The sequence below is a fragment of the Triticum aestivum genome, chromosome 7A (genome assembly GCF_018294505.1).
Source record: "Triticum aestivum cultivar Chinese Spring chromosome 7A, IWGSC CS RefSeq v2.1, whole genome shotgun sequence".
Classification (NCBI taxonomy): Eukaryota; Viridiplantae; Streptophyta; class Magnoliopsida; order Poales; family Poaceae; genus Triticum; species Triticum aestivum.
The window spans coordinates 657,039,449-657,183,627 of NC_057812.1; positions in this window are offsets into that span (position 1 = coordinate 657,039,449).

Sequence of the window (144,179 nt, forward strand, 5' to 3'; positions counted from 1 at the left end):
ACCATGCTCAGTATAGGAATAACTTGCCTGATACATGTATTTCTTCAACTCTTCCCCTCTAAAACCAGCTGTTTGAAAGTTCTGATAATGTGTCTAAGGCATAATCTTTGTTTGCAATTGGGGAATACATTGTTTATGGCTGTAAGAAGGCCTTGTTTGAATGAACTACAGTTTGAGAATACTACAACAATGCCATGTATGAAATTAATAAACAAAGACAATTAATAAGCAATGCAAGCAATGATTGGAGTAGAGAGAGTAGTACCTTTTGCCTGTCAGATATATTAGTGTAGTAGCCAAACTTGCCTGACTCACCACCAATGGCATATTTCAATTGAGTAAGAAACCAAGACCAGCTTGCTGTGTTTTCCTTGTCCACTATTGCAAAAGCAATGGGAAATATGTTATTATTTCCATCTCTTCCAGTGGCAGCCAAGATTTCCTGCCCTGTTGTCAACTTTATGAAGCAACCATCAACACATATCATACAAGATCACAAGTAGATTACCAACAAATTAGTGGGTGTGCACATACAAATGTAGAGTCACTAGTTAATCAGTAGGTGTGCACATACCTATGAATGGTCTGCAACCATTAAGGAAACCCTCTTTGCAAGCATTGAGGCAGATGAACAAGCCATGGAATCTTGGGTTTTTGCTTGGATGTAGTTTCAGATGCTTTGTTGTGACAATGCATCTACTTCCTGGATTGGTTTCTAGCACAACTTCTAGGTAATCCCTTATCCTATGATATTGTGCCTTCTGATCTCCTAGGACTACATTTTTAGCTAGCTTTCTTGCCCTATAGGCCATATGTATAGATACCTCTATTCCATGCGTTTGCTTCAAGCTTGAAATTATAGTCTGGACAGGTGTGTTGGGGTCTGTCCTCAACTGTTGCTCACATTCATGTGCCAACCACTTAGCAGTAACTTTTGTGCTCTCTCCTACTACTGGGCAGCTGTGGTGCAAGTTCAGTTTCTTTATACAGAATGTCTTCTCATGTGCTATCTAAGAAGATGCAATGAAAAATGGACAATTCTCAAATTTGCAGACAACTATAATCCTGTCTGGACAGTTTCTGTGGAAGGCATGGTTCCTATTTTGTGAGATGTGAAAATTAAGAAGTGCCCTCCTGAACTGGGTCACATCTAGGAAACAAAGCTTCTTCATAAATTTCTCTTCTGGGTTCTCCCTTTGCTCATCATACCAAACTCTGGGCTTCTTCTTTTTAGCCCTGCTCTTCCTATCAGCTGGAAGCTTCACACATGGTATTTGAGCCCCATCATTGTCCTCCTGACTTAGGTCACCAGGGTTGCTCTCCTCATCAGATGAAGGAAACCAATCTTCCTCAATAATCTCATCCAAACTAGCATGAGATCTTGTAGTTGGCCCCTTTCTTTTACTTCCTCTACTACTTCCTCCTATGCTGCTCCCTTCCTCCTCCTCCTCCTCGTCTGGTGCCTTCTCCTCCTCCTCCTCATCTGCTTCATATGTCTCATCCACATCAGTGTCCCCTTCAATATGATGAAGTGGATCATCTCTATGCTTCTTCATAGCTTCAAGCCTAGCAATTATATCCTCATCTGCTAGTAAATCTGTGTCACTGTCACTATCAGTGAAATCTTCAGCCATTAGCTTTGGAAGTTTTCTTTTAGCTGCCTTGTATTTCTCTTTTTCTTCCCCCCTTTTCCCGAACTTCTCAATCTCTTCATTCCTCTTCTGCTCCAGCAGTTGCTCAATTTTCTCTTGATCTTGGTCTTGCTCCATGAAATACTCATGCCTCTCTTCACCAATCTCCATTGCAAATTCTGGTACTGCTACACACTTTTGCTTTAAAAATAAACTCTCATGTGTGTTAATGACCTGCACTGGCACTGGTTGTGGCTTTGTTGGGCTAGGAAATAGTACTCCTGCTGTATCTATCTCATACACCACTAGCACACATATTTCAGATAATGGAACCTGCTCCTCACAAACTGGTCCATTGTTCAAATCACTAGGTCTTGGAGCATCACTTCTGATGACTGTTATGTTCACCACCTTCTAACCTTTGATAACTAGGTCATCCAACATTTCCTCCACCTTATCATCATCTGTCAGTTCTTCCATACCTGAAACCCCAACACCTGGATCTCTGACATAATACATAAAGTCTGTCATCCCATATCCTTCAAGCTCTATTAGTGCAATCCGATTGTAAAATGTGATATCATCCACGTTTAGGCTTCTTTCAAGATTATCTCTGTCATGGAAATGGAATCTGACTTCCCACAATTCATCATTCAATCTACACTTTCAAAATTCAGTTAAAAGTTAAAGATTCAGTTAGTAGAAACAATTCAATTAATGTTTCACTTAAAGATTGAACTAAAGTTTCAGTTAAAAATACAGTTTAAGTTAAAATTACAGTTTGAGTTAAAAATTTAGTTAAAAGTTAAAGATTCATTTATATATTTAGGTAGTGCAAACAATTCAGTTAATGTTTCACTTAAAGATTTAACTAAAGTTTTAGTTAAAAATACAGTTTAAGTTAAAAATACAGTTTAAGTTAAAAATACAGTTTCAGTTGAAAATTCAGTTAGAGTAAACTATTTAGTTAAAGTTTCAGTTAAAAATTCAGTTAGAGTAATTTGTTCACTTAACAATTCAGTACATGATTCAGTTATAAATTCAGTAACATTTTCATTTAAATATTCAGTTGTAAATTCAGTAATTGAGTAGGTTGAAATTGTGTTTAACATTCAGTAATTTTAGTTAATGTTTAGGTGCCTACTACATACACTTAGAACCCTAGAACTACATAAACACTTCACTTACATGTCTGACCACATAAACAACCTACAACAATAATCCTATAACACTAGAATCACAAACACTTAGAACCCTAACCCTAGAAACCAAATCAGGGTACAGAAAGAGAAAACTTACGAGACACCGCCGAAGGAGGATGCGTAGTGATGGCTCCCCTATGGATCTTCCTTCGCAGCCTTGGCGAATGCCCTCGCCGCCGCGTACTAAACACAATAAGACGGCGACGGCGGCTGTGGAAGAGGTGGAGCCTGAGATGGGTTTGAACTGCCGCAAACCTCTGTTGGATCTGTAGGAGCACCACTGCCACCAGATGCATCGCTAGCACCACCGCCACCACCATCATCACCGCCACGCGAGGTGGCCATCACCGGCAGCAAGCAAGGGCGAGAGAGGAGAGGGGAGCGGGGTGAGAGAGAGGACAGGGGCGCGGGGGGACTGTCTGACAAGGACCGGTCGGCGCAGCGTCTTGACCATTTTGTTCCTAATGGCGCTGTTTGCCTGTCCGTCATGCCACGTCAGTGTTTTTGGGGCCCACCTGTCGGAAAAGAGATCAAACGAGGCTAAACGGCTGTTCAGTGCTTTTTGCAACGGGTTAAGAGATTTTACGATGTTTTCTGCAACGGATTAACGAGTTGGTTGTTTCTTGCAAACCTAGCCACAAATGTGGTGGTTTCTTGCAATTGACTCTTTGTGCAGTGACACCTGTGCTCTCGTAGGCTAGCTCTCCTACACGCGGGAGAAGAATGAGACCGGCGCCATGCAGTGCAGCTAGGCTAGCTTTCACGTGGTATCTCCATACTTTTGATGGGCCAAAAATTTCAAAATTTTGAAAGCTCAAAGTTTCAGAATTGGAAAATCCAAGAGTTCAAATTTTTGAAAGTGACACGGAGACAAATAAGCCACGCCACGGCGGTAGCGGTTAGGGTATGCCAGGCCTTTGTCAAAAAGTCGTTTTCCTTTGGCAGGTAGTTTATTCCAGTCGAATGTTGTTTTCCCCGCCCATAGTTATCCATGAAATATCACTGTTTTGTCTTACACTATTTTCCCCCTGGGAGCACTGAAGTGGTAACAAATGTGATGTTGGCCCGTCCACACCTCACTCGTTTACTCTTGTTTCTGTTTTTCTTAAAACAAGAAAGAGAATGGCACCCACCCCACAGGAAAACATGCTAGTGCGCTGACCAATCTCTACTCATACCGACTGACTGCTAAAAAGGTATACCAACGGGAAACCCTACAAAAAATATACCCTTGGCTGACTGACATGCGGAGACACCGATGCAAAAGTAAAGTTGAAAGGCCGACGGTCCCTCATTTCCAGCGGGCACAGTAAAAGTAGAGCTGCTGGTAGGTCAAAATTCTGTTTCAAAAATCAAACCGTTTCGTTGCCTGCTTTAGGACGAATGACTGAACCAACAGTTGACGTTACCGTGTACCAGTTGATGTACTGTATGTGTATGGTATACTAGTGGTGTGGTGTGGTGCACCGTGCACGCGATGCGAAGTTTGGGGGGGGGGAGGGGGATGATTGATACACACAAGAACCAAAGGCACTCGTTGTCGATGATGATCGCGTGATATCTACTCCCTTGGGCCCTTTTATCTATAAAAAATTGATATCTTCTCCCCACGCATGAGAGGTCCTTTTGTCGATAATTATGTTGTTGTTAGGTTAGGGCATCTCTAACGTTAACCTACAAATTCCCCCATGCATGAGAGGTCCTTCCATAACGCGCGCCGGATTACACCAGCGCCGGGTCACATGTCTGATCACATCCAAAAAGAGCATGTATGATTTGAATGAAACTAGCCTGGACTGACACTATTTTGAGAAAAACTACCATGGTGTTGTTTTTCTACAGAAATAAAAGCTCTCGGAATTGTACGATTTTTTTTAGGATTTTTTATGGAATATATGCCAAGATCCACAGAGGACCCACCAGTGGCCCACGAGTCACTAGGACGGGACCACCCCCTGGGCGTGCCCTAGTGCCTCGTGGGGCCCATGTGGCTCCGCTGACCATAAAGTCAAGCCTATAAATTCCTATTTTCGAAGAAACAAAATAAGAGAATAAGTTTCATCGCGTTTTACGATACGGAGCCGCCGTCACCTCATGTTTTTCATCGGGAGGCCATCATCATCACCAACCCTTCTTTATCACCAATTCCATAATCCTCATCACCGGGAGTGAGTAATTTTTTCGTAGGCTTGTTGAACGGTTATGGGTTGAATGAGATTTATCATGTAATTGAGTCAATTTGATAGGGCTTGATGCCTAGTATTCACTATGTTCTAAGATTAATGCTGCTATGACTTTGCTATGCTTAATGCTTGTCATTAGGGTCATATCTGAACCCTTTATTTTTTCATGAATATATTTGAATTCTTAATCTTATCTTGCAAGTTATACGTATCTCCAAGGTGGCAATTAATTGAGATTCTTTTCGGTGATTACCGTAGTTTGAGGAGTTCATGTACCCAACTATGTGTTAATGCTTTGTTCCGGTTCTCTATTAAAATGAGGCCTTACCATCCCTTAGTTTCCTTATGGACCCCGTTGCCACGCCCGTGTATTCCATCATATTCTGGGCCCGTATATCGAACTGAATAATGTCTGACACAAATCCCATAGATCAAATGGGCGGCTCAGGTACCAGGATCACCTGGACTCAGGAGCCAAAACGCCTCACCCGAAAAGAAGCACATTTTTCTTGTACTCCCTCCGTCCCAAATTAAGTGACTCAACTTTGGACGGAGAGAGTAGAAATTATACCAAGACATTGGTATGATTGGTCACTTTGTAGAATAGCAGCCCAGGATGTTTGCTTTCTCTCTTGTGGGACTTAAATTCTTCGAATTTTGTGCTGACTCCTCTTCCTTCTTCTCCTTCTCCGTTGTTGGTTTTCCTGGAAAAACAATTACGGCGTGTAGATAGGAATATGAAAGAATGCATGTTGTTTGACTCCGATTCTTCTTTTACTCGAGACCAGCGATGTGTGTGGGGATGTTGAAGATCGCTGGAGTTGCTTGGTGTTGTTCGTCGCCTGAGGCCGCCGGGTCGCCCAGGCGCGAGCGCCGCGCGTGAGGGTTGTCTCGCCGGGCGCAACCGTGGCGCTGAGGGCTGATACGTCTCCAACGTATCTATAATTTTTTATTGCTCCATGCTATATTATCTACTGTTTTGGACATTATTGGGCTTTATTATCCACTTTTATATTATTTTTGGGACTAACCTATTAACCGGAGGCCTAACCCAGAATTGCTGTTTTTGCCTATTTTAGGGTTTCGAAGAAAAGGAATATCAAACGGAGTCCAAATGGAATGAAACCTTCGGGAACGTGATTTTCTCACCGAACATGATCCATGAGACTTGGACCCTACGTCAAGAAACAAAGGAGGATGCCACAAGGTAGGGGGGCACGCCTACCCCCCAGGCGCCCCCTCCACCCTCGTGGGCCCCCTGTTGCTCCACCGACGTACTCCTTCCTCCTATATATACCTACGTACCCCCAAACGATCGGATACGAAGCCAAAACCCCAATTCCACCACTGTAACTTCCTGTATCCACGAGATCCCATCTTGGGGCCTGTTCCAGAGCTCTGCCGGAGGGGGTATCCATCACGGAGGGCTTCTACATCAACACCATAGCCTCTCCGATGAAGTGTGAGTAGTTTACCTCAGACCTTCGGGTCCATAGTTATTAGCTAGATGACTTCTTCTCTCTTTTGGATCTCAATACAATGTTCTCCCCCTCTCTTGTGGAGAACTATACGATGTAATCTTCTTTTTGCGGTGTGTTTGTTGAGATCGATGAATTGTGGGTTTATGATCAAGTCTATCTATGAATAGTATTTGAATCTTCTCTGAATTCTTTTATGTATGATTGGTTATCTTTGCAAGTCTCTTCGAATTATCAGTTTGGTTTGGCTTACTAGATTGATCTTTCTTGCAATGGGAGAAGTGCTTAGTTTTGGGTTCAATTTTGCGGTGTCCTTTCCCAGTGACAGTAGGGGCAGCAAGGCACGTATTGTATTGTTGCCATCGAGGATAACAAGATGGTTTTTTTAATCATATTGCATGAATTTATCCCTCTACATCATGTCATCTTGCTTAAGGCGTTACTCTCTTTTCATTAACTTAATACTCTAGATGCATGCTGGATAGCGGTTGATGAGTGGAGTAATAGTAGTAGATGCAGGCAGGAGTCGGTCTACTTGTCTCGGACATGATGCCTATACACATGATCATACCTGGATATTCTCATAACTATGCTCAATTCTATCAATTGCTCAACAGTAATTCGTTCACCCACCGTAGAATACCTATGCTCTTGAGAGAAGCCACTAGTGAAACCTATGGCCCCCGGGTCTATCTTCATCATATTAATCTTCCAATACTTAAGTTATTTCCTTTGCTTTTTACTTTGCCTTTTTTTTACTTTGCATCTTTATCATAAAAATACCAAAAATATTATCTTATCATATCTATCAGATCTCACTCTCGTAAGTGACCGTGAAGGGATTGACAACCCCTTATCGCGTTGGTTGCGAGGAGTTATTTGCTTTGTGTAGGTACTAGGGGACGCGCGCGCAACCTCCTACTGGATTGATACCTTGGTTCTCAAAAACTGAGGGAAATACTTATGCTACTTTGCTGCATCATCCTTTCCTCTTCGGGGAAATCCAACGCAGTGCTCAAGAGGTAGCAAGAAGAATTTCTGGTGCCGTTGCCGGGGAGGTTCGTGCAAGTCAAGATTTGACTTCCAACAACGAGCCATTTCTGGCGTCTACGCAAAAGTCAACATACCAAGTACCCATCACAATCCTTATCTCCCGCATTATATTATTTGCCATTTGCCTCTCGTTTTCCTCTCCCCCACTTCACCCTTGCCATTTTATTCGCTCTCTCTCTCTCTATCCTCCCTCTCTTTCTCTATTTGCCTCCTTTTTCCTTTCGCACCTTTTGCCGTCATGTATGAAATTGGGGAAATTATTATCGATATGGACAATAATAATATCATGAAAAATTCTGATGCTCCTGCTAAAGAACCCCCTATCTTACATACAAAAAATTCCGTGTTGGTAGTGGTAATATTATTGGAGAAGGAGTTATTCAAGATTTCTTTACTTGTGCCGGTGCTTTGCCTTCTATGGGTAGTTCTATCCTTCATAGAACTAGTAGTCTTGCGGATGCTATTTCCATGCTTGTGGTTGGACTTGAAAGACAATTCATGCACATGCACCCTTGCATACAAAGGATTTTCCTAGAATTTTCTAATATTGAGCATTCCTCTGTTAAGCGTGCCACTACTATCTTTTTGGCTCATGAGTTTAGATTCATAATAAAAGAGGCCAAAGAAATCTTTGCACATTATAGGGTGGACGCTTGCCGTCCTCCCATAGAGGCTATCCTTTTTGATCAAGAAGAAATAATGCGTTTTCAATCTTTAAACTATGTTGCTTTCAATGAAAATCTTAGAAAAAGGGTTCCTACCAATGTTTTAGTTGATAAAATTTCTGAACTTAATGATGATTTGGCCATTCGAAATAATGAACTAGGATATTCTCTTGAATATAGGCTCACAAAGTTCTGTCAAAAGAATGCTTATAATGATGAATTGGTTGTGCAATACGAAGGGCCGAAGGAGGAACCTATACCTCCTAAAGTTGATCTTGGGGACTTTTGTCCCATTAAATTTAGCCCTTTTGATTATTTTTGCTTGCCTCAAAGAAAACTTTCTGCCGAACATAGAGAATATGAAATGAGTTTTAATGATCTATCTTACTATTATGGCAATACCTAGATCTATCATTGCTTTTTATGCCTAGGTAGGGGCGTTAAACGATAGCACTTGTTGGGAGGCAACCCAATTTTACTTTTATTCCTTGCTTTTTGCTCATGTTTAGTAATAAATAATTTATCTAGCCTCTGTTTTGGTTGTGTTTTTTGTGTTTAATTATTGTTTGTGCCAAGTAGAAACGTTGGGAAGACTTGGGGAAAGTCTTGATATCTTGCTGTAAAAAAAACAGAAACGTTAGCGCTCATGAGAACTGCTGCCATTTTTATTTGGAAAGTGCTATTTAGTTAATTATTTTTGAAGATGATTAATAGATAAATTCCTCACATCCATCAATTTATTTTAGAATTTTGGGGGTTCCAGATCTTGCGCTAGCTACAGATTACTACAGACTGTTCTGTTTTTGACAGATTCTGTTTTTCGTGTGTTGTTTGCTTATTTTGATGAATCTATGGCTAGTAAAATAGTTTATAAACCATAGAGAAGTTGGAATACAGTAGGTTTAACACCAATATAAATAAAGAATGAGTTCATTACAGTAACTTGAAGTGGTCTTTTGTTTTCTTTCGCTAACGGAGCTCACGAGATTTTCTACTTTAAGTTTTGTGCTATGAAGTTTTCAAGTTTTGGGTAAAGATTTGATGGATTATGGAACAAGGAGTTGCAAGAGCCTAAGCTTGGGGATGCCCATGGCACCCCCAAGGTAATCTAAGGACACCTAAAAGCCAAATCTTGGGGATGCCCCGGAAGGCATCCCCTCTTTCGTCTACTTCTATCGGTAACTTTACTTGGAGCTATATTTTTATTCACCACATGATATGTGTTTTGCTTGGAGCGTCTTGTATTATTTGAGTATTTATTTTTTATTTTATCACAATCATCCTTTCTGTACACACCTTTTGAGAGAGCCATACATGATTTAGAATTTGTTAGAAAACTCTATGTGCTTCGCTTATATCTTTTGAGTTATATAGTTTTGCTCTAGTACTTCACTTATATCTTTTAGAGTACGGTGGTGGATTTGTTTTATAGAAACTATTGATCTCTCATGCTTCACTTAGATTATTTTTGAGAGTCTTAAATAGCATGGTATTTTGCCTAAATAATCCTAATATGCTTGGTATTCAAGAATAATAAAATTCTCTTATGAGTGTGTTGAATACTATGAGAAGTTTGATGCTTGATAATTTTTTTGAGATATGAAGATGGTGATATTAAAGTTGTGCTAGTTGAGTAGTTGTTAATTTGAGAAATACTTGTGTTAAAGTTTGTAATTCCCGTATCATGCACGTATGGTGAACCGTTATGTGATGAAGTCGGAGCATGATTTATTTATTGATTGTATTATGAGTGGCGGCCGGGGACGAGCGATGGTCGTTTCCTACCAATCTATCCCCCTAGGAGCATGTGCGTAATACTTTGCTTTGATAACTTGTAGATTTTTGCAATAAGTATATGAGTTCTTTATGACTAATGTTGAGTCCATGGATTATACGCACTCTCACCCTTCCACCATTGCTAGCCTCTCTAATACCGCGCACCTTTCGCCGGTATCATACACCCACCATATACCTTCCTCAAAACAGCCACCATACCTACCTATTATGGCATTTCCATAGCCATTCCGAGATATATTGCCATGCAACTTTTCACCATTCCGTTTATTATGACACACTCCATCATTGTCATATTGCTTAGCATGATCATGTAGTTGACATCGTATTTGTGGCAAAGCCACCGTTCATAATTATTTCATACATGTCACTCATGAGTCATTGCATATCCCGGTACACCGCCGGAGGCATTCATATAGAGTCATATTTTGATCTAAGTATCGAGTTGTAATTGTTGAGTGTTAGAAAATAAAAGTGTGATGATCATCATTATTAGAGCATTGTCCCAAGTGAGGAAAGGATGATGGAGACTATGATTCCCCCACAAGTCGGGATGAGACTCCGGACGAAAAAAAAGAAAAGAAAAGAGGCCATAAAAAAGAGAAAAGGACCAAATAAAAAAACGAGAGAAAAAGAGAGAAGGGACAATCCTACTATCCTTTTACCACACTTGTGCTTCAAAGTAGCACCCTGATCTTCATAGTAGAGAGTCTCTCATTTCGTCACTTTCATATACTAGTGGGAATTTTTCATTATAGAATTTGGCTTGTATATTCCAATGATGGGCTTCCTCAAAATTGCCCTAGGTCTTCGTGAGCAAGCGAGTTGGATGCACACCCACTTAGTTTCTTTTTGAGCTTTCATATACTTATAGCTCTAGTGCATCCATTGCATGGCAATCCCTACTCACTCACATTGATATCTATTGATGGGCATCTCCATAGCCCGTTGATACACCTAGTTGATGTGAGACTATCTTCTCCCTTTTTGTCTTCTCCACAACCACCATTCTATCTCACCTATAGTGCTATATCCATGGCTCATCCTCATGTATTGCGTGAAGATTGAAAAAGTTTTGAGAATGTCAAAAGTATGAAACAATTGCTTGGCTTGTCATCGGGGTTGTGAATGATTTAAATACTTTGTGTGGTGAAGATAGAGCATAGCCAGACTATATGATTTTGTAGGGATAACTTTCTTTGGCCATGTTATTTTGAGAAGACATGATTGCTTTGTTAGTATGCTTGAAGTACTATTATTTTTATGTCAATATGAACTTTTTATCTTGAATCTTTCGGATCTGAATATTCATACCACAATTAAGAAGAATTACATTAAAATTAGGCCAAGTAGAATTCCACATCAAAAATTCTGTTTTTATCATTTACCTACTCGAGGACAAGCAGGAATTAAGCTTGGGGATGCTTGATACGTCTCCAACGTATCTATAATTTTTGATTGCTCCATGCTATATTATCTACTATTTTGGATATTATTGGGCTTTATTATCCACTTTTATATTATTTTTGGGACTAACCTATTAACCGGAGGCCCAACCCAGAATTGCTGTTTTTTTTTGCCTATTTTAGGGTTTCGAAGAAAAGGAATATCAAACGGAGTCCAAACGGAATGAAACCTTCGGGAACGTGATTTTCTCACCGAACATGATCCATGATTCTTGGACCCTATGTCAAGAAACAAAGGAGGAGGCCACGAGGTAGGGGGGCGCGCCTACCCCCCAGGCGCGCCCTCCACCCTCGTGGGCCCCCTGTTGCTCCACCAACGTACTCCTTCCTCCTATATATACCTACGTACCCCCCCCAAACAATCAGATACGGAGCCAAAACCCTAATTCCACCGCCGTAACTTACTGTATCCACGAGATCCCATCTTGGGGCCTGTTCCGGAGCTCCGCCGGAGGGGGTATCCATCATGGAGGGCTTCTACATCAACACCATAGCCTCACCGATGAAGTGTGAGTAGTTTACCTCAGACCTTCGGGTCCATAGTTATTAGCTAGATGGCTTCTCTCTTTTTGGATTTCAATACAATGTTCTCCCCCTCTCTTGTGGAGAACTATTCGATGTAATCTTCTTTTTGCAGTGTGTTTGTTGAGACCGATGAATTGTGGATTTATGATCAAGTCTATCTATGAACAATATTTGAATCTTCTCTGAATTCTTTTATGTATGATTGGTTATCTTTGCAAGTATCTTCGAATTATCAGTTTGGTTTGGCCTACTAGATTAATCTTTCTTGCAATGGGAGAAGTGCTTAGCTTTGGGTTCAATCTTGCGGTGTCCTTTCCCAGTGATAGTAGGGGCAGCAAGGCACGTATTGTATTGTTGCCATCGATAACAAGATGGTTTTTTATCATATTGCATGAATTTATCCCTCTACATCATGTCATCTTGCTTAAGGCGTTACTTTATTTTCATTAACTTAATACTCTAGATGCATGCTGGATAGCGGTCGATGAGTGGAGTAATAGTAGTAGATGCAGGCAGGAGTCGGTCTACTTGTCTCGGACGTGATGCCTATATACATGATCATACCTGGATATTCTCATAACTATGCTCAATTCTATCAATTGCTCAACAGTAATTCGTTCACCCACCGTAGAATACTTATGCTCTTGAGAGAAGCCACTAGTGAACCCTATGGCCCTCGGGTCTATCTTCATCATATTAATCTTCCAATACTTAGTTATTTCCTTTGCTTTTTTACTTTGCCTTTATTTTACTTTGCATCTTTATCATAAAAATACAAAAAATATCATCTTATCATATCTATGAGATCTCACTCTCGTAAGTGACCGTGAAGGGATTGACAACCCCTTAACGCGTTGGTTGCGAGGAGTTATTTGCTTTGTGCAGGTACTAGGGGACGCGCGCGCAACCTCCTACTGGATTGATACCTTGGTTCTCAAAAACTGAGGGAAATACTTATGCTACTTTTCTGCATCATCCTTTCCTCTTTGGGGAAATCCAATGCAGTGCTCAAGAGGTAGCAAGGGCCGTCGAGAGAAGAGGCCTTCGGCGCCTCGCAACCGCCTCCCGTTGCTTTCTTCTCATTCTTGCCAAATCGCTCTCGATTACGAGCATGCTGCTAATGTGTGAAAGTAAAACGAGAGAGAGAGGGGAGCAAATGATGGAACAATTATCTCATTGATTGAGGATTTGGATATACATACCCGAGTACAAAGGGGGTTTACAAGGAGTAGTTGCCAAACTAAAGCAACCGAGTGAACCAACCTGTGATTGGATGGTTAGAGGGACTGTGGTATCCCCAACCCATCAGGGTTCAAATCCTAGTGGTCACATTTATTTCTGGATTTATTTCAGGATTTCCGGCGATGTGGGTTCAGTGGGAGGAGACGTTCCCATCAACGACGAGACGCCTACGGTGACTTCGTAAATCTAAGATGATATGCCGGCTCAGTCTTTCAGAGGTGCTCGTAGGGGTAGGGTGTGCGTGTGTGCGTTCATAGGGGTGAGTGTATGCGCGTGTATATGAGCGCTTGTGTCGGTACTGATGTTAAAAAAAACTAAAGCAACCGACATAGCAAGGATTATCCCTAATTAATCTAATTAATTAATTCCTAACAACTTTAACCAAGGCCGTCGTCTCTTCGTTACAGGTTTACTTGCTGACGGTGATCAAGGCACCAAAAGAGATTAGACAAGTTGTTGATCGATGAGATTCCTCTGGGCTGGGGATCAACGCCTAATGGGGGGCAAGTGCAAGGTACATTGGCCGACTGTGGGCCGCCCGAGAAATCTGGGTAGGCTGGGAGTCATCGAACTTACTTGTTTGCAAGGGCGCTGCCGATTAGGTGGCTGTGGCGAGTTGCGGGGAGGAACGATTTACCCTCTCAATTAGGGTTTAGGCGACTCCTCCGCCGGCGGGAGATCTCCGTCTTGGAAATTGAATACCGAATCGGGGGATCCCGAGGGTGTAGGGAGAGGGCTCAAGTTGGGAAGGACCGTTGGTTTCTTTCGCCATGGCGGCTTCGAGCTCTGCAACAGTGCCTGGGGCGGAAGAAGAGATAGATCTGGAGGAGATGCTCAAGAACATGGAACTGATGGATGAGGAACTTGACGACGTCGTGATCGGGGCAGAGGATGCGAAGTCTTTCAATGAGAAGGCAGGGTGGATGGAAATTGCTAGGGTTAACACCAATCGGACCTTCAGTCCGACGGCCTTCTCAGATAATATGAACTTCATATGGGGCTTGGCTCAGACTTCGGAATTCAGAGATGCTGGAGAAAACTTATTCATCTTCAAGTTCTTCTGCCTAGGGGATTGGAAGAAGGTAGTTCATAGAGGGCCATGGTTGTTCAGAGGATTGGCGGTGGTGATCGAGGACTATGATGGGAAGGCGGATCCAGAATCGGTGGTGCTAGATGGATTGTATGTCTAGGCACAGATCTATAAGATCCCAGAAGTTTACCGCCATGAACCGGTGGTGGATCAGCTTGCCCGAAGAATAGGGAAAGTCAAGGAGGTTCAGATGAGACCAACGCTCTACTACGAGGGGGACTATGTGAGGGTTAGAGCTAGGGTTCTTACTGCAAAACCCTTGACTCGTTTCACCCCATTGTGAAAGGAGAAGGAACCCGGATGCTTGTGGTGAAGTACGAGAAGATTCCGTTTTTCTGCAAGGTGTGTGGAATCATGGGGCACAGTCATGAGGAATGTAGCAGGGGGGTTCGGAAAGAAGAGGACAAGAAGTGGGGCTCTTGGGTGATCGCAAAGCGCAGGACTGTCACGTACTCGCAGCCTTCTGGGGAGGTTTTTTCAGAGGGGGGAGAGGGCATAGTAATGGTGGTTCATCAGGTCAATCAAGAGGTGGGGGTAGAGGAGGAGCTGCGTGATACGTGTCCAACATATCTATAATTTTTTATTGTTCCATGCTATTATATTATCAACCTTGGATGTTTTATATGCACTTATATGCTATTTTATATGATTTTTGGGACTAACCTATTAACCCAGAGCCCAATGCCAGTTTCTGTTTTTTCCTTGTTTTAGAGTATCGCAGAAAAGGAAAATCAAACGGAGTCCAATTGACCTGAAACTTCACGGAACTTATTTTTGGACCAGAAGAAGCCCACGGAGTATCAGAGTTGGACCAGGAGAGTTCCGGGCTGCCCACGAGGGTGGGGGGCGCCCCCCCCCCCCCCCCCGAGCGCGCCCCCTGCCTCGTGGACAGCCCGGAGGTCCACCGACGTACTTCTTCCTCCCATATATACCCATATACCCTAAAAACTTCGGAGAGCACAATAGATCAGGAGTTCCATCGCCAGAAGCCTCCGTAGCCACCGAAAGCCAATCTAGACCCGTTCCGGCACCCTGGCGGAGGGGGAATCCTTCTCCGGTGGCCATCTTCATCATCCCGGTGCTCTCCATGACGAGGAGGGAGTAGTTCTCCCTCGGGGATGAGGGTATGTACCAGTAGCTATGTGTTTGATCTCTCTCTCTCTCTCTCTCTCTCTCTCTCATGTTCTTGAGGTGGTACGATCTTGATGTATCGCGAGCTTTGCTATTATAGTTGGATCTTATGATGTTTCTCCCCCTCCACTCTCTTGTAATGGATTGAGTTTTCCCTTTGAAGTTATCTTATCGGATTGAGTCTTTAAGGATTTGAGAACACTTGATGTATGTCTTGCGTGGGATAACCGTGGTGACAATGGGTTATTCTATTGATTCACTTGATGTATGTTTTGGTGATCAACTTGCGGGTTCCGCCCATGAACCTATGCATAGGGGTTGGCACACGTTTTCATCTTGACTCTCCGGTAGAAACTTTGGGGCACTCTTTGAAGTTCTTTGTGTTGGTTTGAATAGATGAATCTGAGATTGTGTGGTGCATATCGTATAATCATACCCACGGATACTTGAGGTGACATTGGAGTATCTAGGTGACATTAGGGTTTTGGTTGATTTGTGTCTTAAGGTGTTATTCTAGTACGAACTCTAGGGCGGTTTGTGACACTTATAGGAATAGCCCAACGGGTTGATTGAAAAGAATAACTTTGAGGTGGTTTCGTACCCTACCATAATCTCTTCGTTTGTTCTCCGCTATTAGTGACTTTGGAGTGACTCTTTGTTGCATGTTGAGGGATAGTTATATGATTCGATTATGTTATTATTGTTGAGGGAACTTGCACTAGTGAAAGTATGAACCCTAGGCCTTGTTTCAACGCATTGCAATACCGTTTGTGCTCACTTTTATCATTAGTTACCTTGCTGTTTTTATATTTTCATATTACAAAAACCTTTATCTACCATCCATATACCACTTGTATCACCATCTCTTCGCCGAACTAGTGCACCTATACAATTTACCATTGTATTGGTTGTGTTGGGGACACAAGAGACTCTCTGTTATTTGGTTGCAGGGTTGTTTGAGAGAGACCATCTTCATCCTACGCCTCCCACGGATTGATAAACCTTAGGTCATCCACTCGAGGGAAATTTGCTACTGTCCTACAAATCTCTGCACTTGGAGGCCCAACAACGTCTACAAGAAGAAGGTTATGTAGTAGACATCATTGCGGCAGAGTTTCAGCAGGACAAGGAGGGAGAGGGTGTAGACCCAAAGCAGCAACCTGACCCTACTGGAGTAAAATCAAACTTCAAGAGATCATCATAGGATAACACTTTGTTGGTGGCTGCGGCGTCCTCTGCCGAGCAGCGTCCCATGGAAGGCGGAGAAAACAATGCTATGGTGGCGCTCCCGAATCCATCGGGGTCCCTCCGTTGCCCCCTGTTTATGTGTCACCCAGGAAAGGAAACAAGAGGTTGAAGAACTCGCTGACTAAGCTGGGAGAAGGTACCAATGCAGGAGGGACAGAGAACACAGTTTCACCATCGGTGGGCTCCCCCGAGGAGTACCGCCGGGCACAATGAATATCATATGTTGGGAACTGTTGGGGTGCGGGTAAAGCCTCGACAGTTCGCGAATTTCGTGAGTTAGCGAAGAAATTTACCCCTACTATGCTTTGTATTGTTGAAACTCAATTGGAGAAAGCAAGAGTAGAAGGTTTAGCTAGCTCCATAGGTTATGATAAAGCCTATGAAATAAGTAGTAGTGGTAGGAGTGGAGGTATTGGAATTTTTTGGAATAATTCAATAAATGTGGAGATTTTGGGCTACTCTGTGTATCATGTTGATTGCAAGGTGGATGGTGGGTGGAGGCTAACAGTAGTATATGGGGAGGCGCAGACTCATCTTCGCCACCAAACTTGGGACAAGCTCAAAGAAATATGTGGTTTATATGACCTCCCATGGCTCTGTATGGGAGATTTTAATGAGGTGTTGAGGCCTGATGAGCATGAGGGGGTTGGGCAGCAGATCAATGCACAAATGTAAGGATTCAGAGACATGGTGGATAGATGCAACCTGATGGATATTGGCTTCAAAGGCAGGTTTTGGACTTTCGAAAAGAAAGTTACAGGAGGTACATACACTAGAGTCAGACTTGATCGAGCTCTAGGGTCGGCTGAGTGGGGTGACCACTTTCCATTGGCTTGTCTCAGTCATTTGACTGCTGCGACCTCGGATCATGGGCCTATCTTATTGCAGCTCGAGGGGGAGAGTAACAGGTTCAGAGCTCCTCCTGTCTTCCGATATGAGACAGCCTGGGAATCTCATGGAAATCTGAAAGAAACTATAGTGGAAGAGTGGGCTGCAAACCAACACAGTGGTAGGGTGGAAGATATAAAGCAGAAGCTCTCCTCTCTCGCGACCAGACTTCAGAGCTGGAACGTCGACACCTTTGGGTCAGTCCGCAAGGAGATCAAAGGCCTAAAGAAAGAGCTTGAAAAACTCAGAAATGCGCCGCAAAGGGTGGGACCGAGTCAGGAGGAGATACAGATAAATGAAAGACTAGTTGAGTTATACCATAGAGAGGAGATGCTATGGAGGCAACGATCGAGAATCAATTGTCTAGCGGAGGGGGACAGAAACACAATTTTTTTCATATCCGAGCCAGTATGAGGAGAAGGAAAAATATGATAAAAGCACTGTCTAACTCCCTTGGAGTTGTGGTTGATGATCCGGCAGAATTAAAGATTCTGGTCTCAAATTTCTATAAGGATTTATAAACTTCAGAGGGAGTTACAAACATGGAGGGAGTACTCGAGCATGTTCCAAGGAAAGTCACGGATCATATGAATGATATCCTATGTGCTACATACACGGGTGAGGAGGTAAAAACAGCTTTATTTCAAATGTTTTCGACAAAATCACCAGGTCCGGAAGGATTCCCAGCACACTTTTACCAGCAGCATTGGGATGTCTGTGGGGAAGAGGTAACGAAGGCAGTGTTGAGAATAGTAAGAGGGGAAGAGAGTCCCGAATGCATTAATGATACTTTTTTGGTTTTGATCCCAAAGGTAATGAATCCAACTCTCCTGACTCAATTCAGACCAATAAGTTTATGCAATGTGTTATACAAGATAGCTTCGAAGGTGGTTTCAAATAGACTCAAGCAAATCCTTCCAGACATCATATCAGAGGAGCAGTCAGCCTTTGTCCCAGGGAGACTCATTACTGATAACATCATATCTGCTTATGAATGTTTACATTTTATGAAAAGAAGCAGGTCAAAGGTTAATAGCCATTGTGCCCTAAAGTTGGACATGATGAAGGCTTATGATAGGCTGGAATGGACATATTTGGAAGCAATAATGGCAAACTGGGATTTGCCCCAGAATGGATAAAGTTGGTGATGGGAATGGTGAAATCAGTTTCTTTTGAAGTGTTGTTCAATGGTGAAAAACTTGATCAGTTTAAACCTTCTAGAGGGATTCGACAGGGAGACCCAATTTCTCCTTATCTTTTCTTGATCGCAGCGGAGGGCCTCTCGTGCCTTTTGAAATTCAGTTCTCAGTCATCTAGTTTTGTGGGAGTTAAGGTGGCGCCGACAGCCCCGGTTGTCAACCACCTTCCCTTTGATGATGATAGCCTGCTGCTATTCAGGGCAAGTAATGATGGAGCAGTTGCAGTGTCAAACTTGTTGGATATCTATTGTAATGCGTCTGGCCAAAGGGTGAAAAATTACAAATCTTCTATTTTTTTCAGTAAGGGATGCCCTCAAACAGTGCGGGATGGCATAAAGGGACCGCTCAACGTTCACAATGAAGAACTTAGCGAGAGGTATTTGGGTATGCCCACTGATGTGGGACACTCAAAAAATGGCACTTTCAAATATTTGAAAGATAGAGTTTGGGAGAAAATTAAAGGGTGGATGGAAAAGTTTTTATCTTATGTTGGCAAAGAGGTTCTGATTAAGGCAATTGCACAAGCTATCCCGGTCTACTCGATGGCCTGTTTCAGATTATCAAGAGGAGTTTGTGAAAGCATAACATCTCTAATCAGACAGTTTTGGTGGGGCAGTAAGAGAGGAAGGAGAAAGCCATGCTGGGTCTCTTGGGATGTGTGCACAAAACCGAAACATCTGGGAGGCCTAGGTTTCCGTGACATGGAGCTGTTCAACCCGTCTCTCTTGGCAAGGCAGGCGTGGCGGTGAAGGAAATATGCCCTAGAGACAATAATAATGTTATTATTTATTTCCTTATATTAGGATACATGTTTATTATTCATGCTAGAATTGTATTAACCGGAAACATAATACATGTGTGAATACATAGACAAACAGAGTGTCACTAGTATGCCTCTACTTGACTAGCTCGTTGATCAAAGATGGTTATGTTTCCTAACCATAGACATGAGTTGTCATTTGATTAACGGGATCACATCATTAGGAGAATGATGTGATTGACTTGACCCATTCTGTTAGCATAGCACTTGATCGTTTAGTTTGTTGCTATTGCTTTCTTCATGACTTATACATGTTCCTATGACTATGAGATTATGCAACTTCCGTTTAGCGGAGGAACACTTTGTGTGCCACCAAACGTCACAACGTAACTGGGTGATTATAAAGGTGCTCTACATGTGTCTCCAAAGGTACTTGTTGGGTTGGCGTATTTCGAGATTAGGATTTGTCACTCCGATTGTCGGAGAGGTATCTCTGGGCCCTCTCGGTAATGTACATCACTTAAGCCTTGCAAGCATTGCAACTAATGAGTTAGTTGCAGGATGATGTATTACGGAATGAGTAAAGAGACTTGCCGGTAACGAGATTGAACTAGGTATTGAGATACCGATGATCGAATCTCGGGCAAGTAACATACTGATGACAAAGGGAACAACATATGTTGTTATGCGGTCTGACCGATAAAGATCTTCGTAGAATATGTGGGAGCCAATATGAGCATCCAGGTTCCGCTATTGGTTATTGACCGGAGACGTGTCTCGGTCATGTCTACATTGTTCTCAAACCCGTAGGGTCCGCACGCTTAAGGTTTCGATGACAGTTATATTATGAGTTTATGAGTTTTAATGTACCGAAGGAGTTCGGAGTCCCGGATGAGATCGGGGACATGACTAGGAGTCTCGAAATGGTCGAGACGTAAAGATCGATATATTGGACGACTATATTCGGACATCGGAAAGGTTTCGAGTGATTCAGGTGTTTTTTGGAGTACCGGAGAGTTACGGGAATATGTATTGGGCCTTATTGGGCCATACGGGAAAGAAGGAAAAGGGCCTCAAGGGTGGCCGCACCCCTCCCCTTGGTCTGGTCCGAATTGGACTAGGGAAGGGGGGGCGCCCCCTTCCTTCCTTCTCCTTTTCCCTTCCTCTTTTTCTATTCCATATGGGAGGTGGAATCCTACTAGGACTAGGGAGTCCTAGTAGGACTCCACACTTGGCGCGCCCCCTCCTAGGGCCGACCTCCTCCTCCCTTGCTCCTTTATATACAGGTGCAGGGGGCACCCCAAAGACACAATAATTGATCATTGATCTCTTAGCCGTGTGCGGTGCCCCCTTCCACCATAATCCTCGATAATATTGTAGCGGTGCTTAGGCGAAGCCCTGCGACACTAGAACATCAAGATCGTCACCACGCCGTCGTGCAGACAGAACTCTTCCCCGACATTCTGCTGGATCGGAGTCCGGGGATCGCCATCGAGCTGAACGTGTGCTAGTACTCGGAGGTGCCGTAGTTTCGGTGCTTGATCGGTCGGGCCGTGAAGACGTACGACTACATCAACCACATTGTGCTAACGCTTCCGCTTTCGGTCTATGAGGGTACGTAGACAACACTCTCCTCTCTCGTTGCTATGCATCACCATGATCTTGCGTGTGCGTAGGAAAATTTTGATATTACTACGTTCCCCAACAGTGGCATCAGAGTCTAGGTTTTATGCATTGATGTTATGCATGAGTAGAACACAAGTGAGTTGTGGGCGATATAAGTCATACTGCTTACCAGCATGTCATACTTTGGTTCGGTGGTATTGTTGGATGAAGCGGCCCGGACCGACATTACACGTACGCTTACGCAAGACTGGTTCTACCAACGTGCTTTGCACACAGGTGGCTGGCGGGTGTCAGTTTCTCCAACTTTAGTTGAACCGAGTGTGGCTACGCCCGGTCCTTGCGAAGGTTAAAACATCACCAACTTGACAAACTATCGTTGTGGTTTTGATGCGTAGGTAACAACGGTTCTTGCTAAGCCCGTAGCAGCCACGTAAAACTTGCAACAACAAAGTAGAGGACGTCTAACTTGTTTTTGCGGGGCATGTTGTGATGTGATATGGTCAAGACATGATGCTAAATTTTATTGTATGAGATGATCAAGTTTTGTAACCGAGTTATCGGCAATTGGCAGGAGCCATATGGTTGTCACTTTATTGTATGCAATGCAATCGTGCTGTAATGCTTTACTTTATCACTAAGCGGTAGCGATAGTCGTGGAAGCATAAGATTGGCGAGACGACAACGATGCTACGATGGAGATCAAGGTGTCACGCCGGTGACGATGGTGATCATGACGGTACTTCGGAGATGGAGGTCACAAGTACAAGATGATGATGGCCATATCATATCACTTATATTGATTGCATGTGATGTTTATCTTTTATGCATCTTATCTTGCTTTGATTGACGGTAGCATTATAAGATGATCCCTCACTAAAATTATCAAAGTATAAGTGTTCTCCCTGAGTATGCACCGTTGCGAAAGTTCTTCGTGCTGAGACACCACGTGATGATCGGGTGTGATAGGCTCTACGTTCAAATACAACAGGTGCAAAGCAGTTGCACACGCGGAATACTCAGGTTAAACTTGACGAGCCTAGCATATAACAGATATGGCCTGGAACACGGAGACCGAAAGGTCGAGCGTGAATCATATAGTAGATATGGTCAACATAGTGATGTTCACCATTGAAACTACTCCATCTCACGTGATGATCGGACATGGTTTAGTTGATTTGGATCACGTGATCACTTAGAGGATTAGAGGGATGTCTATCTAAGTGGGAGTTCTTAAGTAATATGACTAATTGAACTTTAATTTATCATGAACTTAGTCCTGGTAGTATTAGCATATCTATGTTGTAGATCAATAGCTCGCGTTTAGCTCCCCTGTTTTATTTTTGATATGTTCCTAGAGAAAACTAAGTTGAAAGATGTTAGTAGCAATGATGCGGATTGGATCCGTGATCTGAGGTTTATCCTCATTGCTGCATAGAAGAATTATGTCTTTGATGCACCGCTAGGTGACAAACCTATTGCAGGAGCAGATGCAGATGTTATGAACATTTGGCTAGCTCAATATGATGACTACTTGATAGTTTAGTGCACCATGCTTAAACGGCTTAGAATCGGGACTTCAAAGATGTTTTGAACGTCATGGACCATATGAGATGTTCCAGGAGTTGAAGTTAATATTTCAAGCAAATACCCAAGTTGAGAGATATGAAGTCTCCAACAAGTTCTATAGCTAAAAGATGGAGGAGAATAGCTCAAGCAGTGAGCATGTCCTCAGATTGTCTGGGTACTACAAATTGCTTGAATCAAGTGGGAGTTAATCTTCCAGATAAAATAGTGATTGACAGAATTCTCTAGTCACCATCAATAGTTAGTAGAACTTCGTGATGAACTATAATATGCAAGGGATAACGGAAACGATTCCAAGCTCTTCGTGATGCTGAAATCAACGAAGGTAGAAATCAAGAAAAGCATCAAGTGTTGATGGTAAACAAAACCACTAGTTTCAAGTAAAGGGACAAAGGGGAGAAAGGGGAACTTCAAGAAGAACGGCAAGCAAGTTGCTGCTCAAGTGAAAAACCCAAGTCTGGACCTAAGCCTGAAACTGAGTGCTTCTACTGCAAAGGGACTGGTCACTGGAAGCGAAACTACCCCAAGTAATTGGCGGATAAGAAGGATGGCATAGTGAACATAGGTATATTTGATATACATGTTATTAATGTGTACTTTACTAGTGTTTATAGCAACCCCTCAGTATTTGATACTAGTTCAGTTGCTAAGAGTAGTAACTCGAAACGGGAGTTGCAGAATGAACATAGACTAGTTAAGGGTGAAGTGACGATGTGTGTTGGAAGTGGTTCCAAGATTGATATGATCATCATCGCACACTCCCTATACTTTCGGGATTAGTGTTGAACCTAAATAAGTGTTATTTGGTGTTTGCGTTGAGCATAAATATGATTGGATCATGTTTATTGCAATACGGTTATTCATGTAAGTTAGAGAATAATTGTTGTTCTGTTTACATGAATAAAACCTTCTATGGTCATACACCGAATGAAAATGGTTTGTTGGATCTCGATCGTGGTGATACACATATTCATAATATTGAAGCCAAAAGATGCAAAGTTTATAATGATAGTGCAACTTATTTGTGGCACTGCCATTTAGGTCATATTGGTGTAAAGCGCATGAAGAAAATCCATGCTGATGGGTTTTTGGAATCACTTAATTATGAATCAGTTGATGCTTGTGAACCATGCCTCATGGGCAAGATGACTAAGACTCCGTTCTCCGGAACAATGGAGCGAGCAACAGATTTGTTGGAAATCATACATACTAATGTATGTGGTCCGATGAATATTGAGGCTCGTGGCAGGTATCATTATTTTCTGATCTTCACAGATGATTTGAGCAGATATGAGTATATCTAATTGATGAAACACAAGTCTGAAACATTTGAAAAGTTCGAAGAATTTCAGAGTGAAGTGGAGAATCATCGTAACAAAAATAAAAGTTTCTACGATATGATCGCAGAAGTAAAATATTTGAGTTACGAGTTTGGCCTTCAGTTAAAAACAATATGAAATAGTTTCACTACTCACGCCACTTGGAACACCAAAACATAATGGTGTGTCCGAACGTCATAACCGTACTTTATTAGATATGGTGCGATCTATGATGTCTCTTACCGATCTAACGCTTCTGCTTCCGGTCTACGAGGGTACGTAGACAACATTCTCCCCTCTCGTTGCTATGCATCACCATGATCTTGCATGTGCGTAGGAAAATTTTGAAATTACTACATTCCCCAACAGTGGCATCCGAGCCTAGATTTTATGCGTTAATGTAATATGCACGAGTAGAACACAAGTGAGTTGTGGGCGATATAAGTCATACTGCTTAACAGCATGTCACACTTTGGTTCGGCGGTGTTGTTGGATGAAGCGGCCCAGACCGACATTACGCGTACGCTTACGCGAGACTGGTTCTACCGACGTGCTTTGCACACAGGTGGCTGGCGGGTGTCAGTTTCTCCAACTTTAGTTGAACCGAGTGTGGCTACGCCCGGTCCTTGCGAAGGTTAAAACAGCACCAACTTGACAAACTATCGTTGTAGTTTTGATGCGTAGGTAAGAACGGTTCTTGCTCAGCCCGTAGCAGCCACGTAAAACTTGCAACAACAAAGTAGAGGACGTCTAACTTGTTTTTGCAGGGCATGTTGTGATGTGATATGGTCAAGACGTGATGAGATATAAGTTGTTGTATGAGATGATCATGTTTTGTTGAAGTTATCGGCAACTGGCAAAAGCCTTATGGTTATCTTTCTATTGCATAAGATGCAAGCGCCAAATAATTGCTTTACTTTATCGCTATGTGATAGCAATAGTTGCAAGAGCAATTGTTGGCGAGACAACCATGTGACAACACATTGATATAGATCAAGATGATGGAGATCATGGTGTCATGCCGGTGAAGATGGAGATCATGACGATGCTTTGGAGATGGAGATCAAAGGCACAAGATGATGATGGCCATATCATGTCACATATTTTGATTGCATGTGATGTTTATCTCTTATACATCTTATTTTGCTTAGTTCGACGGTAGCTTTATAAGATTATCCCTCAGTAAATTATCAAAGTATAAGTGTTCTCCCTGAGTATGCACCGTTGCGAAAGTTCTTCGTGCTGAGACACCACGTGATGATCAGGTGTGATAGGCTCTACGTTCATATACAACGGGTGCAAAACAGTTGCACACGCGGAATACTCAGGTTAAACTTGATGTGCCTAGCATATAACAGATATGGCCTCAGAACATGGAGACCGAAAGGTCGAGCGTGAATCATATAGTAGATATGATCAACATAGTGATGTTCACCATTGAAAGTAATCCATCTCACGTGATGATCGGACATGGTTTAATTGATATGGATCACGTGATCACTTAGAGGATTAGAGGGATGTCTATCTAAGTGGGAGTTCTTAAGTAATATGATTAATTGAACTTAAACTTATCATGAACTTAGTCCTGGTAGTATTAGCATATCTATGTTGTAGATCAATAGCTCGCGTTTAGCTCCCCTGTTTTATTTTTGATATGTTCCTAGAGAAAATTAAGTTGAAAGATGTTAGTAGCAATGATGCGGATTGGATCCGTGATCTGAGGATTATCCTCATTGCTGCACAGAAGAATTATGTCTTTAATGCACCGCTAGGTGACAGACCTATAGCAGGAGCAGATGCAGACGTTATGAACGTTTGGTTAGCTCAATATGATGACTACTTGATAGTTTAGTGCACCATGCGTAAACGGCTTAGAATCGGGACTTCAAAGACATTTTGAACGTCATAGACCATATGAGATGTTCTAGGAGTTGAAGTTAATATTTCAAGCAAATACCCGAGCTGAGAGATATGAAGTCTCCAACAAGTTCTATAGCTAAAAGATGGAGGAGAATAGCTCAAGCAGTGAGCATGTGCTCAGATTGTCTGGGTACTACAATCGCTTGAATCAAGTGGGAGTTAATCTTCCAGATAAGATAGTGATTGACAGAATTCTCTAGTCACCATCACCAAGTTAGTAGAACTTCGTGATGAACTATGATATGCAAGGAATAACGAAAACGACTCCCAAGCTCTTCGTAATGCTGAAATCAATGAAGGTAGAAATCAAGAAAAATATCAAGTGTTGATGGTAGACAAGACCACTAGTTTCAAGAAAAGGGCAAAAGGAAGAAGGGGAACTTCAAGAAGAACGGCAAGCAAGTTGCTGCTCAAGTGAAGAAGCCCAAGTCTGGTCCTAAGCCTGAGAGTAAGTTCTTCTACTGCAAAGGGACTGGTCACTGGAAGCGGAACTGCCCCAAGTATTTGGGGAATAAGAAGGATGGCAAGGTGAACAAAGGTATATTTGATATACGGATTATTGATGTGTATTTTACTAGTGTTCGTAGAAACCCCCCGGTATTTGATACTAGTTCAGTTGCTAAGAGTAGTAACTTGAAACGGGAGTTGCAGAATGAACAGAGACTAGTTAAGGGAGAAGTGACGATGTGTGTTGGAAGTGGTTCCAAGATTGATATGATCATCATCGCACACTCCCTATACTTTTGGGATTAGTGTTGAACCTAAATAAGTGTTATTTGGTGTTTGCATTGAGCATGAATATGATTTGATCATGTTTATTGCAATACGGTTATTCATTTAAGTAAGAGAGTAAATTGTTGTTCTGTTTACATATATGGTTACACACCCAATGAAAATGGTTCGTTGGATCTCGATCGTAGTGATACACATATTCATATTATTGAAACCAAAAGATGCAAAGTTAATAATGATAGTGCAACTTATTTGTGGCACTGTCGTTTAGGTCATATTGGTGTAAAGCGCATGAAGAAACTCCATGCTGATGGACTTTTGGAATCACTTGATTATGAATCAGTTGATTCTTGCGAACCATGCCTCATGGGTAAGATGACTAAGACTCCGTTCTCCGGAACAATGCAACAAGCAACAGATTTGTTGGAAATCATGCATACTGTTGTATGTGGTCTGATGAATATTGAAGCTCGTGGCAAGTATCATTATTTTCTGATCTCCACAGATAATTTGAGCAGATATGAGTATATCTACTTGATAAAACACAAGTCTGAAACATTTGAAAAGTTCAAAGAATTTCAGAGTGAAGTGGAGAATTATCGTAACAAAATAAAAGTTTCTACGATATGATCGCAGAAGTAAAATATTTGAGTTACGAGTTTGGCCTTCAGTTAAAAATAATGTGAAATAGTTTCACTACTCACGCCACCTGGAACACCACAGTGTAATGGTGTGTCCGAACGTCGTAACCATGCTTTATTAGATATGGTGCGATCTATGACGTCTGTTGCTGATTTACCGCTATCATTTTGGGGTTATGCATTAGAGACAGCTACATTCATGTTAAATAGGGCACCACTAAATCCGTTGAGATGACACCGTATGAACTATGGTTTGGGAAGAAACCTAAGCTGTCGTTTCTTAAAGTTTGAGGTTGCAATGCTTATGTGAAAAAGTTTCAACCTAATAAGCTCAAACCCAAATCGGAGAAGTGCGTCTTCATAGGATACCCAAAAGAAAATGTTGGGTACACCTTCTACCACAGATCCGAAGGCAACATATTCGTTGCTGAGAATGGATCCTTTCTAGAGAAGGAGTTTCTCTCGAAAGAAGTGAGTGGGAGGAAAGTAGAACTTGATGAGGTAACTGTACCTGCTCCCTTATTGGAAAGTAGTTCATCACAGAAATATGTTCCTGTGACTACTACACCAATTAGTGAGGAAGCTAATGATGATGATCATGTAACTTCAGAACAAGTTGCTACCGAACCTCGTAGGTAAATCAGAGTGAGATCTGCACCAGAGTGGAACGGTAATCCTGTTCTGGAGGTCATGTTACTTGACCATGACGAGCCTACGAACTATGATGAAGTGATGATGAGCCCAGATTCCGCGAAATTGCTTGAGGCCATGAAATCTGAGATGAGATCCATGTATGAGAACAAAGTATGGACTTTGATTGACTTGCCCGTTGATCGGTGAGCCATTGAGATTAAATGGATTTTCAAGAGGAAGACAGACGCTGATAGTAGTGTTACTATCTACAAAGCTAGAATTGTCGCAAAAAGGTTTTTGACAAGTTCAAGGTGTTGACTACGATGAGAGTTTCTCACTCGTATCTATGTTTAAGTCTGTCCGAATCATGTTAACAATTGCCGCATTTTATGAAATCTGGCAAATGGATAAACAAAACTGCATTCCTTAATGGATTTATTAAAGAAGAGTTGTATATGATGCAACCAGAAGGTTTTGTCGATCCAAAGGGAGCTAACAAAGTGTGCAAGCTCTAGCGATCCATTTATGGACTGGTGCAAGCCTCTCGGAGTTGGAATAAGCGCTTTGATAGTGTGATCAAAGCATTTGGTTTTGTACATACTTTTGGAGAAGCCTGTATTTACAAGAAAGTGAGTGGGAGCTCTGTAGCATTTCTGATATTATATGTGGATGACATATTATTGATTGGAAATGATATAGAATTTCGGATAGCATAAAGGGATACTTGAATAAGAGTTTTTCAATGAAAGACCTCGGTGAAGCTGCTTACATATTGAGCATCAAGATCTATAGAGATAGATCAAGACGCTTGATAAGTTTTTGCAATGAGTACGTACCTTGACAAGATTTTGAAGTAGTGCAAAATGGAACATTCAAAGAAAGTGTTCTTGCCTGTGTTACAAGGTGTGAAGTTGAGTAAGACTCAAAACCCGACCACGACAGAAGATAGAGAGAGAGAATGAAAGTCATTCCCTATGCCTTGGCCATATGTTCTATAAAATATGCCATGCTGTATACCAGATCTATTGTATACCCTACACTGTTTTTGGCAAGGGAGTACAATAGTGATCTAGGAGTAGATCACTGGACAGCGGTCAAATTATCCTTAGTGGAATAAGGATATGTTTCTCGATTATGGAGGTGATAAAAAGGTTCGTCGTAAAGGGTTACGTCGATGCAAATTTTGACACTGGTCGAGATGACTCTAAATGTCAATCTGGATACATATGGAATGTGGGAGCAATTAGCTAGAATAGCTCCATGCAGAGCATTGTTGACATAGAAATTTGCAAAATACTTATGGATCTGAATGTGACAGACCCATTGACTAAACTTCTCTCACAAGCAAAACATGATCACACCTTAGTACTCTTTGGGTGTTAATCACATAGCGATGTGAACTAGATTATTGACTCTAGTAAACCCATCGGGTGTTGGTCACATGATGATGTGAACTATGGGTGTTAATCACATGGTGATGTGAACTATTGGTGTTAAATCACATGGCGATGTGAACTAGATTATTGACTCTAGTGCAAGTGGGATACTAAAGGAAATATGCCCTAGAGGCAATAATAAAGTTATTATTTATTTCCTTATATCGTGATAAATGTTTATTGTTCATGCTAGAATTGTATTAACCGGAAACATGATACATGTGTGAATACATAGACAAACAGAGTGTCACTAGTATGCCTCTACTTGATTAGCTCGTTGATCAAAGATGGTTATGTTTCCTAGCCATAGACAAAGAGTTGTCATTGGATTAACGGGATCACATCATTAGGAGAATGATGTGATTGACTTGACCCATTCTGTTAGCATAGCACTTGATCGTTTAGTTTATTGCTATTGCTTTCTTCATGACTTATACATGTTCCTATGACTATGAGATTATGCAACTCCCGTTTATCGGAGGAACACTTTGTGTGCTACCAAACATCACACCGTAACTGGGTGATTATAAATGTGCTCTACAGGTGTCTCCGAAGGTACTTGTTGGGTTGGCGTATTTCGAGATTAGGATTTGTCACTCCGGTTGTCGGAGAGGTATCTCTGGGCCCACTCGGTAATGCACATCACTATAAGCCTTGCAAGCATTGCAACTAATGAGTTAGTTGCGGGATGATGTATTACGGAACGAGTAAAGAGACTTGCCGGTAACGAGATTGAACTAGGTATTGAGATACCGACGATCAAATCTTGGGCAAGTAACATACCGATGACAAAGGGAACAACATATGTTGTTATGCAGTTTGACCGATAAAGATCTTCGTAGAATATGTAGGAGCCAATATGAGCATCCAGGTTCTGCTATTGGTTATTGACCGGAGACGTGTCTCGATCATGTCTACATAGTTCTCGAACCCGTAGGGTCCGCACGCTTAAAGTTTGATGACGGTTATATTATGAGTTTATGTGTTTTGATGTACCGAAGGAGTTCGGAGTCCCGTATGAGATCAGGGACATGACGAGGAGTTTCGAAATGGTCGAGACGTTAAGATCGATATATTGGACGACTATATTCGGACATCGGAAAGGTTCCGAGTGATTCGGGTATTTTCGGGAGTACCGGGGAGTTACGTGAATTCGTATTGGGCCTTAATGGGCCATACGGGAAAGGAGAGAAAGGCCTCAAAGGATGGCCGCACCCCTCCCCATGGGCTAGTCCTAATTGGACTAGGGAGGGGGGGCGCCCCCTTCCTTCCTTCTCCTTTTTCCTTCCCTTTCCTTCCCTCCTACTCCTACTACTTGGAAGGGCTCCTAGTTCTACTAGGAAAGGGGGAATCCTACTCTCGGTGGGAGTAGGACTCCCCTAGGGCGCGCCATAGAGAGTACCAGCCCTCCCCCTCCTCCACTCCTTTATATACGGGGGTAGGGGGCACCCCAAAGACACAACAATTGATCTCTTGATATCTTAGCCGTGTGCGGTGACCCCCTCCACCATAATCCACCTCGGTCATATCGTAGCGGTGCTTAGGCGAAGCCCTGCGTCGGTAGAACATCATCATCATCACCACGCCACCGTGCTGACGGAACTCTCCCTCAAAGCTCGGCTGGATCGGAGTTCGAGGGACGTCATCGAGTTGAACGTGTGCAGAACTCGGAGGTGCCGTGTGTTCGGTACTTGATCAGTCGGATCGTGAAGACGTACGACTACATCAACCGCGTTGTGCTAACGCTTCCGCTTCCGGTCTACGAGGGTACGTAGACAACACTCTCCCCTCTCGTTGCTATGTATCACCATGATCTTGCGTGTGCATAGGAAATTTTTGAAATTACTATGTTCCCCAACATCTACCACTATCGTTTTAGGGGTTATGCATTAGAGACAGCTGCATTCACGTTAAATAGGGCGCCATCTAAATCCATTGAGATGACACCATATGAACTATGGTTTGGGAAGAAACCTAAGCTATCGTTTCTTAAAGTTTGAGGTTGCAATGATTATGTGAAAAAGTTTCAACCTGATAAGCTCTAACCCAAATCGGAGAAGTGCGTCTTCATAGGATACCCAAAAGAAAATGTTGGGTACACCTTCTATCACAGATCCGACGGCAATATATTTGTTGCTTTGAATGGATCCTTTCTAGAAAAGGAGTTTCTCTCGAAATAAGTGAGTGGGAGGAAAGTAGAACTTGATGAGGTAACTGTACCTGCTCCCTTATTGGAAAGTAGTTAATCATAGAAATCTGTTCCTGTGACTACTACACCGATTAGTGAGGAAGCTAATGATGATGATCATGTAACTTCAGATCAAGTTACTACCGAACCTCGTAGGTAAACCAGAGTGAGATCCGCACCAGAGTGGTACGGTAATCCTGTTCTAGAGGTCATGTTACTTGACCGTGACGAGCCTACGAACTATGAGGAAGCGATGATGAGCCCAGATTCCGCGAAATGGCTTGAGGCCATGAAATCTGAGATGAGATCCATGTATGAGAACGAAGTATGGACTTTGATTGACTTGCCCAATGATCGGCGAGCCATTGAGATTAAATGGATCTTCAAGAGGAAGACGGACGGTGATAGTAGTGTTACTATCTACAAAACTAGAATTGTCGCAAAAAGGTTTTCGACAAGTTCAAGGTGTTGACTATGATGAGAGTTTCTCACTCGTATCTATGCTTAAGTCTGTCCGAATCATGTTAGCAATTGCCGCATTTTATGAAATCTCGCAAATGGATAAACAAAATTGCATTCCTTAATGAATTTATTAAAGAAGAGTTGTATATGATGCAACCAGAAGGTTTTGTCAATCCTAAAGGTACTAACAAAATATGCAAGCTCCAGCGATCCATCTATGGACTGGTGCAAGCATCTCGGAGTTGGAATATACGCTTTGATAAGTTGATCAAAGCATATAGTTTTATACAGACTTGCGGTGAAGCCCGTATTTACAAGAAAGTGAGTGGGAGCACTACAACATTTCTGATAAGTATATGTGAAAGACATTGTTGATCGGAGATAATGTAGAATTATTCTGCAAAGCATAAAGGAATGTTTGAAAGGATTTTTTCAAAGAAAGACCATGGTGAAGCTGCTTACATATTGATCATCAAGATCTATAGAGATAGATCAATACGCTTGATAAGTTTTTTTTCAATGAGTACATACCTTGACAAGATTTTGAAGTAGTTCAAAATGGAACAGTCAAAAAGGAGTTCTTGCCTGTGTTACAAGGTGTGAAGTTGAGTAAGACTCAAAACCCGACCACGGCAGAATATAGAGAGAGAATGAAAGTCATTCCCTATGCCTCAGCCATAGGTTCTATAAAGTATGCCATGCTGTGTACCAGACCTATTGTATACCCTGCCCTGAGTTTGGCAAAGGAGAACAATAGTGATCTAGGAGTAGATCACTGGACATTGGTCAAAATTATCCTTAGTGGAATAAGGATATGTTTCTCGATTATGGAGGTGACAAAAGGTTTGTCGTAAAAGGTTACGTCGATGCAAGTTTTGACACTAATCCAGATGACTCTAAGTCTCAATCTGGATACATATTGAAAGTGGGAGCAATTAGCTAGAGTAGCTCCATGCAGAGCATTGTTGACATAGAAATTTGCAAAATACTTACGGATCTGAATGTGGCAGACCCGTTGACTAAACATCTCTCACAAGCAAAACATGATCATACCTCAGTACTCTTTGGGTGTTAATCACATAGCAATGTGAACTAGATTATTGACTCTAGTAAACCCTTTGGGTGTTGGTCACAGGTCGATGTGAACTATGGGTGTTAATCACATGGTGATGTGAACTATTGATGTTAAATCACATGGCGATGTGAACTAGATTATTGACTCTAGTGCAAGTGGGAGACTGAAGGAAATATGCCCTAGAGGCAATGATAAAGTTATTATTTATTTCCTTATATCATGATAAATGTTTGTTATTCATGCTAGAATTGTATTAACCGGAAACATAATACATGTGTGAATACATAGACAAACAGAGTGTCACTAGTATGCCTCTACTTGACTAGCTCGTTGATCAAAGATGGTTATGTTTCCTAACCATAGACATGAGTTGTCATTTGATTAATGAGATCACATCATTAGGAGAATGATGTGATTGACTTGACCCATTCCGTTAGCATAGCACTTGATCGTTTAGTTTGTTGCTATTGCTTTCTTCATGACTTATACATGTTCCTATGACTATGAGATTATGCAACTCCCGTTTACCGGAGGAACGCTTTGTGTGCCACCAAACGTCACAACATAACTGGGTGATTATAAAGGTGCTCTACAGGTGTCTCCAAAGGTACTTGTTGGGTTGGCGTATTTCGAGATTAGGATTTGTCACTCCGATTGTCGGAGAGGTATCTCTGGGCCCTCTCGGTAATGCACATCACGTAAGCCTTGCAAGCATTGCAACTAATGAGTTAGTTGCAGGATGATGTATTATCGAACGAGTAAAGAGACTTGCCGGTAACGATATTGAACAAGGTATTGAGATACCGACGATCGAATCTCGGGCAATTAACATACCGATGACAAAGGGAACAACTGTTGGGGATCGTAGCAGAAATTTAAAATTTTCTATGCATCACCAAGATCAATCTATGGAGTAATCTAGCAACAAGGGGAAGGAGAGTGCATCTACATACCCTTGTAGATCGCTAAGTGGAAGCGTTGCAAGAACGCGGATGAAGGAGTCGTACTCGTAGCGATTCAGATCGCGGTTTTTTCTGATCTAAGCGCCGAACCACGGGGCCTCTGCGTTCAACACACGTGCAGCCCGGTGACGTCTCCTACGCCTTGATCCAGCAAGGGGAGAAGGAGAGGTTGGGGAAGACTCCATCCAGCAGCAGCACGACGGCATGGTGGTGAAGGAGGAGCGTGGCAATCCTGCAGGGCTTCGCCAAGCACCGCGGGAGAAGAGGAGGACTTGGGAGAGGGGGAGGGCTGCGCCAAAACTTGGGTGCGGCTGCCCTCCCACCCCCCACATATATATAGGAGCAAGGTAGAGGGGGGCCGGCCCCCTCAGAGCCGGCCCCCTCAGATCCAATTTGAGGAGGGGGCGGCGGCCAGGGGGGTTGCCTTGCCCCCCAAGGCAAGGGGGCGCCCCCCCTTTAGGGTTCCCCCAAACCCTAGGCGCATGGGCCCTAGGGGGAGGCGCCCAGCCCACTAAGGGGCTGGTCCCTCTCCACACACAGACCATAGGGCCCTCCGGGGCAGGTGGACCCTCTCGGTGGACCCCCGGAACCCCTCCAGTGGTCCTGGTACAATACCGGTAACCCCCGAATTATTCCGGTGACCATATGATGACTTCCCATATATAAATATTTACCTCCGGACCATTCCGGAACTCCTCGTGACGTCCGGGATCTCATCCGGGACTCCGAACAACATTCGTGAACACGTACATACTTTCCCTATAACCCTAGCATCATCGAACCTTAAGTGTGTAGACCCTACGGGTTCGGGAGTCATGCAGACATGGCCGAGACAACTCTCCGGTCAATAACCAACAGCGGGATCTGGATACCCATGTTGGCTCCCACATACTCCACGATGATCTTATCGGATGAACCACGATGTCAAGGATTCAATCAATCCCGTATACAATTCCCTTTGTCCATCGGTACGATACTTGCCCGAGATTCGATCGTCGGTATCCCGATACCTTGTTCAATCTCGTTACCGGCAAGTATCTTTACTCGTTCCGTAACACATCATCCCGTGATCAACTCCTTGATCACATTGTGCACATTATGATGATGTCCTACCGAGTGGGCCCAAAGATACCTCTCCGTTTACACAGAGTGACAAATCCCAGTCTCGATTCGTGCTAACCCAACAAACACTTTCGGAGATACCTGTAGTGAACCTTTATAGCCACCCAGTTACGTTGTGACGTTTGGTACACCCAAAGCACTCCTACGGTATCCGGGAGTTGCACAATCTCATGGTCTAAGGAAATGATACTTGACATTAGAAAAGCTTTAGCATACGAACTACACGATCTTTGTGCTAGGCTTAGGATTGGGTCTTGTCCATCACATCATTCTCCTAATGATGTGATCCCGTTATCAACGACATCCAATGTCCATGGTCAGGAAACCGTAACCATCTATTGATCAACGAGCTAGTCAACTAGAGGCTTACTAGGGACATGGTGTTGTCTATGTATCCACACATGTATCTGAGTTTCCTATCAATACAATTCTAGCATGGATAATAAACGATTATCATGAACAATGAAATATAATATAATAATAACTAATTTATTATTGCCTCTAGGGCATATTTCCAACAGTCTCCCACTTGCACTAGAGTCAATAATCTAGTTCACATCGCCATGTGATTAACACTCACAGGTCACATCGCCATGTGACCAACATCCAAGAGTCTACTAGACTCAATGATCTAGTTCACATCACTATGTGATAAACACTCAAAGAGTTCTGGGTTTGATCATGTTATGCTTGTGAGAGAGGTTGTAGTCAACGGGTCTTGCCATATTCAGATCCCTATGTATTTCGCAAAACTTTATTCATATCGTAGATGCTGCTACCACGTTCCACTTGGAGCTATTCCAAATTGTTGCTCCATTATACGTATCCGGTATCTCTACTCAGAGCTATCCGGATAGGTGTTAAGCTTGCATCGACGTAACTCTTTACGTCGAACTCTTTATCACCTCCATAACCGAGAAACATTTCCTTATTCCTCTAAGGATAATTTTGACCGCTATCTGGTGATCTACTCCTAGATCACCTTTGTACCCTCTTGCCAGACATGTGGCAAGGCACACATCAGGTGCGGTACTTCAGCATGGCATACCGTATAGAGCCTATGACAAAAGCATAGGGGACGACCTTCGTCCTTCCTCTTTCTTCTGCCGTGGTCAAGCTTTGAGTCTTACTCAACTTCACACCTTACAACTCAGGTAAGAACCCCTTCTTTGACTGATCTATTTTGAACTCCTTCAAAAACATGTCAAGGTGTGCGTTCTTTGAAAGTATCATCAGGCGTCTTGATCTATTTCTATAGATCTTGATGCCCAATATGTAAGCAGCTTTATCCAGGTCTTCCTTTGAAAATCACTCTTCAAACAACCGTTTATGCTTTCCAGAAATTCTACATTATTTCGGATCAACAATATGTCATCCACATATACTTATCAGAAATGTTGTAGTGCTCCCACTCACTTTCTTGTAAATACAAGTTTCTAGCAAACATTGTATAAACCTAAAAGCTTTGATCACTCCATCAAAACATATATTCCGATTCCGAGATGCTTGCTCTAGTCCATAGAAGGATTGCTGGAGCCAGCATACCTTTTAGCATCCTTAGGATCGACAAAACCTTTGATTGTATCACATACAACTTTTCTTACGAAAACTGGTAAGAAAACTTGTTTTGACATCCATCTGTCAGATTTCATAATCGAAAAATACAGCTAATGCTAACATGATTCCGACGGACTTAAGCATCGCTACGGGTGAGAAATTCTCATCGTAGTCAACTCCTTGAACTTGTGAAAAGACTCTTTCCCACAAGTCGAGCTTCATAGACGGTAACATTACCGCCCACGTCCGTCTTCTTCTTAAAGATCCATTTATCTCAATGGCTTGCCGATCATCGGGCAAGTCCACCAAAGTCCATACTTTGTTCTGATACATGGATCCTATCTCGGATTTCATGGCTTCTAACCATTTGTCGGAATACGGGCCCACCATCGCTTCTCCATAGCTCGTAGGTTCATTGTTGTCTAACAACATGATATCTAAGACAGGATTACCGTACCACTCAGGAGTAGTACATATCCTTGTCGACCTACGAGGTTCGATAGCAACTTGATCCGAAGCTTCATGATCACTATCATTAACTTCCTATTCAACAGACGTAGGCGCCACAGAAAACATCTTTCTGTGTTGCATCACTCTCTGGTTGAAGTAAAGGTTCGACAACCTCATCAAGTTCTATCTTCCTCCCACTCAATTCTTTCGAGAGAAACTCCTTCTCGAGAAAGGACCCGTTCTTAGCGACAAACAATTTGCCCTCGGATCTGAGATAGAAGGTATACCCAACTGTCACCTTTGGGTATCCTATGAAGATGTGTTTGTCCGCTTTGGGTTCGAGCTTCTCCGGCTGAAGCCTTAAGCATCGCAGCCCCAAACATTAAGAAACGACAACTTTGGTTTCTTGCCAAACCAATGTTCATACGACGTCGTCTCAACGGACTTAGATGGTGTCCTATCTAAAGTGAATGCAGCTGTCTCTAACGCATAACCTCAAAATGAAAACGGTAGATTGGTAAGAGACATCATAGATCGCACCATATCTCATAGGTTCGATTACGACGTCCGGACACACCATTACCTTGTGGTGTTCCAGGTGGCTTCAACTGTGAAACAATTCCACAATGTCTTAAGTGATTGCCAAACTCATAACTCAGAAAATCCCCTTTTGATCAGATCGTAGGAACATGATCTTATTGTTATGATGATTCTTAACTTCACTCTGAAATCGCTTGAACTTTTCAAACGTTTCAGACTTGTGCTTCATTAAGTAGATATACCTATATCTACCCAAATCGTCAGTGAAGATGAGAAAATAGCGATATCCACCGCACGCTTCAATTCTCATTGGATCACACGCATCAGCATGCATGATTTCCAACAAGTCACTTGCCCGTTTCATTGTACCTGAAAACGGGGTCTTAGTCATCCTGCCCATGAGGCATGGCTCGCATGTGTCAAGTGATTCAAAATCAAGTGACTCCAAACATCCATCGACATGGAGTTTCTTCATGCATCTTACGCCAATATGACCTAAGCGGCAGTGCCACGAGAAAGTGGTACTATCATTATTAACTCTACATCTTTTGGCGTGAACATGTGTATTACCACGACCGAGATTCAATGAACCATTCACATAGGGTGCATGACCATGAAAGGTATCATTCATGTAAACAGAATAACCATTATTCTCTAACTTAAATGAATGACCGTATTGCAATGAACATGATCTAATCATATTCATGCTCAACGTAGACACCTGATAACATTTATCTAGGTTCAATACTAATCCCGAAGGCAGATGGAGCGTGCGATGGTGATCTCATCAACTTTGGAAACACTTCCAACACACATCGTCACCTCGCCCTTAGCCAGTCTCCGTTTAGTCCGTAGCTTTTGCTTCAAGTCACCAATAATAGCAACTGAACCGGTATCCAATACCCAGGTGCTACCAGGAGTACTAGTGAGGTACACATTAATAACACGTATATACTTTGTTGAAGTTGCCAGCCTTCTTATCTACCATGCATTTGGGGTAATTCCGCTACCAGTGACCGTTCCCCTTACAATAGAAGCACTTAGTCTCGGGTTTGGGTTCAACCTTGGGTTCCTTCACTGGAGCGGCAACTGGTTTGCCATCCATGAAGTTTCCCTTCTAGCCCTTGCCCTTCTTGAAACCAGTGGTCTTGTTAAACCATCAACACTTGATGCTCCTTCTTGATTTCTACCTTTTGCGGTCTTAAGCACCGCGAACAGCTCCGGGATCAACTCCATCCCTTGCATGTCATAGTTCATCACGAAGATCTAGTAGCTTAGTGATAGTGGCTAGAGAACTCTATCAATCACTATCTTATCTGGAAGTTTAACTCCCACTTGATTTAAGTGATTGTAGCACCCAGACATTCTGAGCACATGCTCACTAGCTGAGCTATTCTCCTCCATCTTGTTGGCAAAAGAACTTGTCAGAGGTCTCACACCTCTCAACACGGGCATGAGCCTGAAATCCCAATTTCAGCTCTTGGAACATCTCATATGTTCTATGGCGTTCAAAACGTCATTGGAATCCCGATTCTAAGCCGTAAAGTATGGTGCACTAAACTATCAAGTAGTCATCAGGATGTGTCTGTCAGGTGTTCACAACATCCACAGACGACGTTGTAGGGGTTTGCACATCGAGCGGTGCATCAAAGACGTAAGCCTTCTGTGTAGCAGTGAGGACACTCCTCGGACTACGGACCTAGTCCGCATCATTGCTTACAATATCTTTCAACTTAATCTTTCTCTAGGAACGTATTGAAACAGGGAGCTACAACGTGAGCTATTTATCTACAACATATTTGCAAAGACAATTTAGACTATGTTCATGATAATTGAGTTCATCTAATCAAATTATTTAATGAACTCCCACTCAGATAGACATCCCTCTAGTCATCTAAGTGAAACATGATCCGAATCGACTAGGCCGTGTCCGATCATCACGTGAGACGGACTAGTCATCAACGGTGAACATCTCATGTTGATCGTATCTTCTATACGACTCATGTTCGACCTTTCGGTCTTCCGTGTTCCGAGGCCATGTCTGTACATGCTAGGCTCGTCAAGTCAACCTAAGTGTTTCGCATGTGTCCGAGGCCATGTCTGTACATGCTAGGCTCGTCAACACCCGTTGTATTCGAACGTTAGAATCTATCACACCCGATCATCACGTGGTGCTTCGAAACAACGAACCTTCGCAACGGTGCACAGTTAGGGGGAACACTTTTCTTGAAATTTTAGTGAGGGATCATCTTATTTAAGCTACCGTCGTTCTAAGCAAATAAGATGTAAAACATGATAAACATCACATGCAATCAAATAGTGACATGATATGGCCAATATCATTTTGCTCCTTTTGATCTCCATCTTCGGGGCTCCATGATCATCGTTGTCACCGGCATGACACCATGATCTCCATCATCGTGTCTTCTTGAAGTTGTCTCGTCATCTATTACTTCTACTACTATGGCTAACGCTTTAGCAATAAAGTAAAGTAATTACATGACGTTTATGTTGACACGCAGGTCATAAATAAATTAAGACAACTCCTATGGCTCCTGCCGGTTGTCATACTCATCGACATGCAAGTCGTGATTCCTATTACAAGAACATGATCAATCTCATACATCACATATATCATTCATCACATCCTTTTGGCCATATCACATCACAAGGCATATGCTGCAAAAACAAGTTAGACGTCCTCTAATTGTTGTTGCAAGTTTTTACGTGGCTGCTATAGGTTTCTAGCAAGAACGTTTCTTACCTACGCGAAAACCACAACGTGATATGCCAATTTCTATTTACCCTTCATAAGGACCCTTTTCATCGAATCCGATCCGACTAAAGTGGGAGAGACAGACACCCGCTAGCCACCTTATGCAACTAGTGCATGTCAGTCGGTGGAACCAGTCTCACGTAAGCGTACGTGTAAGGTCGGTCCGGGCCGCTTCATCCCACGATGCCGCCGAATCAAGATAAGACTAGTAACGGCAAGTAAATTGACAATATCGACGCCCACAACTGCTTTGTGTTCTACTCGTGCATAGAAACTACGCATAGACCTAGCTCATGATACCACTGTTGGGGATCGTAGCAGAAATTTAAAATTTTCTACGCATCACCAAGATCAATCTATGGAGTAATCTAGCAACGAGGGGAAGGAGAGTGCATCTACATACCCTTGTAGATCGCTAAGCGGAAGCGTTGCAAGAACGCGGATGAAGGAGTCGTACTCGTAGCGATTCAGATCGCGGTTGATTCCGATCTAAGCGCCGAACCACGGCGCCTCCGCGTTCAACACACGTGCAGCCCGGTGACGTCTCCTACGCCTTGATCCAGCAAGGGGAGAAGGAGAGGTTGGGGAAGACTCCATCCAGCAGCAGCACGACGGCATGGTGGTGAAGGAGGAGCGTGGCAATCCTGCAGGGCTTCGCCAAGCACCGCGGGAGAAGAGGAGGACTTGGGAGAGGGGGAGGGCTGCGCCAGAACTTGGGTGCGGCTGCCCTCCCACCCCCCACATATATATAGGGGCAAGGGAGAGGGGGGCCGGCCCCCTCAGATCCAATCTGAGGAGGGGGCGGCGGCCAGGGGGGTTGCCTTGCCCCCCAAGGCAAGGGGGGCGCCCCCCCTTTAGGGTTCCCCCAAACCCTAGGCGCATGGGCCCTAGGGGGGAGGCGCCCAGCCCACTAAGGGGCTGGTCCCTATCCACACACAGCCCATAGGGCCCTCCGGGGCAGGTGGACCCTCCCGGTGGACCCCCGGAACCCCTCCAGTGGTCCCGGTACAATACCGGTAACCCCCGAATTATTCCGGTGACCGTATGATGACTTCCCATATATAAATCTTTACCTCCGGACCATTCCGGAACTCCTTGTGACGTCCGGGATCTCATCCGGGACTCCGAACAACATTCGGTGACCACATACATACTTTCCCTATAACCCTAGCGTCATCGAACCTTAAGTGTGTAGACCCTACGGGTTCGGGAGTCATGCAGACATGGCCGAGACAACTCTCCGGTCAATAACCAACAGCAGGATCTGGATACCCATGTTGGCTCCCACATGCTCCATGATGATCTCATCGTATGAACCACGATGTCAAGGATTCAATCAATCTCGTATACAATTCCCTTTGTCCATCGGTACGATATTTGCCCGAGATTCGATCGTTGGTATCCCGATACCTTGTTCAATCTCGTTACCGGCAAGTCTCTTTACTCGTTCCGTAATACATCATCCCATGATCAACTCCTTGATCACATTGTGCACATTATGATGATGTCCTACCGAGTGGGCCCAGAGATATCTCTCCGTTTACACGGAGTGACAAATCCCAGTCTCGATTCGTGCCAACCCAACAAACACTTTCGGAGATACTTGTAGTGAACCTTTATAGCCACCCAGTTACGTTGTGACATTTGCTACACCCAAAGCACTCCTACGGTATCCGGGAGTTGCACAATCTCATGGTCTAAGGAAATGATACTTGACATTAGAAAAGCTTTAGCATACAAACTACACGATCTTTGTGCTAGGCTTAGGATTGGGCCTTGTCCATCACATCATTCTCCTAATGATGTGATCCCTTTATCAACGACATCCAATGTCCATGGTCAGGAAACCGTAACCATCTATTGATCAACGAGCTAGTCAACTAGAGGCTTACTAGGGACATGGTGTTGTCTATGTATCCACACATGTATTTGAGTTTCCTATCAATACAATTCTAGCATGGATAATAAACAATTATCATGAACAATGAAATATAATATAATAATAACTAATTTATTATTGCCTCTAGGGCATATTTCCAACAACAACGTATGTTGTTATGTGGTCTAACTGATAAAGATCTTCGCAGAATATGTGGGAGCCAATATGAGCATCCAGGTTCCGCTATTGGTTATTGACCGGAGACGTGTCTCGGTCATGTCTACATTGTTCTCGAACACGTAGGGTCCGCACGCTTAAGGTTTCGATGACAGTTATATTATGAGTTTATGAGTTTTGATGTACCGAAGGAGTTGGGAGTCCCGTCTGAGATCTGGGACATAACGAGGAGTCTCGAAATGGTCGAGACGTAAAGATCGATATATTGGACGACTATATTCGGACATCGGAAAGGTTCCGAGTGATTCGGGTATTTTTCGGAGTACCGGAGAGTTACAGGAATACATATTGGGCCTTATTTGGCCATACGGGAAAGAAGGAAAAGGGCCTCAAGGGTGGCCGCACCCCTCCCCTTGGTCTGGTCCGAATTGGACTAGGGAAGGGGGGCGCCCCCTTCCTTCCTTCTCCTTTTCCCTTCCTCTTTTTCTATTTCATATGGGAGGTGGAATCCTACTAGGACTAGGGAGTCCTAGTAGGACTCCACACTTGGCGCGCCCCCTCCTAGGGCCGGCCTCCTCCTCCCTTGCTCCTTTATATACGGGTGCAGGGGGCACCCCAAAGACACAACAATTGATCATTGATCTCTTAGCCGTGTGCGGTGCCCCCTTCCACCATAATCCTCGATAATATTGTAGCAGTGCTTAGGCGAAGCCCTGCGACAGTAGAACATCAAGATCGTCACCACGCCGTCGTGCTGACGGAACTCTTCCCCGACATTCTGCTGGATCGGAGTCCGGGAATCGTCATCGATCTGAACGTGTGCTAGAACTCGGAGGTGCCATAGTTTCGGTGCTTGATCGGTCGGGCCGTGAAGACGTACGACTACATCAACCGCGTTGTGCTAATGCTTCCGTTTTCGGTCTACGAGGGTACGTAGACAACACTCTCCTCTCTCGTTGCTATGCATCACCATGATCTTGCGTGTGCGTAGGAAAATTTTGATATTACTACGTTCCCCAACAGGCGGCTCCTTTAGGAGCCAATGACACTCAGTGCAAAAATTTTGAAGGCAGATTATTTTCCCGCCACGAGCATTTTAGAAGCAGGCCTAGGCGGTCATTCCTCTCAGGTATGGCGCGCGATCCTAGACGGGCGGGACATCTTGTCCCAGGGCATCATTCGAAGAGTTGGAACTGGAGAAGAAACAAAGATCTGGGAGCATAACTGGCTCCCCCGTGAGGGAGTTAAACGACCTTTGAACACGATGGTTGCTCACCCGCCTGAACTAGTTTCAGAATTAATTGATGCCACTTCAGCCACTTGGAGAGAAGATCTGATACGGGCCATCTTTAATCCTTATGACGCCCAAAGCATATTAAGGATCCCACTGTGTACTCGTAAGGTTGCTGATTTCTGGGCTTAGGGTGCTGATCACCGTGGGAGATTTTCAGTTAGCTCGATTTACAGAATGCTTGTGAAAAAGTTGGCTCGAAAATTCTGAAAGCCCTGCGGATGTTGCAGTGGAGGCGAAGAGGTGGTCTAATCTATGGCAGATTAAGGTTCCATCGAAGCTCAAGAACTTTTTATGGCGCTTCTGTCAGAATTCATTACCAACAACAGACTTGCTGAATCATCGTAACATGTCGACTTCTTTGGTCTGCGCTATTTGTTCAACTTCTGACAATTGGAGGCACGCGCTGGTTAATTGCCATATGGCGGGTAGTGTCTGGGCACTAGCTCCTTCTGAGATGGTGGAGCATATGCAAGCAAACTTGGAGCTGGAAGCGAAGGACTGGTTGTTTCTGATGCATGGAACTCTAGCCCAAAATGATTTCACAAGATTGGTGATCACCTTGTGGGCAATCTGGAGAGATAGGAGGAAAGCTATACACGAGGAGATTTTCCAAAGTCCATTGTCAACTTTCTCTTTCATTAACTCTTTTTTGGATGACTTGGAGTCTCTTAAGCAGCCAGCTATTGCTCAAGCAAGGAATTAGCCAGCCAGAGCGCAGGTGTGGATTGCACCACCGTTGGAATTTTTGAAACTGAACACCGATGCGGCAGTAACGAGGAATGGAAGCTATGGCTCAGTTGCGGCTTTGTGCCGTGACGCGGGAGGTACTTTTCTGGGAGCTTCATGCATAACATTTAGGAACATTTCGGATCATAAGATTCTTGAGTCTTTGGCAATAAGAGAAGCCCTAGCTTTAGCGAACGATCTTTATGAGCAAAAAATACATGTGGCATCGGACTGCCAGAATGTGGTGCACGGAATAAAAAAAGGATCAACAGCGGAGTGTGGAGCTATAATTCGTGAAATCATAGACCATTCGACCTCATTTACTTCTTGTAATATAGTTCACGAGCATAGAGCCTCGAATACCGAGGCTTACAATCTCGCTAAGCATGCTTTATCATTAGGGTTTGGCCGCCATGTATGGTTTGGCCAGCCCGGCGATCTTCTTTTTATACCTGTAAACATTATGGTTATATGAATAAAGCTTGACGAGACTGTCTAAAAAAAGGTGGCTGTGGCATGAGCAATCCGATAGGGAAACACCATGGGCCGCGCAATGAGGCTGACAAGCTTTGCCCCTAGTGTATTCGTCTCCACCCGAAGAAAAGCATGAGATTGAAGAACGCCGTCCAAAATCACCTGTGGGTACGCGACATCAACCTCGGGCCGGGTCTTACGGTCGGAATCTTGCAAGAGTTCGTTGAATTATGGAGGCTCGTGCATGGAGTCCAGCTACTACCCGGGGTAACTAACAGTGTGACATGGAAGCTCTCTAATTCAGGGATGTTCGTCCGCGTCAGCGCAATTTATAGGAGCCATGGCCTTCAATCTTCGGCCAATCATTTGGAAGCCATGTGCGCCAGCGAAGTGCAAGTTTTTCGCTTGGCTGATAATCCGCAACATAGTTCGGACTGCTAGCTCATCGCTTAGCAGTGTATGGAGGACGAGAATTGCCTGCTTCCCCGGCGTGTGCCCATCCGTGCTCCAGCGTACGTGGCTTGATTTGATTGGAACAAAATAAGACCCGGCCCCACCCCCTTAAAATCGAAGAGAAGATGATTAGATTAGAAAGAAAGAAAAAGGAAAAAAGACAACCGTAGGATGAAGTGGAAGCACGGATAAGAGTATGGGGAGGGAGCAGGCAAGCCGGATCCGTGCATGGATGGCCGCGAAACCCAACCTGCCCACTATGCACCTGCACATTATGGCCGAATGCTGGATACTCTAGGAGTGCTTGGGACTTAATGGCATTTTGGCTATCCTGCCCACAAATTCAGCATTTGGAATGGGTGCACCAGCAATGCTAGACCCACGTAAAACTACGTGAGGATTTTACATAAAGAGTGATGTGGAGATAGTTAATTGGATAATGGTTAGTGGCTGGGGCCCACCCCGGTTGAAATCAGGGGGCAGAAAAGTTTAATTAAGTAAGATTACGTAACAACCCGTAGGATGTACGTAGATGTAGCATTTTTGTGGGTGCACTCTGGGTCGGTTAGGGACTGGTGGTTTGCACTACCTGCAACTGCCGGCCGGGGTGCCGCAAAAAGGACTTCGGTCTCTGATCTTTTTGGGAGCTTGGGAGTTGGGAACTGTCCCTGGAAGAAATGCTAGGACCTATGAGAGAAAAGAGTGCTCAGCTACAGCTCTCACATGCAAGATTAAAAGCGAGGTTAGCTAACCTCCACCATGAGTGTATAGGATGTATATAGGAGTTAAAAGCACTAGGAGTCCTAGAACTTCATGGACGGGGGAGCTGAAGGCGTGGCTGGAGGTGCTCCGCGCCGGCACCGACGGGCTGGCGTGCCAGCTGGACGACTTCCTGGACGACATTGTGGAGGGCGGCAAGGAGCTCTCCGACCTCTGCAGCCACTGGCGACCGAACCGATCATCGACCGTCCGACCCGATCGATGAACCGACGATGGTGATGATGGTGGTTCCTGTTGCCTGCTTGCCTGGCAGCAACGTGTGGTGGTCGTGTACAAGTAAAGCAATGCTGCTCCGGTCCATAAGTGGCAGCAGTACGTAGTCGTAGGCGTCTTTTGCAGTGCCGGTCCGGTCTGGGGATCGTGGAGTGGAGTGGAGCGTCACAGCGTTTTGGTCAGGTCATCAGCGTGGAGTGGAGTGGAGTGTCGCAGCGTTTTGCCAACACTAGACAGAAAATAGCAACATAGTAAACTGTCATAGGCAAGGGCAAGTCTGACCCTTCTTCAGGTCGCTACTCTTCAGACCCGAGCACCCCGGCTCCACCGCATACCCATCGCTCATGGAGGCGTAGACCAGGTAGTAGAGGATCCCGAACAGCCACACGGAGAGGGCCATGATCCACTGGTTCACGGGAGGCGGAAGCAGCGACGGGGCGGCCTTCTCCGACATGATGGCTTGCTTGGCGGCGGCGGCTTGTTGGATGGCGCCGAGGAGGAGGAGAGCAGAGAGCAAGAACAGAAAGGGGGTTGGCGACGACGAGTGGCAGGGGGCTATTTGCAAAAACGCGCACTGACCAGCTCGGGCACGAGGAGTCCAGTTGTCACGCTGTGATTGGTCCAGGACCAAAGTTGCACATATGGTGCAAGTTCTGTGACTGGGTAGGATCATTTTGCAAGTTCTAAGACTAAATCATCACATCCTGAGCAAGTTTTAGGACCCCGGTGCTTTTAACTCGATGTATAGCGTACTGGTTTCTCACCAAGTTTTGATTTTCCTTTTTACTGTACTTGATCCGCTGTGATCTCGTGTTTGTATTTCTCTGCTATATTAATAGAAATGGGGCAATCTGTGCCCGTTCGTTCAATAAAAAAAAACTAATTGCTGCACAACCATGTTATCCAACCTCACACACAGCTGATGCATCCTTCAACACCGTCACTCAGAGCTTTGACTGCTACGCTTCTTTTGGTATATTATAATAATGTGTCTTCATTTTATTTCATTTTAAAGTTTTTAAACCGTCTTTTATATGTTTCCTCACCTAGGTCCAGCACCTTGCAACTAGAAGACTAATTTCTTATCTACTAGAAAAGGAAGTTAGTCCCAATTATTATGTCATCATTAATCATTAAAATGACATCAGCCTTATGCCGAGGTAAATCATATTATTACTAGTAATTAATGCAAAGTTGCAGCCATCCCTCAAAAAAAAAATTGCAGAGTTGCAGCCCTTGTGACAATGGAATCAAACTGTTACACCTTGTATAAATTATTATCAAAAATAATAAAAAGCCAACCTACTCTATATAATGTTAATTAATGTCCAAGATATCACTCTTTTTCCTGTCACCGCTAGACTATTGGTCGCATTTCGGAAAATCTACAGGCGGTGACGGAAGAGCTGATTCCAGTGTTGGCCCGTCTTCTATGATGAACACAGTCGCCATTCCAATCAGACACATGAAGCTCGTAGTGGCAATGCATGTAGCCTTCAGACATTATGAACAAAAAAAAAAATCAGCCACCAAGAAAATACACGGATCTAACAATCCACTCTAGGATTTTGCAACATTCAGATTAGGAAAGAGTACGAAATCATCATGAACTAAAGCACCAAAGGTGCAGTGCTCCTGTTGGATCTGTATCCAAGAACAACAAAATAAGAAGACGCCCCTTATGGATCCGTATCAGAAAAACAAAAACAAACTATAATTCAAGAACAAGTATAACATATGGTTCTCGCTCATTTTGCCTAGCATAACATATGGCATCAGAAAAACATAGTATAGAGGCGCAGAACATATGGTATCAACTAAATCACGTTGACAAATGTTTTGCAGCAAGTACACATAACATGGACATTGTTGAGAAAAAGGGACTAAAGGTTCTAGATTGCCATACTGAGTAGAATGTGTCAAACATCTGCGGCAAAGGAGATTAACAATATAATCCAAAACCTCATCATCATGGTGTTGCTAGAAGAAAGTTGCTTCTCTATCTTTTATCAAAAAACCTATCACCAGTAGAAAACAGAGCTTTAGCGCCGGTTCGTAAGGGCCTTTAGTGCCGGTTCCATAACCGGCACTAAAGGGTGGGCACTAAAGCCCCCCCTCCCCCCTTTAGTACCGGTTCGGCACGAACCGGCGCTAAAGTGCCACCACGTGGCATGAGCTCGCGCCCTGGTGTTACCAACCGGTACTAAAGGTTTTTTTTTGAAAATTTTGGATTTTTTTTGGATTTTTAATTTTTTTGAATTATTTGATGATTTAGTCTCTAATCACCTCTCTTAACTACTCAAGTATGGATCACTCATTCCAAATCATCTAACTTCCCGACCGGTCACCCATCCCTCTCACTACTCCAGCCCGAGCACGCTTAACTTTTGGGTTCTATTCTCCCTCGTTTCCGAGTCTGCACTTATTGTTTTCCTGACAATAGTAAGATGTCAATCCTATTAACCCTCAGGAGTTTAGCTTGAGCATGAAGTCACACATTTCACCATTTAAGTTTGAAACTATTATTCTAAAAAACAGTAATTATTTAGTAACACTAATATTTATTGAATAAGTTTGACCATAGTTTGACCACAGTTTGACCATAGTTTGACCAGATTTGACCAAAATTCAAAAAAGTGAAATAATTATTTAGTAACACTAACATTCTTGAATAATTATGTAGTAACATTAATACTTCTTGAATAAGTAGTTTGACTAGATTTAACAATTTTTTTTTAAAAAAACTGAAATTTGACCATATCTTTTTTTCCTTTTGGAATTTGAGGATTCTAAAAAATTGCAAACAGGCCGTAGGCGGTCTCCATCGGATGCGGATTTTCGTGCTGAATTTTTTGATATATTATACGTTTTTTTCCGACATCGTATGCAAAAGTTATATCCGTTTTACATTTTCCCTACACTTTTTGCAAAACATGTCCAAATTTAAGTTTTCAAATTTTCCTAACTAGTAGATGTAGTAATATAACTACCTCTGGAAGGATTTTATTTTTTGAAGTTTTTATCATTTTCTTTTGATTTTTTCAGAACTGAAATGGCGACACACGGGGGAGGGGGGGTAGAGTTTGAAAATTGCCCTATAATGCTGTCACAAACCGGTACTATAAGTCAGACCCCTTTAGTACCGGTTCATGGCACGAACCGGTACTAAAGGTCTAACCTTTAGTACCGGTTCGTGCCATGAACCGGTACTAAAGGTTAGACCTTTAGTACCGGTTCGTGCCACGAACCGGTACTAAAGGTGATCGTGGGGCCCCAGCCTGACGCCAACCTGCCACCACCCCTTTAGTACCGGTTCGTGGCACAAACCGGTACTAAAGGTTCAACACGAACCGGCATTAATGCATAGTCGTTCGAACCGGCACTAATGTGCTTCACGTTTGACCCTTTTTCTACTAGTGTATAGAGCAACAGAGAAATTAAAATCTATCCTGAAATTTTAATGGAATGAATAGACTGAAAATAACATTCCATGATGTCTCAAGTAAATAAGAAACAATTAGGGCCAACATCTTTAAAAAAATACATTTGTAGGGACAACATGTATGCTTTAGTGGTAACACTGAATTAGTATTTTTGCTAAATAAATGGCTAACATGTATTTCTGAAGGAGATGCATCCATGCACTGGGAGAGAACATTTATACCGAAAAAGGGTTTCCCCCCGCTTTGTATACAAAGCAACCAACCGGGTCATACAGGGATAGGTGCTGGGGCGGAAGCAGCACAGTCACGCCCAAAAGAAACAACAGAGAAAGAGCAAAAGAAACAAATGCCGACAACGGCGGATCAACAAAAACGAAGAAGCCTCGCGATCGCTAGGCCCACCGGTCTTATCCACTAGGCTCCAAGACTCCGAAGCGCCGGCACCAATCAACACCTCCAAGAAGGATCGCGACGATGACGACGCTGCTGCCAAGGGTTTCCCCCGGTACACGACGAGGCGATAGGAAGAGTAGCCCCCGACGCCCTCCCGGAAGGTCAGGCGGCACCCACAGGCGCCACCGCGCCGGGGTCGGCCACGCCGACAGGGGTTTCCCCCGATCCCAACCCGCACCTCGGGCGCTCCGGATCCCGCCACCAAACCAACCACCACCCTACGCCAACGCGGTCATGAGGCCTCCACGCCGTCTCACCACGGCACCGCGAAGTGAGAACAGCACGACGAAGAATCAGAGCCGGGACTAGGGCATCAGCACCATCGGCACGCGGGAGGGCCCCACCTCCACCGCCAGCGACAGTAGCCGTCCGGACGCAATAGCAGGAGCACACCAGGCCCGTAGGCCCACAGGCCCGGCCGAGCCCTCGTGGGCCCGTAAAGCTCCCGCCTTCGCGCTGCTGCCGGCACGCCATCGACGCCGACGCCCCAAGTCCGAGCCGCTCCTCCTCCTCACCGCGCCGCAGACAACGAGACCATGCCGGGGGGCCGGCCCCCAAGGGCCCAGATGGGGCCCGACGTGCCCGGATCTGGGCCGGGGGCGCGTCGACGGCCACCCGACACCACCACGCTGCCCCGCCGCCAAGGGCGGCGCCGTCACCACGCCGGCCGCCGGCCGCCACCGCAGGGCCGCCGGACCGCAGCCAAGCCGGGCTGCACCGCCGCCGCCTCCCTGCCCCGGGAAGGGAGCACGGGCGCGCGGGGACTGGAAGGCCCGCCGCCGCCGGCACCACCCGGGCCAGCGCCGGGGGCGCCCGCCGACGGCGGCGGGGGGAGATGGGGAGGGCGGGGTCCCGCGGGCGAGGGGCGCGAGCTCCGCCCCGGCCACCTCCCGGGGAGGCGACGCGAGGCGGCCAAGACGGAGGGGGGGGGGGAGGGCGGAAGGGGGCGGAGGCGGGGGGGCGGGGCCGGCGGCGGCGGGAGGGGCGGCCCTTCTTCAAATTTTTGGGAGAGAACATTTATATGCGCCTTTGAACTTAAACTATAATCTTCAGTAGCTTTTATTCATACAGTTATATTAAGGAAGCCTCCAACAAAAAAAGAAGAAGATAAGTCTCGCAGCGGTAGAGGCAAGGAAAAGCGCGGACAAATCAAGCATGTGTCATGCTTTGCTATAATATCAGATGACTGACCAGTGACCACTAGTTAAACTCCAACATTGGTTACCAATGAATCAACGCGGTCCTTTGGCAGAAAAGGAACCTTACTCTTTTTTTAAGTAAGTACGGAGTAGATATATTTTACTTATCAATGAAATGATACATAATCAAGCTAAGATAAAAAAGTAATATGCAATCTTTACGATCCATATCGAGCCTGGCCCGCCCTCTCGGAAAAAAGTGGATCGACCTCCTCTGCCGCTCCCGCGGGCGACAAGGGAGGCCTCCCGCCGCTGCCGGTCCCCGTCCCCCCTCTTCCTTCCGTCCCCTCGCCACCGCCCAGGCGCCGGCCGGCGAAGCCTGTCTGGCGTGGGCGGCGGCGGGACGCCTCTCCCCCTTGTCGTTTGGCTGGCACGGGACGACTAGATCGATGGAAGGCGCTGGGCTAGCGTGGGGCACGACGGGTGGCAGCTGGCGCTCCTGGCGGCGGCGTGCGGTCGCCGCGACGACGCTATGGTGGCGTTCTCGCGGCGCGGTATGCGGCTGCGCCGCCATTGATGGGGCTCGTTGGTTTCGCTCTGGTGGCCAGCGAGGGTTGGATCCCGGGGCGGCGGCCCCGGACGGCGATGCAGCGGCCGCGATGGTGGACGATCTGTGCACAAGACGCTTGATGGAGGCCATTGGAACAGATCTGGGTGAAGACCTACTCGCGTCTCCTGCCGAGGCCGGCGATGGCGGCACTTTTCGGTGTCGTTTTCTTGTTGAAGGCATCGCTGTTGAGAAGTTCCGGGCCACTATCTGCTACCTCCGGAGGAAACCCTAGATCAGTAGATCGGATGACGGTGACATTATTGTGTCGTTTTCCTCTTGTGGCGTCATTCTTGGAGGTGTACACGGGCTCGAGGGACCAGTGGACGGAATAATTGGTGGAGCGGTGCTTCATCCTGCACATTAGTGGTGGCGTTTCTCGGCGGCGTGGCGCGGTGGAGACTCGGCGCACGATGTGTGGCGAGGGACTCGCGCAAGAGGGTGCCATTATCAGGCGCCGTGGTGGCGTCGATGGCAGAGAGACCGGGCACGGTGGTGCAACAGTACACACTGAAGATGGATTGATGGCAGGTGACGGCGGCGGCCTCATACCCGGCAGGCGTCCTGGTTGAGGAGTGCACCAGACTGGGAGGTGCCCCATACCCGGCAGGGCGTCCGAGTTAGGACCTTAGGTCTTAGATGTTTAGATTTAGCTGCGATGTCTGTTTGGTATTAGGCCCAGACTATCAGCGCCTCTTCATCAATTGGATAGGTGTAGCGACAGTTGTTGCATAGGCGGTGACTTTAGTCTTACAGTTGTATCACTTTGTAAGGTCTTATGAGAATAATTAATAAAATGGCCGTATGCATCGTCCAGATGCAGAGGCCGGGGGTCCTTCTCCTTTTTTTAAAAACACAATCTTTACATATTCATGAAAAAAGAAAACGTTGACATCACATTATTCACGAAAAAGGAATGCGTTGACGGGACATTATGCATCGATAGGAAGTGCCGAGATTTCAGGAATCCGTGTTTTGATACTGGTTAATGGCGCGCTTTATTTCTTGCCATGTACGTGTCGATTGTTGAGTATGTAATAACGAGGACACGAGCACCACACAATCACGTCTAGCCCTGTTTCGCTCCCGCAATGGCCAGGTCCATGAACCCGTTCCATACAGCAATCGTACTGTTGGTGCTTCTTCTCATCTGCTTTGCTAACCATGGGCAATGTAAGTACGTGCAGCTAGATAATCACCAGGCCCTATTACTACACATCAGTTAATTTGTGTTTCCTACTCCCTTCGTCCCATAATTCTTATCGTGATTTTAGTTCAAACTCATATTTTCTTTTTGGGATTGATGCATATGGTTAATTCGCCAAGTGATGGTACCAGAGTCGGAGACTAACATGAACATTGGCGGTTTCTTCTCTGTTCCACAGGCAGCAACTCGGAGCAAGGCGTGGAAAACGGCAGCAAGATCAACATACCAAACGGGCTGTGCCAAGCTAGATCCTGCGTACATATGCACGGGTGTTACTGCTGTTTGATAGATGACACCTGCCACCCTTCGCGGGACACGTGCATTGAAGCCTGCGAAAGCTCTTTCTCTACACGTGTTTTCCGCAGCCCTCCCATCTAATCTTTACATGCATTGCATGACTTAATTCTGGAATAATGTGTAGTTTTTGTTGCTCGGTTGCTCCGCGATCTAAGTTTTCGAGCGTTGAGTATTGAAAGCTTTCTGTTGCGTTCCTCATCACAAAATAAATAAATAGGTGTTGTGTTAATCTAGGCTGCGTTTGGCAACCCTTCAGTCCTCAATCACGGAGCGGAGCGGACGGAGCATCGTTTCAGCCGCTCCATAAATTACAACTGGCTGCTGCTCCGCTTCGAAACAGAGTTGCAGAGCCGGAGGGAATCCGAACATGCCTCTATATTCATTACTGACTGGTTTAGTTTCCTTTTTATCTTTGTTAAAAAGAAAACCCTGAATCTAGAACGCGAATGTTCTCTTCGTGAAACTACAGCGCGACCCGGTCCAGCACCGTCCTATTGGGCATGCGTTCGTGTGCACCTAGCCTGATGATAACGCCGGGCCGAGGCGGGAGTTGGTCACGCGTATGCGCCATAGCGCAAGTGAAATCTAATTTAAAATGTTAGGTAGTAGATTATAGAGCACGTAAAAAACGAACCCTCGTTTCCAAGTATATACCATATCCTCTTTGATGCTGGTCTAAGGCCAATTCCAACGCACGACCCTAAATGGCCCAGACGCGCCTGTTTGAACTAAACGGACACAAAACACGGCCCAACGCGCGAGAGCAAACGGATAAACGCATGTTTTTTTTAGAAGTCTGGTTTCAATCCATTCCCGGCTCAAATTTGGGTCACGTTTATGTCGAAACGACGGTGCGGGCCGGGCAGGACACGGGTCCTTGTCCTCCCCTGGCCTGCCGTCGGGGACACAACCCCATTTTCTCTTCCACTGCCCCTCCCCCAACCCCCGCCATCGGCCGCCACCCGTCGGTACCCATTTTCCCGGCCGCTTTTCTCGCTTTCCTGCCAGGCCGCCCTAACCACGACCACGCCATGCCATAACCGGCCCATGCCCGTGTTTCGGAGGAGTTTTTTGCCGGCCTTCGTGGCTCTTTGTTGTCGCAAACGTGCGAGAGAAACTACGGCCACAGACGACACCCATCGACTCCAACACCTTCCGGCAGGTCCTGCATAGCCGCAGGGAGCGGCCCGCCAACGCAAACCTTGCCTACTGCCTGTGAGGGGAGCTCGAGGTGCTCTTCCCGGCCGCGTCTCCACCGCGATCGCAAGGTGTTTTACACTTTGCTCACAAGGTACCATGGATAGTGGGGATGAGTATTTTTTCCACAACTTCATTTGTTCATTGGATGATTCGTCCTTGGATGACGAAGACCTTGTGGTGGCTGCATTGGTCATCAATGACCACACTGCTAGGCAGCGGCCTCGTGTCAGGGGATCAATCTCGGGTCATGCTCTGGCCTTGAACCGCAATAGGGAGACCTCCTCTATGTCGATTACTTTGAGAATGGGCCGCTCTTCAAACCACATCAATTCCGCCGCTACTTCCATATGGCTAGACATGTGTTCAATCGTATTCGGGAGGGAGTGGTAGCATATAACCCATACTTTGAGTGCAAAGAGGATGCCATTGGCAAGCTTGTCTTCTCCTCTTATTAGAAATGCACTTTGGCTATTCGCATGCTTGTGTATGGAATTCTAGGCGATCTTGTGGATGAGTACGTGCGTATGACTGAGTCCACATGCTTCCTATCAATCTACAATTTCTGCAAGGCTATGGTTGCAATGTTTGGCCCTAAGTACCTGAGAGAGCCAACTATCACGGATACAGAGAGGTTGTTGGTGATCATTGCTGATAGAGGCTTTCCAGGCATGCTTGGTAGCATAGATTGTATCACTGGAAGTGAAAGAATTGTCCATTTGCTTGGCAGTGACAGTATAATGGGCAGTCGATGTCATATTAGAAGCGGTGGCTTTACAAGATCTGTGGATATGTCATTTTTTTCTTCGGCATGGCTGGTTCTCACAATGATATCAACGTGTTTCAGCGTTCTCTAGTGTTCGCAAGGCTTGCGGAAGGTCACTCCCCATAGGTCAACTTTGAGATCAATGGCCACCATTACAACTAGGGATACTACTTAGGTGATGGTATCTATGCTCAATGGTCAACTCTTGTGAAGACAATACCCAATCCGCAAGGAGAGAAGAGACAGTGATTTGCCCAAATGCAGAAGAGTCCTAGGAAGGATGTGGAGCATGCTTTTGGCATGCTTCAATCTCGAAGGGGTATCATTCAGAACCCTACGCTGACATGGAGCATCGAGAAGCTTTGGGAGGTGCCGGCTGCTTGTGTGATCATGCACAACAAGATGGTGGAGGATGAGTGTGATGACAACATCTACAACCAAGGTTTTGTTTTTCAGGGTGAAAATGTTGAGCCTGATCACCAAGAACCGGCAACCTTTGAACAACTTGCCCAATTTCATCGTGAAATACGTGATTGGAACCCATATGCAGCTACAAGATGACTTGATTGAACACTTGTGTAATCACATTGGCAACTAGTAGATGTATCTATTCATTTATTTTTTTGCATATATTGAAGACAGTTTTGATTGGGTTGTAAAACTATTTGATTATGTTCTTATTTGGACATGGGACTATTTGTTTGTAAAAGTATTTGCAATGTTTGATATATTTGTTTTTTTTGCGGTGTGTTATATTTGGTTATTAAAACTATTTACAATGGGTATAGTTCATAAAAGGGCCTCCAGGACGGAGGAGTATAGAGGTGACAAGCAATCAAGCCGCGACTGTCTCCTCGTAGACGCTGGTGTAGATAGACACGCGCGGTGCCAAGGACGTCGGTGTCTGGGAGGAGGGAGAGCACGTGGACGAGCCATGACACACACACATAGGAGCGTTGCTATAACGTGTCTGCCATAGGACTGTAACTCTGTAAGTCCTTTCCTTTGTTCGCTCCTCTGGCCCTCCCATCGACCGCTCGCCCCACCACAGAATTTTCCATCACACGACCTCGTCCAAGTCTACCGATTTTTCACCGAAAAAACCCGGTTAAACCGCCCTCTCTCTGCCTCCCGAACCCACGTAATCGATTCCTAGCCCTACCCCCGATCCTGTCGCCGCCACAATCAACGCTCAGTTCCTCGCCTGCATCACTACACCACGGTCGTTGATTGAAGGCATTTTTTTAAGGGCACCTTGAAAACGCCTCGGATTGATTAGTTTTGGAGGCGTTTTAGGAAAGTGCCTCGGATTAATGCAGCTATGGAGGCGTTGTAGGAAACTACCTCTGATTGATGTAGCTATGGAGGCGATTTAAGAAAGTGCCTCGGATTGATGTAGCTATGGAGGCGATTTAGGAAAGTGCCTCGGATTGATGAGCTATGAAGGCGTTTTAGAAAATTGCCTCGGAATGAAGGTGGTGACCGCAGGTGGCCGAGCTGCTGCTATGTGCATGAATGAGACTCTCAGCTCGCGGGTGTCGCCGTTTAATCGCAACGTCGAGGCAGCCGAACGCCGGCGCTGGAGAAGACGGTGACGTTGTTTTGGACCGTGAGACATGCCTGTGTATATATATATATATATGTTAAAAGACGTCCCTTCCCATTGGAGTACAGACAGCTACCTTGGTGTACTGGTCGGTGATCAGCTGTTACACACAAGATGTGCTGTGTTCGAACAATCCGACGAGGCCCAGCGGTGTAAAAACGATGATTCATTGTCTCTGAGCAGGGAAGAAATATAGAAGTTATGGTCGCCGGTACACGTGTCGCCGGAGTTGGGAGAGAAATACGAAAAATCTGCCTCGTCACTTGCTGAAAAGAAAATTAAACGAATTTGTCATCTCAACCTGAACAGGCGAAGCTAATGATGCATGGTTCCTGAAGATTCATATGATGGAGTAGATGTATTTTGGCGGCGGTGCTGACCAATCAGTTCGTTCGCTGCGTCTCAGGCAAAGCAGTTTTAGTCCCATACTGCTTAGGGAACAGTAGTTTGACCACCTTAAAAAGACAGGGCAATCAGGTTGCTTCAGGATAACAGCTACGAGAGAAGGAGCCTGCGCTAACGGGCCTGTCCATTTCAGCCCAAGTAATACAATGTAACAGCCCAACTGAAGGTAGTGAGAAGAGAGACTAATAATCGCTTCTCACCTCAAATAAAAAAAAGGAGACCTACAGGAAATAGATAAGCGCTTAGCTGGGCCCGATCCACTATTTATATTTGACGCCCCAGAACATATTTGAAGGCATTTTAGAGACTTTGGGAGGCATTTTAAAACGCCTTCTAATGTGAGTCGTGTTGTAGTGCATGCAGCGGCGCCTCCTCGGGTCGACCACGATAACCGCAACCCACGCGGTGGCATCCCTCTAGCTAGGTGGTGCGTCCCTAAATGAATCAATCAATCTGTTTGCGCCAGGATGGACTACACATCTTGCGCAAAGGGCTCCGCCGTTCCTCGACCACGCAAGCCAAAGACCGCGCCGGTCGCCGTCCTTCCTAGATGGAAGGCTGCTGCCCCTCTGCCTTGTGCCCATGAAACCGAGCTGGAGGCTCGCGCCCTGGCTCGAATCGAGGAGTCGGCTCGTGGCTGAGGGCTCAGGCAAGTGCGAGCTCGATGGTGATGCGTGTCCGCCCGGAGCCGAGGCGACAACGCCGCATGCCTAAGGGCTTCCCTGCATGCCGTGGTTGTGCTCCACCGGGGGGGGGGGGGGGGTGAAGCCACTCGTCGGCTGCCGCTGCCGGGACGCACCACGCCATCTGCCAGTTGAGCAAGGAGCCAGTGTGAAGTTGCGCTGGTCGGATGGCGACGTGCACGTGAGGGTGCCGCCTCTTCTTGGTAATACACGATCGATATCGATCGTTTCTTCGTGTGATTTGCGTGAGTATGTACATACATGGGAAATGCGATCCATTGTTATATTATTGGTTGATCACAATGATACTAGATCAAATAGGCAAATATTAAATAGGTAATCTCTGTTATTATTATTTTCTTGGTTGAAGCCAGATCGACAAGCTTTGTTCTTCTTTTAAGTTCATCCTTTTCTTTTCTGATGTCTTGGCCCTTGAAAAGATGCCAACATTGCCTAATTCATGGCCACTAATAAAGATGAAAAAAAGGATCAATCCGTTGTGGTTACTTGATTGAAATATCTGTCCAATTTCAAGTTCCTGTTTGGAGTATGATCAGTTGGTTTCTTCGTTTGTTTTCATCTCTCCATTCTGTTTGAGATGATCTTTGAATCGATGTAGATTGACGCCCCTGTTCATCCTTGTTCTTCTCTTTTCATGCCCGGACAAATTGCTCAATTGAAGAGAAAAGTGCATGATAACATGTTTATAAGTAAAAAATGAGAGATAGATAGATGAATGAATCAGCATCTTTTCATTAACGATGAATCTGAGTATTTATACAAGGTGTAGGTCAGTTATGAGGTATATCGGTTAGGTGTTGGACAAAATCCAACTGCTTATGACGGTTGCTAATTGCTAATGTTGGTTCACTAATTGGCATGCGCTAATTAATAAAAGACATGTGCTAAATATATTCCTAACAAGATTGACCCATGTGCGCTCTCTGTTTTGGCATAGATGATAGATCGATCCATCTGTGCTATCTGTTTTGAGCTGTATGTTGCTTCAGATTTTGGCATTGATCCACATGTGCTATCTGTTTCACATACATGAGTTTACCATGGTTTGTAAATTGGATAACTGAAGTCAAATCCAGCTTGTTAACAGAGGTTAAAAAATGTGGTAACATGATCAATATAGATTTCACGTGAGAACTATGGAGTGGATTCATCTTTGGTTTCCTCATGTATTTGGGATGAAGGGAAGCACTGAAACCTCTAGCGATGTTGTACTTGAACAAGATGCATTTCTCAGGTTATATTCGAGCAGTATACTTGTGAGGCAAGGAACTTTACTTCACCCTAAGCTTCCCCTGTCTGACGATTTTCATTTTTTTTTCTTTTTGAGGTTTTTGACTGACTATTTGTGTGTTTTTGGCATGAAGGAATAGCTCCGTGGAGCACCCTACCTATGGGTTTTCCCTTGGAGCAAGCAAGATGGGCCGGACGGCGAGGTTGGCCGGCCTGCATTCCGGTGGCGACCAAGTCACCCACTAGGTGGAGCCCAAAGGTGGAGCGGCACACCACCACGAGCGCCAAAAGAGAGGTATGTAACTGCCATGAATCTCTGCTTTCAATTCGGTTCATTTTCCCTCGAAATAGGCTTCTCAGGGTTGTTGTTTGGTTGTAGCACATCTGTCCTACTTCTACTCCTGTATTTGTGTATGCAAGGAAACCTTGCCCAATTTGTTTTTTTATCTTGAGAAGGATATTTTTGAGAGACTTTTCAGAGTTCGTTACAAAGCAATTAATAAATTGTCGCTAGATGTTCTTGAATGCTACCGATTTTTTCTCTCATTTTGCTGGGATTTGGCAATATATTTATCTGTCAATGTTGATACAGTCTCAAGTAGTTGTAGTTGGCTATTGCTCTGGCTCGGTCTGGATGTAGCAGACTGCCAATTAACTAATATCTGGTAGCTAAAATTAAGTGCCCCCACCCCCAAATTTATGGGGTCATTCGCTGCAACAGTGATGGCAACTCTCTATGTTTGAGTGGCAAGTGATAAATTGAAAGTGTTGTACCATGATCAATATAAGAGTGATAAAGCTCTTCGATCATTTGAATGCACACATTCAACATTTAAGCTTCATTACCAATGTGATTTCAATTGCTTGAATTTTGCTCACACATTTCATGATCATATTATACTCATTTGACTGATTTTGTACACACATCTCGCAGATGGAGAACAGTCATTTGGGTGCTTCTCCATTACGGTTAGGGAATCCTTCCCAGATTAAGCATGTGATGAGGGCTGAAATTGAAATGCACACTTGGAGAAACATATCCTATATACCTAAGAGATTGATCCCCACTAACCTATTTATCTAGACATGCAACCCATCCACCTCAGCTATCTAGCCACATGAGCAACTGTCCACCCACATCACTCATTGATTTGTTTTTGTTTTCTTGAGAAAGTCCTATATACCTAAGAGATTGATCCCCACTAACCTATTTATCTAGACATGCAAACCATCCACCTCAGCTATCTAGCCACATCAGCAATTGTCCACCCACATCACTTGTTGATTTGTTTTTGTTTTCTTGAGAAAGTATGCATCACACACTGATGATTGTGATTAACGGACAGAAGCCCACCAGACCGTGGAGTCCCTTGCCCTTCCATTTCCTTCCGTTCAACTACGCCCCCCTCTCTATAAAGTCTCCTGATAACATTGTTCACATCGCAAGAAGCAGAACATGAAATCCATGGACATGATTTTGACATAGGCTGAACTCCTTGTCGGATGAGGCCGTCATGGCACCCATTACAGGCACGTCACCTTTTTCATGGCTAATGGCTTGCGTTCATGATGCCTGCCGCGCTAACGCCAATCCTCCAGTCCTTCTGCATCGTCGCACAATGTTGACGGTTGGCCTCCAAGCTGTTGCCTGTTGAACTGTCGAGCAAAGCTTTATTCCTTTGCATGTCTTATATCATGTCCTCCAAGACAGACTCATGGTATGTACAGCTCGCCGACGTAACAAGGATTCAGCTTTGCTTCTTCCTTCCACTTCTACGTAATGTTTATTCTTTCTTTCATAAAACATGCAGATTAGTTGCTCGAATATCTTAACTGATCCATGGCGTGCTACTATGTGCAGATCATATATATGGAGTCAGGGCACTAGGCAGGGTCTTTCCCTGGTAGTTGAACCGCCATATCTGATTCTCGACATGCCTTTGGTGAACAACTGTGCAGTTTTTGCAGGCGATGTGGTTCCATGAATTCGTTAAAACATCAAAAGAGACAAAAGTCAAATGATGCAGAAAATCTGACTTTAGAATTCCATAGCATGCCATTAAGAAAGTTTTCATCATACAACAAATGAAAAAATCTACACAATATTCCCCTCATCAGCTGCCTTTAATTACATGCATAGTTTTAACATTTGACGTGATATTTTGTAACCATTCTCAATTTGGCTCAAACCAGGAGGACGTTTCGCACATAAGCATCCACGTGCTACTGACCTCCACTCATGTACACTACTGTATAGATTCACACCATCCCTTATTTTTGAGCCTTTTGATGAGTTTAAAAGGTGTGTATAATCGCAAATTACTATATTTAGTTGGTTGTATCATTTTTGTTTTTGCAGTCATTTTTCTAATGATACATAGGATAAGCTAATTGGTGATTGGCTTCCATCAATACATACTAGATGTTTGCATATAATTCCGCAGCAACGCGCGGGGTACCCCTTAGTTTAGAGAAAAGCGAGAGATAGACAACAACTACTCCCTCCGTACCATAATAGACTAAAAAACGCTTTTATATTATGGGACGAAGGAAGTATCTGTCACAACATAGTCATAAGCATGTGATGCATACTGTGCACCATAAAACTCTTCTATTAAATGATACTACTTCCTCCGTTCCTAAATATTTGTCTTTCTAGAGATTTCAACAAGTGACTACATACGGAGCAAAATGAGTGAATCTACGCTCTAAAATATATCTATATACATCCATATGTGGTAGTCCATTTGAAATCTTTAAAAAGACAAATATTTAGGAAATGAGGGAGTACAACGCTACATCATGTAATGCATGGAAATAAATATTTTATTCATGTTGGCTACCAAAAGGGAAAACATCATATGCAATGTTGACCACCGGGGCTTCACACCAGGGACAAAAGATATAATGTGTTACTCATTGGTGTATTACATGGGAAGGTGATAGACCATGCTTGATGAAGCAGGCTTTGCACAGTCAGTCTCGCAAACATCCATTGCAAGATAGCACAGGCCATTCACTAAACAACAGAAACAAAATGGCTTAGTTTGGCACATTTTTTCTTTTCTATGGATGCACAATCCTGTTGGTAAACGATGTTCTCATTTGTTAGGCCTTGCATGATTTGGCCTATGGAATACACGAAAATCATTAATATATTCTGAAAACTGTTGTTCAATGAGCTATAAAGAAACAACCACAAGCATAGACAAAACTAGATGATACCCCACGCGTTGCTGTGGGACATCTATGGAAACTAGAAAGGTATATATATATATGTGCCCAGGCACCTTGCCTATAAACCATTGGATTACATTGAGATGTGTGCAGGTGTAACTAGTATTGCCACTAATGGGTGACCCGTTAGCTCTTTTATTAGGAAACATTATTGCTAATTATTGCTAGATATGGACACTTAATGTGATAAAATCAGCAATTAATGGTCCATTAAGGCCATGCATGCTCCATGATACGTGCCTTCTTTCTTTCTTATACATGCACTTCTTTTATTTTTGGGTATATCTTCAACATGATTTACGAGTATGTCTTCAACGCGTATACGTGTATTTTTTAGAACAAAGTACATTTATTTATCTTTTCGGTATGTTATTTATGGGTATATCTCCAATATCATTTATGGGTATGTGTTCCAGGCATATATGTGTATTTGTTTTTGGTATATTATTTACGGGTAAGCCTCCAATACAATTTATGATATGTATTCAAAATGGGTATGTTATTTTGGGGTATTTCACCATTAAAATTACACCCGTTAATTTTTAAAACACATTACGTGTAATTTTTTTATAACATAGTACATATATTTTATTTTGGTATATTATTTACGGGTATGTCTCAAATATCATTTACGGGTATGTGTTCAGGGCATATAGATCTATTTTATTTTTGGGCATATTATTTTTGGGGTCTGCCTCCAATACCATTTATGCGTATGTATTCAAAAGAGTATATTATTTGGGTATGTCAACATATATGGGTATATAGTCGTCAAATGATTTTATATTGATAGTACCCAATACAATTACGGATATGCGAAACTGAGAGTACTCAATATACTTTTAGGTATGTGCATACTTATCATATTTATCTACAACTACATACCCTCACATGAAAATCATGTGTAGGTATCGCAATAATACATAGGTATTTATATATATTTACAAAGTGGGTATGATACCTATTTTTTTTCCGGATATATGTCTACACAAATGTGAAGCCATGGTAGCGGATCAATTTGAGTATATAGTCGCAAATACGTAGTGTACATCTTCTGCATGAAAATGAATAAGAGAAGGAAAGCAATAAAAGGAGATGTACTAATTCAAAGAATTTAAAACACTTGATTATATCTCGTACATGGAAAGTCTTGCATGCGAATACTAGGAAACAAAACAGACATTCTAGAAAACACACTAACGGGTTGGACCCGATCAAGGTGCCCCAAACATTTTACCTATATATAGGAAAAAACAAAGCTATTGTGTTTCTCTCCAGAGATGGCAATCTGAGCCACATAATCTGCTTGGGATCTGGTCCCCTTTCTTTCCCTCTAAACATTTCTCTCATTTTGAGTGTGTGAAGTTTATTTCCTCATTGAGATGAAGCTGGACCACTTTCACATGTGCATAGGCACTAGGCCCAGCACGTAGACTGCCATGGACTGCACCGTGCGAGTTGTCGGGCCTTGAGCGAAGGGTTCCCAGCCCATGAAAGGTTCCTGCATTGGAAAGATTTCTTGCAAAAAAAAGTCCTCGTTGGTTTTCTAGTATCAGTCCTGCCGTGCATGAAAGCCCAGCCGTCCACACATCTTCTCTCTCCTCCCCTACAGGGCTACAGGGAAGATCTGGATCGGGCTCCTCTCTTCTCCATCGTTCCTGGTAGAGGTAAAAGCACCCTAGGTACCCTAACTTGTACAGTATGTAACATTTTAGTCCCAAACTTGCAAAACTCAACCCAACCATACCACAACTTGCACTCCATGTGACGTTTTAGTCCCAGGCCAATGACAGCTCGACAAGTGGAAGCCAGGTGGCTGGCCCAGTCGTTGCACGCACTTTTGCAAATATCCCCCTGCCGTTTTCTCTAATCAACCCGGAGTACAGCACACAACCTGAATTAATTCTGTCTGAATCTTCAGTTAACTATAAATTCTAGCCACTAAATCAAGCTCACGTGAGCAAACCAACAGAGCGCAGGAGCCCACACGCGTAGCAGCAACTTGCATCGTTTGAGATCACGCGACCATGCTTGGAGTGGCTAGCTAGCCTCGCCTCGGCGCACCCACACCAGCTGCTGCGCCGGCCCCGCCGGCTGGACAGCGGGGGTGGCGCGCGGAGGGACACGTCGGACGAGGTGCCTGGGCTCGGCCGGGGGCGGGTCGGCGACGCCGTCACGCGGCGGCGAGAAGAGGGCCGGGAGGTACTCATCGGTGTGGCACGCGAAGGTGGAGCGGCTGAAGTGCCTCACCAGCTCCTGCCCTGCAAACACCGACGGCTCACGGCGTCAGAGAACAAATCGCATCCATGCATGCATGCATCGATGGCACGGAGGAGTCTCGTGCGTGCACGTTCGTTAATTACCTGCATGTAGGTGGCGCCGATGTTGATGATCTTGCCATTGCGCATAGTCTCTTTTACCGGTGGCTGGAGGTACCGGCTAAGCATCCGCCCGTTCGTCCACTTTGTGATTCATGCACTTTGCTGGCCCACATCTCATGTATATTAGTGTATTCTTAAAGAGCATGGCGTATTCAACATATGTCACATCAAATGGCAGGTCCATGTGAGTGATAAATAGTAGTACTTGATGCATGTCTGATCCATTCTCTCTTGTGGTTCACGTAAAGATGCATCCGCATGCGAGATTAAATCCTGCCTTTTATTTTCTCTTTAGCAATTTCATTCATTCATATCTTTAAAACTATAATCCCATTTTAGAAACATTTTAAATATTTCAATTCTTGGCGCCAAGACCTTTAGAACAAGATCAATCTTGAATACATTTAAACATGATTAAATTTCAATGTTTCAAATAAGTGAAATCGGTTTTCTGAAATAAGTTCTTTGAATTGAATGAAACCATTTTTTTTGAAATGGGATTTTTTTTGTTTTTCATGTATATGAAACATATTTCGGTGCAAAATATGTGAAACTACTTATTTAAAAAATGTGAAATTAGTTATTTAAGAAATGTGAAGCTGATTATTCCAATCAGTTTTAAAAATAAGTGAAATCTAACTTTGAAACAAGTGAAATTGTTATTTCACTTTAGTGACTATAATGTGTTTTTTCTGAATCTAGTGAAATGAGTGAAATCAGTTTTCTGAAATAAGTGAAATAAGTTCTTTGGATTGAGTGAAACCAATTTTTTTGAAATGGGATTTTTTTATTTTTCATGTATATGAAACATACTTCGGTGCAAAATATGTGAAACTTGTTATTTAAAAAATGTGAAACTAGTTATTTAAAAAATGTGAAACTAGTTATTTAAGAAATGTGAAGCTTATTATTTCCAATCAGTTTTAAAAATAAAGTGAAATCTATCTTTGAAACAAGTGAAATTGTTATTTCAATTTAGTGACTATAATGTGTTTTTTTTCTGAATCTAGTGAAATGAGTGAAATCAGTTTTCTGAAATAAGTGAAGTAAGTTCTTTGAATTGAGTGAAACCATTTTTTTTTTGAAATGGGAATTTTTTATTTTTCATGTATATGAAACATATTTCGGTGCAAAATATGTGAAACTTGTTATTTAAAAAAATGTGAAACTAGTTATTTAAAAAATGTGAAACTAGTTATTTAAGAAATGTGAAGCTTATTATTTCCAATCAGTTTTAAAAATAAGTGAAATCTATCTTTGAAACAAGTGAAATTGTTATTTCAATTTAGTGACTATAATGCGTTTTTTTTCTGAATCTAGTGAAATGAGTGAAATCAGTTTTCTGAAATAAGTGAAGTAAGTTCTTTGAATTGAGTGAAACCTTTTTTTTTAAATGGGAATTTTTTATTTTTCATGTATATGAAACATATTTCGGTGCAAAATATGTGAAACTTGTTATTTAAAAAATGTGAAACTAGTTATTTAAAAATGTGAAATTAGTTATTTAAGAAATGTGAAGCTTATTATTTCCAATCAGTTTTAAAAATAAGTGAAATCTATCTTTGAAACAAGTGAAATTGTTATTTCAATTTAGTGACTACAATGTATTTTTCTGAATCTAGTGAAATGAGTGAAATAAGTTCTTTGAATTGAGTGAAACCAATTTTTTTGAAATGGGAATTTTTTTGTTTTTCATGTATATGAAACATATTTCGGTACAAAATATGTGAGTGAGTGTAATGTGTTTTCTGAAATGAGTGAAATACATCTTTTGAAAATGAGTGTAATGTGTTTTTTGAAATTGTGAAATCTATTTTCAGAATGAATGAAATTTGTTTTCTTAACTGATATTTTTTTAAATGAGTGAAATCGTTTTCCTGAAATTGTTTTTTTTGGAGTGGGTAAATATGTTAAATGGGTTATTTCAAATACATAAAAACATTATTTAAATATATGAAATTGATATTTGTGAAATACATGAAACATATTTCAAGGTGTAGGTGTCGGCCGTCGTGAAGTTGACGAAGGCGTACCCTTTGTTGCTGCAGCGCTGCCTGCTAGATTTGCACGTTGCAACACAAGAATGAAGACCGTGACCCTGGAGTTTCTCAACTGCCTCTGTTACACCACGCGATGGACAATGTGCAGAAGAGAAAATGAAGAGGATTAACGATGGCTTTCGTCCATTTGATGATAGTGCGACTATTCTGTTCCGCTACGGCACAAGAAAAAATGCAGGCAAGAAATCACCCTGTCAAACCGTGAGAGAAGAGCGAGCATGAAATGAATCACCTGAAATCCATGGGCAGGTAGAGGAAATCGTACGCGGCTGTCACGACGCCGGGGCCGCGCCGCCTGTTCACGCGGGCGCAGCGGTCGTCCAGCAGCTTCATCAAAACGCGAAAGATCCATCAGCTAAAACGCAGGCACGAACTAAACACAACGATGGAGAAGATAGCGTTGCGTAGGGCTAGCTGGTCGCTTACGTGAGCTTGATTTAGTGGCTAGAATTTGTAGTTAACTGAAGATTCAGACAGAATTAATTCAAGTGTTGTGTTGTACTCTGGGTTGATTAGAGAAAACGGCAGGTTTTTTTTTTTGCAAAAGTGCGTGCGACGACCGGGCCAGCCACCTGGCTTCCACTTGTCGAGTTGTCATTGGCCTGGGACTAAAACGTCACATGGAGTGCAAGTTGGGGTATGGTGGGATTGAGTTTTGCAAGTTTGGCACTAAAATGTCACATGTTGTGCAAGTTAGGGTACATGGTATGCTTTTACCTCTTCCTGGTATGCTAAATCCATCACGGAGGAGAACATACGCCATCACCCAAGAACCACAACCACGGCTCACTCTTCTCCCCTGGATCCATCATTAAGTCATACGCTCCCTCCTCCCAGCTGCACCATCGTCCTCTCCGACCCGCATGGCATCACAACTCACAGCCATCGAAGCCAGAGACCCAAGCTGGTGCACCCAGCGTGCTTTCGGATGGCATCGCATGTACCTGGTGCTCCACCAAGGGGGAAAGGGGAGGACGACGGGAGGAGGGCCATAGGGTGGAAGGGGAGTGGCTGCCGTGCTGTGGCCACAATCTCAACGGGAGGAGGATCAGGGGGAGCGGATGGTGCTCGTGGGTTTCATCCTACGCCGAAGCAGCTGGTCGGAGCAGAGTGGAGTGGCAGATCCGCCTGAGGTACTTGGCTACTTGCTGTTCCACCGACCAAGGTCCTCTGCTCATTGAAATCTCGTTTTTTTTCTCTACAACCCTTGCTACTTCCCTTTATTTTTTACTGTAGTTGATAGAGGATGACAAGCAGCAGCGGCCAGCTGATTAGGCGCCACATCATATAGAGAAGGAGCATCTTAGCTCCCTACTGCTTTTTTGGTACCTAGCAATCACTTTGCGTTGATGTATTTGTTATGATCTGGTTGAATTAGTTTTAGCGGAATGTAATTCTCCAGCACTGAAATAATAGCCGATGGATTCTCTAAACTGTTCTACTTGGTGTTCCCTAACTAATTGAAGAACTTTCTGGACCTCATTTGTTGTGCATGTTATTTTTTGGTGTGGTCAAATTGGTGGATGGTAATTACGTTACACACAAGCATTGCTTATTGTGCATGTGTTTTTTTAATTGCGCCACTTGCACTTTTAAATTACCGAGCACAACCTTGAAATTGGTGTACACCAAACTCTATGAATTTTCTGAGTATACATGGCTTCTAAACCTGTATGCACCTGGCTCTTTTGCTTTGTTAAAACTGACAGTTACAGTTCATATTGTAGAGTTTTTCCACATCTTTGCTTTGAAAGAATAACATTATGCATGGAGTGAAGGAAGAAGCTAAATCGTTCACATTGCAAAGACATGATTCATGCAAAATAACAGGTGTACTTTGACAAAATAAGCTTTGCCAGTTTAATGAAATTCTTCAGTTCGCAAAGACATATACCCGTTCTTTGTCGTAGGGAAGAAAATTGATGTCTTGGTCATGATTCCATGGATTTGATCCTATCTGGTTTTCCTAGAAGAAAAGTAGAATGTGGCTTGCATTCTCATTTCTTTTCATATACTGAAATACCACTGGTTGCTCCTTTCTTTATACAACGACACTGCATTCTTTTTTTTTTCTCGAATACGCACGAATGTGCATATCTTATATTATAGAAGCAAGGGGGGAAGAACCCTCCACAGTTTCGTTACACAAAAGATTACATGGCGTACGCCACCATCCACCTCCTATGGAACAACAATTATGAACTAATAATTGTAAGTGAAGCATGAAAGTTATATAATGACACGAGAACCTTGACTTTCCATTGACCAAATCTTGTACAACCCTATGTGTACACTCTTTTTATTGGAGCGGACACCTTTTATATCTTGAACTCCCATCTCTCTTTCTCTCATCCCTTTGTGTGTGTGTGTGTGTGTTGGTCTATAGACTGATTAGGATTTAATATAGACGCCAACACTTGATGTGGTTAAGGCCGCTCGAAATATGCCCCTCGCGGTGATCTAGTATCCTCGAATCTTTATAATGACACGATAACCTTCATTTGCCATTGCCTAAACGAGACACAACATGTATGTGCACTCTTTTTTATTGAAGTGGGCACCTTTTATACCATGAACTCCTGACTTCTCTCTTTCCACGCCAGTATCCCATCTCTCTCTCCACCTATGTGTGTGTGTGTCATGGTCCGACTAGGATTTAATCTAGGCGCCATCACTTGATGTGGTTAAGGCCACTTGAAATATAAGTTTATAGAGTTGGCATAAGAGGAAACAACAATTATGAACTAACAAGTGTAAGTGAAAACATGAAACCTATATAATGATATGAGAACCTTCATTTTCCATTGCCCAAACCTTACACAATCCTATGTGTGCACTCTTTTTTTATTAGAGCGGGCACCTTTTTTTACCTTGAACTCCCACATCTCTTCCTCTCACCCCTTCGCTGATCCGCAGCATGGATCTGCGCCGCCACGCCCGCGGGTCGTCCTCCGTGGCCGCTTCGTCGAGCCACCGCCACTCAGCCGATCCGCCCGCCGCCGCGCCCCCACGCATTTTGCGGACTTCCCAGACCTCCCTCAGCCGCACCATGACAAGGACCTACATGGGCGTCCGACAGCAGTCATGGGGGACGTGGGTGGCCGAAATCACCGTCCGCAAGACCGACACGTGAAAGTGGGTCGATTCCTTCCACACCGCCGAGCTCGCGGCCATGGAATACGACCGGTGGCAGGTCTAGTTCCACGGCCGCGACACGATGCTTAATTTTCCCATCGGCACGCGGCTGGTCAACCTTGTCCTGCCGGAGCCGGGGGTGGTGTCTGCTCGGATGGCGCGGGAAGACCGGGCGGCGAGGGAGCACCTCGAGGCCGAGGCTGCCGCCGAGGCCTACATGGATGACCTCTGCTGGCAGTAGCTGGAGCTAGTGGAGGCAAGCGAGCGATCTTCGTCGTCAATGACGGCGAAGTTATCGTCATCTTTGACGACAAGCGTAGCAAGGCGGGCGGCGAGGAGGGCGGCAATGCGGGTGGCAAGGAGGGCGGCGATGACAAGATCGACGTCGAGGAGTGGCGGAGTGTCTTCCCCGGCGATGATGACAACGACACTGGCCCGGACCCAGCTCTCACCGAGGGTGACCTCGCCGGGAAGGATTGGCTCAACCCCCACTTCGTCCGAAAGTAGTTTAAGTTTAGTTTTAGTTTAAATTATGTTTAATGTTCGGTTGCGAGAACTTTATGTGTTGAACTTATGTTTAAATGCATCATCTTTCGGTTCAAATTTGATTGAATTTGTGCAAATTTAGTAATACTGCACTAACTTTAGGGGATCGGCTAGGTGCGGCGAAATTTTAGTGGATTATATATACTCCACTAAGGTATATACTCCGATAACTTTTAATGGATTGGTTAGACTTTTCCTTACATTTCTTTACGAAGGAAATACATACCAACTTGCACTTTTTTTGGGTTCAATGTAACCAAAATTTTACCCATAACATGTGTACGCAGAATCATAAAATTTTCTAACTCTCTCACTCTACTTTATCATTTTTCAGATGGCACCATCGAGCAACTAAACAGAAAATAGCAGTCATTACCACTAGCATTTACTCCATTTGTAGGCCGTGCTTGTGTAATATAGTCAGAAGGGGAAAACGTTCTATATTGAAATGTGCTTTGCTGTCGAATGGCACATGCAAAAAGAAAGAAACGTGCTTTGCAAGGTTGGTTCGCCGGATCAAGCCAAGAAGTAAACCCACGGGTTCGCTAGACCTGCTACTCCTGTTGATGTGGAAGGCTAAAACGAACGACCCGTGGCCTACGTCCTGGAATCCTGGGATCAGAGATTACCTGACCTATTCTGACAGTGCTAGTACTTTCTATTTCTTTAGCGAATCTTGACTCTTGAGGCGGTCCGTGATCCCACCAGAGTATATAACAACTAGCCTCTCATCTCACACTTACAAGTGGGTCCCCAGCCTACTACGGTCCCCAGCTTACCACACAGTCAGAGAGATGTGGTTATTTAACCCAATCCTTCGACGAGTATCTCGTGGATGGAACAGTTTCCCTTGGAGACTTGCGGCAGGTTCAATTTTCGTTGCTTCAGTTATAGCTTCAGGTCAGTTTCTCAATCTTTTCTTCAGTTATAGCTTCAGGTTCAATTTCGTTTGCTTCAACATTTTTTTTTTTTGAAACGAGGCAAAAGACTTGCCATTTCATTGATTAAGAAGAAGAGAATTGCCCCGTTAATTGACGGAAAACCGGGCTAAAACCGATACAACTCAACCCATATGACATGGGCATCACCGGCCAACCTGGCCACCGACAAGAAACTCGGGGCTACAAAGAAGAAAGACATCCGCCGAGGAGTCGCAAGCGTCATCGTCATCACCGGTTGCCTCGAACGGGCGACTCCGACTTCACCGTAGAGCTCCACCATCGAAGTCAACCTGCAAACAGCCGCCGAAGCCACGACGGCACATGCCAACAGATGACCACACGCGCAAGCAACCGTCAGCTCCGACTTTGACGACGAGCTTCGAAAGGGAAATATGCAGGACTTGCGCCGAGCGTGCCCTCCATAACGGAAGGGCACCTCAGACACGCCGGGAAGAACCGACTACCGAAGTCCATGCTGCGACCCGAGCTCCTCTCAACGCCATCATCGTTGCCAAAACAGAAACCAACGCCCCGCCTCAGCCAGCCACGCAGCGAAGATGCCGCCATCCACCGGTCTCCAGTCGTAGCCGGCTCCGAGACGATGCCCCCAAGGAGGAGAAAGACGCGAAGACGCCCCCATCGCCCGATCCAGCTGATCTGAGGTTTCCCTCCGGAGCCAATGCCGTGGAGAGGAGGAGCACAGCTCCAAGACGACGCTTTCAAGAAAGGTAACGACACCCGCGGGCGCCGCCGTCGCCGGCTCCGATGAAGATCGGAACAAGGATTTCTCCCAGAGTTGTGCCACCATCAATCGCCACCGACCGCCGCCCACGCTCCACCATCCCAGCCGAGGTCGACCTCACTCTGACCGCGGGATCCCACGATCCACCGCGCCCAGATACGCACCACCCCCTGGCGGTAGCCGCCAACCACCACCGCAGCACCGTCGCGGCCACCACCACCGCAGCAACCACCTGCATCACAAGGAGCAGCAACCAGAACGGAGCATCGAGGCGCCAGATCCAGATCGAACCGCTCGAGCGAAGCATCTGAGCAGGAGCCGGCACTCCACACGCAGCACACCTCGCGCTACAGGGACGTCAAGCCCGCCACGCCCAGCAGTCGCTGCGCCCGCCGCGCGCCGGCCGCCGCCGCGCCCGCCGCCGGTCCGCGCCCCACGCGCGCATCCGAAGTCGCCGCGCACACGCACGCCGCCTGCGCACGCCGTCCACGCCCAGGCCGCGCCAGGAGCTCGGACCGAAGCCGCCGCCCCAGCACCCCTCCCTCCGCCCGCAGCCTACGCGGAGCTCCGCGCGCCGGCCGCCATCCGCCGCCCGCCGCCGCGAGCTCCCCCTCGCGAGCGCCCAGGAAACGACGGGGAGAAGAGGCCCCGCCGCCGCCGGATCCGCGCGGGCTTCGCCCGGCGGAGCCCACCGGCGACGGCGAGGGGAGTGTGTGGAAGGAGGGCGCGCGGTGGACGGGGCTGAGCCGCCGCTCGTGTCGCCCCACGGAGGGAGCGACGCGAGGGCTGTTGAGGATTTTTGGATTTGGATCTTGCTCCGCGCCCTTTTGCTTCAACATGGGATGAACCTTGCTTTGCAGCTGCTCTCGCCAATGCTCCAGCGTGCGCCCGACCTTTGGCTCGGTTGCGGAGCATGCGAGGTGTAACAATCAAGGCGCTGAAATAAGAGAACAACGAACAAATGTACACTTTTTTCTGTAGCTAAACTGGAGATCCCGCATCATACCTGAGGCTGAGGATATGACACTCAAGGCCTCAACATCTTCACCAGCACTCCAACAGGGACCATGGCGCCTGCAAATGCATCTTCAGCCCTAGCAATACTCATCATGGTCAAACTTCCGCTTCCATTGCTTGCACGGCCAGCTCGGAAAACTTCCATTCGAGCAACTAAGGGCTGTAGTACTAGTAGCAGTGAGCAGCAACAACGATAGGAAGATGTTTCATCAAGGTCTGCAGCCTTGGTCGAAGTAGATGCCTTTTCTTTAGACTAGGAGCAATAAATCTACTATATCTAAATAGCTAGCCCCCACTAACTATTTCTCTCAACATGCAAGTATGCCACATCATCACACAACATGCATGACAAAAGGCCCACCTCCATTATCATATATCTCTCAACATGCAAGCATGCCACTTCATCATGAAACATCATGAAAAAAAGACTCATCTCAACATGCAAGCATACATGAGAATTTTCATTCTATTAAGTTATTTATATTTAATAAACACTTTACAACTATATAGTAATGAAACACAATAAATTATATGTATTTTCAGTTTTAACTTTTTATATTATTACTTCAAATATTCATGGGTCATACAACAAAACACATTTAAATATGTTGCTAAATATTCCCGCAACAACGTGCGGGGTATCATCTAGTATCACTAAGAGGACAACAAGAACACGCCATGAGATGTAAATATGACAAATTCAACGAAGATTGGAAGTGAAATAAATTCAGCGCGTCACGGTTTGCTTCTGTCGCGTAATTCAACAGGTTATACTCCCAAATAAAAATCGAGCCTCTATAGAACGCAGCTCTAAATCCAGAATAGGACAAAATTGACAAGGAGTAGGAATACATGCCAGTTCATGCACTGGTAGTAGTACCTCGTCTCCGCGTGGTCTTTTGTGATGCGCTGCCGTTGAGCGAACAGGCCGCATGCACAAACCAAGCGCGGGGCATACCTGCTCGTCGAGCTCGTGGACCAGTCCAGAACTCATTCTTCAAAAACACGCTTCTTCCTCATGATAGTGTAACAGAGTATATAGTACTAGTACAAGACAGCAGTGGCCTTTCAAGTTTCAATATCAGTTACCACTTACCACATAGGAAGGGACGCGAACATTTTGACCAATAGTGAAATCGTAAAGAGGAGCAGCCATCCCTGTAATACAGCCTTTTGTCCATACCTCGTTGTATGTACCCCTCCTTTTTTCGACCGACCAAGACATGGAAAGCAACCGGCCCTTCAGCTGCATCCTGTAAGTGCAAGAGGGTGTAGGTGGTTCAACACAGTCAATTAGACCCATGCAATCTTTTGGCGTTTACCTAAGTTGATCCTCGTCAGCACTGGTTTCCGACTGAATCAGAGAAAACGACGCACAAATCCGTGATGAAAACACAGCTGTAACAGGCCCAGCAAGATTAGGAAAACTAAAAGAAGATTTCAGTTCGAAGATGAATTAATAGTTGGTAATTGCATGATTTTTGGACGATAGATGACTCGCATCATAGATCCGAACAATGTGTTGCCGGTGCTTTGCACCGAATTGCAGTGCCGGGAACTACTGTAACGACCTCTCATCAATGCCTCTCTCACTCACTAAGTCTAGCCTGTAATAACAACAATGTAGTCATGAAAGCATACTTAGCATTGGTAATGGAATGCATGACTTCTGACTCCAGCGTCCTGAAACCAACGAAACGAAAGGTGCCGAACCATTTGTAGTGCATACAGACAATAGATGTTCATCTTTGCTAAAAATAGATCTGGATGGATGGAACCGTTCAACGCCAAGAAAACAACAAAACGTATAGTGTAGGGTTACCCAAACGGTCCATACTCGTGGCCCAATGCTAGAAAGAAGATGCATGCATACTCTGAATATTACTGCCATCGCAGCATATAGGTTGCCATTTTGGTCCGGTGCTCTCTAAAGTTCAGCACATGGCTTCCCCTTTGGTATATGCGATCTACCATAATTCAATATATAGGTACCTTATCCATATAAAGGTTCGGATCTTGATGCAAATCAAGGGTTTCGATAGCACACTCTGCTGCTAGTGTAGATAGGAAAACCGTTCTATATATATATTATATATATATATATATATATATATATATATATATAGAGAGAGAGAGAGAGAGAGAGAGAGAGAGAGCATGGGTTTCCTATCAACACTAGCTATGGAGGTGGCTATCAGAACCGTTAGTTTGCTTCAAGATCCAAACTTTACTGTTGATAAGGTTCCTATTTGTTGATTTATAGATGCTCGCATTTACCAAAAGAGGAAGCCATGTGGGGCTGCTTTACATGGCAGCCGACCAAAATGGCAACCTACCCCTGCAATCGCAGGAGTACTTAGGGAATGGACACAACTTCTTTCTAGCATTGATCCTCGAGCATCATCTGTTTTGGGTAAGCCTATGTTGTAGGTTTTGTTGCCTTGTTAATGTTGAAGGGTTCTATCCATCGCGAGCTATTTTTAGCATGTATGAACGTCCATTGTATGCATCAAATGTGAAAGGTTTGGTACCTTTAATTCACGTTGGCTTATAGAGTACACACTAAGACAAAATTCTGAAGGCTGAATACTTTAATGCGTTGCAGCATGTATTCTTGACTAATCTTCCCATAGTCTTGACAAAGAAACATGGAGGTTTTACAATGTGGCTCCGTTCTCAATGGCAGTACCACCTCCTCCAGTGGGCATCAAGGTTGACGCTAATTTTCGTATTTTTCTTAAGCTTCTGCTAATTACTGTTAAAAAAACTTCTGCTAATTACAGTTTGTTGGGTGGAGGAGCGACCAGCCATGTAAAGAAAATGAGACGTAGAAATGACAATACAAAATATATGTGGTGAGAGTTGGATTTTAGTAAACTGTATAGTTATTTTGTTTTATAAAACACATTTTGTTAAACAAATAATCAAAATATGGTAAATGTGAAATTTTGGCGACCCAAGATTGGATGGAAAAAACACACATTTATTTAATTAATTGTCATTAAGCCTTGTAGGTCACTATTCTGGAGTATATATTTACTAACAAAAAATGCATTTTACTTCGAACGTTGGTTTAAAATACATTTTACTTTTTTTTTCAAGTCAATTCTACAAATGCAAAAGAAGGAAGGTGCAGTCCCTACTTTCATCTATGTGCACATACACGGCAACTAGCCAGACAGAGTAAGAAGCAGCCCCTTCTTTCAGCCATGCATAGACATATACTTGCCAGTTTTGCGTCACGGGTATGGTTAGACCACGGTGCTTCACATGCATGGCTTGGCTCCTTCACTCATTCTCATGAACATGTCTCGCTGGTCAGTGCACCCCACGTGACTCTCTATCTCTCCATTTTTGTTGGTTGCCGACTGTGGGCATGCCACTGCTGGCCAGCTGCCTGGCTTGGTTTCAGTTTGGTGGTTAATCATCCCTAAAAGGAAACTTGATGGCTAATTGTGTGTTTGACTAGTGAGGTGGTGCCACTCCTAACGTGCTAGTATTTCATTAGTGCTTGGCTAATGCGTGCATGGTGTAGGATCTGGGAGGTTCTCCTCAATGAGTTCGTGAGCTAAGTCAGGCTCTATCAGTTTGTTATTTCCACACACTAGAGAGAAACAGGATAACCAGAATTGGATACTTGTACAAAAACAAACTTAGAAAAAAAAGATGGGCGCATCAGGATCAGAGCATCTCCAACGTCGACCCTTAAACCACCTGTGTGCATCCGAACCGCAGAAGCTATCCAACACGGTCCTATATTAGTTCACGGCGCGGTTCAGAAGTACTTTCTCTTGCAAAATTGGAGACAAAGTGGGAGGAGCTTTGTAGGAGTCCGGACAGCAGGCACGTCGGACTTCGACACCCCCGGCCCACCCGATCCGCCCTTTCAGCCTCATTTCCTACAACTCCACCCCCTTTGACGCACATAAAAGGTGTCTAGTCCAATAAAGAGAGTGCACATATACAATGTGCAAGGTTGAGGGACAAGTTCTGTTCGGTGCCACCGCCATCCACCACCTGCTCGACTAGGGTTGTGCCCTGAGGGGTATAAGCTTCATGGTATGAAAGGTGCCCGATCCAGTAAAAAGAGTGCACTCATATGATTGTGCAAGGTTTGGGTAATGGAAAATGGAACTTTCCGTGTCATTGTGATGATATAGGGATACTAGACCACCATGAGGGGTATAAGTTTCATATTTCATTCACAATTGTTCATTCATAACAGGTGTGTTGTCTTATGCCAACTCTACAAATATATATTTCGAGTGGGTTTAACCACACGTCAAGTGTTGGTTCCAACATTAAATTCTAATCCATCTATCCATTGACCAACACACACACACACATACACACACACACACTCACACACATAGAGAGAGGGGGAGAGAGAGAGATAGAGAGGTTGGGTGTATATGGATGGTCGGAGGCAACGGTGGACCATCAAAGGGAGCTGCTCGACAAGGGTGGTGTGTCGAGGGGTATAGGGTTAGAGGTATAAAAGGTACCTGGTCCAATAAAGAGGGTGCACACATAGGATGTGCAAGGTTTGAGGACAAGTTCTATTATGTGCCACCGCCATCCACCACCTGGTTGACTAGCTAGGGTGGTGCCCGGAGAAGTATGACCTTCAGGGTATGAAAGGTTCCCGATCTAGTAAAAAGAGTGCACTCATATGATTGTGAAAGGTTTGCTTAATGAAAAATGAAAGTTCAAGTGTCATTATGACGATACAGGGATACTAGACCACCGTGAGGGGTACAGTTTCATACTTCATCCACAATTGTTCATTCATAACTGGTGTGTCATCTTATGCCAACTCTACAAATATATATTTCGAGTGGGTTTAACCACACGTCAAGTGTTGGTGTCAACATTACATTCTAATCCGTCTATCCATTGACCAACCAACTCACACACGAGAGAGATGTTGGGTGTATATGGATGGTTGGAGGCGGTGGTGGACTGTCAAAGGGAGTTGCTTGACAAGGGTGGTGTGCCGAGGGGTATAATGTTAGAGGTATAAAAGATGTCCGGTCCAATAAAGAGGGTGCACACATATGATGTGCAATGTTTGGGGACAAGTTCTGTTTGGTGCCACCGCCGTCCACCACCTGGTCGGCAAGCTAGCGTGGTGCACTGAGGAGTATGACCTTCGTGGTATAAAATGTGCCTGATCCAGTAAAAAGAGTGCACTCATACGATTGTGCAAGGTTTGGGTAATGGAAAATGAAACTTCCCGTGTCATTGTGATGATATAGGGATACTAGACCACCATGAGGGGTATAAGTTTCATATTTCATTCACAATTGTTCATTCATAATTGGTGTGTCGTCTTATGCCAACTCTACAAATATATATTTCGAGTGGGTTTAACCACACGTCAAGTGTTGGTTCAAACATTACATTCTAATCCATCTATCCATTGACCAGCACACACACACACACACACACACACACACACACAGAGAGAGAGAGAGAGAGGTTGGGTGTATATGGATGGTCGGAGGCGACGGTGGACCATCAAAGGGAGCTGCTCTACAAAGGTGGTATGTCGAGGGGTATAAGATTAGAGGTATAAAAGGTACTCGGTCCAATAAAGAGGGTGCACACATAGGATGTGCAAGGTTTGAGGACAAGTTCTGTTCTGTGCCACCGCCATCCACCACCTGGTCGACTAGCTAGGGTGGTGCCCTGAGGAGTATGACCTTCATGGTATGAAAGGTTCCCAATCTGGTAAAAAGAGTGCACTCATATGATTGTGCAAGGTTTGGGTAATGAAAAAGAAAAGTTCAAGTGTCATTATGACGATACAGGGATACTAGACCACCGTGAGGGGTACAGTTTCATACTTCATCCACAATTGTTCATTCATAACTGGTGTCTTGTCTTATGCCAACTCTACAAATATATATTTCGAGTGAGTTTAACCACACGTCAAGTGTTGCTGTCAAGATTATATTCTAATCCGTCTATCCATTGGCCAACCAACTCACACACACGTGAGAGAGAGGTTGGGTGTATATGGATGGTTGGAGGCGGCGGTGGACTGTCAAAGGGAGTTGCTCAACAAGGGTGGTGTGCTGGGGTGGGGGGGGGGTATAATGTTAGAGGTATAAAAGATGCCCGGTCCAATAAATAGGGTGCACACATATGATGTGCAATGTTTGGGGACAAGTTATGTTCGGTGCCACCGCCGTCCACCACCTGGTCGACAAGCTAGCGTGGTGCGCTGAGGAGTATGACCTTCGTGGTATGAAAAGTGCCTGATCTAGTAAAAAGAGTGCGCTCATATGATTATGCAAAGGTGTGGGTAAGCAAAAATGGATGTTCATGTGTCATTATGACGATAGAGGGATACTAATCCACTGTTGGGGGTATAGTTTCATATTTCTTTCACAGTTGTTCATTCATAACTGGTGTGTGAGTGTGTGTGTGTGTGTGTGAGAGAGAGAGAGAGAGAGAGAGAGAGAGAGAGAGAGAGAGAGAGAGAGGTCAGGTATATATGAATGGTCGCAGGTGGCGGTGAACCGTCAAAGGGAGCTGCTCGACAAGGGTTGTGCGTCGAGGGGTATAATGTTAGAGGTATAAAAGGTGCCCGGTCCAATAAAGTGAGTGCACATATACAATGTGCAAGATTTGGGAACAAGTTTTGTTCGGTGCCACCGCCGTCCACCACCTGGTCGACTAGGGTGGTGCCCCGAGGGGTATGATCTTCATGGGTATGAAAACTGCTTGCTCCAGTAAAAAGAGTGCATACATATGATTGTGCAAGGTTTGGGTAATGGAAAATGAAAGTTCCCATGTCATTATGAGAATATAGGGATACCAGACCATCATGAGGGGTGTAAGTTTCATATTTCATTCACAATTCTTCGTTTATAAATTAGTGTGTCGTCTTATGCCAATTTTCTATTCTTTTTTGTGCCAACGCCGTCCACCACAACTCACAGAAAGAGAGTTTAGTAGTACAAGCCTCCGAGGAGGAGGATTACAGAATCAACATGAAAGAAATTAGTGGACGACGTCCCATGTCGTCTGTAGGACAACGCCTGGTCACTCTGCCGTGCGTTTTCAATTTGATCTAAACTGTGTTGTATCAAACATTGTTATTTGCTCTTCTATGAAATTATCAATGGCCCCGTCAATCATCATATTTAATGTAATACTACATGCCAGCAACATTGGCAGTCCTGATGAGTGATGGTTAGAACAGCTGTAAAATAGATGGGGTTACGTGCTTGTTTATTCATAGCATATCACTTTCACCATGCGCTAACAAACATGTGAAGGGATGGGGATAAATAAGCTATAAAGGCGAGGCTTCGTAAATTTTATCTTCAAACTACATGAGTAATAGTTTGTCCATCTGACATGTTCTCTTGAAATGCTCTATCCTGCAATGAACCACTAATTAATCATAAATGGATTTCAATATTCTAATCAAAGAAGCAAACTGTTGACACCCTTTGGGTATAGAAAAACATATAAATTCATAAAGTCCGTTCTTCATATATCTCGTCAGTAGTTTTCATTTGAACCTCCTATTGTAATAGGGATAGATTTGAAACCGTATGTCTGTGACAGCTATTTGGCTTTTGACGAGCGCTGCTCAAAAGTCCTGGTTGTGCTTGCGGTGCCTTTGCTTTTTAATAAAAGTTAGGGCAGAGGGGAAACCCCTTTCATTAAAAAAATCATAAAGTCATACATGAACATGGCATATATTTTAAAAAATTGTCTAGCATGTTACGCATGCATTTTTGTCCTTAGAGCAACCAACCTAGTGGCTTCAGTAGCTAGGATGGCAATTGGAATGAAGTGGTCTATAGGAAAAACTAAACAATGTATAAGTTAGTCATGCATGGCCCAATACCGAGTCATCGACATGTAAAAATAAAAGCTGAATGTAGAAAAAAAGTAGAAAGCTGAAGAAGCTAAGCAAACCACTTCCAAGTGATGCATACATAACTCAGTATTTTCCCTGAAAATGTAGTAGAAAGTGTAAAGGAACAGATTAGGCATGCTAAAATATTAAAAATTATGGTTATCTTTCAGTGAAACAATTGCATTCAGATAACCCATGGTATTTAGAATATGAATATGGTGTTCAGAAAATTCTAGAAACAACAAGCAACTGTTTAACACTGACAACGACAAGCAACTAGCCACGAACAGGAACAAAATCAGGTCAGTTACTAGCAATATATGAAGTATATGCTATGATAAAAATACTGTTGGACTTGTATTCGACTGAGGTTTTTCATGGTGTACTTTTTGTGATATAAAATTGAAATTTTACTATTAATAATCACTGCCAAAGAATTGAACCAACAAATGAGGGGCCTAACAAATTAACTAATTTATTTATTTGTTCTGATTAGTATTCTGGCTTACTATGTCAAAAAGGATTTCTGTGACAAACGATTCAGTTCTGCGCTAGGTCTATTGATACTTGGAATGGACAGTAGGGGACGCACACACATTATTTGACATCTTGTCTGTTAGCTTTTGTATTTCATGCTCGGCACCATTAAACTGCCCTGGATTCTGGCTGCCATTGCTCGACAGAGGAGGCCTGTTCGCTACAGTATGTAAAGATGGAAGTAGTTATAGCCGTTTGTATAATTGTTGTGTTCGATACAAACTAGTATTTTGTGCTCCACACATGGTGGGTATCCAATGTATCCAGCCCTTAAGTATGTCACGCCGCACTACATGTGTTGATTAGAAGAGTATAATAACATGAGATTTGTATATATCCTGGTTCAAGTCCTTGCTACCAGTAGTAAGAGCATCTCCAGCCGTTCGGCTCCCCGGGACGCCGAAAAAGCGCCGTCTAGGGCCGAACCGACGTTTACTTTCGGCGTGGGGGCGATTGTGTTTCCAGTTGCCGCCCCCTGGTCGCCCACTACGACATTCACGTGGCGCTCCCAGACCCCGCTCCGGTGCCGCTTCTTCGCATGGCTTGCGATCATGAACCTCTGCTAGATGTCAGACCAGTTAGCACAGAAAGGACTACCGCACCAGGACTCTTGCCCTTTCTGTGATCAGCACGAGGAGACGATTAGCCACCTGCTCATTGAGTGTGTTTTGGCGAGGGAAGTATGGGCTAAGGTGTTCATGGCCATGGGCGTTCCACACGGCGCTCTATGTGTTGGAGAGCCCTTGCCAGATTGGTGTGCCCGACAGGATACCCATGGGCGGCCGGCGAGGACGATGCGGACCTTGTGCCTCCTTGTCATGTGGGAGCTTTGGAAGCACCAGAATGCCATCGTCTTCAACGGGGCAACGGTCAGCCTTCAGCAGATTCTGCACCGGATTGCGAGCGAGGGCAGGGTGTGGAGGCAGGCGGGACTGCTAAGAGGAGAGTTGGATGCATTCTTCGTAGAGGAACTCGAGTGGGCTCGCCGCGAGTAGTCCGGTTAGGCCATAGGAGGTGGATGGTGGCGTACGCCATGTAATCTTTTGTGTAACGAAACTGTGGAGGGTTCTTCCCCCTTTCTTCTACTCCCTCCATTCCAAAATATAGTGCGCCCGCGCTTCCCGAGGTCCAACTTTGACCATAAATTTAACCAACGAGACCAACTGCGGCGGGAGAAAAAATTATATAATTGAAAACTTCTTTCGAATACGAATTCACTGACATAATTTTTGCTCCCGCCGCAATCGGTCTTGGTAGTTAAATTTACGGTCAAAGTTGAAGCACGTAGATAGAGGAAGCACTACATTGTGGAATGGTGGGAGTATAATATAAGATATGCACACTCGTGCGTATTTGAGAAAAAAGAAGAAGAATGCAGTGCCGTTGTATAAAGAAAGGAGCAACCAGTGGTATTTCAGTATATGAAAAGAAATGAGAATGCAAGCCATATTCTACTTTTCTTCTAGGAAAACCAGATAGGATCAAATCCATGGAATCAAGACTAAGACATCAATTTTCTTCCCTATGACAAAGAACGGGTATATGTCTTTGCGGACTGAAGAATTTCATTAAACTGGCAAAGCTTATTTTGTCAAAGTACACCTGTTATTTTGCTATGTCTTTGCAATGTGAACGATTTAGCTTCTTCCTTCACTCCATGCATAATGTTATTCTGTCAAAGCAAAGATGTGGAAAAACTCTACAAAATGAACTGTAACTGTCAGTTTTAACAAAGCAAAAGAGCCAGGTGCATACACGTTCTGAAGCCATGTATACTCAGAAAATTCATAGAGTTTGGTGTACACCAATTTGAAGGTTGTGCTCGGTAATTTAAAAGTGCGAGTGGCGCAATTAAAAACACACATGCACAATAAGCAATGCTTATGTGTAACGTAATTACCATCCACCAATTTGACCACACCAAAAAATAACATGCGCAACAAATGAGGTCCACAAACTTCTTCAATTAGTTAGGGAACACCAAGTAGAACAGTTTAGAGAATCCATCGGCTATTATTTCAGTGCTGGAGAATTACAGTCGGCTAAAACTAATTCAACAAGATCGCAACAAATACATCAATGCAAAGTGATTGCTAGGTACCAAAAAAGCAGTAAGAAGTAGCAGCTCGTGGAAGCCAAGATGCTCCTTCTGTATATGATGTGGCGCCTAATCAGCTGGCCGCTGCTGCTTGTCATCCTCTATCAACTACAGTAAAAAATAAAGGGAAGTAGCAAGGGTTGTAGAGAAAAAAACGAGATTTCAATGAGCAGAGGACCTTGGTCGGTGGCACAGCAAGTAGCCAAGTACCTCAGGCGGATCTGCCACTCCACTCTGCTCCGACCAGCTGCTTCGGCGTAGGATGAAACCCACGAGCACCATCCGCTCCCCCTGATCCTCCTCCCGTTGAGATTGTGGCCACAGCACGGCAACCACTCCCCTTCCACCCTATGGCCCTCCTCCCGTCGTCCTCCCCATTCCCCCTTGGTGGAGCACCAGGTACATGCGATGCCATCCGAAAGCACGCTGGGTGCACCAGCTTGGGTCTCTGGCTTCGATGGCTGTGAGTTGTGATGCCATGCGGGTCGGAGAGGACGATGGTGCAGCTGGGAGGAGGGAGCATATGGCTTAATGATGGATCCAGGGGAGAAGAGTGAGCCGTGGTTGTGGTTCTTGGGTGATGGCGTATGTTCTCCTCCATGATGGATTTGGCATACCAGAAACGATGGAGAAGAGAGGAGCCCGATCCAGATCTTCCCTGTAGCCCTGTAGGGGAGGAGAGAGAAGATGTGTGGATGACTGGGCTTTCATGCACGACAACACTGATACTAGAAAACCAACGAGGACTTTTTTTTTGCAAGAAATCTTTCCAACGCAGGAGCTTTCCATGGGCTGGGAACCCTTCGCTCAAGGCCCGACAACTCGCACGGTGCAATCCATGGCAGTCTACGTACTGGGCCTAGTGCCTATGCACATGTGAAAGTGGTCCATCTTTATCTCAATGAGGAAATAAACTTCACACACTCAAAATGAGAGAAATGTTTAGAGGGAAAGAAAGGGGACCAGATCCCAAGCAGATTATGTGGCTCAGATTGCCATCTCTGGAGAGAAACACAATAGCTTTGTTTTTCCCTATATATATATATAGCCCGTCTATTCTGATAATATTATCAGAATAGTTATTCTGATAACACTTCCGCACTGCATGCTCAACGCGAGAGCACTGCACTTTCTTTAGTAAGAGCACTGCATTACAGAGACTAATGGACTTCGCGTCGGAAAAAACTGCGCGTAGTGTTTTTTTGGTACTGTTTTCGCTATAATTTTTTAACCGTTTATCGGAACAAGGCGTGTAATATACCGTTGAAAAGCTACGGATTAGGCGCAACTTCGCCATGTTGAACACTTTTCGAGATTCCCCGCGGTTTAAGAGAAGTTTTAAAAATGGTGCGGCCCACAAAGAGTGGCAGCGAGCGTTTTTTCGCGTTTTTTTCTAAACCGCTCATCGGAATGAGGTAAATGATACACCGTTGGGTAGATATCGTCGAGGCGCATCTTTTTCATAACTATTGTTTTCTCTAATTCGTTACGGTTTAAGAGCAGTTTCAAATTTACTAAATCGCGGAATTCTGTTTTTTTGAAATTTTTGCAATTTTCGGTACTGTTTTCGCTCTAGTTTTTGAACCGTTTGTCGAAACGAGGCGTGTAATACGTCGTTGGAAAGCTATGGACAAGGCGCAACTTTCATATGTAGAAATGGTTTTGAGATTCCTTACAGTTTTAAGTTAATTTTAAAAATCGTGCGGCAGATGATGAGAGGCAGCGGTCGTTTTTTGCGAATTTTTTACAAACCGGTTGTCAAAACAATTCAAATGATATGTCGTTGGAAAGATATCGACGAGACGCAACTTTTTCATGTAAAACACTCTCTCTAATTCCTTACAGTTTAGGAGTAGTTTTAAATTTACCGAAATGCAGACACTCTGTTTTTCGCAACACCCAAATCGACGTGGGTACTTCACCCGACTGAAAACCGCACTGCATCGGATGAAAACCACACTGCATCAGACGTGTTAGAGAACTGCATGGTTTACTATATTCAAACATAGTTTTTTTTAAGGACGAGAAAATAGAGTGCAATTCACATCGGGTGTAAATGAACGACAACACTATCAAGAAGTGAACCGCATTACTTTTTGTCGCTTTCGTAATAATTTTTTTGCACTTACAGGATGAACAACATCATTCAGCCGACCGCACTGCTTCAGAATGAAAACCGCACTGCATCGGATGGGCAAGCGAGCTGCATAAATTTTTTTGTCAGACGTTATTTTTCTCATATGAGTTTTTGTTGTTTTTTTTACTTTTTTAGGAACGAGAGTGGACAACAGAGACTAGGGCAAGTGAACCACATCATATATCAAAGTGCACCGCTTTACTTTTTTATTGATTCGCTATTTTTTTTCACATTTTTCATGCTAGGCGCAAGTGAACAGCATCACTGTCAAAAGTGAACGACATTCGAAGACCAAAGGCACTGCAAGTGTTGATGTAGTCGACTGAATTATGAGACACACGAAAACATTTTTGCGACACTCTGTTTTTTGCGACACTCAAATCGACGAGTGAGCTTCACAACAGAAAATCACACCGCTTCAGACGAAAAACCGCACTGCATACAAGGGTCAAGCGAGCTACATGGATTCTTTTATCTTCTTTATAAAAAAATGATGAACGAGTGGACCGCATAGAGGACAGCAAGTGAACCCCAACACTCTTGAAAGTGATCCACAACACTCTTGAGAGTGAACCTCATTACTTTGTTTTACTAGTTTAAATGTCTTTCAACAAACACAACATAAATTTTATATACATTTTTCCAAGTGAAGTGTATTTCAAAGTTCTTCGGAGTGGACTTCTTTTAAGACCGGAGTGCACTGTATTTTCCTCTTTATTTTTTCTCTAGAGTTTAGTTCCCCCTAGTGCACTGCATACATTTTTTTGGTTAATGAAATATGCACTGCGGGGGGACGCGAGTGGACTACATTTTTTGTTTGCACGCTACACATTACACACAAGCATTCATCCACATCCATTTTTTACTCTCTTTTCCTCTTTGCATCTTCTCAAACAACAAAATGAACTTCTTTTAAAGGAACATCGACGAAGCATTTATGTCTGTGTTTTCTCGAACAATAAAACAAACTTTAGAAAAAATGACGACATTCTTTTTTCTCTCCTTCGTACATGTGCTGCCCTGCACGTCCATACAATCTGCACTGCAAAAAGAAACAAGCATTTTCTATACTGCATCTGTGCATGGCCATGGCGCATGCAAGCATTGAAACGGCCGTGACACTGGACGGCATGCGAGGCCATGGCGAACTGCATCCGAAGGCAAAAAAAAAGAAGCAGCAAAAGATGCAATTTCTGGACCGCATGGGGCGTTGTTGCCGCTGTTCACCTTCAGCTCCATGATTGAAGGAGGTTGGCCTCCCGCCCGCCCTTCCGGTGATGCCCTGTAACAAAGGAGGGGGATATGGAGGTAGGGGATAGAGGAAGGGCCGTGGTAGAGGCCCTGAGAATCGCCCGACTGCAGTCGCCATTTGCCTGAGTCGTGCGCCCATGCGTGGATCTTGCCGTCGCGGCGATGGAGAGGTCATTAGAGGAGGCGGCCATTCGAGATCCCTCGGGACGCCTGGATCCGTCGCCGGAGGGTCGTCAGATGTGGATGGACCTCCTACCACAACCTCACTGGAAGAAGCCCAGCGGAGCACCCCTTTACATTATCTAGTGGCGTGGGGCTGCGGCAGCCAGCCGGTGTGGGATTCGGCAAACGGCGGGTAGGGGAGGAGTGAGCGGCGGGGGGTGACTGCCATGAACTGCAGGTAGGGGAGGAGTGAGCTGCGGGGGTGACTGCCGCTGCTGGGGGGAGGCGATGGCGGAGTGGGTGGGAGCACCTTATTTGGATCCGGAGGCAGGCGATGTGCATCCGGTCTCTTCGGCGTGGATCATAGCGGCTCGATGGGGGTGGGGATGAGAGGATGGGGTGCTGGGGCGTCGGGCAGGAAGTGACTGCCGGTGCAGGGTGGGTCCTGGGCGGCGGAGGGAGGAGGAAGTTGGAGCGGGGGTGCTCCTGCTGCGCGATGAAGGTGGAGCGGGGCGAGGTACCAGAGGGAAGAGAAAGGTGGGCATCAGGGGCGCTTTGCTGCCCATGGAGAGGTCGGGGTGGCCTACCTCGTCGTGAGGTGCAGGCGCGCGGGAGGGGGGTGCGGGTGCCCGAGATCCGGCGCCTGCGGGGGGCATGGCGGCACGATTTGACCAGGCCCGCCTGGATCCTTCACCGGAGCGCCGTCGGAGGAGAAGGTGGCGTGGATTGGAGCCGCGTCGCCTGGGAGGATGGGGTGGTCGGGGCGTCGTGGTGGTCGGAGCTCCGTAGTAGTTGGCGGCGTCGGGGAGTGGGTCGTGGTTGAGGAAGAAGGTAGTCGGGATGGGGTGGGGGAGGTGCAAACAGATAAGGTCTGGACGTGGGGGTGTGGTGGATTTTGCTTTTGTTGGGGCGGTTCGGTTCGTAGGTGGACGCAGCGTGGGGTGTTAGCAGAATACGCCAAAGTGTTATCAGAATAAGACTCTTAAGGGTGTTATCATAATAGACCCACCCTATTCATCACTCAGGGTGCAGAATAAGTTATTCTTCAACCGAGGTAATCTTACGATCATTTCATAATTAAATTACGTTTGTAATTCAAATAGTTACATTCCTATTGATTCACTACGATAAAATTTAACATAAGAAAAATAAAAATATAGGTCATAAGACAAGAAAAATTTATAATTTATGTGTATTTTAGACTATGTTTTTACGTATGTAATTTTACATAACATAAAATATTTTTTACGGTGATTATATATTTTTTTACTGTCTCTTTTTGCGTCGGAAATAAGACAAAACTTACGGAGCGTAAAATTACGGTGCATTGATGGTAAATAGAAGGGGGTAAAGAATAACTATTCCTCACCCAGGGTGACGAATAACGCGACCCTATATATATATATATATATATATATATATATATATATATATATATATATATATATATATATATATCAATGCTCTGTATTTTTAGGTTTCGTAAATTTTTTCCTATTTCATACGTAAAAAGAGAACGTAAAATATATATACTCGCCATAAAAAATATTTTATGTTATGTAAAGTTATAAACGTAAAAACATACATAAAAATGCGATATTTTTGGTCCTATAACCTATTTTTTTGTTTTCTTATGCCAAATTTTATGTAGTGAATCAATATGAATGTAAATATTTGTATTCCAAACGTAATTTGTTTATGAAGCGATCATAAGATTACCTCGGGTGAGGAATAACTTATTCTACACCCTGGGTGATGAATAGCAACACTATATACACCCGGTAGTAGGATGCATTTTCCATATATATATATATATATATATATATATATATATATATATATATATATATATATATATAGGGAAAATTCATCCTACCACCCGGTGGTAGTTACCCCATATGTCTCATATACTATCATATGGTACTATATATACTATTTATTATTTTAAATATATTCATATATTATTCTAAGATATTTCAAAGCAAGTTATATGAAAAAATTGCATATAAGCCCACGGTATTTGTTATATTTGTGAAATACGTACATATTTGTACGTAAAAAAACAGCATACTCAAAACATGGTATATACTACCTAAAAATTAGTATATATACTACCTAATCATTGTTATATACTACATACTACACGTACATACTTTTGATTTTGACGGATACTGCATACAACATACAAAATAGAAGTGGTGGTAACTACCACTGCTTGTAGGAAACATTTGTCCTATATATATATATATATATATATATATATATATATATATATATATATATATATATGCACCCGAGCTCATCTACACCCGTGTTGACGAAAAAAATCAAAACAAATACTAGAAAAATTCAAAAAAAATCCAATTTTTTGTGTCGTAGACAATTTGATGCGTGAGGTCCGCCTTAATTTTCAAATCATTTGGACATCTGAGGAGCTCTCTGCAAAAAAGACAAATTGGGGGTCTGTAAAAATGTTTACTGTTCATGTACTGTTTTGGTCCGATTTGACTTTTTTGTTGAGAGCTGCTCAGATGTCCAAATGAAATAAAATTTGGAGCGGGCCTCACGCATCAAATTGTCTACCGCACAAAAAAGAATCAGAATTTTTTGAACTTTTTATGAATTTTTTCTAACCGGGTGAAGATGAGTCTGGGCACCAAAACGCCTTACTCTATATATTAACATATTCTATTTATAAGAAGCATTGTTGCGCAAAGGTGTGGAAATGAGGTATGTGTTGTCAATTTCTTAATATTAAGTCTGAAATATATGTACATATTCCCCGACAGATTTATGGGTTCGTTGACCCACTAAATTGCACTTCCCACTTGCATATAGAAAGAAACTTTGTTTTATTTCAATACCTTTGTGGTCTCTTTCATGAAAATGACAGAAGCATGTAGAAGAAGTGTTCCCATATCGTATTATAGAAAACGATTGATAACCCACTTAGGAGGCAAAATAAATCCAAAATAATAGATGGAAACATGCTTGTCCCGTATGAACTATATATATAAGCACGATGATGATAATATCATTAGATGTATTTTTCATATGGGTAGCAGACTGTAAGATCTAAAGTGAACACCAAAATAGACATGTTAAAACAACATCATTCAAAAGAAGAAGAAAATAGAGATCAACATGAGTTTAGCTATATATCCACAATCAAATATTTCAGCCCATCACAATAATTATATAGATAAACTGTGTATTTCAGGACCACGACGAACAACACCTTTTTATTCTGAAACAACCAGGGACATTGAGATATTAAATACACGTTTATGATAATATAATTCATAACTGAAGTATATGTGCTGCATAGCTGAGTTCATTTGTACGTATAGAAAGAGCAGAGCGAAGACGTAATTTTCATTACCAACGACGCTCCTGTTCAAGCAGGAATATCTCTATTCTGAATCTCAAAAGGTGAAGATACACCCTCACTTAATAAACTTGTTAACCAACTCTTAAATTTAGCCTGCTTCAGTGTTAACCATAGAAACAAAAGACATCAGGAAGAAACCAGAGCGATTGAGTGTGTCCAAAAAGATTAATAGACATCATATAAGATTAAGGGAGCCAGTGCCTTAAAAGGCCTCCAGAATCTGAGACTACATGATATATGACCATATACAGAAATAAAGAAAATTCATGTTGATATCTGACCTGGTCATAGCAATTGGTAAAGTACGATACATAATTTGTGCTCAAATGCAGCAATAGATATGGTTAACATTTAGCCATGTGAGTCCCTCACAAAAAATATGCAGTGATCCTAAAAGAGCAGAAAAAACCAGTACAACATAAGATTCAAAAACCAGTACAACTCTCAGTTCCAAGCAAAGACTTAGACCCAAAAAAATTAGCCACCTAAAATCCATATGATCTGCAGAAATCATATGAAATTTCCTAGTTACATCATGGGAATTGAAACTCTCAGTTTTACACAAAAGGAAAGAAAGAACCAGGACTCCGCAATTGTGTAGACGGCGGCCGGAGACCTGAAGGATAGAGAGACATCCGAACTTGTGAATAAACCATCTGAGACAGCAAACAATTCAGATCTGGAACTCCCTATGTAATAGGAGGTCTGCAGAGAGAAGAGACATGCACGTGCTATAGTGGAGAGAAGAGACGTGAGCGGAGTGTTGGGGAACGCAGTAATTTCAAAAAAATTCCTACGCACATGCAAGATCATGGTGATGCATAGCAACGAGAGGGGAGAGTATCGTCTACGTACCCTCGTAGACCATAAGCGGAAGCGTTATGACAACGCGGTTGATGTAGTCGTACGTCTTCATGATCGACCGATCTAGTACCGATGATACGGCATCTCCGCGATCTGCACACGTTCGGCTCGATGATGTCCCGCGAACTTACGATCCAGTAGAGCTTTGAGGGAGAGCTTCGTCAGCATGACGGCGTGATGACGGTGATGATGTTGCTATCGGAACAGGGCTTCGCCTAAGCACCGCTACGATATTACCGAGGTGGATTATGGTGGAGGGGGGGACCGCACACGGCTAAAAGATCAATGATCAACTTGTGTGTCTATGGGGTGCCCCCTCCCCCGTATATAAAGAAGTGGAGGAGGGGAGGTGTAACGCCCCGAGACCGATGTGACAGGTATCTTCCAGTTATTCACTGTTGTTGCCCTATCTTTGCTTGCGTGTCGCATCTTGTCATGTCATCATGTGCATTGCATCATCATGTTTTCGAAACTTGCATTCGTCCCGGCCTCGTCGTTCTCTTCGTTGTCTGTTCTGAGCCCAGAGACACTTGCACGCGCCCGCGGCATGTCCAAAATTTTATTTTTATAAGTGGCCGGAAAATGTTCTCGAAATAGATTGAAAGTTGCCGTGCGGTCTTATTTTAATGTAGATAGACCGCCTGCCAAGTTTCATCGCATTCGGAGTTCGTTTGATAGCCCAACCGTTAAACTATAGCGACAATATAGTGGGTCAAAATGTTGGACGTTTTTGGTCTTCGGAAACAGTCGCCGGGCCTCTCTCTCTTCTCTTCTCTCAGCCTGAGGCCTTCTGCACAATCCACTACCTACCGCCGGGCCTAGCCTAAGCTCTCTCGTCAGCCCGCGGCCCTCCTCCTCGCGCGCACGCCCGAAAAGCTGTCCCGGACCCGACCCGGGCAGTCGTCACCGTTGGATCCGGATCATCCCCAAACATCTGCAAAACATCACCGTTTTTCTTACTTGGACTTCCTAGCCTATTTTTCTCGACCGCCCGATTATGATCGGACGGACAGAATACCCCCCTAACCTAATCCAATAACGTATATAAGTGGGCAACCCTAAAATTTAGGCGACTTGGCCCATCCATCCTCCTGCACGCCGCCACTTCAAATCCACCTCGGGATCGCCTTGCCCGATCCTCCTCGATCCCCTCGCCCAACCAGTGCATTCCATCGATTCTCCCCATCGATCCGATTTGGCCCTCCCTGCAAGCAGCCTCGCTAGCGCCCTGGCTCCCTCGTCTGCCTCCAGCGCGCTGCCGTCCAAAGCTCCCCATCTCCTTCCGCCTTACCTCGTCGCTGCCCGCTTGCTCAAGGACGCCCGAGGCCGTGCCTCCTCTCCCTCCTCGGCTCGATCCTGAATGGATCGTGAGCACCGAGCGCCATGCCCCAGCTTCATCGCGCGCCCTGCCTCGCCATGTACGTCTCCAGCCGCGCCAGGTTCCTCCTCCGTTCCATCCTGCTGCTACAAGTCTCGCCGCGGCCAAGCTCCTGCTAGAGCCGTCTCGTCCGTGGCCTCCCGCGAGACGCCGTCCAGGACCCCGACAGGCCGCACCACTCGCCGGAGTGGAGTCTCGCAGGTCGCGGCCCCTCGCCCCTCCAATCCAGCGACCCCTCTCCATGGTTCCCCACTCTCTCTAACCCCTCTCTCTCTCTCTCTCTCTGCACCTTGCAGCGCCATGGATATGGAGTCCTGCACCCGAGCTCCGTCCGCCACTGTTGCCCGGAACCGATGCCGGACGACTCGACCCGCCCGTTCCGGCCGGTTCCCATCGATCCCGTCGCCAGGACCCTTGTCGTTGTCTTCTCCATTGCCTTGTTCTGCTGCTGTTTCTGTTTTCTTCAGGAACGAGAACAGGAGCAGCTCGCCTCCTCGTCTCGCTCGTGCGTTGACCGAGCGCAGGGCTAGCAGGCACAGCTGCGCGCCTAGCAGCCAACCGGCCTCTGCATCAACTGGGCCTTGGCCCATGGTGAGGCCCCAGCGGCTCCTTAGTTTTTTTTTCTGTTGGCCCATTCTGCTCCAGATTCGGCCCATGTATTTTTTCCATGCGCTATGAATTTTTCCTTTTAACCAGAGACTGCCTATTTTATAGAAAACCCCTTGCACTTCATGCATTTAATAACTCAACAACCATGCATCACATGTAAAAACTTTATATATGAAATATGCTTAGTTTTTCATCTAGTTTCATAATATGCCACTTTCATGCATGTTTGAAATGTTTAAAATGTTGTTTGGTTAAATTTGCTCCTATGCCATGTTAAAATGATTTAATTCAGAACTAAATAACCCTAGCTCCAAACTTAACAAACTTTATATGTAAATGGGGTAGAATTTTGCCTAGTTTAACATGGTGCACTCATCTAGCATGTTTAACAACTATAAAATTGTGATTAGGGCAGATCAGTACCAAACCTAAAATATGCACATGAGGAGTTTCCAGACTTGTTGTTTTGTTGTTCCGGCCTCATTTAAAATTGCCTAGATAGTTAGTTTCATTATGCTACACCTCTTGCCATGTTAAGAACATTTAATATTGTTGGGTACATAACCAAGAGAGAACTAAATAATTGATGTGGTGTTCCGTCAATATGCATCCCGATGCATATTGGGCTCCATTTAACTTGTAGTTTTGTTTGTGCACTTTGCCATGCCATGCATATTTAAACCGGACATGCATCATACTTGATTGTGCATCATGCCATGGTTATGTGGTGGTTGTTTACTATGTTGTTTGTTCCTTTCCGGTGTTGCTTCTTTGGGTTGGTTCCGAGAACGTCGTGTTGTGAGGATTCGTCTGTTTGTCTTCTTCATGGACTCGTTCTTCTTCCTTGCGGGATCTCAGGCAAGATGACCATAACCTCGAAATCACTTCTATCTTTGCTTGCTAGTTGCTCGCTCTTTTGCTATGCCTATGCTGCGATACCTACCACTTGCTTATCATGCCTCCCATATTGTTGAACCAAGTCTCTAACCCACCTTGTCCTAGCAAACCGTTGTTTGGCTATATTACTGCTTTGCTCAGCCCCTCTTATAGCGTTGTTAGTAGCAGGTGAAGATTGAAGTTTGTTCCTTGTTGGAACATGGAGATGTTGTTCCTTGTTGGAACATGTTTACTTGTTGGGATATCACAATATCTCTTATCTAATTAATGCATCTATATACTTGGTAAAGGGTGGAAGGCTCGGCCTTATGCGTGGTGTTTTGTTCCACTCTTGCCGCCCTAGTTTCCGTTATATCGGTGTTATGTTCCCGGATTTTGTGTTCCTTACGCGGTTGGGTTATAATGGGAACCCCTTGATAGTTCACCTTGAATAAAACTCCTCCAGCAATGCCCAACCATGGTTTTACCATTCGCCACCTAGCCTTTTCTTTTCTTTTCCACCGTGAGAGCTTGTGATGGGCTAAGTTGGGACACCCCTGCAGGGATTTGAACTTTCGAAAGCCGTGCCCGCGGTTATGGGCAGATGGGAATTTGTTAATGTCCGGTTGTAGAAAACCTGAAGTTGATCTTAACTAAAACACATCAACCGCGTGTGTAACCGTGATGGTCTCTTCTCGGCGGAGTCCGGGAAGTGAACACAGTGTTGGAGTTATGCTTGACGTAGGTTGTTCTAGGATCACTTCTTGATCATAGATTCTCGACCGTGCTTTGCCCTCTCTTCTCGCTCGCTTTTGCATATATGTTAGACACCAAATATGCTAGTCGCTTGCTGCAGCTCCACCTCATACCTTTTACCCTTCCTATAAGCTTAAATAGTCTTGATCTCGAGGGTGTGAGATTGCTGAGTCCCCATGACTCACAGATACTTCCAAAACTAGTTTGCAGGTGCCGATGTTACCGAGCAGGTGACGCAACCAAGCTCAAGGAGGAGCTCGATGAAGATCTTGTCCTTTGTGTTGTTCCGTTCTAGTTGTTCAGTAGTGGAGCCCAGTTGGGGTCGATCGGGGATCTGTGTAGCATTTGGGGTAGTCTTCTTTTATTTTGGTTCCGTAATCGGACCTTGATTGTATCTGATTGATGTAATGCTTTATTCATGTAATTGTGTGAAGTGGCGATTGTAAGCCAACTATGTATCTCTTTCCCTTATGTATTACATGGGTTGTGTGAAGATTACCGCACTTGCGACATTGCTTTCAATGCGGTTATGCCTCTAAGTCGTGCTTCGACACGTGGGAGATATAGCCGCATCGAGGGCGTTACAAGTTGGTAATCAGAGCCTTCCCCGACCTTAGGAGCCCCCTGCCTGATCGAATAGCTGGCGTTGTTGAGTCTAGAAAAATGTTTTGAGTCATTTAGGATTATATATATATCGGAGAGTTAGGAATTCTTTTTACTCCTCAGCCCCTTCATCGCTCTGGTGAGGCATCCTGACGTAGAGTTTTGACTCTTCTCTTCTCAAATTTCACTACAAAATTTTTTAGGATCACACGGGTATCTTGGAATCGTTTCGATGGTTTTGTGACGAGAACATTGTTCTTGGTGCCTCCTGACATTTAGGGGTTGTGGCAGTGTCCCGGGGAGTTGAGCTCCGAGGTGTTGTCGTCACAATTTTATCGTTGCAGTTCTGGAATACCTGAGTTTAGTTTCACCGACATCGAAAATCTCTTTTATGCAGTTGGTGAGATAACCTCGACGCCACCCAGTACTGGGGCGGGAGTTCAGGAGTATTGCCATAACTCGTATAACGGATGCTTTTTGAAGGTTGAGGTAGACGATTTCCGAAGGTTTCTAGGTTATGTGTTGAAGGATGGATACAGCTGGATGTAGGATTTGCTAGTTTTGGGTGAGATATTATGCTTCCCCTGTATCCCCAACACCTGATTGCATAACCGAAAAATTTCGAGAGTTTATAAGTGGGAATTAAAGTAGTTCTTAGGATATCTTTCCGACAGATGTATGATATGAAATTGGGGTTCGACGTCTAGTGGTCCGCCTATCCACGGTTGGTTTTACAGTGGTCTCGTTGTGTCTTAAAGAGTCCTTGGCTATGCCGACTCGGGGACGCTTCGTATGTCATGTGCACTGCCTTGTATATGATGGTGCTGTACAATCGAGCCCGTGTAGGCCCCACCACGAAAACTTCGGACGAAATCTCTAGCATATGTTTGTTCTGGCTCATTCTGCAAGCCAATCCTTTGTTTTTTTTGAGTTGTGATATTCGAGTTGCTTCGAAGTCAAATGTTGATTCCATACCTTCTCTAAACGGTGTTCTCATACTCCGATGTGAATACCAAACCTTCATGATGATCTAGACTGTCATGTCAATCCTTTTCAACCGGTGTGCTTCTCTTCAAGTGGATCCGATCATTTCAATATTTGCAATATCCAATCTCAGTTCTTCTCAATGGTGTTTGTTTGTTTTCCCACCCTCCCTCCCTTGTTTTCTCCAAGGATTCGGATTTCTTAATCAAGTATCCATCTTATTGATGAGAGGCCTCTTCATTCCTTTTCCGTCAATGTTCTTATCCGGCGATTCTCATGAAGATTCTAACGGAGCTTCAAGTTCGTCATTCTTCATTCTTTTCATCTCCGGTGGTTTCAAGTCAAGCTTTGTTGATCATATCCTTTCCTCGTTTCAATGCTTTCTCATGCCGGTGCACCTCATCATCATTCCACCTCTCGCTATTCATTTGTTCCGGAGTGCTGAAGATATTTCGAAGATTTGTGTTTTCACCTTGCATCCGTTCAAGCTATTTCAAGGTCCTATCTTATTCAAGCCATTTAATTCAACCGGTGCAATCTCTCCTTCAAATCGTTCAAAGGTGTATCTTTTGAGTGGGCCCTAACCCACAGGTCTTTTCCCAGGATCTTACCTGACTCTTCTTATTTTCCCGGAGCTATCCTCAAATTTCTTTTCGAAGTTTGACGTAAGAATGATTTTTCATCAGTCAAATGTCTTTCTCCAAGATCTCCGAAATTCTTTTCATCATTGGTTCAAATTTTCTATTCTTCTTCATTCCGGAGTGCCTCTACAATTATTGTTGGTGCTTCTCATCGTCATTCTCAGATTGGAAGACCGAAGAAGAGTTTCTTTTAAATCTTGCTCCATTCTCCGCCATCCTCTCATAATTGTTCTCGATTGTGAGATTTCTTTTCACCCATCTGGAGCAATTCAGATGTTTTTCTGTTTGATTCTCTGAAGCCCTTCATCTCAGAATTATTCATTTTCAGCTTTCAGCTCTCCTTCTCTAAATCTTACCGTGCGTCATCCAAGTATTCTCTTCCCAGCTCGGGATCTCTTCGTTTCACTTGTATCTAAATTCTCTCAAGCATCTTCGTTCATTTGAAAATTCTTCCCGGTGTTTCATTATCTTTTATTCATTCATTTTCAATTCTTACGTTGGTTTGCTCAAGATTCTCTTCCATGGTGGTCATATCAATTCATTCGTTGTTTCAATCCTACCGGTGTTTCATTGAAGACCTTCTCAAGTCGGCGCTATATCTATCTTAATCTTTTTTCTACGGGAATAAGGGGTATGCCAAATCCGTTGCTTGTCATCAATCTAAATGGGTGAAGGATACGCATAACATAATTCTTATTCTTGTTTCATCCAAGTGATTAATTCCTTATTCCGGAGCCTCATCAAAATTCTTGGTTTCAATTGTTTCATCTTTTCTTTTCCGGAGTTCCAAGCTCTCTCAATTTATTTCATCGCGAAGATCCATCTAATCATTACAAGGATTCACCTTGTGTTTTCAACTTCTCTTTCTTCTCGTTATCCTTTTGTTACCGGAGTTCTTCATGAAGGTTCTACATGATGGTTTCATCAATGATTTAATTTCCTTCTCGAAGTCTTCATCAACATTCTTTTCTAAGGAGCTCAAGTATTCTTCTTCGTGCAATCTGGAGTGCAATTCTTTCTACCATATTATTGGAGGTGGTATTATGTCATTTTTGATAATTTGAGTTCATGTTTCATGATACACATGTTGTTAAGAATGAGGTATTTTAAGTCCATCAACCTCTTCGTTGGAGTTATCTTGTGTCATGTTTCACCTAAAGCCTTCCCTAAGGTTTGTTGCTATTTATGGTGCTTATAAATGACCCAAGTTCTTCATCTATCCTCCCGGTGAAATAGTTTCTCGTCTCCGTCTTCATATCAACCCAAATCTTTTAGTTTCGTTAGTGGTGGAATTTCTCCTCATACTTTTGGGGATGTCTTTCATAAGTCCACATCAAGCTTACTCTTTTCGTTGTTGGTTTTCCAACAACTCCGTTCGACCCTTCTCCTAAGGATACCTTTTCAAGCTCTTTTGTCGCAGAAGTTGGCATTTTCTTCTACATTTGTTTATCTGAATTATCTATCATCTATTCTTTCTTCCGGAGGCTTTGTGATGTTGCTCTTGTCAGTCATCATCTTGATTTATGAAGATCATGATCTTTTCTTTGCTTATCCATTTAATCGGAGTGTTGTGCCCTTTTACTCAAGCTCTTTTTGCCTTATCAACCATTGCATCTCTTTTCTACCGGAGTGCTATCGAAATTTGTTCTCCCTTCTTACTCTGCCCTAACGGAGTGCTTTCAACTTCGTTCATACTCGTTGCATTCTTTCTTTCAATTTTTTCAACCTCTCAAGGCTCGTGGTTTCATTCGTTTGTTAAATAAGCAACTTAGCTTTACCTCTCCTCTTTCTCTTTCCTTGTCCCTCCAGTGCCATTCTAGATCTCGGGACGAGATCCTCTCGTAGTGGTGGAGTGTTGTAATGCCCCGAGACCGATGTGACAGGTGTCTTCCAGTTATTCTCTGTTGTTTCCCTGTCTTTGCTTGCGTGTCGCATCATCTCATGTCATCATGTGCATTGCATCATCATGTTTTCGAAACTTGCATGCGTCCCGGCCTCCTTGTTCTCTTCGTTGTCCGTTCTGAGCCCAGACACACTTGCACGCGCCCGCGACATGTCCAAGATATTATTTTTATAAGTGGCCGGAAAATGTTCTCGGAATGGGTTGAAAGTTGGCGTGCAGTCTTATTTTAGTGTAGATAGACCGCCTGTCAAGTTTCATCGCATTCAGAGTTCGTTTAATAGCCCAACCGGTAAACTATAGCGACAATATAGTCGGTCAAAACGTCGGACGTTTTCGGTCTTCGGAAACAGTCGCCGGGCCTTTCTCTCTTCTCTTCTCTCAGCCTGAGGCCTTCTGCACAGTCCACTACCTACCGCCGGGCCTAGCCTAAGCTCTCTCGTCAGCCCGCGGCCCTCCTCGCGCGCGCGCCCGAAAAGGTGTCCCGTACCCGACCCGGGCAGTCGTCACCGTTGGATCCGGATCATCCCCAAATGTTTGCAAAACATCACCGTTTTTCTTACTTGGACTTCCTAGCCTATTTTTCTCGACCGCCCGATTATGATCGGACGGACCGAATACCCCCCTAACCTAATCCAATAACGTATATAAGTGGGCAACCCTAAAATTTAGGCGACTTGTCCCATCCATCCTCCTGCGCGCCGCCACTGCAAATCCACCTTGGGATCGCCTTGCCCGATCCTCCTCGATCCCCTTGCTCAACTAGTGCATTCCATCGATTCTCCCCATCGATCCGATTTGGCCCTCCCTGCAAGCAGCCTCGCCAGCGCCCTGGCTCCCTTGTCTGCCTCTAGCGCGCTGCCATCCAAAGCTCCCCATCTCCTTCCGCTTCGTTGCTGCCCTCTTGCTCAAGGACGCCTGAGGCCGTGCCTCCTCTCCCTCCTCGGCTCGATCCCGAATGGATCGTGAGCACCGAGCGCCATGCCCCAGCTTCGTTGCGCGCCCTGCATCGCCATGTACGTCTCCAGCCACGCCAGGTTCCTCCTCCGTTCCGTCCTGCTGCTGCAAGTCTCGCCGCGGCCAAGCTCCTGCTAGAGCCGTCTCCTCCGTGGCCTCCCGCGAGCCGCCGTCCAGGACCCCGACAGGCCGCGCCACTCGCCGGAGTGGAATCTCGCAGGTCGCGGCCCCTCGCCCCTCCAATCCAGCGACCCCTCTCCATGGTTCCCCACTGTTTCTAACCTCTCTCTCTCTCTCTCTCTCTCTCTCTCTCTCTCTGCACCTTGCAGCGCCATGGATATGGAGTCCCGTACCCGAGCTCCGTCCGCCACCGATGCCCGGAACCGATGCCGGACAACTCGACCCGCCCGTTCCGGCCGGTTCCCATCGATCCCGTCGCTAGGACCCTTGTCGTTGTCTTCTCCATTGCCTTGTTCTGCTGTTGTTTCTGTTTTCTTCAGGCACGAGAACAGGAGCAGCTCGCCTCCTCGTCTCGTTCGTGCGTTGACCGAGCGCAGGGCTAGCAGGCCCAGCTGCGCGCCTAGCAGCCAACCGGCCTCTGCATTAACTGGGCCTTGGCCCATGGTGAGGCCCCAGCGGCTCCTTAGTTTTTTTCTGTTGGCCCAATCTGCTCTAGATTCGGCCCATGTATTTTTTCCATGCACTGTGAATTTTGCCTTTTAACCAGAGACTGCCTGTTTTACAGAAAACCCCTTGCACTTCATGCATTTAATAACTCAACAACCATGCATCACATGTAAAAAATTTATATATGAAATATGCTTAGTTTTTCATCTAGTTTCATAATATGCCACTTTCATGCATGTTTGAAATGTTTAAAATGTTGTTTGGTTAAATTTGCTCCTATGCCATGTTAAAATGATTTAATTCATAACTAAATAACCGTAGCTCCAAACTTAACAAACTTTATATGTAAATGGGGTAGAATTTTGCCTAGTTTAACATGGTGCACTCATCTAGCATGTTTAACAACTATAAAATTGTGTTTAGGGCAGATCAGTACCAAACCTAAAATATGCACATGAGGAATTTCCAGACTTGTTGTTTTGTTGTTCTGGCCTCACTTAAACTTGCCTAGATAGTTAGTTTCATTATGCTCCACCTCTTGCCATGTTAAGAACATTTAATATTGTTGGGTACATAACCAAGAGAGAACTAAATAATTGATGTGGTGTTTCGTCAATATGCATCCTGATGCATATTGGGCTCCATTTAACTTGTAGTTTTGTTTGTGCACTTTGCCATGCCATGCATATTTAAACCGGACATGCATCTACTTGATTGTGCATCATGCCATGGTTATGTGGTGGTCATTTACTATGTTGTTTGCTCCTTTTCAGTGTTGCTTCTTCGGGTTGGTTCCGAGAACGTCGTGTTGTGAGGATTCGTCTGTTTGTCTTCTTCATGGACTCGTTCTTCTTCCTTGCGGGATCTCAGGCAAGATGACCATACCCTCGAAATCACTTCTATCTTTGCTTGCTAGTTGCTCGCTCTTTTGCTATGCCTATGCTGTGATACCTACCACTTGCTTATCATGCCTCCCATATTGTTGAACCAAGCCTCTAACCCACCTTGTCCTAGCAAACCGTTGTTTGGCTATGTTACCGCTTTGCTCAGCCCCTCTTATAGCGTTGTTAGTTGTAGGTGAAGATTGAAGTTTGTTCCTTGTTGGAACATGGAGATGTTGTTCCTTGTTGGAACATGTTTACTTGTTGGGATATCACAATATCTCTTATCTAATTAATGCATCTATATACTTGGTAAAGGGTGGAAGGCTCGGCCTTATGCCTGGTGTTTTGTTCCACTCTTGCCGCCCTAGTTTCCGTCATATCGGTGTTATGTTCCCGGATTTTGCGTTCCTTACGCGGTTGGGTTATAATGGGAACCCCTTGACAGTTCGCCTTGAATAAAACTCCTCCAGCAATGCCTAACATTGGTTTTACCATTCGCCACCTAGCCTTTTCTTTTCCCTTGGGAGTCGCGCTCCTGAGGGTCATCATTATTTTACCCCTCGAGCCAGTTCTCCTCTGAGTGTTGGCCCAAACTAGAGTCCTATGCAGCGCCCCCTTGGGAAAACTCGAGGTTTGGTTTTAGTTGTATGGAGAGCTCATCTGAGTGTGCCGTGAGAACGAGATATGTGCAGCTTCTATCGGGATTTGTCGGCACATTCGGGCAGTGTTGCTGGACTTGTTTTACCATTGTCGAAATGTCTTGTAACCTGGATGCCGAGTCTGATCGGATTGTCTTGGGAGAAGCAATATCTTTCGTTGACCGTGAGAGCTTGTGATGGTCTAAGTTGGGACACCCCTGCAGGGATTTGAACTTTCGAAAGCCGTGCCCGCGGTTACGGGCAGATGGGAATTTGTTAATGTCCGGTTGTAGAAAACCTGAAGTTGGTCTTAATTAAAACACATCAACCGCGTGTGTAACCGTGATGGTCTCTTCTCGGCGGAGTCCGGGAAGTGAACACGGTGTTGGAGTTATGCTTGACGTAGGTTGTTCTAGGATCACTTCTTGATCATAGATTCTCGACCGTGCTTTGCCCTCTCTTCTCACTCTCTTTTGCGTATATGTTAGACACCAGATATGCTAGTCGCTTGCTGCAGCTCCACCTCATACCTTTTACCCTTCCTATAAGCTTAAATAGTCTTGATCTCGAGGGTGCGAGATTGCTGAGTCCCCATGACTCACAGATACTTCCAAAACCAGTTTGCAGGTGCCGATGTTACCGAGCAGGTGACGCAACCAAGCTCAAGGAGGAGCTCGATGAAGATCTTGTCCTTTGTGTTGTTTCGTTCTAGTTGTTCAGTAGTGGAGCCCAGTTGGGGTCAATCGGGGATCTGTGTAGCATTTGGGGTAGTCTTCTTTTATTTTGGTTCCGTAGTCGGACCTTGATTGTATCTGATTGATGTAATGCTTTATTCATGTAATTGTGTGAAGTGGCGATTGTAAGCCAACTATGTATCTCTTTCCCTGATGTATTACATGGGTTGTGTGAAGATTACCTCACTTGCGACATTGCTTTCAATGCGGTTATGCCTCTAAGTCATGCTTCGACACGTGGGAGATATAGCCGCATCGAGGGCGTTACAGGAGGGGCCTGCCCTCTCTATGGCGCGCCCTAGGGGAGTCCTACTCCCACCAGGAGTAGGATTCCCCCCTTCCATGTAGTTCGAGTAGGAGAGAAGGAAGGAGGGAGAGGAGAAAGGAAAGGGGGGGGGGCTCCCAATTCGGATTGGGCTAGGGGGGCGCGCCTCCCACCTTTTCCTTCCCTCTTCTCTTTTCCACTAAGGCCCAATAAGGCCCATATACTCCCTGGAACCATTCCGATGTCCAAACATAGGCTTCCAATATATCAATCTTTATGTATTGACCATTTTGAGACTCCTCGTCATGTCTATGATCAAATCCGGGTCTCTGAACTACCTTCGATACATCAAAACACATAAACTCATAATACCGATCGTCACCGAACGTTAAGCGTGCGGACCCTACGGGTTCGAGAACTATGTAGACATGACCAAGACACGTCTCCGGTCAATAACCAATAGCGAAACCTGGATGCTCATATTGGCTCCTACATATTCTACGAAGATCTTTATCGGTCAAACCGCATAACGGTATACGTTGTTCCCTTTGTCATCGGTATGTTACTTGCCCGAGATTCGATCGTCGGTATCTCAATACCTAGTTCAATCTCGTTACCGGCAAGTCTCTTTACTCGTTCCGTAATGCTACATCCCGTAACTAACTCATTAGCTACATTGCTTGCAAGGCTTATTGTGATGTACATTACCGAGAGGGCCTAGAGATACCTCTCCGACAATCGGAGTGACAAATCCTAATATTGATCCATGCCAACTCAACGAACACCATCGGAGACACCTGTAGAGCACTTTTATAATCACCCAGTTACGTTGTGATGTTTGGTAGCACACAAAGTGTTCCTCCAGTATTCGGGAGTTGCATGATCTCATAGTCATAGGAACATGTATAGTTATGGAGAAAGCAATAGCAACAAACTAAACGATCGTCGTGCTAAGCTAACGGATGGGTCAAGTCAATCACATCATTCTCTAATGATGTGATCCCGTTAATCAAATGACAACTTATGTCTATGGTTAGGAAACATAACCATCATTGATTCAATGAGCTAGTCAAGTAGAGGCATACTAGTGACACTTTATTTGTCTATGTATTCACACATGTAGTAAGCTTCCAGTTAATACAATTCTAGCATGAATAATAAACATTTATCATGATATAAGAAAATATAAATAACAACTTTATTATTGCCTCTAGGGCATATTTCCTTCAATCTCCCACTTGCACTAGAGTTAATAATCTAGTTCACGTCATCATGTGATTTAACACTAATAGTTCACATCTTTATGTGATTAGTTCACTTCTCCATGTGACTAATACCCAAAGGGTTTACTAGAGTCGATAATCTAGTTCACATCCCTATGTGATTAACACCCAAAGAGAGATCATATTTTGCTTGTGAGAGAAATTTAGTCAACGGGTCTGCCACATTCAGAGCTGTATGTATTTTGCAAATTTTTTATGTCTACGATGCTTTGCACAGAGCTACTCTAGCTAATTGCTCCCACTTTCAATATGTATCTAGATCAAGACTTAGAGTCATCCAGATCAGTGTCAAAGTTTATATCGACGTAACTCTTTACGACGAACTCTTTGTCACCTCCATAACCGAGAAACATTTCCTTATTCCACTAAGGATATTTTTGACCGTTGTCCAGTGATCCACTCCTGGGTCACTATTATACCCTCTTGCCAAACTTATGGTTAGGTACACAATAGGTCTGTTACACAGCATAGCATACTTTGTAGAACCTATGACTGATGCATAGGGAATGATTTTTCATTCTCTTTTTTTTTGTCGTGGTCGGGTTTTGAGTCTTTACTCTACTTCACACCTTGCAACATAGACAAGAACTCCTTCTTTGACTGTTCCATTTTGAACTACTTCAAAATCTTGTCAAGGTATGTACTCATTGAAAATATATCAAGCGTCTTGATCTATCTCTATAGATCTTGATGCTCAATATGTAAGTAGCTTCACCAAGGTCTTTCTTTGAAAAAATCCTTTCAAACATTCCTTTATGCTTTCCAGAAAAATTCTACATTATTTCCGATCAACAATATATCATTCACATATACTTATCAGAAATGATGTAGTGCTCCCACTCAGTTTCTTGTAAATACAGACTTCACCGCAAGTCTGTATAAAACCATATGCTTTGATCACTTTATCAAAGCATATATTCCAACTCTGAGATGCTTGCACCAGTCCATAGATGGATCGCTGGAGCTTGCTCACTTTGTTAGCACATTTAGGATTGACAAAACCTTCTGGTTGCATCATATACAACTCTTCTTTAAGAAATCCATTAAGGAATGCAGTTTTGACATCCATTTGCCATATTTCATAAAATGCGGCAACTGCTAACATGATTTGGACATACTTTTAAGCGTCGATGCGAGTGAGAAAATCTCATCGTAGTCAACACCTTAATCTTGTCAAAAACATTTTGCGACAAATTTGAGCTTTGTAGATAGTAACACTACTATCAGCGTCCGTCTTCCTCTTGAAGATCCATTTATTCTCAATGACTCACCGACCTTTGGGCAAGTCAATCAAAGTCCATACTTTGTTCTCATACATGGATCCCATCTCAGATTTCATGGCCTTAAGCCATTTTGCGGAATCTGGGCTCATCATCGCTTCCTCATAGTTCGTACGTTTGTCATGGTCTAGTAACATGACTTCCAGAACAGGATTGTCGTACCACTCTGGTGCGGACCATACTCTGGTTGACCTACGAGGTTCGATAGTAACTTGATCTGAAGTTTCATGATCATCATCATTAGCTTCCTCACAAATTGGTGTAGGAATCACTGGAACTGATTTCTGTGATGAACTACTTTCTAATTCGGGAGAAGGTACAATTACCTCATCAAGTTCTACTTTCCTCCCACTCACTTCTTTCGAGATAAACTCCTTCTCTAGAAAGGATCCATTCTTAGTAACAAAATATCTTGCCTTTGGATCTGTCATAGAAGGTGTACCCAACATTTTTTTTGGGTATCCTATGAAGACGCACTACTCCGATTTGGGTTCGAGCTTATCAGTTTGAAACTTTTTCACATAAGCATCGTAACCTCAAACTTTAAGAAACGACAACTTTGGTTTCTTGCCAAACCATAGTTCATACGGTGTCATCTCAATGGATTTAGATGGTGCCCTATTTAACATGAATGCGGTTGTCTCTAATGAATAACCCCAAAACGATAGTGGTAAATCGGTAAGAGACATCATAGATCACACCATATCCAATGAAGTACGATTACAACGTTCGGACACACCATTATGCTATGGTGTTCCAGGTGACGTGAGTTGCGAAACTATTCCACATTGTTTCAAATGAAGACCAAAATCGTAACTCAAATATTCGCCTCTGCGATCAGATCGTAGAAACTTTATTTTCTTGTTACGATGATTTTCCACTTCACTCTGAAATTATTTGAACTTTTCAAATGTTCCAGATTTATGTTTCATCAAGTAGATATACCCATACCTGCTCAAATCATCTATGAAGGTAAGAAAATAACGATACCTGCCGCGAGCCTCAACACTCATCGGACTGCATACATCAGTATGTATTATTTCCAACAAGTCTGTTGCTCGCTCCATTGTTCCGGAGAATGGAGTCTTAGTTATCTTGCCCATGAGGCATGGTTTGCAAGCATCAACTGATTCATAACCAAGTGATTCCAAAAGCCTATCAGCATGTATTTTCTTCATGCACTTTTACACCAATATGACCTAAACGGTAGTGCCACAAATAAGTTGCACTATCATTATTAACTTTGCATCTTTTGGCCTCAATATTATGAATATGTGTATCACTACCATCGAGATTTAATAAACCATTCACCTTGGGTGTTTGACCATTGAAGGTTCTATTCATGTAAACAGAACAACAATTATTCTCCGACTTTAAATGTATAACCGTATTGCAATAATCATGATCAAATCATATTCATGCTTAACGCAAACACCAAATAACATTTATTTAGGTTCAAAACTAATCTAAAAAGTATAGGGAGTGTGCGATGATGATCATATCAATCTTGGAACCACTTCCAACACACATCGTCACTTCACCCTTAACTAGTCTCTGTTCATTCTGCGACTCCCGTTTCGAGTTACTAATCTTAGCAACTGAACTAGTATCAAATACTGAGGGGCTGCTATAAACACTAGTAAAGTACACATCAATAACATGTATATCAAATATACCTTTGTTCACTTTTCCATCCTTCTTATCCGCCAAATACTTGGGGCAGTTCTGCTTCTAGTGACTAGTCCCTTTGCAGTAGAAGCACTTAGTCTTAGGCTTAGGTCTAGACTTGGGCTTCTTCACTTGAGCAGCAACTTGCCTGCCGTTCTTCTTGAAGTTCCCCTTCTTCCCTTTGCCCTTTTCTTGAAACTAGTGGTCTTGTCAACCATCAACAGTTGATGCTTTTCTTGATTTCTACCTCCGTCGATTTCAGCATCACGAAGAGCTTGGGAACCATTTCCATTATCCCTTGCATATTGTAGTTCACCACGAAGTTCTAGTAACTTGGTGATAGTGACTAGAGAACTCTATCAATCACTATCTTATCTGGAAGATTAAATCCCACTTGATTCAAGTGATTGTAGTACTCAGACATTCTGAGCACATGCTCACTAGCTGAGCTATTCTCCTCCATCTTGTAGGCAAAGTACTTGTCAGAGGTCTCATACCTCTCGACTCGGGCATGAGTCTGAAATACCAATTTCAGCTCTTGGAACATCTCATATGCTCCCTGACATTTCAAAACATTTTGAAGTCCCGGTTCTAAGCCATAAAGCATGATGCACTAAACTATTAAGCAGTCATCATACCGAGCTTTGTCAAACGTTCATAACGTGTGCATCTGCTCCTACAATAGGTCTGTCACCTAGCGGTGCATCAAGGACATAATTCTTTTGTACAGCAATGAGGATAATCCTCAGATCACGGACCTAGTCCATATCATTGCCACTAATATTTTTCAACATAGTTTTATCTAGGAACATATAAAAAATAAACGGGGAACTTTATCGTGAGCTATTGATCTACAACATAGATATGCAAATACTATCAGGACTAAGTTCATGATAAATTAAAGTTCAATTAATCATATTACTTAAGAACTCCCACTTAGATAGACATCCATCTAGTCATCTAAATGATCACGTGATCCAAATCAACTAAACCATGTCCGATCATCATGTGAGATGGAGTAGTTTTCAATGGTGAACATCACTATGTTGATCATATCTACTATATGATTCACGCTCGACCTTTTGGTCTCCAGTGTTGCGAGGCCATATCTGCATATGCTAGGCTCCTCAAGTTTAACCCGAGTATTCTGCGTGTGCAAAACTGGCTTGCACCCGTTGTATGTGAACGTAGAGCTTATCACACCCGATCACCACGTGGTGTCTCAGCACGATGAACTGTAGCAACGGTGCATACTCAGGGAGAACACTTGTACCTTGAAATTTAGTGAGAGATCATCTTATAATGCTACTGCCGAACTAAGCAAAATAAGATGCATAAAGGATAAACTTCACATGCAATAAAAAATATGTGACATGATATGGCCATCATCATCTTGTGCCTTTGATCTCCATCTCCAAAGTTCCGTCATGATCTCTATTGTTACCGGAATGACACCGTGATCCCCATCATCTTGATCTCTATCAACGTGTCGTCACATGGTCATCTCGCCAACTATTGCTTTTGCAACTATTGCTATCGCATAGCGATAAAGTAAAGCAAGTGTATGGTGCTTTCATCTTATGCAATAAAGAGACAATCATAAGGCTTCTGCCAGTTGTGATAACTCCGTTACAAAACATGATCATCTCATACAATAAAATTTAGCATCATGTCTTGACCATATCACATCACAACATGCCCTGCAAAAACAAGTTAGACGTCCTCTACTTTGTTGTTGCAAGTTTTACATGGCTGCTACGGGCTAAGCAAGAACCGTTCTTACCTACGCATCAAAAACCACAATGCAGTATAGTGATTGCTTTTTGATCTTCAGAAAGAACCCTGTTCATTGAATCCGATTCAACTAAAGCTGGAGAAACAGACACCCACTAGCCACCTATGTGCGAAGCAGATCGCTAGAACCAGTCTCGCGTAAGAGTACGCGTAATGTCGATCTGGGCCGCTTCATCCAACAATGCCGCTGAATCAAGAATCAACTAGTGACGGCAAGCAATATGTATATACCCACACCCACAACTCCTTTGTGTTCTACTTGTGCATATAACATCTATGCATAAACCTGGCTCTAATGCCATTGTTGGGGAACGCAGTAATTTCAAAAAAATTCCTATGCACACGCAAGATCATGGTGATGCATAGCAACAAGAGGGGAGAGTGTCGTCTATGTACCCTCGTAGACCATAAGCGGAAGCGTTATGACAACGCGGTTGATGTAGTCGTACGTCTTCACGATCGGCCGATCTAGTACCGAAGGTACGGCACCTCCGTGATCTGCACACGTTCGACTCGGTGACGTCCCATGAACTCACGATACAGTATAGCTTCGAGGGAGAGCTTCGTTAGCATGATGGCGTGATGACAGTGATGATGTTGCTACCAGAACAGGGCTTCGCCTAAGCACCGCTACGATATTAGTGAGGTGGATTATGGTGGAGGGGGGCACCGCACATGGCTAAAAGATCAATGATCAACTTGTGTGTCATTGGGTGCCCCCTCCCTCGTATATAAAGGAGTGGAGGAGGGGAGGGGCCGTCCCTCTCTATGGCGCACCCTAGGGGGGTCCTACTCCCACCGGGAGTAGGATTCCCCCCTTCCATGTAGTAGGAGTAGGAGAGAAGGAAGGGGAGGAGAGGAGAAAGGAAAGGGGCCCCCCCTCCAAATTCTGATTGGGCTAGGGGGCGCGCCACCCACCTTTTCCTTCCCTCTTCTGTTTTCCACTGTGACGCCCCCGATTTGACCGTACACTAATCATGCACGCAAATGTGTACGATCAAGATCAGGGACTCACGGGAAGATATCACAACACAGCTCTAAAACATAAATAAGTCATACAAGCATCATAATACAAGCCAGGGGCCTCGAGGGCTCGAATACAAGTGCTCGATCATAGACGAGTCAGCGGAAGCAACAATATCTGAGTACAGACATAAGTTAAACAAGTTGCCATAAGATGGCTCGCACAAACTGGGATACAGATCGAAAGAGGCGCAGGCCTCCTGCCTGGGATCCTCCTAACTACTCCTGGTCGTCGTCAGCGGGCTGCACGTAGTAGTAGGCACCTCCGGTGTAGTAGGGGTCGTCGTCGACGGTGGCGTCTGGCTCCTGGACTCCAGCATCTGGTTGCGACAACCAGAAAGAAAAGGAAAGGGGGAAAATGGGGGAGAAAGCAACCGTGAGTACTCATCCAAAGTACTCGCAAGCAAGGAGCTACACTACATATGCATGGGTATATGTGTAAAGGGCCATATCAGTGGACTGAACTGCAGAATGCCAGAATAAGAGGGGGATAGCTAGTCCTGTCGAAGACTACGCTTCTGGTCACCTTCGTCTTGCATCAAGTATAAGAGAGTAGATTGAAGTCCTCCACGTAGCATCTCCCAATAACATCTCATAGCATAATCCTACCCGGCGATCCCCTCCTCATATCCCTGAGGTAGAGCGACCACCGGTTGTATCTGGCACTTGGAAGGGTGTGTTTTATTAAGTATCCGGTTCTAGTTGTCATAAGGTCAAGGTACAACTCCAAGTCGTCCTGTTACCGAAGATCACGGCTATTCGAATAGATTAAACTTCCCTGCAGGGGTGCACCACATAGCCCAACACGCTCGATCTCATTTGGCCGGACACACTTTCCTGGGTCATGCCCGGCCTCGGAAGATCAACACGTCGCAGCCCCACCTAGGCACAACAGAGAGGCCAGCACGCCGGTCTAAACCTAAGCGCACAGGGGTCTGGGCCCATCGCCCATAGCACACCTGCACGTTGCGAGGGCGGCCGAAAGCAGACCTAGCCTAGTGGCGTTCCAGTCCAATTTGGCGCGCGCCGCTCCGTCACTGACGTCTGAAGTGCCTCGGCTGATACCACGACGTCGGGATACCCATAACTACTCCCACGTAGATGGTTAGTGTGTATAGGCTCGTAGCCAGACTCAGATCAAATACCAAGATCTCGTTAAGCGTGTTAAGTATCCGCGAACGCCGAACAGGGCCAGGCCCACCTGTCTCCTAGGTGGTCTCAACCTGCCCTGTCGCTCCGCCACAAAGTAACAGTCGGGGGGCCGTCGGGAACCCAGGCCCACCTCTACCGGGATGGAGCCACCTGTCCTTTCAGCCCCCTCGTCAAATCACTTGCGGGTACTCAATGAGCTGACCCGACTTTAGTCACCATCTGTATAGTATGTATGTATGTATAGTATATACCCGTGATCACCTCCCAAGTGATCATGGCCCGATAGTATAGCAAGGCAGACTGACAAGGATGTAGGGCCAATGATGATAAACTAGCATCCTATACTAAGCATATAGGATTGCAGGTAAGGTATCAACAGATGTAGCGACAATGTCAGGCTATGCATCAGAATAGGATTAACGAAAGCAGTAACATGCTACACTACTCTAATGCAAGCAGTATAGAGTAGAATAGGCGATATCTGGTGATCAAGGGGGGGGGCTTGCCTGGTTGCTCTGGCAAGAGAGAGGGGTCGTCAACTCCGTAGTCGAACTGGGCAGCAGCAGCGTCGGTCTCGTAGCCTACCGGAGAGAAGAGGGGGAAGAAACAATGAATACCAAGTAAACAGATGCATATCGATGCATGACATGTCAAGAAGCGATGCTAGGCGTGCCCTAACGTGGTATGAGGTGGTACCGGTTAAGGGGGGAATCATCCGGGAAAGTATTTCCGGTGTTTCGCGTTTTCGGACAGATGAACCGGAGGGGGAAAGTTGCTTGTTTGGTATGTTAGAGGTGTGTGGTGGACGAACGGGCTGCGTATCCGGGTTCGTCTCGTCGTTCTGAGCAACTTTCATGTTGAAAATATTTTAATCCGAGTTACGGATTAAAAGATATGATTTTTTAAAAGATTTTATTAATTTCTGGAATTTAATTAATTATTTAATTAATTCGAAAATGCATTTATGACATCAGCATGATGTCATACTGACATCAGCAGTCAACAGGGTTGACGGAGTCAACCCTGACAGGTGGGTCCCGCATGTCATTCTCTGTTATCTAATTAACCTAATCAGATTTAATTAACAGTGGTTAATTAGCTTTAATTAGTGATTAGGTTAAATCTAATCTGATTTAATTAAGTTAATTAATTCTCTCATTAATTAATTAATTAATTAATATTTTAATTATTATTTTTAATATTTAGTTTCCCTTTTTTTTTATTTTCGTTTTAACAGTGGGGCCGGCCCCACTGGTCAGGGACCCAGCCCAACCGGGGCGGGCGAACGGGGAGAGGCGCAGTTGAGCGCCCGAATGGGGCGCAGCGGGGGAGGCCGAGGCCACGACGACGGCCGGAGGGGCCGCAGCCATGGTGAGGTTGGCCGGGCTGCGAGCGGCGCCGGCGAGGCGACCGAGCGGTGGACGGGGCCGGCAGCGGCCGGAGCGGCAGGGAGGAGTGGGGCGAGCGCCGTGCGGGGCCGCGGTGGTGGTCGGGGCGGCCGCCGCGGCGAGAGGTGGTGCGGGAGTCGACGGCCGCCGTGGTGCGGCGGGGGCGTTGGCCGCGGCGTCGGCACCGGCGCGCGTCGCCGGGGGGGGGCACGTCGGAAGGCCGGGGGGGTCGGTGGCCGGGGGGGGGGGCGAGGGCGCCGTTCGGCGAGGGGGAGGAGAGGGAAACGGGGGGGGGGCACGTCGGAAGGCCGGGGATGGCCGGAGCCGGCGACGGGGCGCGGGGCTATGGTGGCGCGCGGGAGGGGAGAGGGGAGCGAAGGGGGGGGGAGATGTGAAGCTCACAGCGGGGCCCGTAGGGTCTAGGGGGGGCGGGCGCGGTGGAGCTCGCTGACGTCCGGCGAGGAGGCGGGCGGGGAAGCGGTCGCCGGCGTCGGGGAGGGCGTCCGGTGAGGCGGGGGAGGCCGGGGTTGACCCCGCGGTGGCGGGTGCTCGTGCTTGGGGGCGACGGAGGGGAGGAGGGGATCCCCAGCGGTGGAGAGGAGGAGGAGGGGGGTCCGGGCGGCTGTGGGGCGGCGGGGGCCGCCGGTGGGGCGACAGGAGGGGCCGGCTCTGCGAGGGGGGGTGACGGCGACGTGGAGGCGGCGCTGGGGCGACGGGATCGGGGGGTTGCCCCGATCCAGATCGGGGAAGGGCGAGAGGGAGGAGTGGGAGAGAATGGGGGCAGTGGAGGACGACGTCGAGCGAGATCGGGCGCGAGGGATGCCCCGATCCAGATCGAGTCGGGGGGGAAAGGAGAGAGTAGTGGGGGGCGAGTGGGGGGTTACGGGTTAGGGTTTCCCCAGAGTGGGGATATGGAGGAGGGGAGTGGGGCGCCGGCTGGGCCGGCCTGGCTAGCCCAACGGCCAGCTGGGCTGTGGCCCAGTGGGGGGGGAGGGGGTCCTTTTCTTTTCTTTTTTTTATTTCTTTTCAGTTTTCTTTTATTTTAGTTTTATAAAATTTAAAAGTGACAACTAATTTGGTGTTATTTAATAGGTCACAGCCCCAAATATTCTGGCACCTTAAATAAAGTGTTTTGCATGTGCTTATTATTTTAAAATCATTTTAGATAATTGTTTTATCGTTGTTTTAGTTTATTTAGTGCATCTAATCATATTATAAAAATGTGGTTTCACCACCATAATTACTTATGTATTATTTGGTTCACTCCGAACATTTTAGTTTTAATATTTGAAAACTTTTATTGTTTGCCTATTTTTGAATTTGAATTTGAATTGGTTTCGAACTAACTCGAGATTAGCAACTATAAACGAGGTGACGTGGCACCATTAGCAGAGGATCACTGTAGCTTAATTACCCGGGCGTCACAATTCTCCTCCACTACAAGAAATCTCGTCCCGAGATTTAAGCGGTGGAGTAAGGGGCGAAGGTGTTGGTAGCGAAAAACCTAACGAGTCTTCTCGGTCTTGGCTTCCCTTTCGAAGAGGTTGGTCCCTTTCGTTGATGTCTTCATTTCACTGCTTCAAGTCACCATGATCAATTTGTCATCCTTTCTTCGGGATCTCCATCGTACTTACGAATAGGTAAGGGCAGCTCTACAACGATAGGATGTTACAAGGGAAAATCTTCTGGGGGTTTCCCAAGTATGAACATATGAGTATCTCTCGAGTTGAACAAATGAAACACATCGAGAGCAAAGTAAGACGGTGCAATAAGAAGTTTCAAGCGGATAGGCAATCGTTCATTGCCTGAAACAGAGTGTGAATGGGGTTCAGAGCAACGGGGATACGCATTGCGTCTGATACCAGAATAGATCACTAGGAAGGTGGCTCGCAAACTACATACGAAGTCCAGCTGTAGGAATAACTTTGGCAACAGGGTGTATAGGAGAGTCAGGTTTCGATCCTGTGAAACTGTGGGTTATGGGCCCACCATGTGGGTTAAACGTTGAGAGAGCGGTGACATCTTGCACGGTTATGATAGCAAGGCATGTCATAGAATAACCTGTCAATTATGTCGGTAACAACGTCGATACCAAGGGCGAGGGACGAAGAGAACCATTTTCCTGCTCGTTGAACGAGGCGGGCCAATAGGCAAGGTTCTCGTCCATTGGTGGCTACCGAAATGTCATCAACAATAGTAACAGGGTCTTGCTGACAGAATTGTACACCGAGGTATACACATAAGCAGGAGAATATTACTGCTTAGATCATATCGATCACAAGAAAGGTTAAACCAAATAATGGAAAGGAAAATATGGTTATCAGATTAAGCAGAACAATGGAAAGGAAAATGTGTTTAAACACACATTTCAGGGTATATCCTTCCCAAGGACAAGCAGTGCATGATATCCACGACAGGATATAATGTAGAAAACTCCTTAGGTAGGGGAGAGAAATTTCATGACATTACCCATACAGCGGTGTTTGGATAATTTAGCAGGAAACATTTAGCATTGGCTTCAAATGTCCTTGTTGAAAATCGAAGATGCTTCGAGATAGCAATACATGGTCTTCGAGCAAGTTAAGGCTTTGGAAACAAAAAGGGTCCATCAGGAAGAACTTATAGAATAAGTCTTACAATTTCCTCATGGGTGAATGGATAACCTTGCTGAAAAGGAATCTATAATGATAGGTCCTCCAGCCGGGGGGGGGGGGGGTGCTAGGCATGACATCATGTTACCGGGTCATCAAAGGATCAACATCATAACTCTTGGAAAGTTGTCCCAACCATCATATCCGACCAAGATTCCGATCCGATTGGTGTCATGATACCTCAGACTCAGGATGTCCGAGAAGAAAAGCTGCGGCACATATCAACGAAATGACATTGTAAGATTCTCGGGAAATGAACTATGAAGTGATTTTCGTTATCAAGAGTTCATCATTAACCCAAGGAGAGGACAAGGAGGTGTCTGGTGAACTCAACGGCAATTCACCGAGATTCCCAAAAGATGGATGTCCACAATTAAGTGAACAAGGAGATAACATTTGTCAGATCAAAAGATATAAGGAAGTATGCTCGAGGAAAACATACACAATTAAACATTGGTTGAAAGGTGCGCCCGAAATATGGGTTGGGTTGCACGACCAATGTCAGAATGGTGATGCAATAATCAATAGCCTAAGAATGAACTTTCGACCATTAACTTCAAAGAGATAGGGTTGCTAGAAGGAAAGAATCCAAACAACATCGTTCACTTGTTGGAATTAACACGGGGACCAAGAAAGAATGGTGATGGTGAGAAGTATTTCTATGTCAAGAATTCTCAAGAGGTGGAACAATCTCAGAATATTCTTGACATAAAGGATGGTAATACTCTAAGGTAAAGAAGAACAATTGCTGGATAGCAAGGAACTCAAGGTATAACACCAAACATGAACAAGCTTGTGTTGGTGGGAAGGCAATAAAGTGGTCGATGATAATACAATTCATCGAGGGCAAGGATGGTATGTCTCATCATTAATTCACTTGATATCCTGGAAGAGCATCAGAATGTAGATGGTGATCATGACACACTTGTCGAGAGATTCCACGAGGATGTAATCGATCCGCGATCACATCAGTCAAGAGAATGATGAAGCAAGAGGTTATTGGAACCATAGGTACAACACAAACCTGAAATCAAGATTGTTGTTCAAGGCGAACTGATATGACGGGGAAGATCGACGTAACCTTAGCTCATTGTCAAAAGTTGTGCTCCGGGATTAAGGACCCGGTAGCACAGTTAATATTTAGCATGATAATGATATAGCCGATCAGGCTAGGAATGATGTGATCGGGTACAAACTCGTACTTATAGAAGCTTACTGAAGAGTTGTTGAACCGTAGAGCGGACTCGGTTCAGTTATCGGTGTCTTTGAGTGTTTAATAACTCAGAGCCCGTGAAAAATTGGAATCAGTGGTAAGGTAGCACTTGATGAAGAACTCATAAGAAGTTAAGCAGTACCATGATAATTTCGAGATACCAGGGGGGTAATACTCAACACAAGATCAAAGTAAAGGTTGGACTGGGGTATTGCTCTACAGAAGACAAGTGCTTAAACCTGCACGAGAAATGTAATTTAAAGGAGAACATGGTCGGAACCACGATTGCAAAAGGCCAGATCCCAGATATAAGATGAACTTATACCAAAGGAATAATTAATTCAAGAGAAGCTTTAATGATAAGATCTACATCGAGTCCATGGGCATGAACGCAAGGTTCAAGGTCGACTCCCACTTCTCCAATGCATACCTTTTCATTTACTTCTCATTTTCGATGAAGTCGTAGTGTTGAAATTTTATCTAGTAATCACCCGAAGAATATAACTCGTGAAAACTCTCGGGTTTGCACAGTCTAGGGAAGGCCTTGGTACAACCCATCGGGTATCTTAGGAACATATACTACAAAGTTCAGAAGTAAATAACTCAAGCTCGAAGCAGAGCAAGGTTGGCAAGCAGACAATACAATTTACCAAAGGCATTATGTATCCGAGGAAAGGCTCACAAGTTTATTGAATATGAAGGGCGTTGTCAGATAAAATCCAACAAAGGATCTGGTGGTCCACAAGGGATCTGACGTGAGCATTGGTACTCAACTAAAGGAAGCAGATTATAGAAACAACTGACTAACTCAATTGTCAAATGCAAAGAAATTATGATTTCCAAATCAAGAGATCAGAAGCAATGCTCTGATTAGGGGTGGATAAGTTGAATAGCCGTAGGGTACAATCAAAGACAATTGGATTGGTCGAGAACCATTTCCAGTTAAAAGAATGGCAGCTCAGCCGGAAAAGTAACTTATAAGGATCAAAGATGATTGCGTGTATTCGCAAACATATTGAGTCAACAGACTCAAAAAAGATAATGACAAGGAATGTCAATAAGACTACGAGAGTTATGGGATTAACCATAATGCAAGCAAGCAAGAATTTCAAGAGCCAAAGGCTCCAGAGGATTTTCGGAAGATCGAATATTATTTTGAAGACTTTTGTGAAACACAAGAACAACTGGGGATGAGCGGATACTCGGAAGGTGCGAGAAGTTATTCTTAGGGGTATTCAGGTGGCAAAGAACTGCAAGGCAGTAGGCACAAAATATTCTCAGGGTATCTTGTAATAACAAGATCGACTGAGAATAAAAGTAAGCACGACAGGTGTAAGTATTTATCCATAGGGATATTTCAGTGGTAGGGAATTGCAAAGGCAACGGGCACAAGGTCTCAAGAGAAAATCGGAGAGTATCTTCGAAATCTTCTGGTGCAGTCGGTGATCATCTGGACTGAAGGGCCTCTCCGGGAGAAAGTATTTTCGAGAACCTAAAGTTAGATTTTTGTAAAAATCGTTTAACCCGAATAGAAGAGAGTTCAGAATCCCAGAGTAAAGGTCGAGGAGTAAAAGATCCTAGTACCACCCGATGGCGACGTGGGCCCGTAAGGCACACAGCCAAGTTAGTAAAAGTTTTTGTAATGTCTAGACTCGACTTCGGCCAAGGAGTGTGGAAGGGGGATTCCTACAGGCAGTCGGCTCTGATACGAACTTGTGACGCCCCCGATTTGACCGTACACTAATCATGCACGCAAATGTGTACGATCAAGATCAGGGACTCACGGGAAGATATCACAACACAGCTCTAAAACATAAATAAGTCATACAAGCATCATAATACAAGCCAGGGGCCTCGAGGGCTCGAATACAAGTGCTCGATCATAGACGAGTCAGCGGAAGCAACAATATCTGAGTACAGACATAAGTTAAACAAGTTGCCATAAGATGGCTAGCACAAACTGGGATACAGATCGAAAGAGGCGCAGGCCTCCTGCCTGGGATCCTCCTAACTACTCCTGGTCGTCGTCAGCGGGCTGCACGTAGTAGTAGGCACCTCCGGTGTAGTAGGGGTCGTCGTCGACGGTGGCGTCTGGCTCCTGGACTCCAGCATCTGGTTGCGACAACCAGAAAGAAAAGGAAAGGGGGAAAAGGGGGGAGAAAGCAACCGTGAGTACTCATCCAAAGTACTCGCAAGCAAGGAGCTACACTACATATGCATGGGTATATGTGTAAAGGGCCATATCAGTGGACTGAACTGCAGAATGCCAGAATAAGAGGGGGATAGCTAGTCCTGTCGAAGACTACGCTTCTTGTCACCTTCGTCTTGCATCAAGTATAAGAGAGTAGATTGAAGTCCTCCACGTAGCATCTCCCAATAACATCTCATAGCATAATCCTACCCGGCGATCCCCTCCTCATATCCCTGAGGTAGAGCGACCACCGGTTGTATCTGGCACTTGGAAGGGTGTGTTTTATTAAGTATCCGGTTCTAGTTGTCATAAGGTCAAGGTACAACTCCAAGTCGTCCTGTTACCGAAGATCACGGCTATTCGAATAGATTAAACTTCCCTGCAGGGGTGCACCACATAGCCCAACACGCTCGATCTCATTTGGCCGGACACACTTTCCTGGGTCATGCCCGGCCTCGGAAGATCAACACGTCGCAGCCCCACCTAGGCACAACAGAGAGGCCAGCACGCCGGTCTAAACCTAAGCGCACAGGGGTCTGGGCCCATCGCCCATAGCACACCTGCACGTTGCGAGGGCGGCCGAAAGCAGACCTAGCCCTAAGTGGCGTTCCAGTCCAATTCGGCGCACGCCGCTCCGTCGCTGACGTCTGAAGTGCTTCGGCTGATACCACGACGTCGGGATACCCATAACTACTCCCACGTAGATGGTTAGTGCGTATAGGCTCGTAGCCAGACTCAGATCAAATACCAAGATCTCGTTAAGCGTGTTAAGTATCCGCGAACGCCGAACAGGGCCAGGCCCACCTGTCTCCTAGGTGGTCTCAACCTGCCCTGTCGCTCCGCCACAAAGTAACAGTCGGGGGCCGTCGGGAACCCAGGCCCACCTCTACCGGGATGGAGCCACCTGTCCTTTCAGCCCCCTCGTCAAATCACTTGCGGGTACTCAATGAGCTGACCCGACTTTAGTCACCATCTGTATAGTATGTATGTATGTATAGTATATACCCGTGATCACCTCCCAAGTGATCACGGCCCGATAGTATAGCAAGGCAGACTGACAAGGATGTAGGGCCAATGATGATAAACTAGCATCCTATACTAAGCATATAGGATTGCAGGTAAGGTATCAACAGATGTAGCGACAATGTCAGGCTATGCATCAGAATAGGATTAACGAAAGCAGTAACATGCTACACTACTCTAATGCAAGCAGTATAGAGTAGAATAGGCGCTATCTGGTGATCAAGGGGGGGGGGCTTGCCTGGTTGCTCTGGCAAGAGAGAGGGGTCGTCAACTCCGTAGTCGAACTGGGCAGCAGCAGCGTCGGTCTCGTAGCCTACCAGAGAGAAGAGGGGGAAGAAACAATGAATACCAAGTAAACAGATGCATATCGATGCATGACATGTCAAGAAGCGATGCTAGGCGTGCCCTAACGTGGTATGAGGTGGTACTGGTTAAGGGGGGAATCATCCGGGAAAGTATTTCCGGTGTTTCGCGTTTTCGGACAGATGAACCGGAGGGGGAAAGTTGCTTGTTTGGTATGTTAGAGGTGTGTGGTGGACGAATGGGCTGCGTATCCGGGTTCGTCTCGTCGTTCTGAGCAACTTTCATGTTGAAAATATTTTAATCCGAGTTACGGATTAAAAGATATGATTTTTTAAAAGATTTTATTAATTTCTGGAATTTAATTAATTATTTAATTAATTCGAAAATGCATTTATGACATCAGCATGATGTCATACTGACATCAGCAGTCAACAGGGTTGACGGAGTCAACCCTGACAGGTGGGTCCCGCATGTCATTCTCTGTTATCTAATTAACCTAATCAGATTTAATTAACAGTGGTTAATTAGCTTTAATTAGTGATTAGGTTAAATCTAATCTGATTTAATTAAGTTAATTAATTCTCTAATTAATTAATTAATTAATTAATATTTTAATTATTATTTTTAATATTTAGTTTCCCTTTTTTTTTATTTTCGTTTTAACAGTGGGGCCGGCCCCACTGGTCAGGGACCCAGCCCAACCGGGGCGGGCAAACGGGGAGAGGCGCAGTTGAGCGCCCGAATGGGGCGCAGCGGGGGAGGCCGAGGCCACGACGACGGCTGGAGGGGCCGCAGCCACGGTGAGGTTGGCCGGGCTGCGAGCGGCGCCGGCGAGGCGACCGAGCGGTGGACGGGGCCGGCAGCGGCCGGAGCGGCAGGGAGGAGTGGGGCGAGTGCCGTGCGGGGCCGCGGTGGTGGTCGGGGCGGCCGCCGCGGCGAGAGGTGGTGCGGGAGTCGACGGCCGCCGTGGTGCGGCGGGGGCGTTGGCCGCGGCGTCGGCACCGGCGCGCGTCGCCGGGGGGGGGGGGCACGTCGGAAGGCCGGGGGGGTCGGTGGCCGGGGGAGGGGGGCGAGGGCGCCGTTCGGCGAGGGGGAGGAGAGGGAAACGGGGGGGGGGGCACGTCGGAAGGCCGGGGATGGCCGGAGCCGGCGACGGGGCGCGGGGCTATGGTGGCGCGCGGGAGGGGAGAGGGGAGCGAAGGGGGGGGGGGAGATGTGAAGCTCACAGCGGGGCCCGTAGGGTCTAGGGGGGGCGGGCGCGGTGGAGCTCGCTGACGTCCGGCGAGGAGGCGGGCGGGGAAGCGGTCGCCGGCGTCGGGGAGGGCGTCCGGTGAGGCGGGGGAGGCCGGGGTTGACCCCGCGGTGGCGGGTGCTCGTGCTTGGGGGCGACGGAGGGGAGGAGGGGATCCCCAGCGGTGGAGAGGAGGAGGAGGGGGGTCCGGGCGGCTGTGGGGCGGCGGGGGCCGCCGATGGGGCGACAGGAGGGGCCGGCTCTGCGAGGGGGGGTGACGGCGACGTGGAGGCGGCGCTGGGGCGACGGGATCGGGGGGTTGCCCCGATCCAGATCGGGGAAGGGCGAGAGGGAGGAGTGGGAGAGAATGGGGGCAGTGGAGGACGACGTCGAGCGAGATCGGGCGCGAGGGATGCCCCGATCCAGATCGAGTCGGGGGGGAAAGGAGAGAGTAGTGGGGGGCGAGTGGGGGGTTACGGGTTAGGGTTTCCCCAGAGTGGGGATATGGAGGAGGGGAGTGGGGCGCCGGCTGGGCCGGCCTGGCTAGCCCAACGGCCAGCTGGGCTGTGGCCCAGTGGGGGGGGGGAGGGGGTCCTTTTCTTTTCTTTTTTTTATTTCTTTTCAGTTTTCTTTTATTTTAGTTTTATAAAATTTAAAAGTGACAACTAATTTGGTGTTATTTAATAGGTCACAGCCCCAAATATTCTGGCACCTTAAATAAAGTGTTTTGCATGTGCTTATTATTTTAAAATCATTTTAGATAATTGTTTTATCGTTGTTTTAGTTTATTTAGTGCATCTAATCATATTATAAAAATGTGGTTTCACCACCATAATTACTTATGTATTATTTGGTTCACTCCGAACATTTTAGTTTTAATATTTGAAAACTTTTATTGTTTGCCTATTTTTGAATTTGAATTTGAATTGGTTTCGAACTAACTCGAGATTAGCAACTATAAACGAGGTGACGTGGCACCATTAGCAGAGGATCACTGTAGCTTAATTACCCGGGCGTCACATCCACTAAGGCCCAATAAGGCCCACATACTCCCCGAGGGGTTCCGGTAACCTACCGGTACTCCGAAAAATGCTCGAACTCATCCGTAACCATTCCGATGTCCAAACATAGGCTTCCAATATATCGATCTTTATGTCTTGACTATTTCGAGACTCCTCGTCATGTCCGTGATCAAATCCGGGACTCTGAACTACCTTCGGTACATCAAAACACATAAACTCATAATAACGATCGTTAAGTGTGCGGACCGTACGGGTTCGAGAACTATGTAGACATGTCCGAGACATGTCTCTGGTCAATAACCAATACCTGAACCTGGATGCTCATATTGGCTCCTACATATTCTACGAAGATCTTTATCGGTCAAACCGCATAACAGTATACATTGTTCCCTTTGACATCGGTATGTTACTTGCCCGAGATTCGATCGTCGGTATCTCAATACCTAGTTCAATCTCGTTACCGGAAAGTCTCTTTACTCGTTCTGTAATGCTACATCCCGTAACTAACTCACTAGCTACATTGCTTGCAAGGGTTATTGTGATGTACATTACCGAGAGGGCCCAGAGATACCTCTCCGACAATCGGAGTGACAAATCCTAATCTTGATCCATGCCAACTCAACAAACACCATCGAAGACACCTGTAGAGCACCTTTATAATCACCCAGTACGTTGTGACGTTTGGGAGCACACAAAGTGTTCCTCCGGTATTCGGGAGTTGCATGATCTCATAGTCATAGGAACATGTATAGTTATGGAGAAAGCAATAGCAACAAACTAAACGATCATCGTGCTAAGCTAACGGATGGGTCAAGTCAATCACATCATTCTCTAATGATGTGATCCCTTTAATCAAATGACAACTCATGTCTATGGTTAGGAAACATAACCATCATTGATTGAACGAGCTAGTCAAGTAAAGGCATTGTAACATCCCAAATTTTCAATTTGGAATGTTGTACATTAGGTCATCATGCATATCATATTTTATTTTGCTTTTGGTTTTGATCCTAGAAAATCCTAAGCAACTCAAGGACCCACGGAGAGAGTTGGGGATTTCATTATTTACATGTTTGAGTTTTCTCAAATTATGTAAACAGGATCATTTGATTTTATTTATTTTATCATCAATTATTTCTATTACAAAAATATGAGAGAGGGAATAAAATGACTTTCCCAAAATATAGAAATATTGAGGATTTAATAAAAAAATCAAATAAGATTTATTTCGGAGTTTTTCAGTATTTTTATTTGAATTTAGGAAAAATGCGCATTTTTCAAAGTTGTAGTTTGGGCCCAGATAAATGTTCACTTTATCGGGCTTGATTTTAGAAACCCGGCAAAATTTATTTCATGATTTTTGGAGTCCGTTTAGTATTCCTTTTTATTTTTTTCTCCGAGCGGATTTAAAAAAAAAACGCGTAACCGACTTCGGGCCGTAACCGGCCAGGAGACCGCCGGCCGGGCCTTTAAATAGCGCTCGAGGCTGGCCCGAGAGGAGAGCAGACGCCAGCCCCGGAAACCCTAACCCTAATCCGCCCCGCCGCCGCCTCTAGCCGCTGCCGCCGCCGCCGCCTCTATCCGCCGCTGCCGCCGCCCGCCGCCGCCGCCCGCCGGAGCGCGCCGCCCGAGGTTCGCCGCTGCCACCTCGTTTTCCGTACAGTTTTTAAAAAAAAATTCTGTTCGTCGTTTTTTTTTCGTTGGATTTTCCGCGATTATTTTCTGATCGCGATTTCTGATCCGATTTTCGTTTTAGTATAACTTTTCGCTCGTTTATCGGAATCAGGCGATTCAAGCGCCTGGAGTTTCGTCTCGAAACCCTCTTTCCGAATAATCAACTTAAATATGTTTTTGTTACTGTAAAATTTTCCCTAGATCCAGATTACTAGAACGAAGTTGTTTTCTTTCGCCGTTTGATTTCTTTTGCTTCGTTCGATTTAATTCTTTTTGCCAACCAGGGTTCTTAAGTTGAACTTTCTGGTTAGATCTACTATTTGAGTTTTACCTGTGCATTAGATGAGTACTTATTGTATGCTTGTTGTTTGTCTGTGATAGAATACCCGGAGTGCGCCGCCTATTACGTTGAATCTCTAGGTTACGCGGATCACCAGCAAGGCAAGTAACACTTTGATCATACCTTTTTCTACAACCCTTGCATTAGATCAATCCTCACACATTGCAGACTAGGATCTAATTAAATTGTGGGATGGGAAGTAGATGAGGTAGTACCTATTACCTGTTTATTATCAAACCTTTGGGAGTTACTTCTACGTTTGCTTATTATGCCATGCTATGCTAGTAGACGTGGATTGGGTGAGTGATATCCATGACAGATGTGAGATTGTTAATTAATGGTTTATCTAAGGTGGCAACCTAACACACATCTGGGTGGATTGAGGCACCTGGGGTTACCAGGACTTGCCTGTTTTCTTTGGACCGCCACCCAGGCTCAAAGGGATCATGAGATTATTCATGCTAGAAACTTCCGTGTGCAGCCACAAGCCATTATGGGCTCTGGCATAGTTGACTAAGTTGTGCGAACTCTTACAGTGGTAGACTAGCAGATGTAGGGGATGTAGGTGGTACGGTCTACCCGATCGTAAGGTGCTAGCGCTTCTGAAAGACTATGTCTCGATCATCCGTCTTCTCGAACACCCTGTAGTGCGAGAAACCAAACGGAGGCGATCGAGTCTTGTGGGGAAAAGTGCGCAAACCTCTGCAGAGCGTAATAAACTAATCATGATTAGCCGTGTCCCCGGTTATGGACATCTTGAGTAACTAGTACTTGGATTTTCATGTGAATCTCAACATGTTACTCTAAATTAATTTTGATGGGTTTTAATGATGTTACTTAATTGGGATTGAGAATGCTGTCAACCATTCTCAATGTTTAACAACCACCACGATAGTAATTAAATTTATTCCTTTGAAGTAGGGAAAAATTGGCTTTACGCAAAAACTGTAACCATAGAGCTTTCCACCAGCCAAATATGCATATAGTATAGCTGTTGCATTCCATTACTTTCTATGTGTTACCTTGCCAGCATATTCCATGTGCTGACCCGTTTCGGGCTGCAACGTTAATGTTGCGGACTTTTCAGACGACGATTAAGGAGTTTTTAGGTCGTGGTTCTATACTCAGTGATGCTGTTGGAGTTGATGGACTCACTTATCTTCCAAGCCTTCCGCTGTTATCGTCACTAGATGGCCTTAAGCCATATTTATTGTAATAAGTTCTCTTTTGAGACACTCGATGTAATAAGTGTGTGATTGCTACTCTGCTATAAATCCTCCGAGTACTGTGTGGTGTCAGCATTACTGATCCAGGGATGACACTGGAGCATAGAGATCAGACTGTTTGAGGTCTGGTCGCTACAGAGATGGTATCAGAGCACACGCTGACTGTAGGATACGACCACTAAGTTAGAGACCTAGAACAGTTTTCACTCTCTTCTCTTCTGACCTCTCATCTTTTCTACTCTTTAGGATGGTGGATGCAAGGAACAAGTTCACCCAACCAGATGAAGATACACCCTTTGGACGCCACTTGAAGGAAGTCACTAGATACCTGAACATAGGAATACCAAGCTTCACGGGAACCTACAACACCACTTTACCTGAAGAAGAGCGCTGGATGATACAAGTTCAAGTTCCAGGAAGGACGTTCATGCCAGTCACTGAGCCCATAGAGTTTTCTTTTGATGCACCAACTTGGAGTCTAGGAAAGAGCATGGCAGCTCACATCGCCATGGGAAGCATTGGAGAAGTCTACCGCAAGGATCTCAAGGATACTATCTACCAGATTTGTGGGTGCCGAGATGAACACTAGGAGATGATCAGCACCAGGAAAGATAGATCAATTGCAGCTTTTATCCAGGAGTTAAACCAGCACATTCGACGACAGGAGAATCAGATGTGCGCCGACATGATAGATCTGAAGAAGGCTAAGACTAGAATCAAGGAACTAGAGGAAGAACTCAAGGCTACACGTGAAGATTATGAAGAAGAAATTTAAGTATTGGTGGATAAGAATGCCGACCTAACAAAGAAGATTGGCATATTTATGGGAGGCCCGACCCCAGTAGATGGAGACGAGGAACCCAAGGAGATTAGCCCGGAAGACTACATCATCATTGACGGCACCGACTCGGAGCAAGATAGTAGCGATGATGACTATGTGGATGAAGCAGGAGCAGATATCATGGAGTCTACAACCGTAGAATATTTCTAGTAGACCACCTCATCAGTAGTAGTAGTCCACCATGTAAATATAGTAGTCCGAGCACTTTTGCGATAGTTAGATCGATTGTATGCCTTGTTTGTTTGATTGAAGTGAATTGTGTGCTTTTGCCTCATGTGCATATGGGTAGTGTTTTCTCTTTAGACCCCCTCTATTCTTATATCTCATCTCTTCTAAAACCCTCAGATGCCTCCGAGACGTGACCCTGGATTTGCCTTTCCGCCGGAGCTCACCCAGTTGATCCAGCAGCAGAACACCTTGATGCAGTTGCTAGTTCAGAATCAGAATCAGGGGAACAACAACAACAACCCACCACCACCACCACCTGTTGACCACTTAGCCCGTTTTCTTAGGCTAAATCCGCCGGTGTTTTCCAGTAGCACCGAGCCGATTGTAGCAGATGATTGGCTCCGCAAGATAGCTAGGGAGTTGACCACCGCAGGATGCACAGATGTGGAGAAGGTTAAGTTTGCCGCACATCAGTTAGAAGGACCCGCAGCATCTTGGTGGGAGAATTTCACAGCCACTTTCCCAGTCGACACTGTCACATGGGACCAGTTTCAGCAGGCTTTTCGTACTGCCCATGTTTCAGCAGGAGCAATGGCCATGAAGAAGCGTGAGTTTCGTAACTTGCGCCAAGGAGGACGGACAGTTGGCCAGTATGTGGAGGAGTTTAGTAAGCTAGCACGTTATGCCCCAGATGACGTTGCTACAGATGCAGCTAAGCAGGAGAAATTCCTGGAAGGACTGAATGATGAATTGAGCATGCAGTTGATGGTAGCCACCTTCAACAACTACCAGGAGTTGGTAGATCGTGCTCTTATGATTGAAGGGAAGCAGCAGCAAATTGAGAACCGCAAGAGGAAGTATGGACAAGGAAAGTATAATTCAGGAGCTCAGCAGAAGCCACGTTTTACCCCTAGACCGGGAGGACATTTTCAGCATACCCATGGAGTAGGTAGCTCGCACAATCACAATGGCACCAAGAATGGTAATGGGAATGGAGGAAGCAATGGACAGAACCGCAGCACCCCATCGACCCCAGCCAAAAGGACTTGAGCCACGTCACTTGCTATAAGTGTTCGAAGCCAGGACATTTTGCAAATGAATGTCCTGAAGGCCAAAATGGCAATGGAAGTTCTGGAAGAAGCCGAACCCTTTCAACAGGGGACAGGTGAACCACGTTAGCGTGGAGGATGTTGAAGCTCAGCCCGATGCAGTAATAGGTAAGTTTTTGGTTAAGTCATTTACTGCACTCGTTCTTTTTGATACTGGTGCATCGCATTCATACATATCAAGGGGATTTGTGGATAAGTATAACCTACCAACCCAAGCCCTTAGGTCACCCATGTTAGTAACCTCGCCAGGAGCAGAGTATGTGGCAAGTTTATGGTGTGATCGGTTACCATTAAGGATTGGTAACTATGTTTTTCCCTCAGACCTAATAGTATTGGAATCTCAAGGATTGGATGTGATATTAGGCATGGATTGGTTATCAAAGTATAAAGGGAATATTGAGTGTGCTAGTAAGTCAATTTTGCTTACCACACCAGAAGGGAGAAGGATCAAGTATGTATCCCGGCATGTACCAAAAGGACACAAGTGAATTGCCTAACAGGAGTTGTGCAGGAGGAAGTACCAGTGGTAAAGGATTTTCCTGATGTATTTCCCGAAGAGTTGCCAGGCATGCCACCGGATAGAGACATTGAGTTTTTGATTGAGCTATTGCCAGGCACTGGGCCAATATCGAAGAGACCATATAGGATGCCAGCAAAAGATTTGGTGGAAATTAAGAAGCAGATTAAGGAGTTACTGGATAAGGGATATATTCGCCCAAGTTCTTCGCCTTGGGGATCACCAGTACTTCTAGTGGAGAAGAAGGATGGATCCTTAAGGATGGTTGTTGACTATCGAGGATTGAACGAAGTAACGATCAAGAACAAGTACCCACTACCTATGATCAACGATCTGTTTGATCGATTGCAAGGAGCTAAAGTGTTTTCCAAGATCGATTTGCGATCAGGATACCACCAGTTGAAGATTCGAGAACAGGATATACTGAAGACAGCATTCACCACAAGATGTGGACTATATGAGTATACCGTTATGTCATTTGGACTGACTAACACGCCTGCCTATTTTATGAACATGATGAACAAAGTGTTTATGGAGTTTTTGGATAAGTTCGTCGTAGTGTTCATTGATGATATCCTGGTTTATTCGAAGAATGAAGAGGAGCATAAGGAGCATTTGCGTTTGGTACTTGGAAAGCTCAGAGAACATCAGTTATATGCCAAATTCAGCAAATGTAAATTTTGGTTGAAGGAAGTAGGATTCCTCGGACACGTTATATCCGGAGAAGGTATAGCATTAGATCCCGCTAAAGTTGAAACCGTGACCAAGTGGGAAGCACCAACAACAGTTGGAGAGATCCGGAGTTTCCTTGGACTCGCAGGATACTACCGGAGATTTATTGAGAATTTCTCAAAGATCGCAAAGCCTATGACGGAGTTGCTGAAGAAGGATACTAAGTTCAAATGGACTAAGGAGTGTGAGGCTAGTTTCCAGGAGTTGAAGAAACATTTGGTGACCTCACCAGTATTGATTTTGCCAGATCAAACCAAGGATTATGAGGTGTATTGCGACGCTTCACGTCGAGGACTTGGAGCAGTGCTTATGCAGGAAGGGAGAGTTGTTTCGTATGCTTCACGACAACTGAAGCCTCACGAATTGAATTATGCTATGCATGATTTGTAGTTAGCAGCCGTAGTGCATGCACTGAAGACATGGAGACATTTCCTCATTGGAAATCATTGTGAGGTGTACACGGATCATAAGAGTTTGAAGTACATTTTCACGCAGAAGGAGTTGAACCTCAGACAAAGGAGATGGTTGGAGCTTATCAAGGATTATGATATGAAATTGCATTATCACCCCGGGAAGGCTAATGTAGTAGCTGATGCATTAAGCCGCAAGAGCCATGTCAATACACTAATGACGGGAGAAATACCCAAGGAGTTAGCAGAAAATCTTCGTGAACTATGTGTGGAAATAGTTCCGAGAGGCTATGTAGCAGCATTGGAAATTCAGTCAACTTTGATGGATAGAATCAGGGAAGCTCAGAAAACGGACAAAGAGATTGCCGCTATAAAAGAGAAACTGAGCAAAGGAAAAGCTAAAGGATTTCGTGAGGATGAGCACGACACCCTATGGTTTGAAGACTGCGTTTATGTGCCCAATGACCCGGAGATCAGAAAGTTGATTCTGCAAGAGGCACATGACTCACCGTATTCGATTCACCCAGGAAATACCAAGATGTATTTGGATTTGAAGGATATTTTCTGGTGGACCGGAATGAAAAAGGATATTGCGGAGTATGTAGCAGTTGTGATGTATGTCAGAGAGTAAAGGTAGAGCATCAGAAACCAGCAGGATTGTTGCAACCATTGCCGATACCCGAATGGAAGTGGGATAAGCTAGGCATGGATTTTATCACGGGATTGCCAAGGACTCGTTCAGGCTATGACTCGATTTGGGTTGTAGTCGATCGATTGACGAAGGTAGCTCATTTCATCCCAGTAAAGACCACTTACACCAGTGCTAAGTTGGCAAAGATATACATGACCAGGATCGTTTGTCTGCATGGAGTTCCGAGGAGTATCGTATCAGATAGAGGAACCCAGTTTACCTCAAAGTTTTGGAAGCAGTTGCATGAGACTTTGGGTACTAGGCTAGAATTTAGTACAACTTTTCATCCACAGACAGATGGACAGACCGAGAGAGTCAACCAGATTTTGGAGGATATGCTGAGAGCTTGTGCGCTAGATTATGGATCTAGTTGGGACGATAATTTGCCATATGCAGAGTTTCTTACAATAATAGCTATCAGACCAGTTTGAAGATGGCACCTTTCGAAGCTTTGTACGGAAGGAGGTGCAGGACACCGTTGTCATGGGACGAAGTTGGAGATCGCCAGTTGTTTGGACCAGATCTGATTAAGGAGTCTGAACAGAAGGTGAAGTTGATTCGCGATAGGCTCAAGGTAGCCCAGTCCAGGCAGAAGAGCTACGCAGATTCTAAACGCAAGGAGACAGTTTACGAAGTTGGAGACAGAGCTTATCTTCGAGTATCCCCACTTCGAGGGATTAAGCGCTTTGGAGTTAAGGGGAAGTTAGCGCCACGATTTGTAGGACCATATCGAGTTTTGGAGCATATGGGAGAAGTGGCCTACAAGTTGGAATTACCAGAAGGATTGGCCAGAGTGCATGATGTGTTCCACGTTTCTCAGTTGAAGAAGTGTCACGCGGAGATGGCTGACATACCTTTGAGAGACACAGTACCATTAGAAGCAATTCAGTTGGATAACAATTTGACCTATGAGGAGAAACCAGTCAAGATCCTCGAGTTTGCCAGCCGAGTTACTCGTAGCAAGGTTATCAAGTTTTGCAAAGTTCAGTGGAGCCACCACACGGAGGATGAAGCCACCTGGGAGCGAGAGGAAGATTTGCTCAAAGACCACCCTCACCTATTTTCTAGCCAACCCGAATCTCGAGGGCGAGATTCATCTTAAGGGGGGTAGGTTTGTAACATCCCAAATTTTCAATTTGGAATGTTATACATTAGGTCATCATGCATATCATATTTTATTTTGCTTTTGGTTTTGATCCTAGAAAATCCTAAGCAACTCAAGGACCCACGGAGAGAGTTGGGGATTTCGTTATTTACATATTTGAGTTCTCTCAAATTATGTAAACAGGATCGTTTGATTTTATTTATTTTATCATCAATTATTTCTATTACAAAAATATGAGAGAGGGAATAAAATGACTTTCCCAAAATATAGAAATATTGAGGATTTAATAAAAAAATCAAATAAGTTTTATTTCGGAGTTTTTCGGTATTTTTATTTGAATTTAGGAAAAATGCGCGTTTTTCAAAGTTGTAGTTTGGGCCCAGATAAATGTTCACTTTATCGGGCTTGATTTTAGAAACCCGGCAAAATTTATTTCGTGATTTTTGGAGTCCGTTTAGTATTTCTTTTTATTTTTCTTCCGAGCGGATTTAAAAAAAAACGCGAACCGACTTCGGGCCGTACCCGGCCAGGACTCCCGGCCGGGGCCTTTAAATAGCGCCCGAGGCCGGCCGAGAGGAGCAGCCGCCAGCCTCGGAAACCCTAACCCTAGTCCGCCCCGCCGCCGCCTCTAGCCGCCGCCGCCGCCGCCGCCTTTAGCCGCCGCCGCCGCTGCACGCCGGAGCGCGCCGCCCGAGGTTCGCCGCCGCCGCCTTATTTTCCGTGCAGTTTTTTTAAAAAAAATTCTGTTCGTCGTTTTTCTTTTTCGTCGGATTTTCCGCGATTATTTTCTGATCGCGATTTCTGATCCGATTTTCGTTTTAGTATAACTTTTTGCTTGTTTATCGGAATCAGGCGATTCAAGCGCCTGGAGTTTCGTCTCGAAACCCTCTTTCCGAATAATCAACTTAAACATGTTTTTGTTAATATAAAATTTGCCCTAGATCCAGATTACTAGAACGAAGTTGTTTTCTTTCGCCGTTTGATTTCTTTTGCTTCGTTCGATTTAATTCTTTTTGCCAACCAGAGTTCTTAAGTTGAACTTTCTAGTTAGATCTGCTATTTGAGTTTTACGTGTGCATTAGATGAGTACTTATTGTATGCTTGTTGTTTGTCTGCGATAGAATACCCGGAGTGCGCCGCCTGTTACATTGAATCTCTAGGTTACGCGGATCATCAGCAAGGCAAGTAACACTTTGATCATACCTTTTTCTACAACCCAGTTTTATTGCACTAGATCAATCCTCACACATTGCATGACTAGGATCTAATTAAATTGTGGGATGTGAAGTAGATGAGGTAGTACCTATTACCTGTTTATTATCAAACCTTTGGGAGTTACTTCTACGTTTGCTTATTATGCCATGCTATGCTAGTAGACGTGGATTGGGTGAGTGATATCCATGACCGATGTGAGATTGTTAATTAATGGTTTATCTAAGGTGGCAACCTAACACACATCTGGGTGGATTGAGGCACCTGGGGTTTCCAGGACTTGCCTGTTTTTTTGGACCGCCACCCAGGCTCAAAGGGATCATGAGATTATTCATACTAGAAACTTCCGTGTGCAGCCACAAGCCATTATGGGCTCTGGCATAGTTGACTAAGTTGTGCGAACTCTTACAGTGGTAGACTAGCAGATGTAGGGGATGTAGGTGGTACGGTCTACCCGATCGTAAGGTGCTAGCGCTTCTGAAAGACTATGTCTCGGTCATCCGTCTTCTCAAACACCATGTAGTGCGAGAAACCAAACGGAGGCGATCGAGTCTTGTGGGGAAAAGTGCGCAAACCTCTGCAGAGTGTAATAAACTAATCATGGTTAGCCGTGTCCCCGGTTATGGACATCTTGAGTATCTAGTACCTGGATTTTCATGTGAATCTCAACATGTTACTCTAAATTAATTTTGATTGGTTTTAATGATGTTACTTAATTGGGATTGAGAATGCTGTCAACCATTCTCAATGTTTAACAACCACCCTGATAGTAATTAATTTATTCCTTTGAAGTAGGGAAAAATTGGCTTTACGCAAAAACAGTAACCATAGAGCTTTCCACCAGCCAAATATGCATATAGTATAGCTGTTGCATTCCATTACTTTCTATGTGTTACCTTGCCAGCATATTCCATGTGCTGACCCGTTTTGGGCTGCAACGTTAATGTTGCAGACTTTTCAGACGACGATTAAGGAGTTTTTAGGTCGTGGTTCTATACTCAGTGATGCCGTTGGAGTTGATGGACTCACTTATCTTCCAAGCCTTCCGCTGTTATCGTCACTAGATGGCTTTAAGCCATATTTATTGTAATAAGTTCTCTTTTGAGACACTCGATGTAATAAGTGTGTGATTTCTACTCTGCTATAAATCCTCCGAGTACTGTGTGGTGTCAGCATTACTGATCCAGGGATGACACCGAAGCACAGAGATCAGACTATTTGAGGTCTGGTCGCTACAGGCATACTAGTGACACTCTGTTTGTCTATGTATTCACACATGTACTAAGTTTCCAGTTAATACAATTCTATCATGAATAATAAACATTTATCATGATATAAGGAAATATAAATAACAACTTTATTATTGCCTCTAGGGTATATTTCCTTCACGGAGAGCCTCCGGCCTTGATCGTTCTCCACCTCCATGAGTACCTTTGCCTACACTAGTGCAGAACTGGGCTATGGCACTGGTTCGTAAGGCCCTTTAGTGCCGGTTCTGCAACTGGCACTAAAGGGTGGGGACTAAAGGTCCCCCCTTAGTACCAGTTCAGCACGAACCGCCGCTAAAGGGCCACGACGTGGCATGAGCCAGCGCCGGGGGCAGGGAGACCTTTAGTACCGGTTGGTAACAACAACCGGTACTAGAAGTTTTGGGGGGTTTTGGGTTTATGATTTCTTTTTCCTTTAATTTTGTGTTTTCTAGTTAATTGTTTTTCATTTGCTGGTGTTTTACGATACTACATATTGTACACGTTATGCATATATATAAATAGAATTTCTCGTAGAACCGATCATATAATATATATCATCGAATGTCTCGCACCACCATTCACACATACACATGTATATATATACAATCTGGTATATACAATTTCTCCTACATGGAGGCATTACTGCGATAGCGGCGGTAGCGGGTAATGGAATTGTCCTGTGGGATCTATGACATGGTCAAGCAAAAATCCTGCTATTTCCTCTCCAATTGCTCGTACGCGCTCCATTGGTAGGAGCTTCTCCCACACCTCAGTGAACTTTTAAGAAGGAGATCAATATGCATGTATTAGTTGTGTGATTAGATATCGATAATGATGTAAAAATTGTGAGTAGTGTTCTGGCAAACGTACCCATAGCTGTCTAGCATTTTTGATCCTTTCGGACGCCATCATGCGAATGTTCTCGCAAACGTAGTATGCACATAAATCAGTCCCCGACGCCTGCTTCATGGCCTTTACGAGAATAGAATTCAATCAGATACTAATTAATCAAGCATGATAATTAATGGTATTGAAACTAGAATTAAAGAGATGGTAGCTAGCTAGTAGTACTTAAAATTACTTACCTTGGGTCGAAACCAATGCAGCTTTTCTTTGAATGGGTCTGGAACCTCTTTGATGGACTTTTGCCAAGCCCTTCCTGCCGGCAAAGAAAATGAATAAAGGAGTTATTAATTAGTTGATATCAGGAAATGACGAACTAAAGAGGCGGGCATATAGTTCAATAATGATTGAAATTACATGTTGACTATCCCCTTCATGATTGAGTAGTCTTTAGGTTTTTTAAGCAGTGAGTCTAGTACTTCAACTGTTCCTTCATCAATTTTAATGATTAACAAGATCCAGTGGTACCTGCATGCGCATACGTTTGCATGTATAAATTAAGCGGGCATGTGCATGACACTCATCAACTAACCCTGAACCCTATACACTTATTAACATCTAGCTAGTAAGCAAAAACATAATTTGTAGTACAAGACAGTGTGACTCACTTGAAGTTGTAAGGAAGTAGTATATCTCGATTGGTATTGAGGCGCTTCAAGAACTATAGCATTTTGTTCTCTACGTCGTCTTGATACCATGCATATGACCATGTCTCTTCATTAATGGTATTTGGGTCAATGAACCCAATGCCATAGCGTCCACCTTTTCTCATTTCGTACATCTTCATCCTGCATAATACCATATAAAAGAATATAGTGACGATAATTACAGGTAATGATCAATGAGAGTACTACAACTAGCTTGAGACTTAAATTATAGAAAGAAATCACTTACAGACAATAGCAACTGACGATAGATTTGTTGAGTGCGTCTTGATTTAATAACTAAAACAGTTCTGTATACTCAATAGACATAGTTGTCCCATGGAAGTAATCCTCATCCTTGACTTTCACCATGAGGAACTCTCGATTGTGGGTCTTGCAAATATCCATGTATCATTGATGCAATTCATACATTCTCGTTGAGAGCTTCTTGACCTCCTCAGTCTTGACCAGAGGTTCACCTCGGACATATTTCTGTTTTACATCCTCCTCTCTAATCGTAGCTTGGGTGAGATCCCCGAAGAACCTGCCAGGTATTGGAGAACCTGACGTCCATAGCAGCCATGTAGCGACGGACGTGCTCTTCCTCCTCCCTAACACGGCGACGTACCACCTCCAGCGGGGCCGGCTCTCTTGGCACCGAAAGTGGCACACGCTAACGGCACCAAAGGGTCTCAGGGTCGACGACAGGACCCGGGGCCAGGTTCCTTACCAAGCGGCACGCCCCTGAAGGTAGCACCTCCCAGTGCCAGCCCGACGGAGCCACTTCTCGGACATGGGTCCTCTGAAGCAGGACGTCGTCGCGAACGGGTCGACGGCGAGGATGCGGGCCGGGCATCGTCGAGAACATATACTATATGGAAACGTAACATTTTTTAAATAATTGGAGTGTGATTTCTTATATACAAATTTAAAAAATAATATTGCTGCATATGTGAAAATTCTGTATGCAAATTCTATATGCATCTATAACATCGATCATCGTCTAACAATTTTACATTAATCTAATTCATCTAGCTAAAACTAACATTTCTAAAATTTCTAACATTTCTATATAACTAACATTTCTATAACTAAAAAATAGAAAAATTTCTAACATTTCTATAACTAAAGAACATAAAAATTACTAACATTTTTATAACTAACAATGTTTGTGTGTGTGGCCATGGCGGGGCAGGAGCTCACCGGCGAGGCGATGAGGGCGGCGACGACGGGATGGAGATGGGCGGCGACGGGCCGGGGCGGCGAGGGGGACGGCGCGGCTACGGGCGGCGACAGGCGCGATGACGGGGCAGAGGAGAAGAAGCAGAGTAAGAGATGAAAACTAACGAAATTCGTAAGTGTTGTATATATAGGAATGACCTTTAGTACCGGTTGGAGCCACCAACCAATAGTAAAGGTCAAATTTGGCCAACCCAAGCGGCGGGAAGTGACCCCTTTAGTACCGGGTCGTGGCTCCAACTGATACTAAAGACCTTCCTTTAGTACCAGTTGGAGCCACGACCATACTAAAGGGGGTGCGCTGATGCAGGTGTGGTGCGGGCAAGTTTAGTCCGTCCTCGCTAGCCGAGAGGCACCCGCACCAGCTTATAAGCCCCGCCCTGCATGCTGTCTCGAACTCCTCTCTATTGCAGGCCTTCTGGGCCTACCTCTTCTTGGATGCCCTGTTGGGCCTACTGGTCTAGCGGGCTTGCATCCTGGCCCAACTATAGGTTGGGTTTCTAGTCGTATGCAGGCCGCTGTGGCCCAGTAGGCGGGGTTTTATTTAGTTTTTTTTCTTTTTTTTCTTTCTTGCTTTATTTATTTTCTTTTATTTATTTCTGAGTTGTTTTTTGTTCTATTTAGAGTTTCTTTGTGAATATTTTTTCTTTAGATACAAAAAATTACAAACTTTCTGTTAGTGCCAGTAATTTTCAAATTTGAACAGTTTAAATTTGAATTATTTGAATTTTGTGTGAATCACTAGTTTGTGAATGACTTTACTTTAAAAATAGATTTTTCAGTGATTCTTTTTTCTTATATTTAATACTAGTGTGTTTTATCATTATATTCAATTTGGTAATACTTAGGTTATTTAAAAAAAATGAAATGCCTTTGTAACAGATGAGTTTTTGTTCGAAACCCTGATACTTCGAAAGAGATTGTCCATTTTGTACATGAAGTGCATCCAGTTTTTGTCGTAACCCTCTGAAAGATTGTGGATGTCGCCTAGAGGGGGTGAATAGGCGCTTTAAAATAATTACGGTTTAGGCTTGAACAAATGCGGAATAAACCTAGTGGTTAATTTGTCAAGCACAAAACCTACAACAACTAGGCTCACCTATGTGCACCAACAACTTAGGCTAAGCAAGATAAACTACTAGGTGATAACAAGATATATGACAAGAAACAATATGGCTATCACAAAGTAAAGTGCATAAGTAAAGAGCTCGGGTAAGAGATAACCAAGGCAAGCGGAGAGGACGATGTGTCCCGAAGTTCACACCCTTGCGGATGCTAATGTCCGTTTGGAGCGGTGTGGAGGCACAATGCTCCCCAAGAATCCACTAGGGCCACCGTAATCTCCTCACGCCCTCGCACAATGCAAGATGTCGTGATTCCACTAAGGGACCCTTGAGGGCGGTCACCGAACCCGCACAAATGGCAACCCTTAGGGGCGGTCACCGAACCCGTACACTTTGGCAACCCTTGGGGGCGGTCACCGGTACCCGTCAAATTGCTCGGGGCGATCTCCACAACCTAATTGGAGACCCCGACGCTAGCGCGGAGCTTTACACCACAATGATTGAGCTCCGAACACCACCAACCGTCTAGGGCTCCCAAGCACCCAAGAGGACCAAGCTCAAGGGTACCAAGCACCCAAGAGTAATAAGCTTCTCAACTTGTAACTTCCACGTATCACGTGGAGAACTCAAACCGATGCACCAAATGCAATTGCAAGGGCACACGGAGTGCCCAAGTCCTTCTCTCTCAAATCCCACCGAAGCAACTAATGTTAGGGAGGAAAATGAGAGGAATAACAAGAAGGAGAACACCAAGAACTCCAAGATCTAGATCCAAGGGGTTCCCCTCACAAAGAGGAGAAAGTGATTGCTGGAAATGTGGATCTAGATCTCCTCTCTCTTTTCCCTCAAAAACTAGCAAGAATCCATGGAGGGATTGAGAGTAAGCAAGCTCAAAGAAGGTCAACAATGGGGGCAAAAACGAGCTCAAGAGATTGGGTTCATTGCGGAAGAAGACCCCCTTTGATATGTAACATCCCAAATTTTCAATTTGGAATGTTATACATTAGATCATCATTGCATATCATATTTTATTCTGCATTTTGGTTGATCCTAGAAATTCTACGCAACTCAAGGACCCACGGAAAGAGTTGGGGATTTCGTTATTTTCATATTTGAGTTTTCTCAAATTTTGAGAATAGGATCATTTGATTTTATTTATTTTATCATCAATTATTTCTATTACAAAAATATGAGAGAGGGAATAAAATGACTTTCCCAAAATAAAGAAATATTGAGGATTTAATGATAAAATCAAATAAGATTTTATTTCGGAGTTTTTCGGTGTTTTATTTGAATTTAGGAAAAATGTGCGTTTTTCAAAATTGTATTTCGGTCCCAAATAAATGTTCACCTTGTGCGGCTTGATTTTAGAAGCCCGCGAAAATTCATTTTGGAATTTTTGGAGTCCGTTTAGTATTTATTTTTGTTTTCCTTCTGAGCGGAATAATTAAAAAAAACGAACCGACCTAACGGGTCGTGTCCGACTAGGACTCTGGCCCGACTAGGCAATATAAGCCAGCCCAGCCCCCCAGGAGAAACCCTAGCCGCCAGCCCCACGCCGCCGCCGCTCGCCCCCACGCCCCGCGCCGCCGCCGCCCTCGAGCCCCGCGCCGCCGCCGCTGCCCGCCGCCGCCGCCCCTGCCCGCCGCCGCCGAGGTTCGCCGCCACCTCGACTTCCGTGCCAACTTTTTAAAAAAAAATTAGATCGGTTTTCGTCGGTTTTTTTAGTTTCGTTTTTTTAAATAGATCAGTTTCCGGTTTATTTAAATAGTGAGCTTTCGTCCGTTCGTTCGTTCTAGCGAGCGTTCGTCGTTTTTCTTTTTCTCGGATTAAATCCGCGATTTTTCTGATCGTGATTCTTGATCCGATTTTCGTTTCCGTATAACTTTTCGCTCGTTTATCGAAATCAGGCGATTCAAGCGCCTAGAGATTTGTCTCGAAACCCTCTATCCGTTTAATCAACTTAAACAAGATTTTGATACTGTAAAATTTTCCCCAGATCCAGATTAGTAGAACGAAGTTGTTTTCTTTCACCGGTTGACTTTCGTTGCTTCGTTCGATTTGATTCTTTTTGCCAACCGGAGTTCTTAAGATGAACCTTTTGGTTAAATCTCTTATTTGAGTTTTTTTACCTATGCATTAGATGAGTACTTATTGTATGCTTGTTTGCTTGTCTGCGATGGAATACCCGGAGTGTGCCGCCTGTTACTTCGAATCGTTAGGTTTCGCGGATCATCAGCAAGGCAAGTAACACTTTGATCATACCTTTTCTACTACCCAGTTTTATTGCATTAGATCAATCCACACACATTGCATGATTAGGATCTAATTAAATTGTGGGATAGGAAGTAGATGAGGTAGTACCTATTACCTGTTATTATCAAACCTTTGGGAGTTACTTCTACGTTTGCTTATTTTGCCATGCTATGCTAGTAGACGTGGATTGGGTGAGTGATATCAATGACAAATGTGAGATTGTTAATTAATGGTTTATCTAAGGTGGCAACTTAAACACACATCTGGATGGATTGAGGCACCTGGGTATTCCAGGACTTGCCTATTTTCTTTTGGACCGCCACCCAGGCTCAAAGGGATCATGAGACTATTCATACTAGAAACTTCCGTGTGCAGCCACAAGCTATTATGGGCTCTAGCATAGTTGACTAAGTTGTGCAAACTCTTATAGTGGTAGACTAGCAGATGTAGGGGATGTAGGTGGTACGGTCTACCCGATCGTAAGGTGCTAGCGCTTCTGAAAGACTATGTCTCGGTCATCTGTCTTCTCAAACACCATGTAGTGCGAGAAACCAAACGGAGGCGATCGAGTCTTGTGGGGAAAAGTGCGCAAACCACTGCAGAGTGTAACAAACTAATCATGGTTAGCCATGTCCCTGGTTATGGACAACTTGAGTATCTAGTACTTGGATTGTCATGTGAATCTCAACATGTTACTCCAAAATTAATTTTGTTGGGTTATGTTTAATGATGATGCTTAATTGGGATTGAGAATGTTGTCAACCATTCTCAATGTTTAACAACCACCATGCTAGTAATTAAATTTTATTCCTTTGAAGTAGGGAAAAATTGTCTTTACGCAAAACTGTAACCATAGAGCTTTCCACCAGCCAAATATGCATATAGTATAGCTGTTTCATTCCATTACTCTCTATGTGTTACCTTGCCAGCATATTCCATGTGCTGACCCGTTTCGGGCTGCAACTTAATGTTGCAGACTTTTCAGATGACGATTAAGGAGTTTTTAGGTCGTGGTACTATACTCAGTGATGCCATTGGAGTTGATGGACTCACTTATCTTCCAAGCCTTCCGCTGTTATCATTATTAGATGGCCTTAAGCCATATTTATTGTAATAAGTTCTTGTTTGATACACTCGATGTAATAAGTGTGTGATTGCTACTCTGCTATAAATCATCCGAGTACTGTGTGGTGTCAGCATTACTGATCCAGGGATGACACCTGAGCACAGAGATCAAACTGTTTGAGGTCTGGTCGCTACAGAGATGGTATCAGAGCACACGCTGACTGTAGGACACGACCACTAAGTTAGAGACCTAGATCACTATTCACTCTCTTCTCTTCTGACCTCTCATCTTTTCTACTCTTTAGGATGGCGGATGCAAGGAACAAGTTCACACAACCGGATGAAGATACACCATTTGGATGACACTTGAAGGAAGTCACTAGATACCTGAACATAGGAGTACCAAGCTTCACGAGAACCTACAACGCCACTTTACCTGAAGAAGAGCGCTGGATGATTCAAGTTCAAGTTCCAGGAAGGATGTTCAAGCCAGTCACTGAGCCCATAGAATTTTCTTTTGATGCACCAACTTGGAGTTTAGGAAAGAGCATGGCAGCTCACATCGCCATGGGACGCATTGGAGAAGTCTACCGCAAGGATCTCAAGGATACTATCTACCAGATTTGTGGGCGCCGAGATGAGCACTAGGAGATGATCAACACCAAGAAGGATAGATCAATAGCAGCTTTATCCAGGAGCTAAACCAGCACATTTGACGACAGGAGAACCGGATGTGTGCCGACATGATAGATCTGAAGAAGGCTAAGACTAGAATCAAGGAACTAGAGGAAGAACTCAAGGCTACACGTGAAGATTATGAAGAGGAAATTGAAGTATTGGTGGAGAAGAATGACGACTTGATCAAGAAGATTGGAATATTTATGGGAGGCCCTACGCCAGTAGATGAAGACGAAGAACCCTAGGAGATTAGCCCGGAAGACTACATCATCATCGATGGAACCGACTCAGAAGCAGATAGTAGCGATGATGACTATGTTGATGAAGCTGGAGCAGATATCATGGATTCAACAACCGAAGAATATTTCTAGTAGACCACCACATCAGTAGTAGTAGTCCACCATGTAAATATAGTAGTCCGAGCACTTTTGCGATAGATAGATCGATTGTATGCCCTTGTTTGATTGATTGAAGTGAATTGTTTGCTTTTGCCTCATGTGCATATGGGTAGTGTTTTCTCTTTAGACCCCCTCTATTCTTATATCTCATCTTTTCTAAAACCCTCAGATGCCTCCGAGACGTGACCCCGGATTTGCCTTTCCACCGGAGCTCACCCAGTTGATCCAGCAGCAGAACACATTGATGCAGTTGCTAGTCCAGAATTAGAATCAGGGGAACAACAACAACAACAACCCACCACCACCACCACCACCTGTTGAACACTTAGTCCGTTTTCTTAGGCTGAATCCGCCGGTGTTTTCCAGTAGCACCGAGCCGATAGTAGCAGATGATTGGCTCCGCAAGACAGCTAGGGAGTTGACCACAGTAGGATGCACAGATGTGGAGAAGGTGAAGTTTGCCGCACATCAGCTAGAAGGACCTGCAGCATCATGGTGGGAGAATTTCACAGCCACTTTCCCTGTCGACACTGTCACATGGGACCAGTTTCAGCAGGCTTTTCGTACTGCACATGTTTCAGCAGGAGCTATGGCCATGAAGAAGCGTGAGTTTTGCAACTTACGCCAAGGAGGACAGACAGTTGGCTAGTATGTGGAGGACTTTAGTAAGCTAGCACGTTATGCCCCAGATGACGTTGCTACGGATGCAGCTACGCAGGAGAAGTTTCTGGAAGGACTGAATGATGAGTTGATCATGCAATTGATGGTAGCAACCTTCAACAACTACCAGGAGTTGGTAGATCGTGCTCTTATGATTGAAGGGAAGCAACAACAGATTGAGAATCGCAAGAGGAAGTATGGAAAAGGGAAGTACAATTCAGGAGCTCAGCAGAAGCCACGTTTCACCCCTAGACCGGGAGGACATTTTCAGCATACCCATGGAGGAGGTAGCTCACACAATCACAATGGCACCAGGAATGGTAATGGGAATGGAGGAAGCAACGGCCAGAATCACACCAATCCCTCAACCCCGGCCAAGAAGGACCTAAGCCAAGTCACTTGCTTTAAGTGTCAGAAGACCGGACATTATGCCAATGAATGTCCTGAAGGCCAAAATGGCAATGGAAGTTCTGGGAAGAAGCCGAACCCTTTCAACAGGGGACAGGTGAACCACGTTAGCGTGGAGGAGGTTGAAGCTCAGCCCGATGCTGTAATAGGTAAGTTTTTGGTTAAGTCATTTACTGCACTCGTTCTTTTTTATACTGCTGCATCGCATTCATACATCTCACGGGGATTTGTGGATAAGTATAACCTACCAACCCAAGCCCTTAGGTCACCCATGATAGTAACCTCGCCCGGAGCAGAGTATGTGGCTATTCTATGGTGTGATCGGTTACCATTAAGGATTGGTAACTATGTTTTTCCCTCAGACCTAATAGTATTGGAATCTCAAGGATTGGATGTGATATTAGGCATGGATTGGTTATCAAAGTATGAAGGGAATATTGAATGTGCTAGTAAGTCAATTTTGCTTACCACCCCAGAAGGGAGAAGGATCAAGTATGTATCCCGGC